The sequence below is a fragment of the Pyrgilauda ruficollis genome, unplaced genomic scaffold (genome assembly GCF_017590135.1).
Source record: "Pyrgilauda ruficollis isolate IOZ18807 unplaced genomic scaffold, ASM1759013v1 scaffold9, whole genome shotgun sequence".
In the NCBI taxonomy this organism is placed as follows: Eukaryota; Metazoa; Chordata; class Aves; order Passeriformes; family Passeridae; genus Pyrgilauda; species Pyrgilauda ruficollis.
In genome coordinates this window covers 3,630,632-3,763,061 of record NW_024531043.1, presented here as the reverse complement: position 1 = coordinate 3,763,061, position 132,430 = coordinate 3,630,632, and the positions used below count along the sequence as shown (strand labels likewise).

Below are 132,430 nucleotides of genomic sequence, written 5' to 3'. Positions count from 1 at the left end.
GGGGGGGGGGGAAGGTCAAATTTGGATTATTAAATGCATGTAATGACAAATACTTAATTTTTATTTTCCTTACACAGTTCAGTGTAAGAGATTCTCCATGCTGAATGTGTCCAGTAATCTGTGGTTGGCATTTCCAGCAGGTGAAGGCTGGGTGCCCAAGTCACTGCTCCTTACATTTTGAACTTTTGTTCTGCTGAAATCTTAGACAGGAACACAAATTTTTAAAGAGTTTTATGCCTTCTTTAGTCAAGATTCCAAAAAGCAAAATGTTCTCCTCCTTTTTTTTTTTTTAAAGTACCTGAATGTTCTCAGGCTTTGCTCTGTTGTGCAAAAGCTACAGAGCAGAGCAAGTGTTCCAGCCACAGCTCTGAGTCTGCTGGGCCTATTTTTTGTGCATTTGCTCTACCTCGAGTACATGGACAAAAATTCTGGGGGCCTGGAGCTTTGGATTGCTTGGAATCAGTGAATGAGCCCTTTGATCTAAAACTAGTGCAGGAAGGAATTACTGTTTTCATGGTGTTTTTAGCCTGAACTCCAGACACAGCTGAGTGATCTGAAGTCTCTTTTTTTATTAATCTACCTATATAATTTTTTTTTAATAGGCAGGAATGTGTCCTTTTTTTCCACTTGAAGAAACTGATGGTTGAGGGAGTTCCAAAATTGTGCTTGTGTCTGACTTGAGGGCTTTTTATGGATCTGTGCCTTCCTTGGGGGTGAAAGCACAGACCCAGAATAGAGGTTTATGACAGAGTGTACCTTCAGGGAAAAGCAGCTACAAGTAAGTAATTTTCTGTTCCCAGGTTTGGAAATTGGATATTCTTTTTATGTCAGACACAATAGTCTATATAATAGTCTCCCAAGAGAAAAGTTACATTTCTTAAGCATTTAAGCATAGCAATTTATAAAGCATACATGCATTTTGCACAGGTACTTCCTATGTGAATCTATTTGTGCACCAAAGACACTTCCTGGCATACAAAGTTTTTCTACACCAGACTGGTGGAGACACTTTTCCTCTAGTTTGCATCTCAGTAGAAAAATTTATTTGCACCACTCAGTTTTGAAAATTAAGTGTAACTTTTGTAGTTTGTTAATCCATGGGCAGTCAGAGCAGCCATTCTCTATGTCCAGGCCATTGAACAAGCTCTTCTCCTTACCTGGTATTTTAATGAAGGTTGTGGTTGCTCAACTTCCTGCAAGGTCTCTGTCAAACTTGAACTCAGACTTGTTTCCATGCTGGTGAGATGACACGATGCTGTCACAGCTGATGACCAGCTCAGAAAATATTTGGTGATTGAAACTGAACCCTGAGCCTGCACATACCTTCTCTGTGCTGAGCTGTTCTTAATTAATGCTGTAATGTTTATTTTCAATTTGGTGACTTCCAGTCTGATCCACAGGAACCAGGGAAGATGCTCTTCTCCTTCAGAGAATTGGAATGGATCTGAGTCAAGGGAAGGAACCCAAAGCACACCGAAACTTTAGTCAGCCTGGAAACTTTAGTCAGCTGTACAAGGTTGTACTTTCTTTTCCTAGAAACCATCTTCTACTGCCACTAGACAAGAAACTTCTGGTCCAGCAGGACATCTTATGGTCTCATTTCAATAAATAAATAAGCATTAGAAACCAAGCAAACTAAATAAAACACCCACAAGTGGGGAGGGGGGTCTGTCAAGAGCAGGCTTTGGCAGAGTAAGCTCCCATTTAGGCACTCCTACTCTTAATATGTAAAAATGTGTTGTCACCCAGGTGTCACCACTGCCACTGCAGGTGGTGCTTAAGCTGACAGCCCTGAGGCTTCATTCTGCTTTTCTGTGGCACTCACAAGTTCTGCTTGCACTCCAAACTTGCCTACAGAGACCACTCACTCTGTTTTCTCAGAGTTACCTTAAACACTTGCTAAACTGCATAATAAGCCTAGGAGTAGGTGACTCCAGGGTTTTCTAAATTTTTCTGGAAACTTCTGACTTGATGGGAGTGTTAATCTAAGGAAAGAGATGCATTTGCAATTGAACAGCAAAGAGTACAAAAAGATGATTTACGTCTGGCTGGGTTTAGTTACAGCCTGCTGCAAATAAAACTGACAAATTACCCCTGCCAGCCCCAGCAGGGTACAAATTACACGAGTGTTTACAAGCTTCTGAGACTTTAAGTCTTTGAAGAGCATTCACTAGGGGAAAAAAAGTTGAATTAAAGCAAGCAGCAATAAGACAGACATCTATATAAAGGCTTAATAATTAGGTTAAATCTAAGCAAATGTGGCAGTCGAGACAACGTGGGATATTGTATCAGCATAAGTTGAAGAAAAATTAAGCTCTTGTATTGTTTGAAATTAACTGCATAAAAGTCAAGGAAGTTAAACCGGTTTCTTTGCATGTACTGCTGTAGAGAAACCAGAGCTTTACATTTCACAATAAAGTAAAATTTAAGTGGTTTAAATGTTCCCAAATTTTTATGTGAGAGCAATTTCTAAATTTTTATACCATTTACTTGTGGTAACATTAGATTTCTCATACTTCCCTTTTTATCCTGCTCTGCCCCCAATTATTTTTATTATTCACTTAGTCAACTTAATCAGTTTTAGTGGATTTTCCCTTGATAAACTTAACTGAAAATAGTAATAAACTGTAAACAAAATAATAAATCCTATGTATTTTGAAGGCTGGATAAGCCATTTTAGTAAAGCATGACTTGGTTTTGCCATAAATGCACTGTTAGTTATGTTTGCCTTCAGTCATTATTCTCTGCTAAGTTTCAGAGGGATTGTCTCCTTGAGGACAAGTTAAAGTTCTTTTGATGAAAACCTGCCAAAGATCACTTTACTTCTTGATCTATGAGTTGCAGGTGCTTGGAGCTTGCTTTTGGTTGTTTTCCATTCTTTATTTTCAAATGAGTAGGAGGAGAAATAGCTGCAAGTGTTCTGTAGGATGCAAATTGCCCTCATTTAATTGGTATAAAAAGACTTGCTCAGCTTAAATAGCAACACATTTGTAGGCATTTAGATGAAGCAAGATGGACCACTCATTTCAATGCAAGTGAAAGGATTTTTATGCATAGGTAATATATGTTCTTACTGTTTTAATTGAATTATTTCTCTTTCTAAAATCTTATTGCCACTCTCTTAAACTTTATGAATGCTAATCTGATAAATCTTATAATGCCTAGTACTCAAGTATGTGCAGGCATTGTCCTGCTCACCTCTGCAGCACTGATAGGTAATAGGTGGATAAATATTATCACTCTCAGGGCTAAATTATGAAAGTCAAATTGGGGATGTGAGATTAATTGTCACTTTTACAGCTGCAGTTGGAACTTTGGGTGTCTCAGGGAAGTAAATACCTGACTCACTAATTCTTCTAGACTTCAGTGCTGCCTCTGCTTCTCTGATTTTATTTCTAATTTCAAAGTTGACCTACTAAATTAGAATCTCCGGGGAAAGACTTTCTGTGAGCTGCAGCCCATTACTCTGGAGGAGTGCAGTTGTTCTCTCTAACAGCTGGGCTGTTTAGCCTGGTTTTAGGGAGGACTTTTGTTTCCTGGGTCACATTATGATAAATGCAGACTCGCCTTCCACTGAATTTTTAATGGTAATGCAATCTGCAAAATTATGTTAAACGTATATTTTTTAATGATGTGAATAGATTTGATCTTAATGTGTTTTGATGTCATATTTGAGGACATATTTAAAGGACTGTGGTCCTTTATATACATTATCAGCAGAATTGTCTGTTCAGTCCTGACCAGACCTGTTCTCCAACCCATAGAAGACCATGGTTTTTGTGAAACTGCTCTTGGCTATAAAATTTGGGTTGCAGAATCCCTTTTCTTCCTGATGCAGAAGATGGAAATAGCCCAATTTAATTTTAATATCCCAAGCAGAGTTTGAAGGGCTGGTAAGTAAGAAACCCCCTACCTGTTAAACATCCCTTGGCCATCTTCTTCTAGTCCCACAAACTGAACTTGCAGCTGTATTCAAAACTAAGTTCAGGTGCCTGGGTGGAAACATTTTCACAATGAAAACATATTAGCCATTCATCTTAAGGGTTTGCTACTTTGGCTAAATCTAGAGAAAAGTAACAGAAAGAATAGCAAAGAAATCAAACCCCACAGATGTTTTAACCAAATATTGAAATAGGAAGTTGCAGGAGAAGATAATTTCAAATAAGAATGACTATGCTGCTGGTTTGGATCAAAGGCCGTGTCAGCAATGCTTCTTGTAATAATTTCAGACATTAAAAAAGGAGAATAGAAAGTGCAAGAAATAAAGAAAACTGGAGTTTTCTTCTCCAGGGCAGCAACTTTTAATCTCAATTAAAGCAGTCAGGCTAGCAGAGCAGCATGCTAATACTTACTACAGAGAGTCAGTGAATACAAATGACCTTTGTGGATTTAGTTTTTGCTGCTTTTCCTCCTGATTGAAAAGGACACCCAGCAGTTGTCTTAATTGGATGTTAATTGATACATATTCACAGGAAGTAGAGCCTGTGATCTTGCAGCGTGTTTGTATGAAAGAATATAATGGAATGAAGTGTGAGGAAGTTTTTTAAATGATCACAGTGACATAGCAGAGTAGTAGGAATTTTTAAATTATCTTAGAAATGTTTGAGGAGTCATTACTGGAACAGACTTAGCTGCATTCACACAGCTTTAATATTCTGCCTTACACATTAAAAACATAATTAAACTAAAGATAAACCTTATAATTATGACCTCATATCTCCTGTCAGTAATATTCTCTTACATTTTCTTGAGTCCTCATGATGATGAGACAGGATGCAAACTACTCATCTTTCAAAATTATCAGTCACTCTTCCCAGGTATGAAGTGTTCCCTGATGATGGGCACAGTCACTCCAGGAGACCCCTGTTCCCTCCTGGATATCCTTCTACCCCCACACAGCATGGAAACACGGGAAAGAATTTGCTTAGTACTTCTCAGTGTTGGATTCAGTGGGTTGAATACAATGTGGCAGGAAAGACACCACCTTTGTCCTTGAGCATTCAAATATCTGTGGCTTTGAGCTAAGAATTATGTTTTCATTTCTTCTGCTATTTTTACTAGAACTGAGTAAACTCAAACAGCACAGCCCTTTCAAAATGCCATTGAGCTCTGAGGGAGATCCTGTCTTATTGCTTTGTTCCAGTGACACCTGTAAATGGATCCAGAAATAATGTTAAGTAATCCCTGCTTGCTTGAGGATGTACTGTATGAGAACCAAGAAAGTAGAAGTCTTTTTAATTAACAAATTGCAGAAGCATTAAGAGCTGCTACACAGCAAGAGAGACTACAAAATGATTGGAAACTTGTAGTGGTTAATCCATAAATAAAAGCAGGTTGCCATAAACCACTTCTGAGACCAACTCAGCCCACTAAGACCATGCAAGTGTATTGGACATACTCCTGTTCCAAAAAAATAGTATTTAAAATGAAGCATATTGCTTCAAATGAGACTGGCTGAAAACACCTTTTTTGTGTGTGTAGCTGGAAACTTTGCAAGGACAGTCATCTAAGCACAGGTGCCATGTAAAAATGACAAGTTGTGGTCATCCTCAGTGTCTAAGAATTGACCCCTTTGAGCTGCAAGCCCAAAGGGGAAGTGTCCCTGCTATTCCATGAGCCAGCCAAGCCCTGCAAAGGGCACACGGAACCTCTGCGTGGAATTAGCCAGAGTCTGAGGGAAATGCCTCCTGTGCTCCTGTTTCCCTGGGCTGTGCTGGTTAGATAAAGTGAAATGTCAAACTGCTGGAAGTTCAACAGTGTTCAACTGGCTGCTTTTTCTGGTTTAAATTAGGAACTGCATTGCTCTTTAAAATGGTTTAAGTTTCCTGAAGGCAGATCTCTAAAAGTCACTCTGCATGCAGAAAGCCCAGCCTCTCCTAATCCATCCTTTCTGCCTGGAACAACAGACTGACTGTAACCTGAAGAGCAGTTTCTCCTATTTCTTTTCCTGATAGTGGCTGTGGATCTCCCTTTAGTCCAAAACCATTTCAATGCAGTTGAAATGGCATCCTGTACTGACAGACTTTAATGCGTTATTTTTGGAGTTCTAGTTACAACCTTGTCTGTCCTTACCTGTGAATCGGTCCCAGTGCTACTCTAATATATGCAGACAGAAGATGTTTAGTGTTTAGGAGAGTGATAAGCTGGCATCCCTTAGTGCATATATTTACTGGAATGTACAGTGGAGCCTATAGGAACAGGCAGGAGAGGCAACATAGAGTTGAAAAGCAAAAGACAGAGCAAGGCAGTGCTGAGAAGGTGAAGTGTTTATCTGCCAATTTCAGTTTCCAGTGTATTTAATACTTTATAATGTCAGTTGCTTGGAAACCAGTGTTTTGTGCCCTTTTGCTGCTTGGCAGAAATCACTCTAATTGGCATGTTTCTAGCACTGTCACTGCTGGCAGTTTGCAGCATTTTTTTTTTCTCCAGAAGCAAAATTTTTCTTTTACATGAATGATGGCTCACATTAATTAGACAGCAGTCATGGGGAAAGACAGCCATTTAAGTGTATGGATGTATGAACCATTATCTCTATCATCAATCACTGGGAAGACTGCTATTCCTATCAGCATTTCTCCCTTTCCAGAGGCTGTTCCTTTGAGTCTCCATTCCTTTCCTTTTAGGCAAAAATACTTGGTTATGTTTGAGATTTCTTGAGTGGAAATTGTTCACCCTTATTAGATTTCACTATTTATCTAAACACAGAAGTGACATTCCACATTTCTGGTACCCCAATGACACATTGTCACTGGATGCTAGAACAATGCTGACATGTAAAATGAGGTTTCCATTATTTAGCAGTAAGATGTCATTGCTCTGTAAATACCTTAATGTAGTAAAGCAAGACATTAAGTAATGAGAATAGTTTTCTACTTTCACATGAAAATCTTGAAGCAGCATTATTTTGTGGTGGAGGATCAGGGTCCTCACTGAAATACCATTTAATAGTCAGTGAGTTTTTATTGGTAATATGAACATAAAGTCAGTGTTGTACATTATTACAGCTAGAAAATGGAAACTCCAGACATGGCCATGTGATGGTTTTTTCTTTTGAAGTTTTGGTAATAGCTTACCCACAGCTTCTTGGAGAAAAATTTAAAGCAAAGCTCTGAAATCTCATAGGTCTATTTTTCTGCCCTTTATCAGTACAAAACTGACTTTTTGGTGCTGCTCTGGAAGCACTTCACCCACTCACCTTTGTTTATGTACTCCTCCTGAGACAGGTTTTTTGTAACTCCTAGAAGCCAAATGCGTTTGGCCTTCTCAGTGTTAGAGAGCCTCCTCATTTTCCAGTGAGAGGTTCTGTCTCATTTCACAGTGGAAGCAGCATCTGTGTTTTAACATCTTTGTAGTTAATTGAAAACCACTCTGAGACACTTTAAATATGCAGTACTACGTGAATGCATCTACCTGTGACATCTCCTGTCACAGTGTGGGTGGTGTTTTGACTATTGAAGATCTTTATTTCCTGCCACACAACCTTCTGTGAATGTACCACAAATTTGCTCATATCTTATTTGAACTTGTTTCTTGACTTATTTCCCAGTCAGATTTGCATGGATAATGTGCATCTTTCCCATTATGCAAATCCTGGTTTTGTTTTTTAAACAGACACTTGAGTACAGAATATTGTAGTAATCTGCAGGAGAATAAGATGGGAATCAACATCTGAAACAATGTGGGTATTCCAGATTGTTTGTGTGTCTTCAAATGCTCCAGACAGATGTTGATGTGGTGCTACTCAGGTTCCTTGGCAGAATCATCAGTGGTTCAGCCTGGTAAATGATCACAGATGTCTGAGTTTCTGGGGATTGGTACCTGCATTTAATAGATTTTTAATGTCGTTATCATCTGGTCTTCACCGAATTAAAGAAAAGTGTGTGGATGAATGCTTACCCATTTGGTTCTTAGTGTGTAATTCAAGCATTGAATGGGAGCAGTCACCACTGTGTTCCTGATTCCTTGTGTGGGCATCTCTAACTTGGCTGTGAACACTACCAAACCAGAATTTTAAATTAATTTGCCTTAGTATCTACATTTGAACTGTGAGTAGTTGCAAGCTTTTTCTGTCCACATGCTGAGCTTTAGAGTATGACCCAAATGCAGAGCTCAACAGTAAGGCTTGCTGGCTCAGGCTCACTGTCATGTAAATTCAACTTCAGGGCTTTTGGTAATTTCAGAAATAAATTTCAGGATAATGTGTGTGCCCTGTAACAACTCACTGAATATTTTTTATGTGAACAATGCCCTAATTCTCCTCTGCAATGAGACTGCCTTACACTGCTCAGGAAAGGTGATAGAGCAGTCCTAATATAAATAAATTTGGGACGTACTGGCATGTATATAAATTACAGTGCTGAATGTAAGGCCCTGCAGTACTGAGTGAAATGGTCAGCAGCTCCAGTATTTGCTGATAAGAGAATGGAACTGGTGTAAATCAGTATCACTGCTGACAGTTTACAAGAAATGCAGGGTTTGCTCTCCTATTGTTCTGTGCGTGCTCTGTAAATAAGAAAAGCACTGTGTACATATGGATTTTCTTTTACCTTGGCAATTCCTGTAGTTTCACAATTATTTGTTATTTAGCTGTTACAGCACCTTGTCAGAAAGTTAAGGGACATGGAAGAATTGTTTTAGCCTTTAGAATGCAGCAACAGATCCAGTGGAGTCTGAGGTGTTCTAAAGCAGATACATTCAACATATATTTTGGGGAACTGGAAGGATTTTAAAAAAGTGTCCTATTAAAAGTGAAACAGCAGTGAGGGCAGTGGTGTGTAATCAATTGAAATCTGATTAATGCAGTGTTAACACTTGTGCTCCTGCAGAGAATTGCCATAACATCCTGAATCCTTCAGCTTGTCAGAACTTCCATTTTCCTATATGTTAAAAAAAGAAAAAAAAATCAGACCCTCCAGTACCATGGTGTCCCCAAAAAAGGGTGTAGATTTCAAGTTTAATCCAAATGAAGTCAGCTTCCTGCTCTCCCTGCTTCCTTCACTGGATATTGCTTTGAAATCTTCAGGGTCCAGATGCTCACTGTCCTCATTTGAGATTTGTGATGGGATCACAGCTCATGATGGCACAGCTGCAAATGATGCAAAGTGCTCATTTAGAAGATTTGTAGTGGGTTTTAATACAGCTTTAGTCTGCTCAGGAAACAGTTCAGCTGTATTTGCTGTAGTTTCAAAGTTGTTGCCTCCTGCCCTTTCTGGTTTATAAGAAAATGGATTGTTGTACTACATTCTCTGCCACAGAAAATACTTACTGGCAATGGTTGAAGTTGCAGTGTGAATTAAATTGCACTTGTTTCTCACCTGGGAAGCCTTAGCTCCTCTCCAGTTTGCCACTCCTGCAGCAAGTCAGGCAGTGCCCAGCAGGCATCTCCCACCCTCGGCAGGGTCTGGTCTGGTGCCCAAAAAGGAGCTTTTATGGCTCGAGCAGGGAATTGCTGCAGATGCACACTGAAATGCTTTTATGAAAATAAAGGAAATGGCCTTAGCCTGTGCTCACAGTGGCTTTCAGAGTAGTGACACACAGGTTTCATTTATCTTTACAATTGGCTGTAAGCCTCTGGAAAAGGCTGGATTCTTTCTAACAGTGTCCAGAGCAGGAGATGCTGTGTGATTAGCTTTGTTGATGTAAAGGCTGATTCCATTAAAGTAAGAAAATTGAATAAGCCATTTTATGAAATGGTGGCTAAAAATTTCCATGATCAGAGAAATACCTATATATACATTGCTTGATAGCTACCTAATTACTTTATTTACTGCTTAAAATATTTGTTCACCAGGAATCTGCAGCCTTACAGAGAGAATCAAGCTGGTATAAATTGTCTGCAACTCCAGCCTCTGGGAATGGGGCAGAGGGAGATGAGCAGGAAGAGTGAGAGGCTGAAGCACCTGGTGACACCAGGATTGCATCAAAGAGTGGAGCAGCCAAGGGCTTTGCAATTTTCTTCCCATTTTCCTGGCTAATCTGTTCAGGCTGGAGCCAAACCGGCTGAGCTGAGCAAGGGGTTGGCATCACATCAGTCCTTTAATAACCATCTCTCCCCTGAATTTGTTTTTGCACACCGTAGATCTGACATTATCAACTATAAAATTTGATCTCCTGCAGCAAATACAACCTTACTGTGATTCCTTTGAAGGCACTGAAAATGACCCGAGGTACTTAAACAAGTAGAAACTATGTAAAAAAAAGCCCTGGTAAATATCTAGCTTGTCCTTACCCTGATGAAAAAGTTTCTGACAGTACTATCACAGCTTCCTAATATTTTACTAGCACTTAAATGATAACTAAGACAAATTTAGTATTTCCTTTTATTTTTATGAGTAATTTCTTAATCAAAGGCACCAAGAACCCAAATCTTAGCAGTAAAAGTTCAATTCCCCAACACTTTAATGGTCAATTAACTGATGACCTTGAGTCTCTAAAGGATTTACAGAGCAATTTAGTAAGTGCATAGTTACACCAAGCTCTGAAAATACACTTGCAACCAATTTTCTGTATGTGCAGTACACTGCTGGGTCACTCCTTTGTGCATGTCTTTGACCCTTATCTGTAATAATATATTCCTGCAGAGAAAACTGGAATTATTCCACAGTACATTATTACTGCTCAGAAAACTCTTAATGTTCATGCTGATAAAGATATTAATGTAGAAGAATTAGACGTATCCTTTTGTCTGAATGGCACTTGAAAATCTGTGTTGTGACTACAGTTGACTGAAGCTCAATTACTTTAATAAATGTATTCCAAATTTCACCTTGATTACATTTGCATTTTAATGAAGGATTCTCACCTACTTGTCAAATAGGCAGCCCAGCTAAATTTATTAAGTTATTGTATAAACAGGGTATTGTGATGCCCGAATTTAAATGGAGAAATATTTGATGTCATATTCCAGCAATATGTGGTAAATCTACAGTGTAGAAGAGTGCATTGGTTATCTCTGTATTTTAATTTTGAGTTCATTTTACTGGGGGTTTTTAACAGCCCATGAACCTTTAGGATCATTCATAAATACCCCAAAAAATGAAATTATGAATGGGTATTTTGGTGTATTTAATCTAGATGGTTATTACAGCTCTTTTGTATGTTGCATTGCTGTTAAATGTTCTGGTTTTTATTTCTTTTGCTATAGTTGAGAAGGAAGGAGGGAGTAAACTGCTCCCTTGAGAACTGGGGAATTTGGTGCCTGAAATTACAGAATCACAGAACGTGCTGAGTTGGAAGGGACCCACAGGGATCACAGAGTCCAACTCCTGGCCCTGCACAGGACCATCAACAACAGACCATCATCATATCCTGTGCCCAAGAGTGATGAGCACCTTGTGGCCTTTGGGTGCTTTAACTCCTCCTAAGAAAAGAGAGTTATTACTTGTCAGTAAAACAAATGAGGCCCAGCTTTTGAGCTTGGATTGTGTTTAAAAGAATCAATACAGTCTAATGACACCTGATTCAAAAGTCAGCAGCACTTTCACTGGCAGGGATGTGTCCTGTACTGTGAGAAAAGATGCTCCTTGGCCTTGGATCTGCTGCTACATCCTTGCTACCATTTTACTCTGAGGCTGCAGAGTACCTGTGTGCCAAATCCCTTTCACTGCCATCATCTTTGCTTGTTCTACTTCTATTATTTTTTGACCTGTGTTGTTATCCCACAGGCAGCACAGCATGGTCATTTCTTTATTTCCTTCTCCAGCAGTAATACCCTGCCTGTTCCCTCCAGCTCACTGACAGGCTGCACTGGCACCTTCCCTTTTCCTCTGCAGTTCAGCCTTCCAAGAGCATGTGGAATTCAGCAGTGAACAGGCAGCTGCAGGGCAGTGGCAGCTGAGCTCACACAGTGAGGCCAGTACTGCTAGAAATTAGAATTACACAGGGTGGTTTTGAACCAAGGACTGGACAAAGTGATGCCAAGCTCAAGACATCCAGTAGTTCTCCTGTGTGGTGCTGAAAGAGATAATGGAAAGTAAGGGAAAGTTCTCCCAGTTCATATGGGGCATTGTTGTCTTTGTTATCGTAGTGCAGAGAGAGATACTAATGTTGAACTCTTGAATACAGAAGAATGTGAAATCACCTTTAAAAATTAAGTTGGTGGGCAAGAGAGAAATCAATCAATTTAATAGTGTGTGATCAGATCCCTGCCCAAGTTGTGATGATTTTTGGCAGGCATCACCTCAGTTCTGTGAAGCAAGGTGGAGAATACTTTCATATACTTGGTCAGGAATCACTGAGGAGGAAGAGCAGACAGAAAGCAGCCCAGCAGGCTTGGGGCACATGAGAAAGAGCTGAGTTTCAGCCACCCAAATATTCCTCTGATGTGGAGGAGTCAAAGGAGCAAACAAGCATGTAAGACAGCTCAGAGGGCTTTGGGTGGTCTGAGGGCAGTGATTTTAAAAAGCAATAGTCTCCAGTTTCTGTCGTTCCTTGCTATTGAGGCAGTTCCCTTGGATGGACTTGAAAGGGATAATGCTGAAAGTCTGGGTAAGTGAGCAGCTGTAAACTTTGCAAGCGTGGGGGGAAAAGTGCTTGAAGTGGTTTTAAAAAGAGGACCTTTAGAAGGCAGGAAGGAGGTGAGTGAACTCTGGAGAGGTTTCATAGATACCTCAGAAATGAAGAAAAACCTGGTGAGCTTGTGCCATGCTTTTGTTTCCCCCCGTGTGGGACCCCACAACACTAACAATGAAATAGGATTATACTCAGCAGAAGTAGCTGGGTTTCTTCATGACTCCACACCTATTACTTACAGCCTTCTTCAGGTTTTCTCTCCATTTGATCACTGAATTGTCTTCAGTCCTTTGGCTCCCACTGCACCTCTAATGCCCATTGTAACACTGAGTTGTCCTCCACCTGTCAGCCCTCACTGGGTGATGATTAAATCCTTGCTCAGCAGGACAGGGAGACTCTTCTGGAGGTTACAGACCTTCGGAGTTTTAGTGCATCAAAAGCTCATCCATCTCCAGCAGTCTTTTCTCATCACTTTGTTGTGGCTTTTGTCACTCCCAAGTACCACCTTCCTCTCATGAACTGACTCTCAACTTGGAACATTCACTCTCCACAGTCATCAGAGATGCCATCATGCTCTAGTCATGAACTGAGACAACAATATGTAGCCATTAATAAAAAACAAGAAATAAAATATCTTCTGAGAGTACAAAAAAAACCCCAAAAAACAAACAAACAAACAAAACCCAAACAAACAAAAAAAAAACCCCACCAGATCAAGAAACCAATCAAGTAGGACAGACAGGCTGAGTAATTCTCAGCAGAAAAGTATATTTACTAGAGTGACACTGAATATCCAGCATTCTAAATGGTCCCTAATTGAACAGTTAGAAAAGGTGGGAAAGGTTGGAAAAAGATGATCTCAGTGTTTTAAATTTGCACACTGTTTTTACTTAAATGCAAAACTTAGAAGCTTCTGTAGAATCCAAACCCCCAAGAATCCACAGCATAATGAGATAAATGTCAGAATTCTCCCAAGTTTGAAAGCACTGGGCACGTCATCAAGATAAGCCCATTGGAAATTTCACATCCAAAAATATTCTTTGAGGACACAGAGTTATGTATCAATACTAGAAAAACCTTGAGAGGTGCCTAGAGCCCACTGGGACAATTAAAAGCTCCTGCTACGGAAATAATTGGATGTGTCTGTTTGAGCCCACATGGTGCCAGCTGGGCTTTTTCCCTGACTAGAATGTAACATGTTGGTTTCTCCTCTTTCCACTGAACACCTTTTCCAACAGCTCTGTGCCACACACTGGCTTTTGGAATCCTTGGCTCTCAAATCCAACAGCTTGACCCATTCCATACTGACCTACTGGAATCCAAGGGGAAGGAGCAGGGTGCTGGGAATCTTTTGTCCTTTGTATGTTGTTGCTTCTCCGCTTTCAAGAAATAATAACCATTTCAGTGGAATGTTATTAATTCAGTGCCATGCACCATAAACAAATCCTGGATTGGCTTTGTCCCTGTGCAGTCAGCAGGGAGTGCTGCAGTCAGACCAGCAGCACAGCATCCTCCTCTCTTATTGCAGCTTGCAGAACCAGAAGAAAATACTGAGATCCCAGCCAAATCTGTGTTTTCTTCCCTTTTTCTCTTTTGGCTAATAAATATGCAAATTAAAGGCATTTAGTAATAGATGTATGTATATTCCCACAGCCTTCCCTTGAAGGGTTATCCCACTGAACTCAACAGGAATTCCATATACATTATCATTACAGAACAAAGCCAGCTATTAAGTGATATTTAGTAGCTGAATTTATTCTATCAGTTATGTATGACAGTGATGGGTATTTTGTAAAAGATCTCTTGCTTCTGAACTTTATACTGCCAAAAGTAAATAGTAATTTAGGTTTTTAACATTTTTTTAGTCAATACAATAATGTTGACATAACGTGTATTTAAATTATTCATGAGTGGCTGGTAAGAACAGTGAACAGTTTATGCTCTGACTTGCAGGGTAAAGTTCTCCAAAGCTGTTGTGTTTTCTGTCTGTGTTCTCAGCCAAGACAAAATGTGTCTATGTATAACAGAGGCATAAGAGTAGCATTATGTAGAATTAGCCTGATAAATTGGAGGACAGAAGCACTCCTGGTGTGGGTGGTGAATGGCTTTTTGACCCCTCTACGTATGGGGACCAACCAATAGACTGGGATAAAGAAGAGCTTGTCAGCAAGACTCCCAGGTACAGGCTGGCAGCAGAGTATAAATGCACAGAGCCCTGCATTTCTCCCAGGTTTTCCAGTTCTGCAGCTCCTGGTTGCAAACTTCCTTTTGCCTCTGACCACTTGATAGACCTGACAGAGTCTTTATCTGTTGGCTCTGCAATGCAGTTCACTACAAAACTCAGTGATCTTAAATCTCTTTGTTTCCTTCCAAGTCAATCTGGACCAGAAAGTCACATTTACCATTTAGTACTACTAATTACTTTTTAATTGTTATTTATATTATCATTATTAGCCTGACAGCATGATCTGCTACACTCTAAATTATCACTCAGGAAGGAGCTCTTGGAGCCATTTGGGGAGAATTCTGGGACTGTTCAGGAGCTGTCAAAAAGGCAAGAAAAACCCTAAGAATGAAGAGGAGGCAAAAAAATAAAGTATTTATGGAAAAATAAAAATATTTTAAGTGCCTTATCAGTTCCTGTCCTTTCCATTCACCCAGGCTGGTTTCACAAGTAGTAAAGTTTAATTGTAAAAAAAGTGGTGGAATATGGTAGAGATGTGAAATGACTTCCACATGAGAACCAGTTAAACAGACTGAGGCCCTTGAAGGCAGGAGAGAAATGGCTGGAGACAAGGTTATGACAGATCTCTCTAACATCATGGAGTGCATGGGAAAAAAGTGATTAGAGTGGTTATTCACAAGTTCCCTTGACACCAGATTTATTGCACACCAAATTAAATTATCTGGCAGAAAATTTAAAGCAATGGGAAGTGTTTTCAACCATGATTAAATTTAGGAACTCATTGCTACAATATATTGCTGGAAGTATATTCAAGTGCAAACACAATTTAGCAGAATAAAAGGAAAAACAATTAATGGGTTACAAGTACAGCTGCCTTGTAGCCTCATACCCCAAATTCACAAATTTTCATGTAGCTCATACAGAGACAATCTTGAGAGCACACACAACCCTGACCCACATGGGCACATATTTATATTTCAAAGCTGGGAAAGAGATTCTGTAGCAGGCAGATAATCTGTAGATACAGCTGAGCGTGACTCTAACAGAAAGATTTCTTTGAGGAATTCCTGACTCAATACAAAGCCTTTTGTCCAGCGGTACCTTTGCTTATACAAATTGGATTTTTCAGTGCTTGGTGGCTGAGCGAGGAGCTGCATTCATGCAAAGGTTAAAATGTTACATCATGCTGACAGAGGTAAATGTTGGAGCTGCAGTGGTGGCAGCTGTGGTAGAACAACAGGTCACTGCTGAGGAAGTATCATTTATCACTCAGTCCCCACCCCATCAGTCAAAGGTTTTACAGAGCAGATTAGAGTTCTAAGCTTGCTTTCTTCACCCCATTTTAAGAAAAATTAAAAATCTCATTTTCCACAGACAGGGATCCAAATGTACAAAATGCGAGCCTAATTTTTCATGGCTCCTGTGCAATGAGCAATGTGTGAGTGCAGACCAGTTCAGATGACACACATTTTCTTCACAATGGAAAAGGAAAATGTGTGACTTGTATAAGAGATTAAACACTAACTGGATATGTTTTTCCCCAAAGCTTCCAGACAGCAGTTTAGCTTTGACTTCTCAGTAAAAAATGTATTTTTTAAAAGAGGATATAAGTATTTGTGCAAAGGATCTTCCTTATAATACTTATTCCTGAATTTGGGGCTTTTCTTTGAGGTTGATCAATGCCTCTTCAACTGATTTATCTCTGTTAGATCTCTGCAGAACAGGTAAATATAGTACCCTATTTCACAGATGATTAACTAAGGCATAGAAATCAAAGTCAGGTGAAATTACTAAATCCTTCTTTGCTTTTTTCTCTTTTCTAATTAATGTCTGACTAGCTTACAGCTATGGAAGTTAATATTTCAAAAATATTATTATTAATACAGACAAGCTTGATTATTTGTCTTCAGTTCCTCCAGGTGGAGATGAATGAAAGGACTGGGCTCTTCCAAGCAGGGTTCTGACTTTTATCATGTGGAAATAGCTTGGGCTGCTATTTAACACAGCCACCATTCCTCTTCTGTATGCAGTGCTTCCCAAAAAGAGAGGAAAAGGACCTTTTGAATTTGGGGATTACAACTTCAAGGTGTTGTGTGCTCAGGGGAATGTCACTTATTACAATATGGGACACACCAAGCACCTCGGAGGATGATTTAGAATTTGACAGCTAACGCCGGGATTTCTGCCAAGGAGCCTGACAGGTGTTTTACTGCATGAGTGATTGGAGGGAATAAGACAGAGAAAATGGGTGTGTCTGCCTCACCAGGGGGTTGGCAGCAAAGCAGGAACGAAACAGCAGTGGGAAGGACAACAAAGATGTTAATTTGAAGGAAAACAGTGAGTTAAATTGACTTTGCAAGCGTTCCAGGGAACGGAGAAGAAAAGCATTCACCTTAAAGTGGGAGGCAAAACCAGTAAAGGGTATCTTTGGAGAGAGGTCTGCTCAAAGAGGGGGAGTCTGGAAACTGCAGCCAGTGAAGGGCTGCTTGAGGGTGTCTGGAGTGGTGGTGGATGCTGATAAGGAGACACAGAGATGTAATTAGATACCTGATGGTGTTAAATGCATTAAATTCCACATGACATTTAAAAGAAGAATGGCAAAGGGATACAGTAGGTTTAGGAATTCACCAGGCTTGACAGTTATGCCACTAGCACAGCATGGCACTGAAAACAGACTTTCTTCATAGTTTTTTCAAATCTACCTTATTTTCTAATACACAATTTTTATAAGCATCTAATGTAAAAAATATTTAGTGTCTTCTACTTAATGGCTGGAGTTTTTCACAGCTGAAAGAACAAAGCTTATCTTTTCAACAGTGATTAATGAATTGGGTGCATTTGTATTTGGTTACCTATCTTGAAACCTCTCTAAAAATCTGCTTTTCTTTGAAGAAACTTTCATTTTTAGGAATACTAAGTAGCAGTTTTCTTTAGGATGTCTCACTCAGGACAGCATAAGTGGCATCCTCTCTGGAAGGGAGAGAGCAATCACTACTGAGTTGGCAAGATTTTACAGAATAGTTTTTGTCAAACAGGTGTGAAAAGGTGTCCATAAACAAAAAGGTGGTTAAGAAGGTTGGATTGCAGGTATGCTACCTCACGGGTTTCTGCTTGACAAGGGAAAGTAACTCATCAGAACAGAGTTTATGCCTTTTTTCTTTCCTTCTTTTTATTCCTTTTTTTTTCCCCAAACAACCTAATTCAGCATTCAGTAAATTCAGATAATATGTGCTTTTTTTTTTTTTTTTTTTTTTTTTGCATGGGTGGCAGAATAACCATTTTGCTGCTGTGCAAGCAGTAGGTGCTTTCTGGAAAATACTCCATAAATCTTGCCTTTGCAAATGGAAGAAATCCTGTGCTCCAGCAGCTTTGTAGAAAAAGCAATGTTCTATCTTATTCCTGTGGAATGATATTGTCAGGAATAACAGGCTCTGAAACAAATGAAGTATTTTGGAAGTTACGTGGAAAGATTAAGACAGCTGGGCGTGAGAACTGAAAGAGAAAATGATGAAGATGGACAAAACTGATAAGGAGGCACAGAAACCCTGGGTAACTTCGACTTTGCCAGCACAGAACAGACGTGTTCAGCTCCCTGCCCTGCCAAGGGCTGCCTGTGAGGACTGAAATCTCTGTTCCTGCTCCGACAAGGCTGGTCACCCCTCTCGTGGAGACACAAAGCCATGACAGAGGCGTTGCTTTCCCCAGGCACTTGTCTCGTTTACAATGGGGCTGGTTTTTCCATGCTCTGCCTGCCAAGGAAGCTGAATCACAGAGGAACACTTGACTGCTGCGTGCTGCTTGCCTTGGCTCTCTCATGAAGTGAGAAAAACAAACAAATATGAGCAGTGTAGTGCAAGAATGCACAGAGCAGAACTTCCCTTCTCAAAATAGGGCATGGAGGGGCTGTAAAAGGGCTGTGTGTGACATGATTCCAGTTACCTGGATAATCCAGCCAGGGATAATAATGATTTGGCTGCACATCCACACCAGCAGGACACTTCTGAGTGTAGAACTGGTCCTTCTGAAGCTGAGAACCATGAATTTCCTTTTCTACTGGTTTAATGAGGAAATTTCTCACTCCTTTCCTCCTATCCCAGTAACACGTATCCTAAACTGGTGGGAGGCAGCTCTTCCTGATGATGTGCTGCCAAATCCTCTGCCTGTGCAATGGAAGCCACAGCCCAGTCATGCACAGACTGGAAAGGTTTGGAACATCAGTCTTCAGGACTGTCAAAGCAGCACTGCAGAATTTAGACAGAACATTTAAAAATGGCAGTCTTTTCACAAGAGTTTTATTTTTATTGTAAGCTGTAATTCTCCTCCTGTATCTCTGCATTCAGAGTGAAATGGTAAAGGCTGTGGGTTGCAGAGCACTTACATCAGTGAGATTTATCTCAGCACATGGAGAGAGGAGAATGATGATAGCACAGGGAAAAGGGATAGTGAAGACAATCAGAAAGTGTGGCAGAACAGGCACTGATTGCACTGGAAAATCCATAGAGGCCAAACAAAATAAATAGAGAAAAATGAAGAGGACAAATCTCTAGTAAAATGAAAGCATTTGTTGGGATTTTATTATTTCCTTTCATACCCAAGTTTGTCATCCAGAATTTGATGAACAATGAAGAAGCCCTGATTTCAATGCTCAGCAAAGGGAATTGGTGCTCAGGTCCAATAAAGTAAAGCTCTTTGGCATTATTCGCTTTAAAGGTGCCTTCCAACCCAAAACATTCTATGATTCATCCAGAATTACACTGAGTGGTGCAATCCCCAAAGAGCCATTTTTTCTGTGGAAGTTATGGAGGCTGTGAAGTGGCAGAAATGCCGGGCAAACTCTGAGTTATTAATCAGACATGCATTTGTTCCCAAAAGCTTCTCTTTTATTGCTGCTCTTTCTGCTAAAGGTTTCCTGCATTGCTTGCCTGACTCCCAGAGTATGTGAAGGGTGACCATTATGTACAGAAAAGCTGGTAAAATATGGAAGAATCCTGATTTGAAAATTCACCCAGACACCTTTTTTAAGGTTCTGGCTGCTCTGCAGGTGTGTTCTCCAGAACTGCTGCAGCTGTGGAGGTGAGAGGAGCCCAGGTCTTGATTCCCTGTGGGATGAGGGTGGGGAGAGCAGGCACCTGTGGGTGAAAACCCTGCACTGAAAAGTTACCAGATGAAAAAATTTAGCATCTCATTAAATGAAGATTTATTTTTTACAGTACATTTTGAAATCTTCAGGGGAAAGATGTTATGACAACCATTGGCTTATTAATAAGTATAATTTGATTATTTTGTCATTGTTGATTTATTTACCACCTCAGTGTAAATGACATCTGTCATAAACTGTTAGGACACTCGAGGAGAAGCATTAACTTGAGCTCTGAGAAGGGGGATTGTTCCCAGTCCTTGCATCCACGAGCTATTCAATTTGTAAATTGTCACAGACCCTGGAATCCTCCAGACACCTTTTACTTCAGCAGCGCTGAAAAAAACCCAACAGCTCCTTCTCAAGATCTTAAGTTGGGCTCAGTTTTGTTCTGGAAGTCCTGGCCGGCGAGGAAGGACATGGAGAAGGGAGGGACAGCGTTACCTCCGCGCGGTGTAATCCGGCTCCTCTGACCCAAATGACAACGATGCCACCTCGTGCTCGCTGTTCTCATCGCAGCTGTGCCCCTGGCTGCGAGAAATCCCTCCCAGGCAGCAATTCATTCTGCATTTTGCACATACCGAGTGTTATCATGCCTTGCAAAGGCAAACTGTTAGCACCCAACACGTCCAGATCACACTCTCTGTATTGTCTTGATGCTTTATCACGTTCCTCTAACAATACCTACAGTATACTCGATAAACTGATTTCCATCTCTAAACAGCATTGACTCTATCTGCTCTTCAGTTTTGCTCTCCTTTGTACAAAAATAGCCCAAACACAGGGTAGTTGTAAGAGTTAAGACAATTTTTTCTGCATTAATTATTTTATTTTTGTTATTCAGATGGCGGGGGGGGGGGCATTGGCATTGAGTTTATTCTGGAGTTATTTCCTGATTATGGATTAATTGCCTTACTAACCTCAGTATTGAAACACCAAGCATCCTTAGATGCATTTCCCAGGTTTCCAGCTGAAAGTACGTTTTACCTTTTCCTCTGATTACCTCAGCATATGTTTGCCATCACTTTGCAGGGAAAGGCAGTAGAATGACACCCCTGAACTTGTCAGTGATAAATATGTGATATTTATGAACCTGTCTGGGCTCAAATGTGAATTTTCTGGTGGGTCACAGTTACTGGATGATGGAATTGGTGACCTAGTGATTTTCTTAGCTGATGATTTTAATGAACTGCTTCCCTGCCTGTCAAAGCTTCCTGAGGACCCACTGGGGAGAAACGCTGTTTGTCCTTCAGCCATAATAAGGGGAAACAAGGCCAGATGAGCATAGTGACCACTGATGTGTAATATTTTACTGATTAATTGCCTTATTTTGTCCCTCCACATTATCAAGAGGTAATTGTTTCTCAGGGAAAAGACCCAAGAGCACAGATTTCTTTGATTTACAGACATTAAAGATAAGTAAGTTCGTAATGTTCTGTAGAGCTCCTGCTTTTCTCTTTCTAGATGTGGCAGTGATAAATTAGCATTTGTACAGAAGTCATATTTTCCTCTGTCCATGCTTTTCCTTCATCTCAAAATCCAGTGGAAAAGCTTCCCTCCACACACTCTGTGGGCCTGATCTGGTGCTCAGACAGATCAATGGCAGTGATTCTGGCAGATAAGCACGATCAGGTCTCCTGATCTCTGAAACCTCAATTCCAGCATTTGCTTCTATTTCTTTCGAGTTCCTTGCAGCCCTCCACAGGTTTTGAGAGCCTCCAGTTCTGCTGTTCTTCTGGGATTGTTTCACCATGATCTGGGTCAAGTTTCATTGTCAGGGCTGTTGTGTTACCCTGTGGCCAACAAAAAGAAATCTTAATTTAGCAGCTTGGAAGCTCCAGGTTAAACTGTGCTTACAGAGGGTGGAACCTTCATCTTGGTCCTTCCTCACTGTATGGAACTGCAGAGTTTGTGAAATTTCATTAATAAATGACATTTATTTATATATCACATATAAAAAATAATGGGAACAAAGGGGCTTGTCCTCAGCTGGAGGGCACGAGCCACGCTGCCAAAATCCAAACTTTATACCAGCTGAGGAGGCAACCTAATGTGTCTGCCTGCATGGAAGATGAGAGGATTGTGCCAAATGTCATTAGCTAATGTCTGAGGAGCTCTTTGAGCTCCCAGAGCAGGATGCCAGTGTGAATGTTAGGTGTAATGGTTTTATCTCTTGTGTATGTTTTTGTTTGATGGTGGCTCTTCTCTCTCCTATTGCCACCAGGTTTCTCTCTAAAAAGAAAGCAGATTGTCTTTTTTTGCTTCTCCAGCATAAGCATAATGAAAAATTTTCTGCTTCTTTCTCTCTGAGGTGGCAAAGAGCTCCTCTGGAGCAAAAAAGCAGCTTTCCTTTTCCTGCTTCCTGAAAAGCTTAATTTCCTCAGGCAAGATCCTCAGCTCTACTGAAGTCTTTATCTGCCAGTTTAAAGGACTGAAACAACACTGAGAGGGCCATACCCAGATCAAAGAGGATTTGGGCTTTTTAAACTTTGGAGGGCTTTTTCCTGCAGATATCTTGGATTTTCCCAAATACTTCCATGAACAATCTCACAGTCTTAAACTTTCAGTTTCAGCAGACCCTTTCAAGAGAGGTCCAAAGTAACGTGTTTAACACCTAGCAAGAGTCCAAGCAGCTTGCTAAAAGTCACCAGAGTGTGTGGTGGAGCTGCTCAGGTCAGCGTTCTGTCCCATCCTGTTCTGAGCCTCTGCAATTTCAGCTGATGGAGCAGTCACTAACAAATTCCATTAGCCAAAACAAGCCATGAAAGCTTGGGTTGGTCACTTGCTTGGAGGACATTCAGACAATGAACTGTTTCCTGCTGCCCATTGACAGTGTCACTCAAACCCCTCCCTCCTCAGGTTTAGCCTATGACACTGAAATAAGAACATCTGCCTGAGTGTTACTGGGCAGAAAGCTCTGGTTCCATGAGAATTTCCTGGATTTTGGGCTGGCAAGTGCTACAGGAAAACTCATCAATTAAAAGAGTAAATAATGCTTCTTTCAGCACTCACCCTTCCCTTCTTCTTCACAAGGATTCTGAAATTATCATCTCTAGTCTCTTCTCCTAGGAAAGATTTCATTGTGGTACAAAAGAAGCCAAGCATCCTATTTTATCAACAATAGTCCCTCTGTGTTTAATACCGGACATAAAAAGCTGCATCTTCTAAATAGGGATTATAAAATAAACATCTCTGTCTTGGAGATAGGCTGTTTTATTGGAAAGAAATGTCACTGAAGGGGTATTCAGAAACTGGAGTGCATTTTCCTAATCAGGATTTCAGATTTATATGTCACCACTCTGTTCTGCTGTCTTGTAAATTAATGGTACCACACCAGCACGTTAAAGAGATGGAATTATATTTAGCCTGGCATACTAATAACAATTCTTTCTGCTAAATTTCAATAAATATCACTCTTGTAGCATTGCAGAAGATGAAAACTCAGGCTTACAAACTCCAGGTTATTTGGGATCAGCTCCAGCTCCTGTTAAGGTCAGTGGAAAGATTCTTGTTTACCCTGATGGGTGTTGATGACTGTAAAACCAGAATAGATTATTATCACAAGTGCCATGGCTGATGTTGTAAGCAGGATTTGATCTGGTAACTGGGTCCGTGTAGGCACAGTCCTACACACACAATACATTTCCCAATAGGAAAACTGACCCACCACAACAAGAAAATGATCAAAGACAGACAAAGTTGGGACCAAGTGCAGCCGGGAAGAATTCTCAGGTGCTCCAAGCTTAATTTTCTTGATTTTGAATCAAAATCAGCTGATCGTGAGAAGCTGGGAGGAGGTACCAGGGCCTGAAATACCTTGAAATTGCCCTGTTTTTGTACTCTTCTTAATCATCTGAACATCAAAAAGGGGCTGTAGATGCATTTTGATCTACCTGATGTAGTATAAGTCAGATCCTTGATTATTCTGCAGTCAAAAAGGGAAATAAAGGGTGTATTCCACCAAAAGGGAAAAACTCACTTTTGCACAAAGTACAGCAACCTTGAAACTCTTGCCCTCAGAATGTGCCTCCCCAAGGAGCTGGAATGCTCCAGCTACACACTCCTCCTGCAGGCTTTGGGCTGATGGCTGCATCAGTCCCACACTATAACATTATTTTTAGTGGTGTCAGTCCTGATTAACAATGCCCATTTTCAAGATTCTGATTTTCCATTGTTGATCCAGATTTCTGCAGTGCACTTCACAGGGGAAAGATTAGACCTGATATTGGGGAAGGCTGAAAAGAAATCCTTTTCTCTTTGTTGACATCTTTATTTTTTTACCTCTGGCAAATGGTTGTTTCTTTCCCATGCAAATTATATGGCTTTTTATTAGGCTGGCTGTATTTTAGTACATTACATTGTAAATTACACCCAACCATTACATTATAGATTTGGTCATTGTGCCATAAATTGTAGCAGATTTTTAAAAGAACTCATCGTGGTTGGCCACTCCAGCACCTAATTTATTTCTAGGACCAGGTTACTGTATCAATCATCAAAACATTGAACACAGAGAGTTTATTAAAACATTTCTCAGACTATTCCAGCGAATCCTTGCCTTTCAAAGGCTGCTGTTCCTTATCTGTGGCTCTTCAAACCATGCTTACAGAGGAGGGCAGGGTGAAGCTAAGGGAAATATACATATTTTGTAATGAAAACGTTGCATTAAAACAATGTCCAGCAGCTCCCATTTCTTGTAGAAAAGAGGAAGAACTGTGACACACATAATCTAAGTGGCTGAGAGAAAAATGGCAGAAAACAAAGCTTTTGCTCCTGTAAAAAACCAGACTTGATTACTGCAGGCTTCTAAAAAGAATCCAGGGCATGAGCAAGGGCTGAAAGTTGTTCAACTTTTTTGGAAGCCCTCTACAAATTCCATGAGAGAGTTACCAGATTTTCTCACACATGAGGTGTCAAAAGAAAATACTGAAACTATTAACAAGACAACCATTCAGCATGGAAGCTCTGTGGGCATGAGCAGTGGGCAGTCACACTCCTCAGTCATGGGCAAGGAGCTGTTAATCTTTCCCTACAATTGCAGTTTCTGTATCTGAAGGGGAGTAAAAGCCCCTCACCCTCACAGAAATCCACAAGCTCCTCCGAGGAGCTTTTGCCCTGTGACAACTGCACCTGGATTTTTGACAGTCATGCAGCATAGCATGGCAATTCTGCCCCAAACCAGAATATTTGGGGATATTATTTGTCAATCTGATGTGCTGGTGTCTGTACCGTGACTTGTCTTGGTATCAGAGGACAAACACATTGAACTCATGCATTTGAACTTTTTTAATTGTGATAAATGTAATGTACAAATTAGGAAAAATATCAAGGTCCTGTTATGTTTACAAGCAGGTTATTTCCTGGTGGGTTCCTATCCCACAAAGTGCTCACTTCTTTTTCCTCATTAAATGATCTCTGGCACAATAATTACCTGAGCCCTGGGCCGTGTTCCCCAGTGCACCTGAGGCCACTGCAATTACATTGAAATAAAGCTGGAGTGGCCTTGATCAGCCAGATGCAAATCTGATGACTGTTCTAATTACTGTATTTGGGAGCCCTTAATGAAAGAAGAGTACGGGTGTGTATGTGTGAGAAAAGGAAAGATGCCTCCTTTGGGATGCTACACAATGGGAAAGTGCTAGGTATATTAAATATTTATAGAACAATTAGTATTCAGCTCCTCCCACAAGTTCAGATGTGAGTTCAGATCCAAACTTTCCCTAATGGGTGTATTTAGCCTTTTGTTCAAGACTTATCCTGCTTGTAACATAACTATGCACAGCCCTGCCTGTGGTTTCCTGTTGCTTGTGTTGTGTGAAGCTGGAGCTGACCAGAGAAGTCCATGAAAAGATTCCAGGCTGACTGTGGAGTGGGAACTAATCAAATTAATTGTCTGTCAAATACCTTTATTAATGAAATATGAGATAATATTAAACAACCCCAAAATATTTCCATAAACGCTTGAATTTGTGAAAAACGTTCAAAAGAGGAATGTTCCAATATTTGCCTCTACAAATCAGTTTGTAGTTTCTTTAATGATAGAGATACCACTCAAGTTGGCAAAATTGTTCAAATTCTTAAACTAACAAGTTTGTTATAAATAGTTTTCATGAACTCATAGACAATAAATGGTCTGTAATATTTCCAAAAGGCTGGATTCACAGCACTGCATTGCACAGCCACATCTGAAATGAATCCTCACGGCAGGAAATCTGAAAAATTAGGTGTCCAGTTTAAAAGAAGCCTATAAATGAAAAGGTATCTGCTATCAAACTCCCTTGTAGAAACTCTCCACGTGGATTCTGAAGGAAGTTTGACTGAGCTGAGTTTTGATGCTCTGTTTTCAGAGCATTAAAGTGAGGTAAGATAAACTCCTGCCCTTTCAGTACTACAACAGACTGTCTTGCCAGTCACAAGGAGAAAAGCTTTCAAGAACATGAACTGGTTTGCAGGGAAGTGGAGCACTGAGATGAAACCAGGGCTCCTCACAGCACAGGTCCCCCATGGCACTGAGCAGATGCCCAGCACTGTCTGAGCTGCTGGAACAGATCCTCTAATGTTGATATCTGACTTCATCACACAGGTCAGAAGCCAGGAGACAGAATGGAAAAGGACAGATCATGGAAAACACCCCAAGACATCTTCACATGTGTTTGAGCTCTTGCAGGCTTGCACAGTCAACTTTTTAATGACTACAAATTGTGATAGCATTCCAGGTTATCACTGAATGAAAAAGCAATCTCAGACTCTGAAGGTAACTTTCATTTTTATCTGAACATTTCACTGGTCACACATTTATTTACCATAAATAATTTACCAAAGTTAACAGCTCATCACAAATCTTTGGTGTTTCCAAAGCCACAGCCCTCAGCTGTGGCCCACAATGAGAAATGGGAATCTGCAGCTGCAAGGGTGAAATTGCAAAGTTTGGTTTAAACTGAGAAAAGCATTTCTCTCGCAATACCTATTACAGCATCAGTGTAGAGAGTAGAGTCCCACAGCCACTGCTGACTCAGTGACACTCACAGAAATACAGCAGCAAAGCCAGTCCTGATCCATAATTTCTAAGGAAGGGAATGTGCATCCTTCCAGTCATTACAGTTTCCACTGCTTAATATGCCACATATTAAACTCTGTCCACTTCAAAAGCAGCAACAAGGAGCTGTTTCCTTTGCATATTGTTGACAAGTAATTTGATTCATATATTCGTTTGGAATTACCAAATGAGAAGGAGTTTAAGCAGCCTCCAAACCTCTCCCTTTTCATTTCTACTCATGCTTCAGTTTAGTGCTCTCAACAAAATGTCTGAACAAAATGCTTCTGCCTACAAGCTTCACAAACACAAGAGCAGCTAAAAGATACTAAAACACCTAAAACAAAAGCATTATGGCTGTTTTCCAAATCCTGCTAGTAAACAAAACTTTAACAAACCAAATTGTGTTTAATACCTCTGGGGAAAAAAAGGAAGGTGGGATGGAATGATTTCTGCAGCTGAAGTTCAGGCAGGAGTTAAAAAGACAGTTCACTCAGTTCACTATGAATAGAGGCTTCCAAGCAAAGGTTTATCAGTGCAAAGCAATTTTGGACACCAAAATGTACCAAGGAAAGAACTGATTTAGCAGGAGACCTGCAAAGAGGAAAAGCTGGAGACACTGGTGCCTGCCTGGCAGACAGGGAGCCATTTCTCTCCAGTGGCTGCTGGAGTGGCACAGATTTCCTTCCAACTTTACAAACCAAGAACCAATATTGCAGCTCTGGCTGTGCTCCTTCATAGCCACAGTCCCTGAGTTTGGGAAGTGTTGCTGAGGGACCTGGCAATCCTGAGGATGGGCAGCCAGCAGAGAAGGGAGGTTCCCACACATTTGGCAAGATCAGAATGACCAGATACAGAATTGTCTTTGATGAGAGAAGGGTGGCTTAGTTTTCCACTGCTCCCCTGCAGAATATTTCTGTAGAAGGATGTATTAAACCAAGCCAAAATACTACTTTTTGGAATATGGGAGGCCTCCATCCAACCTCTTGTGTCCCATCTCCAGGTGATCCCCCTTTCGGGTAAGGGGAAGAGTTATATTGAGCTATGTGACAGGAGAAACAGCCCTGCTGTGTATGCATAATTCAAACCCCATGGGCTTTCCTCCAAAGCAGGGATGGATTTTACTATCATGAGATATTGTGATGAAGTATATAAGAACTTTAAATTACTGTGCAATGGATGCAGTATGAGAATTTTAGGCACCAAATTACTTCATTTCTAGTTTATATATTTTTCTTCCCTTAGAAGGTAGGGAGGTTCTCTGTCCTCTCAAGAAAGACAAAGCATGGCTAAATGTTGGAAGATGATGAGAATACTTTTTTTCAGGTAAGTAGAACTCAGCTTGGAGCCTGATGTGCCTTTTGCCTGTTACTGTTTCATGTCTGGACATACATGTGAGGCTCAAAGAACCTCTGGGCTTTAAACTGCCATTTTTGGTCTTCAATGTGTTCCAGACACTGGAACTTCTTTGCAGGATCACTCTGGGCTGTTAACGTGCCTTTGAGGAGAGTCCTACCAGCCAGGAATACAGCAAAATATGGTGGAGAGACCATATTCCACCATACAAGGAATCTTGCTGGCAAGCCATAGCATCTGAAATCAGGAAACCTTTCCAAAAAAAAGCATTTGGCAACTGCCATGTCTCTGGCCCATCTGCTTTGCCCATCGTGATAAACAATTTATCCATGATTTTGCCTTACTCATATCCCTGGGAAAATTGCTGCTCTGTGCAGAGTGATCAGTTTCTCTTTCAAGTCTCAGCATGAAGTGCAAGGCTGTAAGCAGCAATATTGGGTACTCTGACTCATTCCCTTGGAAGGCTGTTTTTATGATTGTTCATGGAACTATATCTTAGAACTCTCAGCTCACGTTCTTAAATCACTTTCACAGCTTTCTGCTGAGCCGTCTCAGCGCAGTGGTTCTTCCCTCTGAGGTTACAACCTCTGCGAGGCTCTCGGGGCTGTAACTGCCCCCCTCACTGCAGCCTTTGAACCCAAAATGTTGGCTGAGGACCTCCTTCCTTTTCCTCACCTCGGTAAGTGGCTACAAGTCAGTGCCGTTTAAAATTTAATCAGTCTCATCCTAACAGGACATAGTTCTTGGATTTTAACCCATCTTCTACACAAACCGCTAAATTCAGCCACACTAACTGCCTCCTGACAGAACCTTTATCTCAAGAACCTCTTAATGAGCTCTCATTAGCACAAATTGGCCCTGAATAGCTCACCACTTCCTATCTCCTGCTTTCTCTGCAATCCATTAGCATCTGTTAGCAGCCTCGTTTGAACAATTAAACTTTACAGTTTCTAGAAACACACAAGAAACACCAGGTTCTACTGTTAGATCTGTGCCTTTGAGAGACCTGGGAAGGGATTCACACAGTCCAGCTTAACAGAGCCCAAATTCTACCTGAACTTCATTGTCCTCAGAGGAAGATTTAACACAGGTTGTTGATGTCACTGGTGACTCTGCCAGTCCCCGGATCACTCCATCTTGGAGGTCTCCTGGAAAAGCACTAAAACTCAATGTCTGATGTTAAACAGGAAGGATCTACATCCTTTCCTCACAGCCCAGGGTCACGTTTCTCTGGCTGATCTCTGCACACAACTTTGCCTTCTCCTCAGAGTTGATTTGCCACAGCTTTTTGTTGTCCTTGTTTATGTCCACCTTGGATGGCTCAAATTGCCCCCTAAGCCCCTGGATTTTCACAGTCACGAGGTAACAGGTTCTTATTTAACTCTGTTTCAACCACCAGCAGGCAAACTCAAACTCTAACCATTATAATGAGTCCTGAAAGTGTACTCGTGGATTAAAGGCTTGAGGGGCCCTGGAAGATGCTGATCCCTGGCAGAGGATATGGACTCCATCCCTACTGAAATCAGCCCCAACAGTAATTGTGTGGTGTGATGTGAACTGTTTTTCCTGCACTTGTCTGGTGAGTGTGTTTAAAGTCCCCTGAGAACAAACAGATCCGAGATTTTACAGCTGCACAGAGCTTGTGCCTGAACATTAATGGCTACGTTGGCAAGCAGATGGGAGCTGGTCTTTCTTACTCTTTCCTAAAGATGTACCACCTTTTCTTTTGACATTTTGAGAGATCAGCAGATTCTCACTCTGTGTTATATTCCAGACATGCAGCTGAGAGATGATTAATGTCTGTGAAAGTGAAAACACTGCACCTTTATTCCTTATAAAAGTCTTTACTGTGCCACATCTTGTAGGATAACATCCAGAACAGGGATGGGTGGCTCCATTCAAGTCTATTGCAAAACTTCTGGGGACAAAAGCCTCTCATTCATAAAGCTGTAAGCACACCTTACTGGTTTTTTTAACTTTAATTAATGAAATGCTCTCAGGATGAGCCAGTGAGAGCAAAATCTCAACTTCGGCCTTCACCTGACCAAAAGTCTCTATTTTGCTGATACAGGTGTGAAGGTTTTCCTAGGACTACATAGCAGAAACAGCCTGTTCCTTTCTCAGTATAGGCTGCCATGTCATTCCTCACCAACTTGAAAACCATTATGGAAATAGATCTTTATTTACTTGTGGTTGTTTGGGGGTTTTTCCCCCATATATTAGGTTTTAGAGATAATATTGATTTCCTTGCTCACTTTCGTGCATCCCCCACAATGGGTTTCACCTTACCGATGTCATGTTCAGTAATAACGGAATAATTTGCTAAAAAATCGACCTTAATGTTTTAAATTCGTTAGTTTCTGCTGCTCTTCAAAGATTTTGCTAAATTCAGCAAGAGGCTGGGATTAGAAGATGGCAAATTCAGTCCAGATGCGAGGAAATGTCTTTGCGGGCTTTACCCCGCTTGCTGAAGCGTCTCGGACGCTTGGAAAGGCGAGTTTAAGAACGCAGCGCAGCTCTCCCGGGAGTTGTGCAAACTCGGCTTAAATCCTTTAACTGCAGGGGCAGAAGAAGTTCCGCGGAGGCCGGAGCAGCCGCAGGTTTTGCGCCCCGGCCGCGCTGCAGCAGCGCCGGGGGCGCTCCCGGGGCCGGCGGGAGCAGCGCGGGGACCCCGCGGGACGGGGCGCTGGGAACCCCGGCGGGCGGCGTCGGGATCGGCGTTCTTCCCACCGCTCCCCGTGATCCCAGCCCCGCGCCGAGACCCGCGGAGCCCCCCCGCCCCGCCCGGCCCCGTCCCGGGGCGGCTCCCTTGGCTCGGCGCCGCTCGGTCCCGCCCGCCCGGAGCGCTGGGCTTTCCGCGCCGCCCGCCCGCCGCACCGCAGCCCCATGTCCGCGCTCCCCGCCGGCGCCGACATCAAGCGGGCTCTGGAGAACAGCCCCGAGACCAACATCGAGGATGAGCTGCCCGACGGGCCGCCGCAGCCGCGGCCCAAGAGCTACCTGCTCCTCAGCATCCTCTCTTGCTTCTGTCCCGCCTATCCCGTCAACATCGTCGCCTTCGTGTTCGCCGTCATGGTGAGTAGCACCTCCGGCGTGGGCTCCGAGCGGCCACCGCCGGCTCCGGCGGGGAAAGGGACATCCAGCCGCCTTTGAGCCGCTTGTCCCGGGAGCCTGCGGACACTGGGTGAGGCGGCGAGCCCGGGAGCATCAGCAGGCGCGGGCAGGGGGACCACAGAGCTATCCCAGCAGCGATGGAAAACGTGGAGTGAAAGGCAGTTTCCAACAAGTTTTCACTGTCAGGTGGCAGTTTTATTCCAGCTAACGGGGTTTGTTACATCAACTAAGTCGCATGCTGAACTGGACGTAGTATCTGTGTAAGGTGTCAGCCGGAGAACAGAAATCAGATTTGGTTTCTGCTTTAGCGAATCAAATATAAGAGGAGTGCCCTTTTTTTCCAGTAAACAGGCTCTTTGATGCTATTTGTTAGAATAATACAGACAATGATAATGATTGTAAGTTGTTGGCAATCGCCCATGTAAATTGAGTATCACACACAGTGAGAGAACAGCCTTACTCCTACAACCCGAAATTGATACACATTGTCCTTAATAACCCAGCAATCCCCTTAACTTCCAAAGGATTGTTGGAACAGAATCTCCTTCTCTGAGTTAAAAGTTGCAGAGTCAGATCCAGAGTTTTCTAGTCATAAACATGATCAGTGTTATCAGTAACACTGCAATGTATTTCTGTTGTTTAGGAGCTGGAAAAGGTTTAAAACATGTTGTGTATTTTCATCCTTTTCTCTGACAGCCAAGCTGAGAAGGTAAGTAAAAATGTAGTTATTTCTTTTTGCAATTAAGTATAAGAATAGCTAACTATGTCTAAAATATCCCAAGGCACACTCTTGTAAAGTGTGATGAGTAAAAGATTGATGAGAAATCACATTGTTGAAGTTTGAAAGCTACTATTCCAAAGCCATCATTCATATTTTCCTTTTTTTTCCTTTTTTTCCTTTTTTTTTTTTTTTTTCTTTTTTTTTTTTTTTTTTTTTTTTTTTTTTTTTTTTTTTTTTTTTTTTTTTTTTTTTTTTTTTTTTTTTTTTGGTAGTTAATATTTTGGGTTTGTTTTAAATTTTCTTCCTTCTGTGTTTATTTCCTTTGTTGTTACCTTAACTATACAATATGCTCTTTTCCTTATTTTGGGAAGATTTGGTTCTGCTGGTACTCGGCATCCTTTCTGTCCATGGACGCTGAGGGTGCTATATAAAGTAATGAGAGCTGGTGATCTGGGGCTGGGAGCGTCTGTTCCCTGTGACACTGCTTTCATCAAGGTGCTGGGGCTGTACAGAAGTTAACTGTCAAGGACAGAATTTGGCCTCTAAAGATTTTTGCACCCCATATGGAGAAATCTCCACCCACAGCCTGGTTGAAGTTCATGCAGGCTTCTGGAGTCAGGCATCAGTAACTGTTACCAGGGGATATGAAGGATCCAGGGTGGGAAGAGCACTTCCTGAACGCTGAACAGCCTGTGCAGGTCTCAGCTGCCCACTCCCTTACAGAGGGAAACAAAAACCAGACCAATGACCTCCCCTGCCTGGGAATAGCTTCTGTTCCAACAGCATCCTACCTAAAACCTCTCCTTTTCTACAAAAATAGCACATCCAACTTCTTTTCCACAGCCTGACCCCCCTGCCTTTCCAAGCTGCAACCTGTAACTGCTGCATTATCCTCAGCTGCAGGTTCTGCATTTTAGCCTGTGCTGCTTTTATTTCCATTTCTGCTGGGATCTGTACCCTCCCTCCCTTTCTCAGCTGGAGCTGCTAAGGGCTAATACTGAGATACAAGAGTGGGTTATTTTCTTTTCTTACAGAAGACACCTTCACAGTCTGCAGAGCTTACCTGAGACCTTGGGTCAGATTTGAAGACCCTCACAAGTGGATTTTCTACAAATTTCCACTTCATAAAATGGGCCTAAAATGAAAAGTCCTACTGGCTTCTAGAGAGGGCATGGTTCAGCACCCTGTGTACCTGTGTCATGGCCTCCTTAACTGTTCTAAATTCAGACAATGTTTTCGCTCTAAAAGTAGAATCTGGGCTCTAACACACCCCCAAAATAAGTGACAGATTTGTCCTCAGTCTCTTCTGTCTCTTCTGCTGCCCCATTTACAACTCCAGCACTGGTTTCCTCACTCCTTTCTCACCTTTGGAGGCTCAAACCTCACCGTTACAGATCTTACCTCCTTTACTTTATTTTTAGAATAAACCTTTTGCAAGTCCTCCCTATTGCAATAATAACTTTCCTTGTTCCTTACCTGTCTGTTTCTCATGGCAGGGTCAGAGGAGAGCTGGTAGAAAGGGCATTATTGGCATCACTGTGTTGCCATATTGGCATTACAAGAGCCCCCCCTCCAATGAGCCACTGGCCACTTGCAGGGTGAGCACTGCTCAGCATTTTTGGCAAATGGAGCTCTGTTTTCCCCAGGACTCAGTCAGCCCCAGGGACACCTCCCTCAGCTCTGCCCTATTCTCCAGGTATGGGAAACAGGCAAGAGTTTGGGGCCAGGTACCAGGTCAGGAGGCTTCTGTGGCACAGGAGATTTCTCTGGTGTGGCGCTGGGGGTGGACACTGTGTCACTGAGCTCTTTGGCTCCTTATCTGCAGTGGTGAGCCCAAAGAGCTCTCAGGGAGCTGCCAGCTGTGCCTGAGACCTGGCTGGAGAGGACTGGCTGTGTCTGGCTCATGGGGTCAGAGCTAGAGGGAGGCTGTGGAATAAGTCTGGGAAATGAATCAGATATTTTCAATGCCAGCACTGAGGTCTGACAATTGAACATGTTTTTATGGCCTTTCTCAGTACCCCCATTCAGCTGTCTTCATTTCAAAGATCTCTATGTCAGAATAGTTCTGTAATTCCATAGGGCCTTACATTTGTAAAAAAACTCCAAACAGTCTCTCCAAAGCTATTTCTCACTGATTTTTTTCTCCAAACTCCCTCTTTCTGTTGACACATTTTTGTTTAATCACTTCCATGATTCAAACAACATATGTGGTCAAGCTGTGACAATCTTGGCTCATCTGCCTCTGATAGTAACAAGTTCTTTGTCTGCATTTGTTGCTGTTGGATTCAGATGCCTTGCCTTTATATGGCTTTCCCTAAGGAGAGACAACAAATTAGAGGGTGGTGGAAGCTGTGGGGACAGGAAAGGATCCCTTTCTCAGGGAACCATCTCTTTTCATTGGGATCCTAATGAGCCATGTGCAGTGTGTTGGCTGTGGCCAGCTCAGTGACCAGAAGAGTGACCAGTGTTTCTGTATTTAGAAAGTTTACTTGCAGAGTTTATTATTTATACATCCCTTGTTAGGTAGCTTGTAGGTACCTGGATATCTAACACATTATGGGACAGCCTGTACTCATTCAGGAATATTAAACAGCATATTTAATATTCAGGAATGTTAAATAACAGGGCTCAGGAGGTGCTGTGAAGGCATTTTTGCATGGCCCTTGCCTTTGCAAACTGGTAGGTTCTTGTTTTTCCTCAGCAGCACCCTGCAGAGCCAACTCCCCTTTCACGTGTCCTGCTCAGCACCTGCCTGCTCTGAATTGCTCCCCAAGTGCCCCCTCTCCTTTGTGTTTCCCTGTGAGCTGTTCCTACAGTGAGGAGTCACCCTGAGTCAGCAGGTCTCGTTCTTCCTTAGGTCTGAACTAGAGAGTGTCTCCTTTCCAGGCACAGCCAATTAAGGTTCACCCAGCCCGGCTTGTAGAGCCTGGAAAATGCTGATCAGAGAACCTCAGTCTGGTCTGCCCAGATCTGAAAGAAATGCAGAGGAAGATTTCTGAAGTAACTGAGTGCTCTTTCATGGTTTTGCCACGATCAGTGCTCTGGGAGTGTGGAACAGAAAATACACATAAAAAGGGATTAATATTTTATAGCTAATTCAGCACATTTCTGTTCACATGAGGTCAAGTCACTTTATTGTTGAACTGAGAATGTTTTATAAATAGATGTGTGTGAATCTGGTGAAGTCACTGAGATTACTCAAGTAAATAAACAGCTGCAGAACTGTGGCTTTAATTTACATTATGACTTCATAGCCAGCGAGGTAGCAGAAACCTGAGAAATCATATGGTGTTAGGTGGAAAAGGGCTGAAATTTGTTTTAAAAGTTGGACAGACCAAATGGCTCATACAGATGCTGTGTTCTCAATATATTGCCCAGCCCTTGGAAATAAATAGATGTAACAGTTAAAGCTTTAACAGTTGATGCTATCTCTGTCTAATGTTGAAAACTGGAAGCTTGAGCAGGAGCCCTTTGAAGCAGATGCAAGTAATGAATTTCAAAAAGCTTTGCATCAGACCCCAACCACTCCCTCAAACCTCTTATTTTTTTATTGAATGCTTTCTAATTTTTTTCATTTAATTTAAACCTCTTCATAGAGAAACTTTGGTCTCCTTCCTGTCTCACCCAAATTCTGTTCTTTATCATTAATGTTGTTTTCCTCCTCTTGATCGTGGATTTATATTAAAATGGCATTATTTATTAAACTTTGCATGGTGAATTATTTATGCAGTACCTGCAGAAATCACATGGACATTTTCCAGACTTCCTCAATACATTAGTAAAATGGCCCAAAACTGCAAGCTGGTGCTGTCAGGTCTTGCTTACAACTCTGTCTCACTTTTGAGACCACAAGCCTGGGGAGCTGAGTCGATGGTGTCTGTAGAACCCCTCTGCAGATGCCATGCAAGGGGAGTCCTTTGGTAAAAGCTGAGCACGAAGCCCAGGGCCAGGGTGTCTGTGGTGCTTCTCTGTGTTTCTCCCCTCAGCCACAGTGGCATTGGTGGTTGTTGGCAGAGACAGGAGGAGGTCAGTCTGCCCAAGGCCAAGCTGAGCTGTGTTTCTCCTCTTAACCTTTTTTTAAGACCTTTCCAAATGAACTTTGAGAAAGCTCTTCTGCAGCCAGGACTGCTGGGGACAGTGGGGTGGCTTGGGTGAGAGGACAGTGCCAGTCCCTTTGCAGCAGGATCAGGGCTGGCACTGTGCTGTTTGACTGTGCCCACCTCTCATTTCCATCTCTGCCCTCTTTCCCCATTATGTGCTTTCCAGCCTCAATGAAATCTGACAGCAGAGCAGAGGTATTAGTGATATTCTCTGGGGACACAAACCAGAGAAATGTTTAGGCATGTGGGCTTCCAGGAAGAGAAGAAATGTATCAGTGCTCTCTTTAAGGACATGAGTGCATCAGCATCTCAGCCTTTCGTAGACTCCAGAGAATAAGTACCTGCACTTATCCCTGAGATGCAGTTCTAGGAATGCAGGCTGTGTTGCTTTGGGGCTGTGTGGGCTGGGCTGATGCTCCTGCGGTGCTGACACCACGAGTGCACCCAGCCCATTAGCTCTGCATGCTCACTAATTGACACAGCACACACAGCATGCCCCTCACTGCTTTCCTGCTTGGGAGAAATGGCTCTACAGCAGGGCTTGGTGTGCTCTGAACTTCCTCCCTTTCCTGCCCTCCACAGTCTCAGCTCTTCACTCTCTTCTGTGTTTGCTGCAAAAAGTGATTTATAGCTGAAGCACTTGCATTATAGCATTTGGTGATACCTCACACAGTCGTTTTCTAGAGACAATCGGAATTCTTTAGTCCAGAGAGCAGTTAATTTGATCAGGTCCCCATATCTCTCTCCCTACTCTTCCCATTTCTCTGATACTTCCTGAAATAAATACAAGATACTAAAAACCATGTTGTGACTAATCTGATTCCCTGAGGAAGTATGCTGAGTTCAACAGTGAAATCTGATCAAGAAATCTGGACTCAATGCTATGGTTTATGAACTCAAACTCTCATGATTTTACAAAAGAATTCTTAGGAATAATTCCCTTTTTAATGCTTTGATAGCATCTCATTCTTGGGAAAAAATTTCAACAAACTGTGTTCAGACCTACAGTACTTTGTGTGGCTTACTGAATCTTTTCCTTTAAAAATGGTTTGGTTAAACCAAAAATTAATTCAGAAAATCCTACAGTCTGTCTCACAAAAGCCTGGAGGGTCAGAGTGGTCCTATCACACATTGCAATCTGAGCATGCAATGAATGTAAAGCATCTGCTAAGTCACGGCTGGGTGGAGAGAAACTCGAGGCTCTTGAGATAATATGGGGATATCTGATGCACACCTCAGGATGGATATGATAATAATTATCAGTGCCTTCCAGAAATGCAAAGGAACATAACTTCTAGCCCATGAGGATGGCACTCAGATGTTTTGTTCAGATGACCTATATTTCTTCGGTTTGTATTCTTCCCACCACTAGGAAATTACCTGTTAATTCTTCAAACTTTGTTTGGAAAAGTAAAATATTGGAAAAATAGGTAATTAGTAAGCTGTTTATAGTTTTGCTGATACTTTCTCTAAAAATGCAGCGTATTTCTGCTCTTTTTTATGCTTATAGTCTTGTAAAGCACAAGAATTTATCTCACTGCTAGTGAAGTGGCCAACTAACAATTCCCATATACTACAAAACTATTTCCAAAGATAAAAGCCACTGGTTTATGCAAGTGGGCTGGTGTTGGTTTGACAGCTTCTGTGCTGGTGTGTATCATATAAACAAAGCCCCACCACTGAAGAAAAAAAAAAAAAAAAAAAGAGCTGTAGCTTCAATGAAAGGTACTGAAAATGAGTGGAACAGAAAATTGGACTCCCTGCTTACCTTGGCAGCGGACATTGATTTGTTCTGTTGGTTCAGAGCTGCCACGCTGCTTTGCCACCAGGTTTCTGTTTGAAAGGAAGAGCTGTGATTCCCTGTTTGCCCTCTGCAGGCTCTGAACAGTTACAACCAAGGGGACATAGAAGGCTCCAAGCGGCTGGGTCGCAACGCGCTCTGGGTGGCCGTGGCCTCCATCATCATCGGCCTCGTCATCATCGGCATCTTCTGCGTGGTTCACTTCACAACGGTGAGCAGGGGCTCTCTCTCTGCAGGGCCCCCGGAGCTGGGCACTGAGGGCTGCCACAACCACCTCTCTTCATCTATCCAGGGATGCATGTATGCTTTCCAGAAGAATTTTATCGTATTTTACGCTTTAGAAAATTCTGTTTTCTGTGGTTAAACACAAGCGACTCTGCCTTAGCAGCAGGTGGTTTTCTAGAAACTCTTGCAGCTCCAATACGTTTTTCCAATTTTGGCCAGCTGCTTTTTGGTTTTTCTCCTCCTCAGCTTCACCATCTTTCATACCAAGCGACCTGAGATCTTTAAATTTCAGGTAACAGAGTCCCCATGTGCTAATTTTCAGTCTCACGGTCTGGCCAACTGATCTTTTAACAAGGAGGAGACAACAGTCAGTTACTCTTCTACTGTTTGACAGGAAAAGAGATGAGCAGAACTATATCAGAAGTGACCACAAATGTCATTCTGACTTGTGTCTCTGCGGGGTAAGGCCCTTTACTCTCCATGCTGTGTTATTGTCCTGCCCTCGCACACCTGCAATAATAGAAACAAAGCTCAACAAATGAATCTCTGTAACACAGGGGTTACCCAGTTGGATTGCTGGGAAAGAGGACAAAAGCAATTTAGGGTATTGATAATCTTTCTTAAGGTTGTGCAACAATATGTTCTTTTCTCCACAAGACTGTGTACTTCCCATTAAAATAACCGATTTAAATGAATTTATTATTGGCTGGTTTGGTTGGAGGGGATTTCAGTGCACTATACAAACTTATGCATAAGCTACAAACAGAGAACACCCCATTTACCACTGAAATGAAGACACCTCTGGGGAGTGGAATGCAGTGACTGGTTAAATGTGCACAGCATTTTCATACAAAAATTGAAGCACAACATATTGAGCTGCAGGGAAATTACTGGAGAGGGGGTCCAGCTCTGTGAGATATTACTAGATGGTGCTGCAGACTCTAAGTGGCCTGTGCATTCATTAATTTTCTGTGCATTTTGCAAGCGTGAGCCTTGGTTCAGCTTGTGTTCAGCTCATTCAGTGCTCACAGATTTAAACCCAAGTCCCTTCAGGCTGGGGGTGCCAAGTTTTGTAATTGACAGCAGCAGCAAATTCCACCACCTTACTCATCATTTCTCAGGCAAGGAGAGCAGCTCAGTTATTTTTTCAAAGTAGGGGAGGGAAGGGCAGTGGGAGGGGTGGCAGACAGCACTGGCCTGAAGCATTCACAGTGACCAGGCAGCAGTAAACCAGTATAACATAACTTCATTTTTCTTTTGAGGACTTTTTAAATTTGTTTTGGTTCTGGGGTTTTTTTTTAAGAGAAAACTCTCTGTTGGGTGGAAGCAGCCAGGTGCCTGGGAACCTCAGAGCACTGCTGGGATATTAATTTCTGTACATAGTTTCCACAGAGCTTTCTTGGCCAAATGGTACCATGACTTTAGTGAGGAGTCAAGGTTTACTGGATTCACTCTGCTCTCTGCCTTTCCAGCCTCTTCACTGCTCCCCTTCTCCTTCTCACTTGTCACCCTGCAAAGAGCCTTTGCTTCTAGGAAAGGATTTGATGGCAACAACAATCTTTTGATATGAAAATGAGTGAACAGAAGCACCCAGCTGGGCTTTCCACTCCCCATGCTTACCTGGGTTCCCTCTGTTGCCTTACTCTTGGACATTTTTACTTTATACTAAATTGTCTTAGTCTGATGTTCCAATGCTGTGAATGGCTTTGCACACCCCATTCAATGATTTCACACCCATTTGTGCCTTTCTCATGATTATTTACTGACAGCCACTTTGCTGAAGTGATTGTAAATTAATTCTATGCCAACTTTAAAATATGTTTCAGTATTAGTAAGGTAGCACAAAATAGCCTTGACACAATAATATGGCAGATTTATTTGATCACCATTAAGCACAGATTTAATGTTTCCATGACCTACACATGCATTTTTCCTGGAAGTTAGACATCAGCAATATATATGAAAAGCTTGACCCTTCCAAGATTGATTCCTGTACTTTATCCACTTGAAATTAATCAGATACCACAGTACCCAGTTCTTCCTGCTGACATTCCTTGTGGCTTCTTTTGGTCTTCAAGGGATAACAAGTCTCACTGCAAATTACCTCTGGGAGATACTGCTGCCAGTATCAAAGATGCAAAGTGTACTGAGAACTCAAGGTCTCTTCTACAACATGAAGCCTCTGAGAAGCAACAAAAATAAGACATCCAAGTCAGGTTGGCAGGGGGGAATCTCTATCAGTTGTTACACAACTTTTATTATAGGTACAGGAACTTGAATCAGGCTCAGCTGGCTCTGAAGCCTCCTTCAAAACAACTCCACATGCCTCAGCCAGGAGAAGAATATCGAGCCAGGTGTGGTGAGGGTAGAAATGGTAGAAGTTGAGAGAGAGGAAGAGCAGGAGATTCCTGCTTTGAGCAAACAATGATTTTATACCACCAATAATACTCCCAAATGTACCCCCAATAATAGTGCCAGATTTGGGAAGAGGAAGACCCTTTCACTTTCCAGAAAACCCCTACTTCCAAGTGTCCTCATGTGCCTTCCTTGGTTTGTTCAGTCACAGTAGCACAGGAATAACAGCAGCCAACACCTACGTCTGCAGGGAAGAAACAGCCTTGACTTCTCATTTTGAGGATTTAGTCGGAGTTAAGTCAGCTCAGGGCTTCTCCTGCTGCCTTGGAGAGCCTCGTTTGTCTCAAACACTGGCATGTTATCTTTAGCAGACATATATTAAGAGATGTAGTGATACATATTTCTATCCTGGAACAGGGCACACCCAACTCTTGGGAGCCATCTATGTTCTGCAGCCATGCCCCTAAATGTAGGCAAGGAAGGGGAAGGCATCACTTGCATCACTGGAGCTGGCAGCCCAGCAATCAAACTTGTGTGTCCTGCTCAGAGTGAAGTGGTGTGTCCCTCATCGTGCTGAGGACGCTGAGTGCAGAGCTGTGTGTGTGTGAAGTCAGGGCTGGGCCTCATTCCACACCGGGCCGAATTTATTCTTGCTCTTCCCCATTTGCTTTCACCCTCCCCTGTCAGCTTCCCCTGTGTCCCTGCCTTGCCAGTCCCGAGTGCTGAGTTACATTTCCAGGGCTTGCTCAGATGTACCTTTAGCTGGTATTTGTGCCACCACAGTCTGGCCCTGCATGTGTGCCTCAGGCATGCTGTCCATCAAGAAGTGCCGTGAGAAATGGGATGTGTTTGCCTTCCCTGAGGGAACACCAGCTGACGTGGAGCAGGGCAGGGCTGTGTGCCACAGCCTGTGTGTGCCATACCCTGCTTGCTCCCACCCAGTGCCACTGTTCTCATCTTGCTCCTCTCAGAAACCTTTCCCCAGACTTGCACAGGCTTGGAGTCAGCCTTCCCCCCTCTAAACCTTTTGTTCAGCAAAAGGTGGTGATTTAGTCAGTCACTCTCAAGTCATTTACAACCTGTGTTTTCAGAGCAGCCTCAACGTCTTTGAAGCAGATCCCAAATTCTGTTTTGGTTTGGGTTTTGCTGATGAGGCACCCTTGTATTACATTTTAATTCTGCTGGCAGGGTTCATGGAAACAAAAGCCTGGGCTGGATCCTCCTTACTTTAGTGAAGGAGATCCTAAGTATCCCAAACCCTATTCTTAACTGGATCTAAACATGTCATATTCTACTTCATGCTGCCATGTGAGTAGTTCAGAACAATATTTAGCTCCTCACAGCACATTACTTGTAGACCACCTGTAGTGTCTGAGTGACACTTTGCAGTGCTGCTCAGGGCTGAACTAGAACTCACATGAGTTTTGCCACCCAGCCGAGCCACAAGGCATTTCATATACAGCCCACGTCTTCTGTGCTCCTCTCTTGTGGACTTCTGCAGTCTGGACAAGTAGGAGTGAGCCAAGCAGAAATGTGGAGGATGAGTGAGAGGTGTTAGAAGTAAAAACTCCAGTAGATTGAGACAGGAACAGTTTTGCTCTGAGGAAGTAAGCCAAAACGCCATGAGTTTGGAATTTTATGCAAACCATTATGATATTTTAATGCTTTCTAGAGGAGCCTGAACTTCTGACCCCTTCTTTAATCTCACTTGATTTAGAACTTCGCCCCAGGGAAGCCACAGAAATGCCACCTGTCAGCATGGCTTCCAAGGAACTTCCAAGCCAGGCTGTGAGGAAAGCACTAGCTTGCACTGCTCAGAAGCAGAAGGGTTTTAAATCAAGCACGTGTGCAGTAATGCAGCATTGGGAATTCCAGGTAGAAGGAAAAGGAATAAGTGTTTAGACTGTGCACAGGGACAGATGTACACGTACAATTTCCTCACTGACTTAGAAATAATTCTTCAGGAGGAAAAGGAGTGCAAGATTACTTTTAATGTCTCTGCTGTCCTGTTCCTGAGGCTCTCAGAAGCCTTTGCAGACATTCCACTCAGTGACTGCCTGGCTTGCAGAGACAGAACAAGCTGAAGACCAGCATGAGGACGGGGATTACTCAGCCAGCCTGCAGACCTTTACACTGGCCATCCCATCCTCTGCACCTTACCATAAAAATAAACATATCAGGGTCTTGTGCTGCAGGGATGGGCCTGCCAGTAAGAGATAGAGCTCCAAGCCTGTTCTTTAATTCTAGGTATCCACCCAGCCAGGGAGCTCATACTGCTGATTTTCTATTGTAAGGGTACATACTGTTTATTTCCTTGATCCTTACGTTGTTTTACTGGATTTGTGAAAACACAGGAGCCTAAAGTCCTCTATCTGTCTCCCAAAGTGTTCCCTCAGCTGGGAGGCTGAGCAGTGGCACAGTGTGCAGGTGCACAGACAATGTGGTCATATCAGCCTGACTTCCTTAGCAAACCATATGAAAAATTCTGGTCCAGAAAGAGCTATTTCATCTGTGCACAGAGGAGATGTTCCTACAATGGATTCTACCCAGTGGAGCCATGAGTAGCATCCAAGAGACAGTCAGCAAAGGCATTAATGGTGTCTGCAGGACATATTTACTGTGCAGTGCCTGGGGTCCCAAATCCCTCCTTGAGGAGCTGCTAGATGGAGGAGATCCCTCAGGCTCCAGCAGAACCCAGAATCCAGTGATAGGTCAGGGCATCCATGGGTGGTGTCTGACAGCTTTCCCCTACACAAGAATTTGAGGGAACTCCTCAGATCCTTCCTCTCCAAATGCAGATGCACAGGACAGGTTTCCCCGTCCTTTTAAAGCATGTTGAGTGTTACTGTGGGATTTACCAAGTTCTCCCAACTGCTGGAGGGTTGTTCTTGTCTGACTGCTTTATGTACCCCTCCAAGGAAGCAGAGATGTTGTTGACCTCATGAATCTTTGTCAAATAAGAGCCCATTTCCTGGAATGAAAGGCCCTGATTTGCATTGATTCAGGTAACCCAGTTTAAAAATTCAGTTCGGACTGACAGATGACCAATGCCATTAGAAACTCAGCTCTTTGACTCAAAACTGTATTGAGCTGCTAGTCTAGAGGGATGTTTGTTAAGAGAACAAGTGCTACTAATGTGGCATAATGTATCCATTAGATCTGTAGAATTAATAATTTAAACTCACAGGGCAAACTCTCTGTCTTCTCCTCCTTTAAACACACATATTTCTGTGTCCTTGCAGCATGCTATCTGAAGACCAGGACTGCACTTGGATGATATCAACATGTAAACCTCTGGAGAGGGAGAAAGAAGAGATGGAAACCATTCCAGACTGTTAGCTCTGACCCTACAAGTCTGCAGAGGCATGTTGCTGGTGAATGAACTGATAGCCCAGTTAGTTAATCAGCATGGCGTGACCAGGTTTTCAAAATCATTTATTTATAAGACATCTCAGTATAAAGCAGCATTTTCTCTTTTACCCTAATGCATAATGAGATTTGCCCTAAAAAAAAAATCCCTTTTCTTTCTCTTTTCCATGGAATGTATGCTGGATCTGTGATGCTCCCTGGCTGACCCCAGCCAGACAAAGGCAACATATCCAAACTGTTTATGGTGCACAGTGTAAGATCTGATGCACAGCCCACTGAAGTTAGTAGGAGAACTCCTGTTACTTCTGGCAGATTTTGGATCAGGCCATTAAGGATTTTTTTCATTACTTTAAAATAGTCTCAACATGATACAACTGTACCCATGGGTTTGTGATTTTTTCCTGCTCTGTGATTTTATAATGCCGTGGGCGCACTCTGACTCAGCAGCTGCTTTCTTTTGTCATCCTTAGCTTTTAGAACTTTACCTTGGATTTTTAAACACCTGGGACCGATTTCAATCACTTGATTATTAAGAGAGACTCTTCTTCCATAGCATCCATGTTTTTATTAATGATTTCTTTTTGTTTTGTTGTCTTTCATTGTTGCACTCCCTTGACTTAGCTCCTGTCCCGCATTAAATTTGCACTGATCATATTTTCCTCTTTAAACCTCACACATGTAAAAAGTTCCTATTTTTTTATCTGACAAAAGATCTTCTTTTTAAACAGAAGTCCTTCATCCCTTTGTTGCTGTGCTTCTAGCAAGGCACATAGTTTCATTGTGTTCTGCTTTGTTCATGTGGGTTTTGTTTAGCTCATCCTCTCATCTCTGTGACTGGTCTGTGTATCACTGCAGTTAGAGAAGGACAGACTTCTGCACCTCTGCCTAGTTACAGACACACTTCCTGATCCTTAGACACTGCTCAGCGAGCAGCCTCTGGTTCCAGAATTGATGGCCTCTAAATTACTGCCATTACTTGATAACTTGTGAAAATCTAGCATGGGACAGCTGTTTGTATTAGCTGTTTCACGGAATACAATTGCTTTGTCACACAAATATTCCACCTTAAAAGGAGTGAGCTCTGGTGAGCATTAAGATGTGGCTGCATCCTCAGTTGTTGCTCTGCTTTATTACCACACCTTCAAGACAGCCGTGCCAACTTCCACTGCCTCTCTCTGCACCAACACCAACCTGGAGCAACTGCCCAGAAATCCAGGGAGTTCTGCAGGTGCAGGTGAGAGAAGAATCATCTGTCAGGAGTTCAACAACATATTAAAAAAAAAAAAAATCCTCCCAGAAACCTTTACCTGTTAAAGCATATGCCTGGAAGTAGCATGTATTTTTTGTGCCTTGATATTATATTTTCAATGTGCTTTTTCGCTTTCCTTCCTGCCAAATTCTGTTTTTCATTGAAGTCAGTGAAGCATTACCTCTCCTTAATTACTGCAGTATTAAACTTCACACACACTGGTGAAGTCAGCTGATTTATTAAACATTTACACTGATCAGATTTGTCCACATGGGAATCTTGCCACTGATTTTGATGATCCCAAGAATTGGCTGTTCTGTGAACTCCTCTTTGGTATTTGAATACTATTTTAATGGTCTGATATGTCTTGTGGGACTTTTAGTAGCTTGCCTTATTACCAGATATGATAGAAATGTCATTGACAAGTGGAATAAAATTACTTTTAATTCATGTCTATTCTGGTATGTGGGAAGTGTCTTTCCTAAGTTTTGTTTCCTCTTCTACTGGAAAGAGTAATATCCCTTTTTCTAACCCCTTGGACAGTTTCAGAATGAAGTGAATCACAGCAAAGGGAGGTTTCCAAAGTTATGTGGGCACCAGAGGATAGGGAGAGGCAACTTGAAGTATTTTTTAACTGCCTGACAAGGGCTGAGATCAATAGGAGCTAGACACCCGACTTGTTCAGAAGCTTTTGAAAACCATACTGGAAATCTAACTTGCATCTTGTTCCTCATAAATATCTTTGAAGTCTCACTCTTAATATAATTGAGAATTGAGCCATTGTACCTTCAGTGCTTCTGAAGATAAATGTTGGTACCTTACAGTGCTATTGATTGGTATAAAAATAAAGGCTTTATATTAAACCACTTAATGTGACAGAGAGGAGAGAATGCAGCAATTCCTCTAATGTCCTTAGTGCTTCTGTGTCATAGGTAATCTTATTTTTGCTTTACTAATGTATTGGTATTGGTTCTCTTCATTTATTTATGTTTACATAAATTTTCAACCATGTTTGGGAAGTGCAGCTTGTGCTGGAAAGAGGTATGGTCCTTGTACAACCACATTGTTCTGACGTGTGACAGAGACATCCCAGCAGGCAGCAAACACAGGGAGCATAAATGACATTTTAGTGCCCAAATCAGCAAGGCCCTAGTGCCAGCAGAGGCTGTGGAAGGCAGAATGCAGGTGTCTGACTGAGGAATTTGTGCCTGCTCCATATTTAGAGGGACATATATACAAATTTCATTATCTCAGACAGCTCTGGAAATTACCTGTTCTTCATGTCACGCACCTCGATTTGGATTTGGTCCATTATTCTGCATTGGACCTACCATTTTTGGTAGGAAGAAAGCCCTGTTATATGATATATGTGCTGAATTATGTTATTTGATGAAACAGAGGGAGGTGGGAAGCAGTAAGATGTGTTTCAACTCAACATCTGTGTCCTGGGTGCATGAACAGAGTCTTCCTTCTGCAAAGCTCCTTCAGGCTTCCATTTATTGGACACAGTGTCCTCGCACACTGAAGGCACCAACTAATGCCTCAAGTCCAACTCCCTTTTCTTTCCTGCACATATTACAGGCAGAGACAGATGGAAACTTGAAATTGCTGGCCTCAGCTCCTGGATCACGTTGGCACCTTTGGCTTCTTACAGGGCAGCTGCATTCTGCAAAACAGCCCAGTGCACGTATCTTGATATGTAATCCTAGAAGAGGCTTCTAAATATAAGTGGGAGTTCTTTGCTACTGTTTGAAGGGGGTCAGCCAGACACTCAAAACATGGTGTAAGTTTCATCAGATTGCACAAAAAATAAAAAAAATCTCGGGGATAATATGAAATTAAATTCTTGGGGTGTCTCTCTGCAGGCACACCCAGGGGTTTACAGCTTTCCCCTGAAGATCAGCACTGGCTCTTCAATTTATGTGGTTGCAACCAGGATCCATGAGTGGTGAGGCTCCAGAAGTTGTAGCTTTTGGACCTCTATCTTTGGATATGTGCTCATAGTGTGTTCTGCCTCTCAACCTGCAAATAGGTTGTATCTGGTTGCTGCCACAGTGTCCCTCACTCTCAGCATCTGTTCAGGTGCCTCTGCTGAAACAGAGTCCAAACATCTCTCTCTAGGCTCATTTCCTCCCCTGGACCCCAACTTGGGCTGCCAGTTATTTATTACTGATTGCCTCAGGAGGGGGAAGATGGAGTCATCTCCGCCATCAGTTTTTACTTGGTGTGTGTTTGTGTGTGCACACAGGCAAGAAGAGTTGAAGGGTTGAATTCCCAAAGGCAAGTAAGATCTAAATACAGGAAAAGTCACTGGATTGATGGGGGCCAAGCTGGTTAGAAACATCCTGGTTACCTGACAGCTGTTCAGGAGCCTTTGTGGAAGGTGGAGTCCATATCACCAAACCTGGAACAGGTGTGGAACCTAGCCTGGCTTTGTAGCAGATACCTCCAGGCAAGGCTGGAGCCCAGGGCTCTGCAGGGCTGCTGCCTCACCCCCAGCTCTCTCCACAGGCAGCACCTTCAGGCTCAAAAACTACCTAAATGTTGGTTTCCTCTTACAGTCCTTGCACCTCCAACCTCATTTTGAATTAGCAGGAGTGCAGTGTTGGAGCAAAGGAGGGGTGCAGTGGTGTGTGAGGGATTTCTTCAGTGCACTCCCAGCTTTCCCTTTCCCAAGCACAATGGCATGTTCTGCAGCACAGCAGGACATGTGTCCCTGAGCCTCTGAGGAGGCTGCCCAACCTCCTCTGCTGCACTCCCTGCCAGCCTGGCAAAGTGGGCTAAACCCACAAGTGACCTGAAAGGAGGAGGGGGCCTGGAAACAAATCACTCAGCCACTGCAAAGATGGAGGAACAAATTTGGGACCCCAAGACATAGTAAGAAATTTACTGTCTTGAACGCTGGGGTAAGTTCTGTTCTGCTCCCACACAGCTCACTCTCCACAGCACACAAGCTGCAAGAAGCACTTGCTCATGTGTCCTTTATAATGTGATTTATGGCATGTGTGAATCCGATCTCCCAGCTCACGTCTGAGGACGGCTCCTCGGGGTTTGTCATCTCTCGCTGTAGGGCTGAGTCAGCTTCCACACCACTTGCAATGGCTTCTTTGGCTAAATAAGCTTGCATCGTGTGTCAAGGGAAAAGAACTCTGCCAGATATCAATGGATTCTTCAGGACTTTGAACTGCACAGCCTGAGGCTGAAGGCATTTCTTTTTTGACATCCACTCTGAGGTAAGAGAAGGGGAAACTCCACTGGAAGTGAAGTATCCAGACCAAAGCAGGCTGTGTGGTCATGGTGAGCCATGGCAGCCTCATGTTCACATTTCAACCAGTATTCAGTGGGGGCTTAATTGCCTCTTGATTTTAATCAAATAATAAGAGATATAATCCAAACAGTGAAAATGAGATTCTGGCTTAGAGCACGGTGTTTGGTGAGTCATCCCTGACTTCTGTGCCTGAAAAGCTTGTAAGGTCACTCCTCACCTAATCCAAGACATGCATTCCCCTAACACAGGTCTGTCCTGACCTCAGACTTATCCTGTTTGGTCATACTTTCATTTAAAATGAGTCAGCTGATAGAGAGGGATGGTAAGTGATATCTCCAAGGGGGTAGAGTGACTCAGTAGCAAAGATGTCACTTCACTTGACCCCTCAGCCTGTACAGCACCCAAAGTGCTCTGTAATGATTCCCAGAACTTTGACCAGCTCTGCTGAGTCTCATCATTTTAAGAGCCAAGAACCAAACTGCCTTAAAATTAACTTCTGACTAAGAAGATTTAATAGTCAGGCCAGGTCTAGCTTGTGTTTACTAAAAAAGGTAGGTGTAAGGGAGAGAAAAAGGAGCTGAGCTTTGCTTTGGCTACTGACATGGCAACTAACAGAGACCACACAGCTCTTCATATCCTGCAGGTCTTGTACAAGCCTCTGCTTTTAAAAGCTCACATTGTCCTAGGAGGTGGTGTGGCACAGTCATGACACCAGATGAAGCATTTCATCAATTACTTTTATCTTGTTTTATGGGCTTGTTTTAGAGTCTGAAAGCAGAATGTGTCTTTTTTTTTTTAAGGGAATTTCTTATTCAGAATTAGTCACTTGTGTATTTTCCCTGATCTTTTTTCCCTAACAGGGGCAGAGGTAGAAAAAGTATTTTGTAGTCTTCCTTTGAAATGTGGAGGCTGGTTCAGATGGGCTGGAAGAGGGTGAGTTTTTATGCCCTTCAGGCTGCAGAGCATAAAAGGAGGCAAAAAGTCATGGATGCTGTTAAAGGGAGGAGCAGAACTCCAGGGTTCCAGAATCAGTGGGAGGCTGAGCTCTGCCAGGCCCTGTGGCTTGTCTTCAGCTAATCCCTCACTTCCCACATCTCCTGCATTAACAGCTGTGAGGGAATGGGGCTCCCACTCAGGCTGAGGGGAGAAAACAACACTCCAGTGAATGCGAGGACCGTGCACACAGACGTGTGTGAGGAGGTGGGGGATGATTTAGTTGTTCGTGGTGTGATGCCATCCAGCCCTCAGTACTCCCAGGGAGCAGCACTGACAGAGCGAGTTACAGGCTGATTGCTCCAGGAGTGCGCTACACCCACCTGTCAGGGCAAGGGGAGACAAGAACCAGCCCCGAAAGGGGAGCAGACACAGGGAAAACAGAGAGGGGAAGGCAGCAACAGTGAGGCTGAAATGCCTTGTCCGTGGCCTCTGTCCTGTCCACAGCCCAGCAGCTCCCAGAGGTTTTGGCATGGAGCACACCACGGATGGTTCATCACCATGGAAGGAGGAACCGTCACATTTTAACGCCAGGCTTTAAAATGAATACCACAGGCTGGTTACCACAGCCTCGTGATCTGCTAGCAGTCCTTACCCTACAGTTTGTCACCGCTCTGTGGTTCCCAGAAGAACAAAAACACTGCAAAGGCCAGGTCCCAGATGAAAGTACCATGGCCTGTTATGGGTCCATGTGGCTGTTGTGCAGATCATCACAATGATCCTGGATGGGCAAGACATGGTACCCTGTACTGCAAACAGTGCTGGCCAAGAAAACTGGGGAGAACAAAACAACTGGGGCTGGAGACAAGGAGTTTGGCAGCGCTAAGCTGTGTGAAATGCCACAATAACAGCAGCTGCATTTCACAGCAGGGGCTGCGTGCAGGGCTGGGGAAGAGCTGCCTGCACACATTGCCCCGGCAGCCCCGGCAGCCTGTCCCGGGCAGGGTGTTCGACCCCCGGGGCAAAAAGGGAGCAGCTGCTCCCGAAACACGGCGGGACCAGCAGGGCACGGGCACGGCCATCCCGGCAGAACTCTGCCACGTTACCGTGTGTGGATGCTTCCATTTGGTGGAAATCCTTCTGTCTGTGTGCAGGTTGCTTCTATTTGTCATTAAAAGAAAGCAGTTTGCCTGTAAAGAGAACGTGTCACACCTGCAGGCCTCAGCTCTGTGGCTGTGAGGAAAGTGGAATAGAAAACCAGCAACAGCTGGGGAGAGACAAGGGTAAAACAAGATAGTGTGAGTAGGAACGCTTTGAGAAATGTATCAGTGTAATTTCATTTGGGAAACATTTATCAGCTGGGGACTTGGCCTTCCATCTGTGTCCCGCAGCCGGCCAGAGCTGACGGTTCCAGCGCGCTCGGACCGCGGCGCTCAGGGACGCGCCATTGCCCGCGGCTCCAACACCGCCCTCAGGCGCTGCCCCGGGCACGGAGCCGGGCCCCGGCAGCAGTGCGTGCTGAGGGGGTTGCCCGCCATGGAGCTCGGCCATGGAGCCCGGCCATGGAGCCCGGCCATGGAGCCCCGCGGGCCCGCAAGGGAGCCCGGCCATGGAGCCCCGCCATGGAGCCCCGCCATGGAGCTCGGCCATGGAGCTCGGCCATGGAGCCCGCCATGGAGCTCGGCAGTGAAGCCTGCCATGAAGCCCGGCCATGGAGCTCGGCCATGGAGCCCGCCATGAAGCTCGGGGCAGGCCGGAACGGCCGCGCGGGGCTCAGTTCCCCCCGGCGGGCGCGGGCCCGGCCCGGCGGAAGCGGAAGCGCGGCGGCGGCGGCGGGAGCGCGGCGGGCGGTGGGTGCGGGCCCGGCGGGGCAGGGCAGGGCAGGGGCGGCTCCCGGGGTCGCGGTCCCGGGGCTGCCAGGCCGGGCTGTGCCCCCCGTGCCTCGCGGAGGTCCCGGTGCGCGCCGTGGGCCCCTTCCGTGCGCACCCACGCGGGGCTGGGTCTCTGCAGGCGCTGCCGCTCCCGGAGGAAAGCGGGGAGTGAGGGAGCGGCGGCGGGACTGAGCTCTCCGCAGGGAATTCTCACAGCCCCGAGGCTGCCAGAGCTCCAGGAGCGTTGGGACGCCGCTCTCCGGCACTGGGTGGGAGTGTTGGGTGTCTGCGCTGGGCCGGGTGGTCCCTGTGGGGCCCCTCAGCTGAGGACATTCTGTGGTGGTTTGTTTAGAGCCCACCTCAGCTGCTGTCAGCATCCTCAGCAGGGTGGGATAACTTACTCTAGTGAGGTGACATTTCAGGCAGGCTGCCTTTGGAGCCTTCCGGCTGCAAGCTGCGCTCGGGGCGAAGGCGGAGCGGGAGCCGTGGCCCGGGGACGCCGCGGCTTTGCGCTGGCACGGCCCGGCGGGCCAGCCCCCTGCGTGCCTGGCTCTGCCCGCGGTGCTCGGGTACGCTGCTGTAGCGCGTTGTCAGCAGGGGCTAAAAACTGTCACTCGGTGCCTTTGTTCAGAGTATGGTGTCACTTTACAATGGGTTAGTCACGTTTCTGAGGCTCTTCAACTCAAAAGCACAGCCCAGGGCTATGATGAGTTTCCTTTCCTGCCTGCTGGTGTTCCAGCTGTGGGAGTACATGTGCTAATCTGGCTTTGCCTGCTCTTTTAGACCCATAAAAATGGGGAACACGAGCAGCGAGCGAGCGGGGCTGGAGCGCCATGGGCACAAAGGCACCCGAGGGGACAGCTCGGGAGGAGCCACCAAGGAGGGGGACAGACCCAAAATCCTCATGGACAGTCCTGAAGATGCAGACTTGTTCCATTCAGAGGAAATGAAGGTATTGCTGGTTTGTTCTCCTAGCATTGCTTGCTTGGAATGCTCTGGGGCTGTTTGCAACCTGCAGGGAATTTGTCATTGAGTTTACACAAAGCTGTCCATCCCCCTTCCTTCCCATGCCAAGGAGAGAGTGAATTGGTATTTAAGCAGGTATAATTGGGACTGGAGGGAGGAGCATTATTTTGCCTTCCACTCTTCCTGCAAATTTGGAAGGCTTTAACGCCTTTGCAGAATTTGTGCAAATGAACTTGTGAACAGTATCTAGAAATGCAGCTTGTATTCTGCATCTGGCAAAACCTGCTTGTAGTAGACTTAGAGAATCGTGCCTGAGGGCAAAAAAAGCTTTCAGTACAACACAGGTTGTTACAGACTGCCAGGAAAGAACCTCTTTTTGATTGAGACATTGTGCTTGTAGGCTCCATTGGAGAAAGAAGAATTTCTAGCTTGGCAGCAGGACCTGGAGGTGAATGACAAAACCCCCACTCAAGCTCGGCCAACAGTGTTCCGCTGGACTGGAGGAGGGAAAGAGGTTTATTTGTCAGGGTCCTTCAACAACTGGAGCAAAATTCCTCTGACAAGGAGGTAATGAAGTGCTGCTGCAGTGTGTTCCCCCTGGCCTGGCAGTGCTCAGTGCCATGAGGGAGGTGGCTTGGGTGGATGGGTCTGGGCTTGATTTACCACTGTCCTGCCTCTCTCCTCAAGCCCTTGATGGCAATGTGACTTCTCCATTCTTGGGTGGCACAGGGTGGAGGTTGAGCTGTGTGTCAGTTCACTGGGCACAACACAGATAACCCCAAAGAGTCCCTGCTGTGAGCCTGTGCCTGGAGCAGGGCTGGGCAGTGGAAAGGGGAGCTGGTTCCAGCACAGTGTCTCTGTGACACATCCTTGCCATGTCAGTGGCTTTTGCCCAGCTCAGAGGGCCCAGAGGCTGTGGCCTGTTGGAGCAGCATCAGCTGTTTCTCAGCTTTTTTGAGATGCTGCTAAAGCCTTCTGAAGAATCCGGGAGTTCACAGCCCAAGAAGTTTGGAAATTGCCAAGCAGCAGCTCTTCAGACCCAAAGTAGCCCAGAAGTATTGGGTTGCTGCTTTTATCTGCTCATTGTTCATTTATTTCAGGGGCATTTGGGAAATGCAATTTATGATGGCAAATACTGAAAGGCAAGGAAATATGAGAAAGCTGATCTTGTTCCATCAGCAGATAAATGAGGTCTGCTGTGCTAACAACATGAAGATGTGAGAGTGACTTTACAAAAGCTCAGTGCCAATTATGGGATGTCAGGAGTGTGGGGGGACTCATTGTCACAGAGGAAATTATCATGAGCATTAATCATAATTTGATTCCTTACCTTTGAATTGCATCAGAGATTCTCTGCCTGTTTAAGGTTTTGCACGTTGAGGAGGCTTGTGCTCTGTGTCACAGTGTGTGTCACAGTTTAGAGACCAAGGTACTTTTCAGAATTTTGCAGGACTGATTGTTTGTCTTGAATTCCAGTCACAATAACTTTGTGGCAATCCTGGACCTGCCAGAAGGAGAGCACCAGTACAAGTTCCTCGTGGATGGGCAGTGGACACACGATCCTGCGGAGGTAATGTTTGCTTTGAGTCACCGTTTATTGCTTGAGGCATCTGAAGAGGAGAAAAGGGCTGTTCAAGCTGGGGACAGAGAGGATTCTGATGGCTGCTGGCCTGGGTGGCAGCATCAGCCTGAGCTCAGAGGGCAGGAGATGCAGTGAGGGACAGGATCTCTTGGCCATTGGTTTATAAGTGATGCCAAGCTTTTCTTGTCCAGTGCCAAACTGCCTTTTAGAGCATTGCAGCTCTGCTGGCAGCCCAGAGCTCACTGTGCCTTCCTGGCTCTCTGTGCCAGCATGTTGCTATTGCTGCTCTAGATCTTTTCACAGTCCAGTAATTGTGCCAAAATCTACCGGGTCTGTTTTTCCTCCTCTGCTATAAAATGAGCTTTAACCCCAGCCTGCCCAGCAGTTCCCCATGTGCTGAAGGACACAGTGTCCAGAGCTGGTGTCACAGGTAACTCCAGCCCAGACCTGACCCCTGCCTTGTCTGGAGCCCTGTGGGCTTGGCAGGTTCAGCTGCCATTTTCCCCTCCCAGCCCTTAAAATCCTTCACTTCCTCTTAACCTAACACACACTGAGCTCTTCTCACATCTGGTACTGTCATATTTCAAAAGTTATGTACCTCATTCTTGGTGATGCTGATTGTGCAGTTCTGAGAATCTATTAGTCCCACAGGCTTTTTTTATTCTGGTTTTCTATCTTGTCTTTTGCCAGCCAGTAGTAACCAGCCAGCTGGGTACTGTCAACAACATCATCCACGTGAAGAAAACTGACTTTGAAGTGTTCGATGCTTTGATGGTGGACTCCCAAAAATGTTCAGACATGTCTGGTATGAGCTTACTGGTAACTTTATGTCACACTTTTTAGTGCTGTTCAAAATTTCATTTTCCCTTTTTATCTGAGTTAAAGCTCCAGCAGAGATTAAACTCCACTTGTGTCAGGCCCTGTGGTGTGTGCAGGAATCACAAATGCGCAAAGAAAGTGGAATGCACAGAGGAGGAAGCCTGTGACAAAGCAACACAAATCTGATGAGGAGGAAGTCCTGGGTGCTCAATAACTTTGTTTGCCCCTGCTGTGTGCAGTGGCTGGGTTTAGGGCAGTCACTGGTGGATCAGTCTCTGCTTTACCACATCAAACCAACGTTGACATCCTGCACTGCTCAATTCAGTCTTCCTCTACTAAGGAGGTGGCTCAGGGGGGTCAGGAGTTGCAGTTCAGCAGAGAGAAATTAGGTGCATCTCAGTCATAACACAGGCTGGGGAGTATCCTCACAGTGTAGTATAAATTATCTACCTAAGAATAATACAAAAATCTGAAGTTTCATGTTGCAGTGTAACAGGAGAGAGCTGGATTTAGCTTGAGCCATGTCTGAGGTCAGCCTTGCCCTGTTGGCTGCTGAGCTCTGGAGGGATGGAGCCCATGACTGAAGCAGTACCTTGCACCCTCCTTCAGCAGACCTTTGAACCTGAGGCAGGAGGTGTGTTTGGGTGTGTTTTGTTGCTCTGTGCAACTTTGCCCTGGACAAAGCGTTTTTGGCAAAAGTGTTATGTAATTGGGGCAGGCCAGGAGGAGATTCTAGTAGATACCTTCCCCCACAGGCTGTAGCAGTGTTTCCTTTCCCTGGTCAGACTTGGAAGGGCTTTTCCCACAGCCCAGTCTGCAGAGGGGAGCAGTTGCCTTTCACAGGTGCCTCCCATGTTCTTGCCCCTTGGAGGGAGCCTTGTAGGGCAGCCTGCACTGGGGAGTGTTTGCAGGAGAACTGCTGGGTAGAGAAGTTCTGAAATGCAGTTGTGTCCTCAGAACTCTGCTGCCCAGAACCTCTCAGCTCCTTCCAAGTCAGACTTTGAGCACCTTAAATCCCCTCTTGGGCAGTGACTGATCCACTGGCACTGCACCAGCTGCTGCAGTTGTTGTACTTAAGTGCCATTGATTCCTTTAGGCTGCATGTACCTATAAAGAGCAGATGTTCTTACAAAGTATTCAGGATTAAATATTTACCATCTGTCTGGCAGAGTTGTCCAGTTCACCGCCAGGACCGTACCACCAGGAGCCCTATGTCTGCAAGGCAGAGGAGCGCTTTAAATCTCCACCCATTCTCCCCCCACACCTGTTGCAGGTTATCCTGAACAAGGACACAGGCATTTCTGTGAGTACATCACTTTGGTTTGCTAAATAATGCCCTTGAGGGTGGGAACAGATGGGGAAAAATCTGGATATGGGCAGGGGACAGCTTAGGAAAAACCTTAGGATAAGTTACTGTGCTGGTAAGTTCCTTATGTATGTCCAGATGGATTAATCTGAAGTAAATCTATTTTTCTAGTTGACTGTCTTTAACATGGAAAACTAGAATGCTGTTTTCCTCCCAAAAGCTTAATCTTGTTAGCTGTTAAACACCAGAAGCACATAAGGGATAATCACAGTCTGATGTTAGGTCCTGGTGAGGATGCAGAGGGTTTTACCCAGAGGGAGCTGGGGTTGTTCTGAAATGGTGACCGTGTTTGTGATGGACTCAGAGTGAGCAGCAGTGATGTACTGGGGGTGTGGCTGGCCACAGATGCTGTTTGTCACCCCTCAGCTGTGAGGAGTGACCTGTGACTCCTGTTACTGTCACACTGTCCCTCTTCTCTGCAGTGTGACCCCGCTCTGCTCCCTGAGCCCAACCACGTCATGTTGAACCACCTGTATGCACTTTCCATCAAGGTGAGAGGCCAGGGCATGTCCTGCCCAGGGGCAGCCTGGGTGTCTGGCCATGGCATGTGCTCACTTGTTTTCCCTCCCCTGTAGGACGGAGTGATGGTGCTCAGTGCTACACACCGTTACAAGAAGAAATACGTGACCACTTTGCTGTACAAGCCAATATGAGCATCACAGTCGTTTGTGACCAATTGTTCTGGGCCAGTGCAGTCTCAGAAAAAAAATTGCTTCACTTAACCAAATGTACTTCTGCTCTGTGCTGTAGCAAACAAACTCTGATTTCATATTTTTCCTGAGACTTCCAGGTTCTCCTGTATTTGCCTTATTTTGTTAGCCCCACCTTGGAAGTTCTTGGAAATGGCAGCTTCACAGCAACCAGACAGGTGGCAAAGGTGTCAGTGCCCCTGGTCAGCTCAGTTCAAAAACCACCAATTTAATTAGGCTGAATAATGTCAGGGCAGCAACAGATCCAAGAGCTTTAGCAGCGAGGCAGACTGGGAGTCTGCCAGCCCAAAGTCTGGAAAGTTCAGGATTCCTGGGGAATCTGATTTGAGCATAACACTTAGCAAAGGCAAGCTCATTACTGCTTCCGTTGCTCATCAAACACTATTTCAGTAGCAAGTTCCAAACTTGCCTGGCTGAATTAAGTGTGAATATTGATGATCATTTCGTAGCAGCCTTTTCTGGGCAAAATCAGCAACATAATCATCACTACAAGCTCGTTATTATTTTACGGTAGAGTGGGGTGCACTGTTTCTACTGTGAATAGCTCTGTAGTTTTTTCTCTTCATGAGAACTGAAATACATCTTTTCCCCTGTGGAATTTCTGGTAAAGACAATTGTTTTTAATGGCTGGATTTTTCTGTAAATCATAACTGTGTCTTGCAGTAATCTGCTTTTGGGAAACTGGTTTCTCTTGCTGTCACTGATGAGGACTTCCTTCAGCTGGGACAGGTGGCTGGAAGGAGATGGATGGATTCAGTTTAGGGATGAGTTCCTCAGTAACAGCCTGAGGGTGACTGTAAGTCTCCTGTGTCCAGTGGCCAAACTTTCCCCTCAGTGTCAGCAGAGTGCTGGATGCAGCAGCACTGCAGCCCTCTGTGCCCAGGGCTGGAGCCGGGCAACTTTTTATTCTGTTTCTGTTTTCTGAGTGATTCTAGTAATGCCAGGCTGCCTGTCCTTGGTGTTGACAGCCTGTTTTATCCCAAAACAAATGCAACATTAATGCAAACCTGCTGCCAGTGTGCTTGTTTTGGTGCCTGGGGCACCGTGACCGTGCCAATGATAAGCAGTCCTCCCACTGTGGGGGACTTTGCACAAGTCTGTGAGGACTCTGAGCAGGGACAGCTGCAGCAGCCACAGTGGGAGGGTGCCTTGCCATCCTGGGGTCTGTTCACCAGCCTTGTTGCAATATCTGCAGTAGCTGAGTAGATCTGGGTCTAGTGCAATGGTTTTCTCTGAAAACTCTTTCTTCATTCTGTGCTATGGATAGTATTTGTTATTCTGAACTACAGAATTGCTTGTTTTCAACCTCTTTAGAAACAAATAAAACATTTTCAAGAGAAGTGGGTGACTTGGCTTGTTATTACCCTTCCCACCTGTGGTAATTTTCCCTTCAGTGAGTTATTTTGTTATTACATGTGATTTCCTGATAGCAGTTTTATGCCTTGGTGAGTTGTACAAGCTTTTCATTAAATGATGCAGATTGAAACACTTTCTCCTCTTGCACTCAGTCAGTGAACAAGACTGAGGTGTTCATGTTTATGTGAGATGTAAAGTTCAGAAGGACGGACAAGAGGCCAGTTATTTAAGAACTCCAGCAACAGAGCTGGAAAGCTTGGGATGGGCCTTAAGCCTCCTGTCAGCTTCTCTTTGTTCCAGCAGCCACTTCAAGCAGACCTTTTTCCCCAAGTCTTTGTCCTCACCAGGGTGACTCTGGGCTCCGAGGCTCACGCAGGTCCGGCTGTGTGAGGGACAATGTGTCCCTGCAGTGTCCAGGGAATGCCAAGGCTGGGGGATGTGTGGTCAGTGCTGGTACCTGCAGAGCACTCCGTGTTCTTCATCAGTGCATCAGGTATGGTGGAACCCCGGGACAGGAACAACTGTTGTGTAGAAAGCTTGAGGATTTTTATTTTTGATTTTTGGTTTGTAGCCCCTGGCCCTGTCTCAGCTGGCAGAGGGCTCAGTACAAGGACTGCAGCTGCTACTGCACCATCAGCTTTTGCAGCCCCAAAAAGTTGTGAGGCGTGGGCAAGGAGGCCAGGCTGTGTGAGGGCCTGCAGGAGGGACCCTCCCTCTGCTCCCCCTTCCCTGCCCACGGTGACCAAGCCCCGCTGCCCCCAGGCCTCTCCAGCCACGAGCAGCAGTGATGGAGCTGAGCTGGCACCTGGGGCCTCCAGTGACAGTCCCAGGAGCCACAGACTTCCTCAGGTAAGCCACTGCCACCCTCAGCCCCCCAAAGCCCTCTCTCTCCAGCAGGATGAAGAAGAGGTAAGCTGGTTGCTTTGGTTTTCGCTGGGGGGTGGGTTTTGGGGTGTTGTATTGGGTTTTCTGCTTGACAGGTGAATGAATTAATCGCTCTCTGTTCCCTTATTGCAATGGGATGAATCAAATCCCTCCAAAGGCAAAAGCTGGATCAAGAGTTGGATTTATTAGCTCACTTACATTCCCCACCCACAGCTCACAGTCTGTGCTGTTATGTTTATTCTTGGCTGTTGCTAGGAGAGCACATTTTTTTAAAGGTAGATGCAGACACTTTTGTTACAGTCACTTTTGGGGACCCTGGAGTAAACCAGTACAGGAATAACAAGAGCTCCCTGCCCTCCCCGACCCCCTGAATTTCAGCACAGCCTGTGGGGGTCAAGCTGACATGGATTTGTGTAGGGTTCTTGGGAATCAAAAAGCTCAATAAATAATTAATTTTTTTTTTTACTCCACCAGTTTCTGGATTAATTTAGTTTTGTTACAATTCGGATCATGCATCATAGGACTGCAACAATGAGCTTTGAATAAGTATTGTTTGTGCACAGTAAAAGAAATAAAGGAACATTGAACAAGTCAGCATTTCATCATATACATCATAGTAGGCACAATAGATAAATCAAGCAGCTCAGGGTTGATGGAGAGCATTGTCATGGAGAATGTCATGTAGACCAAATTGTAAGAGGAGCCATTGGTAACCCACCCCCAGAGCCTCCAACAAGCCCTTTCTCAGGGCTGAGGGGGTGGGTATGTGCACAGAACCAAAAACACTGAACAGTAGGAGGACAAATTAAGTTACTGTAGGCAGCAGTGTGAATATTAAAAACCTCTTCCTGTGAAAGAATACTTCAGACCCTGTAAAAACTAGTTCAGTTAAAAATAGATGTATTTACATTTAAGTCTGATCTAGCAAGTTTTCCCAGCAGGTGTAAGTTGGGCTGTACAGTAACTGCAGGTTGTACTCAATCTGACTGGATTTGTGAATGGTCTTTTTTTAAAGTTGCAGCTATTAGGCCTTAAAGCACCAGCATTTTACAGCAGTGGGATGAGGAACTGCCTCTATCTGCTTTGCTCCCAGTACACTGCTGGGATAAGTCCCAAACCTGTCATTAGATCACACTCTTGTTAATTAAGATGCCTTTTTTCCAGCTCAAGAGGTGTGGGGTCATTTACCAGGGCAAGACTGTTTTCCCAGATACTCACAGGTGCTTCACCTCTGCCCCTCTCACAGGTGAGGCAGGATTGAGCTGTGGGTGCTTGCAGCTGACTGCTGCTCTAGTGAAGCACCTGGATAAATCCACCTGGGTTAGTGCATGTGAACATGCCTGGGGTTTGTGAAGCCACTTATGCTACTGCTCAGGGAATCACAAGTATTAAATGCTAAATATTGCCAGGGTTTGCTCTTGGGTCAGCCGTGACACCTAGGATTCCCCAGCCCCAGAGCCAGGTATGGGGCAGGAGGAGCAGGGGCACTCCAGAGAGAAGGAAGCCGTCATTTCACCATGCCAGTCAAGATAGTTATTTGTTTTATTTGGTTATTGTTCAACAACAAAGTTCAATACTGTCCCGGTGGAGCTTTGAACTGTCCCTCTGGTTCCCTCCCTTGTCAATAATAAAAAGGTAATGAAGAAAAATCCTGTACTTTTAGAGACCTAAAACCTCATTTATGCTAACAAGCTTCAATTGCAATTTAATGTTACAATATTTCTTCATGGGAGCGAGGAGGACTGAGGCGAGGCCCCTCCAGTGTCTGAGGATGGCTGTCCACAACCACCAGTAAAACAAAAAGCTAGTGTTGAAAAACGCACAGTTTACAATAAAAAAGTAGAAACCAATTCAATTCCCTTTTGTTACGAATATAAAGTTTCTTGTAAATATGTACAGTCCTTTGAGCTATTTCTATAGCAGGAAGCATTTCACGAACAAGACACAAGATATACACTTTCAGGACTCAACAAGCCCATTTCTGAGGTCTTGAAGATCTTCCATGAGATGCAAAGATTTAAAGACTGATCTCAGTGACCTTTCAAAATATTCAGACCAGGAGACACAAACTTTCAGCAAATTTCCTGCCAAATCATCTGACTGAAAATAACCCAACAGACAAGAGAACAGAATACAATATTCATGAAACTCGCCAAAGGACACTGACAAGGCATTGGAATTTTGATGGGTTTCTAGAACAGGTTAGCACAGGCTTGCAAGGGACTAGCAGAAGTTTAAGTGTGGCGCCAAGGGAAGATTGGATGCAGTTTTGCTCTTTCCAGTTGTAAAGAACATGGTTGTTCACTTAGAATGTTGCTATTGCAGAGTGAATGGTCAAAACCTGCTTTGAAAATCATTTGCTCTCTGCTTCATGTTCACAGCAAAAGAGAATAGGAAGCAATAAAAGGCTCGAGGTCAGACACGGGGAAGCGAAGGTGTGTCAGCAACTGCCAAAGCTGCTCCCTGTGGGTGTCCTGTGCCAAGACACCGGATCTGATTGCACCACAAGCTACAGCTCACGGGAGGAGCCAGCCCGGGCTGCTCCCCCTGGGGGGCTGAGGCTGGCAGGACTCATTGCTGAAGAGACCATGTCCAGTGCTGAGAGGAGAACACAAGTGTGACTGTAATTCTTGTCATAGAATAAGGCTTGTTAACTCTTCGGTGCCAAATTTCCAGAGTAATTAACGGCTATTTTGCAGCGTAATCTAAAGGTTTCAGGTAATTTACAAGTGAGGTACAATACACTACTCAGCAAAGCAACCTAAAAGGAGAGAGCCAGTGATGGTGCAGCAGCATGCAGTGAACTGTCATGCAGAAGACCTGGATAAAGTCTTACAACCCAGTAGCTTATAGGTAATGCACTTTGTCTCAGGACTGGGCAGGGGGGGTGGTTAAAGCAGGGTTCTTCCCTCCCCATCAGAGCTGCTCTAAAGCGATTTTAGTGAGAACAAAATAACTTTCAGAAGTGGCAGGTGAACAGGCTAATCAGAAGAAATTTTTCATGTGTTCTGTGGAGAACATCCAACCACAGCTCCTATTGAAAACTCACTCACCTTGGCCCTTCTGTTTCCAGGCCATCAGGGGCTCCCAGCACATCTCAGAACTTTGACCAACTCTCTGTTAAGGGGTGCTAACCACAGTGATGACCTGGGGTAGGACACGAGTCCCATTTCCTGGATGAACTACTAGGGACTAAAGTGGATACAAAAAGTTCATGAACTGCTTGAAAGAGTAACAGTAGTACAAAGTGCAAAAACAGGAGTGCAGGAAAGTGCAGAGAAATTAACTGAGCTGCGAACGGTCTTCGAAAGCGTCACGGCTCCCGCTGCAGAGCGAGCTCTGGCCCAGGAATGCTGTTTAGGAACTGGGCTGCAGACAGATGGAGTGCATATACTCAGTATATTTCCTTTTTTTCCTGCAGGTCGAGACGAGTAACTTTGTCTAGCTGAGACTTACACTGAAGACTGGTCCCAGACCTGGCAGGGAAATAAAAGGCCAAGTTACAAATCACAGGTGTTTCTCTTCCAGGCACGAGGTGGTGGCAGCAGCGCATCCATCACCTGCTGCTGCCACAGAGCCAGGGCTCCTGGCATCTGCAAACACTGACAAAGGCGGCACTGCCAGCACCACTCTGAGCACAGCAGGCTCCCACGTTCCCTGCTCCAGACATTATTCCCCTTCAAATCCTCTATGACTTGCTAGTAAATGCACCTTTGCTTTCAGCCCATTCTAGGGTCAAGCAGCTTCTGCAATGCCAGAACCAGCCCAGGGCCGGTGCATGACACCATGCGGGCTCTGCTCCAACAGAACTTGGGGAGCAGGGAGGTGAGATTTGATCTGCTCTTGTGCTTTCCACTGCCACCAGCCCTTCCCCACTACAGCTACAAACCTTTCCCTGGGAACACACACTTCCTGCAGGCTCCTGCCTTACCTTATTGACTTGAGCAAGAGGAGTTCTGGTCCCGCTCACCGGCACCCTCCCTCGGCTGCTGTCCTCGAAGAGCCGTCCCGGGGAGCGCTCCCTGCGGGTGCTCAGCAGCCGGCCCGGGGACTTCTCCCTCTCCAGAGGCCTCCCCGGGGACTTGTCCCTGCGCAGCTCCGTGCGGCCCTCGCGGTACCGGTGGGGGGTGCTGGGCTCCCGGGGGTGGCTGGGCCCTTCCGGGGGCCCCGGGCTGGAGGCCACCCGCTTGGTGATGTGCTCGTTGTACGTGGGAGGGCCTCTCTTGTTCGGGCTGCTGTCATTCAAAAATAATTGACGCGAACCGCTGAGTGACAAAAACCTCCAGTTACATTTTCTTTTAGCAAAAATGTAACTTTTCCCCCAGCGGCCTTCGGGTGAGAAGCATCAGCCTCTCCCTGAGCCAAGGTGGAAAGTGAAGAGGTATTTTGGCAGCTGGAGTATCCATCACATGAGCCCACACTGGCAAAGTGCCTTAATGAATTGCCAGTCTAAGTCATGTGTACAGAACAGGCCAGAGAACAATACTTTTTCATGCACTCCAGCCATTTCCTTTTCTATATAAAAATACACTAAAATTTGATATATGTGTTCTTACAAAATTTTCTGTAGCTCAGGGATGTTCAGGCCAGGCTGGGATGAACTACAAGCCTCAATTTCTCAGTCTCCTGTGCACACAGTGGCACCATCAGCCCCAGTATTTAATTACCTGTATATCACATCACAACTTTCCTGCACTAATCTCCCTAAGGCAGACCGATTATTTGATAGAAAGGGGCTCTTGCTTTACATCTTGTTACAGCCAAGCTGTGTTTAGTGCCATATCAACAGTATCTGAGCTCAAAAAGCTTTGAAGCCAGAGCTCTATCACAACATCAAAGCAAACCAGCACAAGGTCACAAAGCATTTGTGGAGATTATCCCCATCTTCCTAGAGCTGATGTTTGTTTCCTTGTGGATGTTAAGCCATTAGTGACTCTATTCCAGCATTACAGTAACTGACTGTCACCAGGCTCTAAGAACAGAACAAGGGCATCAGGAGGGAAGTTTGCTCCTGAGGCACCCAGGGACTGCAACACCCCAACATCGTCACCGTGACTCCCGATGTCCCCGTACCTGCGCGTGGCAGAGGAGCCTCTGTGGTGCTGCTGCTGCTGCTGCTCGTTGTTGGTCTCCTTCACCAGATTGCCCTTACAGCAGATCACCCTTAGCTTGTCTTGGTAGGAGGAGGCCAAGTAGATCGCTCCCGAGGAGATTGCAGGCCCGAGGTACCGCGGGTTCGGGATCTCCAAGTGGGCTCGTGCCGGAGTTCTGGGGAAAATTGCAGGAAAAAGTCTTTACAGTGGCAGCACAGTACCTTTTCCTGGCAAGTCCATATAGTCCTGCAAAACAGGCAGTTCAAAGAGATGAAAAGAGAACCACTTACCCTAGAGAAGCTCGTGCCTGAATCTCGATCACTTCAAGGGAATTGAAGTGGGTCACGAACAGATAGGGCTCCCGGTAGGCTGGAGGAGCAGTGCAAAGGCAGGAAAAACACAAAATACATTCTCTATTAAAAACTTCTAAAACACAACAGCAAGCACAAGAGAGGCTGACAGCCCTGTGGGAAAACTAAGGAATACATTTTATGTAATGACACAGACACCATCAGTATAGGGGGAGATGCAAGTTTAAAGAATTGTTGCTTTGAAACTGTATCTCAAGGACTTTACTAACCAAAGTATCATGAAAAAGGCATTAAAGCCAGACTATTAACTGAACAAAATCCCATTAAGCAGTGCAAAAGGCCTGAGGGAGCCATGCTGCCCTCATATATTCTTCACTATTTCAGAAACTTAGAGCTTTGTTAAAAATTCCACTAGCCAGTTGAATTAGTGTCAGACCAGGAACATTAAGGAAATGCAACTTCTGTTTAGTTTTCCTTAAATTGCTTATATTTCAGAGGGTTTGCCATCTGGATTTAGAATAAGCTTAAATGGTGGGAAAAAGCTCCATAGTTTCTGGAAGAATTGAGAAAGGAAAAGGAGACAGAAGGGCTGAGTGCAGAGTACCCATTCCACAGGGATGTTTCCTGGTTTCAATAATCTCCACAATCCAAGGGGTTGTCCCTCAACACCTACCAAAAGCTAAGGGCAAGCGGTTCCATTTCAGGTCGTCTGTCCTACTGCGTCTTCCATAGGAATCCACAAAGACACCAAACTCTGCCAAGAGAAGTCACATCAGCTCATGAGCATCTGCCTGAGTTTTATTCATTTATTTCTGGAGGGACAAAGGCAGTTGTTGCCAGGCTTTTTATCAGATACCAGATTGCCATGAATTACTCTAAGTGCCATGGAACTGGTTGGATGTAGGAATACTGCCAGGCCAAAAGGTGCTGTGATTCCATGTCTCTGTTCCAGCTAAACTCAGGTCATTATCTAATCTACGTTGGGCAGGTGATGACGTTCCTACCATTACTCACCAAAATTACTGCTAGAGGGCTTCAGAAGGTTTGTGCATTCCCATGACAGTATACAAGAGGGCAACAAAAGCAGCTATACAAAAAAATAACACCCTCTCTTATTTAATCACCAAAAGGTTAAAAAGTCTCATCAGCCTGCATGGAAACCAGACAAAGCCCAAGTCTGAGAGCCCCTGAACATCTTATCAGGGTAATCAAGCACCTGTCTGCACTTAACACACTGCCTGCAGTCCTTCTCTCAGGCACAGAAATCTTGTGCAAAAACTGATCCACCAGGCATGGAGAACTTTTAAACCAAAGCAGGTTGTCAAAAATTCAACAGCATTTGGGTACCTTCTGCGGCTCAGAGAACAGGAGTAGTGCAACACCTGCACAAGCATCCACCACTTACCATGGAAACACAGCAGATACTCCTCCCTCTGCCCTGCTGGGTTCACTTGGATGATACTAACTGGGAAACTGTTGGTGGAAGCAGCAAACACAGCAGAGGCCAAAGTGTGGTCATTTTTATCCAGAAACTCTGCAAAGAGAATGGAGAAAGACACTTTGATTTGCACCAATTTTTTTCAAAACTGCTTTTGAAAAGCTGTACAAAAGAACTGTGGAGCCACTTGGAGCATTTCTCAGGAATTATCTCCTACCCTCCAGTGTGTACTGCTTCATCTCAATTTCATAGAACTTGTTGGTTCCAATGATGATGCTGTAAGTGGTCAAATGGATGCAGCTGCAAGGCTCAGAGGTTTCAATCTCCTGGAAAAAAGGATAGCATGGACAGATATTAGTCCCCTGTACAGCTTACAGGTAACACTGAGTCTGGAAAATTGTATATTGCTAAATTTATCTTTTATAAAGGGAGAGGTAGCAACCTCAAAGACCCCAGCAGTCTCTCAAAAGCATGTGAACAAAAACTCTTGCTAGAAAAAAGTTTTGTTTTGTTGGAAGTGATGCTTGAATGTAGACTTGCATATCAACTCGCCTCTGGAGAGATTATCTCCCTTTTGGAAGAATACACTGTTCTGGAAGATATTCTTCTGCTCTGCAGCTCTGTTTTCTGGAGCAGCAGTGAGCAGCTCCCTTGGAGGTCACAGCCAATCTTCCTTCCTTCCTTCTTTGTACATGACAGAGAGATGTTGTCCACCAAACCTGCCTTGTGACTGAAGAGTTGGGATACTCTGCAGGTTAGCATGACACAATGCACAGATTCCCAGATCTTCTGAGGACAAGATTCCTTACATAAATCCTACTTTATCTGGAAATTTTGTTGGCAGAAAAGAAAAGCATATTCTGGGCTTGCTGCCATCTTGTTAGGATCTAAATTCAGTTGTCTGGATTAGTGGAGATAAGGAAAAGCTGCCCTCTAAAACATGCCTTTGCATGTTGTGCATGTCCCTCGTCAGAGGAAGGGCTGCAGACCCTCACTTGTCCCTGCTGTGAGCAGGAGTTGGTATCAGCTGCAATGCTTGTAGACATTCCAGGTGTGCTGGCATCCATCTGTGCCCAGATCTCCATCAGTCATGCCTTTCCTCCTGAGGAGGCCAGATCTGCATGGCTGTGCCCACTGCTTCCCTCCAGCAGCCTCAGTCACACTGGAAAATGAGCTGGTGCCTGCAAAGTCACCTGCAGAACATCCCAGGGAGGTGCAGTTTGACTGGAACATCCTTTAATTTGTGCATAGGAGAGAACACGAGTTTCTGGGTGCCAGGTGTGTTAAGGCAGGTGGTGTTTAAACGTCCTGAGGAGAGATCTCTGAGGGTATGATTACAGCTCAGCCCAGCATCTCAAAAAAAATCACAGTTCTGTTCTGCATCTCTCCAAAAATGCCAACTCTTATTAAAGGAAATTACTGCCTACTCCACTTTGAGTCAGTGCACAGTGCAATTTGTTATCATTTTAGCTCGCAAACAAATTTTCTCATGCACACAGAAAGGTTTTAGATGTTTACTCCAAAGCAAAGGCTTACAGCACTATGTGAATTAACCTCAACTACAGCAGGGAGTTACTAAACTCACCTTTCTGATACAGAACTTGCTCAAGCTCTCGTTGTATCGCAGAACCACCACTTTATTGGGCATGGCTGCACAGATACAAAGACTGTTCTCAACCTGTAAGGAAGATAACAAGCACAGTTCAGGACAGCAATAAAATAAATTCTATTGCTGAGCGTGTGAAACAGACTGAGAACCTCTTGCCACAAAAAGAACTTTGCAGAGATAAGCAAGTACATTTTATTAATAGGGTAATTATTGTGAATTCATGAAATAATGAAAAGCCTCTTCACATTCTCAAAAAAGAACGTGAATTTAAATGGCTTCTATGATTTCTTTTATGCTTGAAAGACGTTAATAAAATATGAGAAGGTTTTGCACAGAAAAGGGATTGACAAATTGAAATAGGTTAGGTCTACATTTTAACCCCTGAAACTTATCTTAAGCATCACTTTGAAATGCGTGGTGCTCTGTTACCAAAGTAGTCCACAGAAGTAATTGTCAATGAGAATTTTTACTGTGGTTAAATGCTCCATACTAAAACCAGCAATCTGTGTAAATGTTTAGAATTAAGTGACACAAACACCTATGGAATTTACTAGCCTGGAAGCATGACATTCAAGGACAAAGACTGGACAGAATTCTCTAATTAAAAACCTCAAAACTGTAGCATACAGTGAGGGGGCAGTAGTACCATGCTATGCTGCATTTCTTACTATCTAGCAGTTTAAGCTATACCACCATGGCATCCTGACTGAATGGATCCACATTAGCAGCAAATCCCCCATTCTGCCTCCAGCTCAGCCTCTCTTCAGCCCATACATTCTTCTTATTTGAAGAAGAATATTCAGAGCAAGAACACAGACCTTGGATGTGTTGCCAGTGGTGTAAAGATGCTGATTTGTTAATATTAAACTCAGAGCAGTCTAAGAGGTGGTCTGGGGGCACAAGGGAGCTGTGACTTACTTTGCCAGCAGCAAAAAGGTGACATCCTTTGACAGCCTCAAAGACATTTGGTGAGACATCAGGCTGGGCTGGGAGGTGAGACTGGGCTAGGGACTGCTTCACTTTCTTTACATCAACAAGACACAGAGCCCTCTCTTCTCCTGGAAACAAAAAAAGGGTGCATTTCATCAAGGGAGAACTCCCTATTCACTACAAAAGTCTTACCTAAGCAGCAGCTCATTGTTACAGGCTGTTACTGTGGAAACAGTCACAAAGTACCACGCAGAATTCATTCCATATTATTCCTATTCAAACTGAATCAGAAAACTTAGAAAATCCCAACCCTACAACAGGCAGTAAATCCACCAGGAGAACAACCATTCCCTGCACAGATTATTAGTGTTGCTCAAGTCTAGCAGAACACAGTAATTGTGGCCTCATTAAGACATTATTCAAAATTAGCCAGGAAGTTTTATTTTGCCCTTCAGAACTTCTTCAAGTACAAGATGTTTTAATTACTCTGTGCCAACAGAACTGGCAAGGGATTTCCAAGAACTGCCCTGCAGTTGAATTGCACTGCAGCCCAAGGCCAATTCCTCCCAGAAGTCCAGTGACAGACTAACACAGCCTTCTCATTATGTGAGATTTGCTTTGTTCTCTACTACCCTGGCACAAATAAACCATGGACATCTTAAACCCTTACCAGGGAAAAAACACAAAACTAGCAGAACAGGAAAGAATTTCTTTCTCATTCCCTGCAAATGTCATATAGACACTTGATAATTTGGGCTTTCAGACGAAGATACAGCCTAATGTTCAGCATGCCTACATCCGTGTGGGAAGGATTATCTCTGGAAAACCACAGATGGAGAGATTAAAGCTGGTGTTCCTTTCATAAAGAAATCTTAAATCCTGACAGGAGTCCCAGCTTTGTTACAGGGCAAGAGAAGGTAAGCGTTGGCCCTATACCCCAGTGATCACATAGTGGTCCTCAAATAGTTAATTATATTTAAAATGTTATGCAATAATTAGGAAGAGATGTTCACTGATTAGCTCAACACTTTTTAAATTGAACTTGAAATGACAACTGACCTCTAACCTGGAAATGTTTTGTCTCTGGTTGTTCCCTCCCTCGGCTCTGAAATCAGTGTCTTGTGGAGGTTTAACTGAGTGCTCATTCACATAATCCCTTACCAGCCAGCCTCACACAGGGCTGTGTTAACCACAGCAAGGCATTCCTGCCAATTTGCTGATTAAAACACCAGACAAAAGCCTGGAACAAATCCAAAGGCAAGCAGGACCTGGCAGCACAGATCCACTGCAGGGCCAGTGGGGACACACAGCCCTGTACCTGCTATCATGAGTAGCTTCTCCAGATCCTTGATGAGGTGAATTTGGAAGACAGCTCCCATTCCTGGGATGTGCGTTAAGGAATTCTTCAGAACATTCAGGGCATAGAGACCTTCTTCTGCACCCACCAGTACTACCTACAATAGGGGAAAAAATAGCACTGCGTGAGGAGAACAAGGAATGCTCCAACAGCAACTTGGGTGATACTCTTTAGCAATGAAGAGAAAAATCAAACCCACAAACAAGTGCATAATTACACATATTGCAATCAAGATGCCATTTCCCTGAATCAATTATCCACTACTGAGAAGGACCAAGTGCACGTGACATTACCTGGTCACTGAAGGGCATTGTGCAATTTATATCCAAACGGTCTTCACCCTCCAGCTTCAGCAGGGAGTTCCCCAGCAGTTTCTGTAAATGACAAAAAGAATTTTTTTCTTGTTGAGTTAATCTTCATCTCTTTATCTGTGAGTATTTTAACAATATAAGGTCATCATTTCAGACAGGCAAAGAGATTGGCAAAGATTTCTTTTTCTCAGAAAGCTAAAAGTTGCAGGGATGCCTCCTACAAAAGAATTAGTAAACTTTTATCTACCTTAGACACAGTAAGGCAAACTGATCAGAATTATCCTAAATTCAGGCAGAACCTATTGTTGTCTCTATCCTTTCCATTTTCCCCAACCTCCTACAATAGAGCAGTGGAATTTTCCAAGGAGAAGGTTTAAAGTAAAGTACAAATGTTGGTGGGAGCATGTTTTTTTTTTTTTCTCAGATACCAAAGAAATGTGAGCCTGAGGAAAAAAGAGTATTTCCGGCAGTCAGATATTCCCTACCTCCAGAACTACTTCTCTTATGCAATGCCACAGAATCCAACTTCCCTTTGCCAGAAAATAGAATTATCAGTGTGATAGTGTGAGAAAGGCTATCCAAAACCTAAACAAATCTGTTTAACCTCTTATTAGGAATAAAACAAACTAAAAAGTACACACCCACACACACCTCCCCCCAGCAATAAACATAAAACCTCTGACTCTCTATGAATGGGAAGGGAGGGAGTTTTTGCTTCTTTTAAGGTTTGCTCGCTCCATGTGGTACCTTATGAGACTGGATTTGAAGCATGTCCTAACTGCTCTTCCTTCCTCTGCTGGAATTACAGAGACATTTTGGGATTCTCTTACTACACTCTCCAAGTGTAAAGGGGTATTGTAATACACAGCAGCAGTCTCACAGAGAACCGACTCCTGGTGCTCAAATCATAAGGCAGAAGCAATAACTTACCTTCAGTTAAACCTCAGTATGTCAAATACCGAAAAAATATTTTTCAAAACTCTGCTCCCTCCCAGAATATTTTATTATTAAATGAAACTTTCATACTCACAGCATCAGCCTCAGCTTTTTCTCTGGAAACTCTCCCACCTGCCACTATTGATTCCAGTGCTGTGACCCAGCGCTGTTTGTCAGGGAAGCTGGGTGCTAACAGGTAGAGTGTTCTACCAGGCCAGCAAGTGGTGTGTGGATGAGACTCCAATTTTAGGATATATGGCACATCTGAGATGTTATATAGATAGAATAAGACTTAGATTAGTTTTTGGAATATTGTCAGTGGACTTAAAATCAACACCTTTCAGCCTCATTGGAGAGAAGTTGTATTTATCATGACGTACCATGGCAATTTACACATTGGTTTCTCCTTTACAGGTCCTGCACAGGCTAGCTACTTACACCCAAATATTAGCTGGATGTATGCAATCCATACATACAAGGCTGTCTTTAACTCAACAAAAATAATTTCTTGCCTTTATTCAAAAGAGAAAGAAATTCCATTGTGGGAAAAAAGCCAAAACCAAAACCAAACCAGCCACTTGACTAAAGTTTTCCCTGTACTGATTAAGAAAAATCTGTAAAAACTGGTTATGGAAACCTTTGTTTTTAACAGTCTGTATCCTTTAATGTAACAGTCAAGACATACAGAATCTTATCCATCAGTTCTATTCAGTACATACAAATCAACACATCAACATTTTTTCATAATAAGAGACTGTATACACCCCACAGCATTTCTAAGTTAATGGCTTTGTGGTCAGAGCACAATGGTGGCAGAAGTTATGATACATCACAGTTAATAGAGAAGAAATTTAAATAAAGCGTGTTTATGCTACAGATCTCTTAAGATTTACTTCCATTTGTGTTGATGACTATATTAACCACAGTTCTACCACAACAGAAGCAACAGCCTGGGTGTAACTAGATCTGGAGTGCTGAGCTACTCCCCTAATTCAGATGGAGGTAAATTACAGCATTACACAATGAAAGCTCGAGGGAGAAAATTCTGTTCAGCCAAACAAGGCTAACTGATGGCAAGCCAGATGAAATCCATTTGACCTCATCTATGTAAGATTCTCACCTGTCTTTGCTGTATTGGTAAGCTCAGTAGCTCCTACAGCTCCATGAACAGTTACATCACCATCAGGAAGGCAGAGCTCAAATTCCTCCAGAGGCCTCTGTCCAGCTGCAGGAGAATGGGGAGACAGATTAGGGACAGACAAAAAGGTAGCAAGAAAATAACTGTGATAGCAAAAGGAAGTGGATGCACACTGGATGTTTTCACAGCTGGATTATTATGACATCCCAGCCAATAAAATGGCTAAGAGTCTAGAAAAAAAATAATGTTGCTTTTTCACTGAAGATTTAGCTCAATTTGGTACAGCCATAGGAAACAGTAATAATCTTTAAGCCTCTCAACCCACCAAACAATATCTGAAGATTAAAAAATATATTCTTGCTAGAAATTCTAAGTTACCTTCTCTTGCTTCGGCATCATAAATGAGCACTTTGGTTCCTTCCAGGACAATATACTTCCTGTCCCAGCCCTGTTGCCCACGTTTATTGTTCCTGAGGAAAATAAGCACAAAGCCATGTTGGACTTTCTGCTTGGATTCTACATAAAGCAAGCATGCAACTCCTATAAAAGAGAAATTTCAGCGGTAGCAACTGTAATTATGGTGGTGGTAATTGCAATGCCCATGTAAAGGGCCTGTAGCAATGAGCTCATTGTAAGGCCAGGGTAATATCAGGCCAAATATTTCAGCACCTGACATGGCACCAAGACTCCTGTTTATACCTTGGCACTTTCATCCACCCTTCAAGACGCAGACTGGTGCTTGGCTCCTTCAGCTGCAGGCCAGGGGAATTCATCTTATCCCGGCAGAACGCTTCCGAGAAGTGTGTGGCATATTCTGCTGGCAGCCCACAAGTAGCTGGCAAGCAAGTTGAGCATTTTGGGTGACACATCACCTGGCATTCTGACAAGAGGACAGGGAAAAACTTCTGTTAAATGACAAGGAAAAAAAAACCCCAATCATGACACAGCTGCCTCAACTTCTAACACATAAATCCCATCTTCTCCAAGGTTCCCCTTCCACTCCAAGCCATGATGTTTTCTCAATGTTTGCACCAAGTAGTTTCAGAGTCTTCACACTGTCATTTCCTCCCTGCTCTAGATGGCTGATGCCTCTCCTCCCCCCGAGCTGTGCTGATTTTGCCCTTACCCAGACACTTGGAGGCCTGCCTGCCGAAGTGCACGGTGTCCAGGCACACGGCGCACTTGGTGGCCCTCATGTTGAGCCCCACGTTGAAGCGATGGGGGATGTTGTGGTGCATCCGCTCCTTCAGGCGCCGGCTGTACTCTGCAAGGGACACAACTCATCAGCAGGGTGAAAACGAAATCCATAAAGAGATGGCATTGACAGAGGTGGAAGAGGAGCTGAACAGGAGCCTACCCTCAGGCGTGGAGGATTCCTTCCGGCGGCTGGACGGTGGAGCCAGCAGACTGATGGGCGTGGGCTGGTGCTCTGGGGAGCGCACTATGGCAGACATGATGATCTGCTGCCTGGCTGTGGCCGGGGTGGAGGGGTGAGGGTGGTCGGATATTTTCCGATGAGCAGCTACAGACAAGACAAATGTCCCCGGTTAATGTGACCAACGTGGCACTCTGGTTCCTAGCAGGGCTCTGTGCGACCAGTCTGCAGTTACAGCCCACAGAATCAAGTGCAGCTTTATTGTAACATCACAGCATTGGTAATAGTTAAACAACATATGTTATTGCTAGAGTGGCACACAATTAAAGGCACATTTTCAGACCAAGAATGTGTGCCTCCTTCCAGATTCACCTTTCTGTTAGCCCCTACCTTCTTCACGAGCAGATCTGAGTTCAATGCGTGTTTTCTGTAGAGCCTCCTCCAGCTCAGCAGAACGAGCCTTCTCCTTCTCCAGTGCCACTTTCAGCTCATTGTATTGCAGGGGAACCTGTGTGGGTAAAGAAGGGTCCTCTTTCCGCCGACTAAACAGGCCCTAGCAACAGAAACACACAGACAACTCCTAACTCCTAGCAAGAGATGGCTGAACCTAGGCAAAGTGACACTAGCTAGTGGCAGTCCGGCCAGAGGGCCTAATGGCAATTCTGTTATGTGTAAAGATGGATTTTTAGTTCATATTGGCACTGGAGAGAAAAATGTCAAGATATGGATTAATTTAAAGAGGGATGTACATTACCTGTTAGTACTCACACCTGGAGTCTCCCAAAGCATCTAAACAGAGGATCTCAAAATACGTGGTTAAAATTAAATTACTTCATTCAAAATGACAGAGCAGCTTCTGACAAAGTTGTGACACAAGTCACAATGCCTGACTGCTCCATCCTATGCTGTGACTACAGGACAACCACTCTTGATACATTATAGGTTTGTACACATATACATTAAAAAAATATAAAAAATTATACTCAGCATTAAAAAAAATGCTTAAAATTCTGTATTCCTACAGCTTCACTGAGGTGTAGCTACTGGGTTGTAACCTAAGTGTTGTATAGCAACCTAAGTTATTGAATAACAAAATACCAGAAAAGCCACAAAGAACACATTCTGCCTAGTAAAGTTTGTGTTCACCAACTCAGAATGGTCTTAAATGAGGACAACATTTTTTTACACAAAGAAAGATAAAACAGAATATTAAGAATACACAGCACATAACTAATTACAAAACCATTTAATTCCATGCCTCTCAAACCTTCTTCACCCACCTTTTTCTTTTTTGCTGGTTGGTCCATCTTTGCCTGCAGGAAATCAATGAGTTTAGTTTGCTGAGAAATAGTGCCCTCCATTTTCACTTTTTCATGGGAATAGAGAACCTGTGAATCACACACAGATGCAAGAAATTTCATCTTAACAGAAGAAACAAACAAACAACTCAATAGCAAAACAGAGCTAAAAAATACCATGAAGAAAGTGTCACACACAAACTGTAAATCACATCCTAGAGCCTCACAGGGAATGAGGCAGAGCACTGCCCTGCTTCCTCACCCTCACCTGAATGTTTTCCAGCTGATATTCCAGGTCACTTCTCTCAGTCTTCAGAAGATCTGCTCGGTCCAGGGCCTCTTGCAGACCTTGAGTCAGGCGGAAGATGTGGTTCTTCTGCAGATCCATTTGCTGCTGCAGCTTTGCTTGCTGTTGGAAGGAAAACAAAGGCCAGTGTTTTGGGTTTGTTGTCTTCTTGCTTGTAAGTAAAAGCTATTAAATGTTGTCACTCCTTGTGAAATAATCATCATTGCAGAACTTATTAATAACCACACAATTCTTCAAAAGATGGAAAATTACAATACTCTAGAAGATTCCTTTCCTTTCAGAATGCATTGTAACTAAACAAGCATTTCTGTGTATTTATATTAATCTGTAGCAGCACCATTTTCTCAAGCTCTTTGTACAACCACCAGAAGCCACCTCAGTATTTTAAAATAAATTAAAACTACAATTTTTAGTATAAACCAGGACAGTCATAGTCACATGTGAGTGACTAGGAAAATAATGGCCAGCTGTTTACATCTTTGTCTCCAGTTAACACCAGAGGAGGGCACATGACAAAATACCCCTGGTCCTTCAGGAGTTACACTTTCTTGACAAGCAGGTCCCTGACTAGGAAAATCATGAACGCTCCTATGTTACAAAGCAAGAGCCAGAAATCTTTCCTGGTGATGCCCAAAGGAGCAGGCAACCTGTCAGTACTCCAAGAATACCAGAAGGCTCTAATTGTCCATAACCATCCCTGAAATCCTCCTCTGAAGCCTCTTCCCCCACCACCCAGAACTGGTTGCCTGCATTCAATTAGTCCCAGATATGGTGCAGGCGTGTGACCTTGGATCCAAATCCTGTGACCCAAATCATTGGTGAAAAGAGCTGTGAGAGAAGCCTCACCTGTGGCCTCCAGGCGTGCACCCTCTGCATGTTGGCTCCAGAGCTGGTTTTAAGCTACGGCCCTTGGCCTGGTCAGAGCTGTGCCTGGGCACAAACCTGGCCTTGTAGGCCTGACCTAGGACCTGCCTTGTGACTACAGGCTTCTAAAATGATCACTGGTACCTTCAGCAAATCTGCCCTGGTCCTCTTGTTCAGCTGCTGTGGGTCTGAGCCTGCAGGCTGCAAGGTCCTGTCCTTGCCTGGCACGCTGTCCCCCCTGGCTGCCAGCTCCCCTGCCCCTGAGGAGCAGCTCACTTTTAGTGCTCCCTGACATGGCCACACTCTCTGCAAACTTTTAAGTGACAACAACTCCAACTTGATTAATCTCCCCAGTTATATAGAAGAAGGATGGATGTGTAACTCTTATTCACACAACCTCCCCTCCTCAAGATGTGGAACCTTCTGAAGTTCTACCATGAATCTCCAAGGTTACCTCCTCCAGAAGCCTCTGCTTGAGCTCCCTTTCTGTCTCAAGCTTCTGCTGTAAACTGCGGGCGTTCATCTCCAGCATGGCATGTTTCTTCTCCAGGTCATTGAGCTGGGAAATAGGGTCAGAATAACATTGAACACTAATAAATATAGTTCCAGAGTCTTAAAATCCGACTTCACCAAGCACATGCTGAAGAAAAATGATACAATTAGCCTTTGGTTGCTGGGGAAAAACCAGCCAAAAGACATTTTGGCTTGTGCAAATGCAGATACCAAATTATTGAAGGACTTCATTCCAGGCATCATAGGCTGCTTTAGTCTTTTTCAAAGAAAATCTGAGGTCTTTGGCTTGAAGATAGAATTGCATTCTATGCCCTTCAGTCTTTTTAACTTGTCTCTATAACACCTTGAAAAAAAGCTGCTCAAGGCCACTTTTCTAAAAGTAATATCAGTGGAAAAGTATTTCATCTAATTATGAAAGTCCAGGATTGAAAGTTACTTACCTTATCAGAAAGGCTCTCTGCTTTGAGTTTTTGTTCCTTGAGTGCTTGCTGTAGGGCCAGAATCTCTGCCTTGTGTTCCTTGACAGCCAGCTCTACCACCTGGCGAGACTCAGTAATACGCTGATCTGCTCTCACTCTGCATTAAAATGGAAAACAATGTTACCTAACTCCTTGACCTCTCCCCCTAGCAGGCAGTGGCATCAATAACTTTTTCAGGGGTTGCCTCAAATTCAAGATGTTACATTAGAAAGCCAGACTGTTTGCTGCAACACTTCTATATTATATAATCCTGTTCCTGTCCCTGCTAGAACTACAGCCTTAAAAATTTCAAGACCCCACATGAACAATCAGGAGCAAAGACTATTTTTTCCATAAAATAAAATAGAAGATAATAAAGCAAGGCATTTTATAAATTACAATGATAAATACCACTCCCCTTGAATCGTTCACTTGCAAAGAAACAAAAGGAACAATATCAGTGATGACTACTAACTAATAAACCATTTTTAGAACTACCTCAAGATTTTATATTTAGCTCCAACTCCCATATCCTATGCTAAATATAATTTTTGTACTAGCTTCTATAGAGAATTTTTATAAAAGTTAATAAAAGGGAAGGAAGGGAGAGAGACCTGCTCTGTTTCTCTGTATCCAGCATCCTCTGCAGCTCTCTAACTCGACATTCAAACTGGGACTTCTCATCCCCTAGAACATTTCTCCACGCTTCCCACTGGCGCTCTTTCTCCAGGAGTTCATCATTCAGGGCCTCCAAGTCCATTACTTGCTCTTCCAGCATCGTACATGTTGTCTTCAAGGCCTCCATAGTCTAAAAATAAATCCTCCTATGAATTCTCACATCCCACATCAAGCGTGCACTTTCAGCTTCAGCCGTAGCAATTTGATTACAGTACATGCAAATCGGCAGCCAGCAGGAGCTGGGAGATCACAGCCCGTTTATTTCAAGGCTCCTGTACATTCACTTGTGATCCCTGATAATGTCAGGTCGATCTCATTATGAACATTTCGAGACTTCCAGCGCCACAAAATTAAGATGAGTAATTCTAAATGACAATGCCTTCAGAGTGCAGGATCGCTAAATAAAATTGTGTAAAAACATGATGGGAGACACCAAAAATTTCCATTCACTCAACTGCCCTGGGAAGGAAGGCTTAAATGCCATTGCCCCCGGAAGCATCATCACTTCTTATGGATTTCCAGATGTAGAAGGAATGTTTGCCAGCTCCCACCAAGAGCTCCTGGCCAGACCTAGAGAGCCTTACTTGCTTTTGGCTGGTCAGCTGCATCTCCCTCTCAGTGATCTCTCGGCGGAGATGATCGACTTCGCTCCGCAGCTGCACAACCTCGTCGTTGGCCCCCGAGGCCTCGTCGAGTTGTTTGGACAGGAAGAAATTCTGGTTGTTCAGCTCTGCATTGTCTTCAGTGAGCTGGTTCAGCTGCTCTTCCAAATCTGAAATCACCTAGAAAGAAAAATAAATTACATGTGAGTAAACACAGGTTTTTGAAATCATCCATCATTCTTCTGTATAACTGGGGAGATTAATCAATTCACACAGAATTATTTATTGCCAAGCTTTTACATTTTTTCTAATTCAAAAAAAAAAAGGCAGCATTATAGTGGCAGATATTTTTTCATAGTAATGTACTTGGATTAAGAGTAGAGTTTTGTGTCTTAGAGAAAATAACTTTTTAAAAAAAATCTGGTTCAGAGCATAAATATGCTGCAATGTAATTTATTATTTGAGAGACCTGTCACAGTTAAAGCACTGGATTGGGAACCAGGAGTTCTGGCTGAATTCTCAGCTCTGCTGCTGACTTACAGTGACCTTTTTTTGCCTCAATCTCCCCTAAGTGCAATGAGGCTAATCACTCTCAGAAAGGCTTTCAAAGTGTGGTACTGAAGAAAACAGACCAAGAGGAGCAGTGGAGGCAGTGCAACCTGATGGATATCCCTGGGAATTGTTTATGTTATTATTTGTAACACTGGGTATAACCAGCAAAGGCAGAAAAATGTTAAGAAATACATTTTATCAAAGTAACAGCATTATGGATGGCAGCTGGGTACACAGGAGGGAAGAAACCAGTGTGGTAACACAATATTGAAAATCAGTGAAAAGCAAAAACTCTACAAGGCCTTTGCCAAAGTGGCAGCATCCATTTGTTCAGTCAGCACTAACTAAAAGCTTTCAACCACAGTCCCCTCCAATTGAAAGCCAAATATAAACAACAGTGGGCCATTTTCACAGTTGGTTTTATGAATGAAAGGCCTGAACACTGGGTGGATGAATTTGTACCTCCCCTAACTCAAAATCAATGTCACCACAACAGAAGAGAAAGAAACCTCAGTAATCTTGAAATCAGCTTAATAAAAAGAATTTCAGAAACTGGTAAACTCTATACAATTCACATTCAACCCTTAAAAATATGTTCTAGAGGCTCTTTTGCCTGGATGTCAAAGAAAAGTGAAAAAGATACTTCATTAAATGGGAAAAAATAAAATCTCAGAGCACAGTTGGCCACACATTCAAATGTAAATGTTCCAATTTCCTACACAAGCCAAGGACTTAAATATCTAAAGCAGTAGAGGATAGAGCACACAGCTCTTCTCAGCTCTCTGGAAAGATGACAACCACTTCTTTTTGAAGGATCTGTAATGCATATTTTGGCAGCCTTTTACCATGCCTCTCCTAGACCTAAATTAACAGTATTTGGTTTTTAAACTGTGAGCAGAAAAAGTCCAACAGCCATTACTCCCTGCTGGGTGAAGGGGAGTTCCTGCCACCCATATGTTCAGGGTCAAATCAAGATGATTCACACTCCAAAACACAACATTTCTGAAGAAATCTGATCATGTGCTTGTTTCTGAGCACTCTCACTGCCCTGTTCAAAATACACATTTTTCCCTGCACTGTTTGCACCAAGCTTTCAGGGGGGGGCAGCCTGTGTTGTAAAGACATGTTAGTGCCTATATTGCTACAGAAATAAGAACTTAGATTTGTTTATACAAACAAAAAGGAGCAAAAGAACATTTGCTTTTACAGTGTTTTACCTACTGCTCTTACATCAGCTGAGATCTCTACTCAATGTCAGATCAGAAACTCACTTCTTTCTTCCATTTGTTTTAATTTTATGTTTAACCACACCATGTATCTAGGCAGTTTCAAGAGATATTTTATACATTCATGGTTTTTTCCACATCTAATTAATATACTAATACAAGTAATTTCTATTTTTAAAAATATTAAGCTAGTTTTGAAATACAAGAAAACTGAGATGAGGGATAAAATGGATAAAGTAATATGCAGAGTTAATATGTCCAACTACTTAATTAATTATTAAAACTGGCTGTATTTCAAGTTGATTTTATTCCTTAAGGGCAGGAAGTTGAGCTCCCATTTTCTTTTATTCTGGGTTCTGAGATTTTGACTTCTTTCCCTGAATACAACTAAAATTAAACCAGATCATATTATATTTCACTGCTACATTTTATCCAGTAGGCTATTTCTGGAAAACTTCAGACAAATTACAAAGCAGTTAACAAAGAAGGGTTCCAGAAGGTGTGACATGATCTCTTTCCTTCTTCTAACAGTTTATTTACTGACAATTCTAAAACACCTTGGCTTAAATTCCAACCATATTATAACCTAGACAATGTAATCTAGATAGATATAATTTCTTTTTTAACAGGAGAAAATTTGTTCCTCTTGGTACAATCTTCCATTTTTCATGGAGAAGGGGAATGTTTGTTACCACATCCAATAGCTATCTACACCTATGTATAACCCAACAGGATTAGAGAGTTTATTAACACTAAAAGCCTAAAAAGTAATGGGTAATGCTGACACAGGAAAATAGGATTTAGTGTGATATAAATGCATGTTCTGGGGATCAACAAAAAAGAAAACACAAATCAAAAAAAACCCCACATTTAATTGGAAATACTGTCTTGGGCATACATACAACCTATACCAGAACCCTGTACCTGTAAAGAGTTAATAGCTTTAGATATTTTTCTTTTCAGTTAAGGAAATCCCCAGGCAAAAAAAAAAAGCCCCAAAAAACCTCAAACAAACCAACCAACCAACCCTGAGCTATTCTGAGGTAAATGTGAAGTATATTAAAGGAATGTCAGTAAGAAATTGCTATTACACCCTTTAGAAACACATAATACAATTAGAAAAATCTTCACATTTTAAGTTTATAAATTCACCAAACATGTGAAACCTTGGAAAAGCAATTCTAGGCAATCTAGACAGCCACTGTATCTGTGCTACTGCATCACCACTCAGAGCAACTGGAATTTTCTCTTCTATTTATGCACATCTTCATCACAACTAATCCATAAACCAGAGATATCATCTAACTACACAGATTGTTCACTGCACACCACATCTAAGCACACAGCTTATCTTTATCCTGATGCAGAGGACTGTATTTCATTTTTAAATATTGCAGAGCAACCCTAGCACAGCAGCTCCTCAGCAGAAGGGGCCACATCCAGCATAATTCCCTCCCCACTGAATAATCTGAGGAAAGAAAAGTATTTCTCTGGTGAGGCTGAGAAGATTCCCAGCTGTTACCCCTGGTCCTACAAACCTCTCCAGCCCTGGATTAAATCAAATATCAGAGCAACAAACAGTCAAGGCCATGATGATTTGGTTTGCATACCAGGTAAAATATACTAAATTTAATCCATATGCTCCACATTTCGAAACCACAGGCACAATAATGAGGAAAAGGAGAAAAACGAGGAGTTTTATTTATATTCTAGTAACTGCAGCTTGCAAACTTCCCCATACCCTATTCCTTCATAAAGGTGTCTCAGTTCTCACATGCCATCAACAAACATGCAGGAAAATGCTAGGACACAGCAAGGGAAGCTGTTGTGGGATGCTATCAGCAGTGTCTTATTTGGAATTTAATCTAATTCCAGACTAACAGTGTTGCTTTATTCATTTCCACTCCTCCCATCCCCACTAATCTTTACCAGAAAGCTACCTGTCAGAAGTAAATAGAAAACAAGAAAAAGCTGTCTCTCAGCCCCAAATTATTGTGAGGAGGAAGTGAGAGCAGACAGACTCCTTTTGTCTTCACCTACTGTCTGAGACAAAGAGAAATTTTCAGGCAGAGAAATCCCAACACTGGGAGGCTCAGGCTCTCAAACAGGGCTGCAGACAGATTGTATCTCTACCTGCTCCATCAATACCTGACAATTAATCCCTTACTTTCCTCCCCTCTCCATAGTCAGACAACATCTGTGCCTTGAAACACACCTTAAACATGGATCTCAGTCTCCAAAAACTCTTCAGGGTTTATCTTGAGGGACACTGTCCATACTGCATTCCTCTCCTCCCCACAGCAAGCCAGGATTAAAACACCCAGTCCCTGTGGTCCTGTCCTAGGTCCCAGAAGATGAGCTGCCCCTCCCAAACAGGAGCCTCTTCCTCAAATGATGATGATGTTATCCACAGTGAAGTCTCATTAACCTCTCACAGTAATGCCTTAGAAGTCTCTGATTTTCTGTCAGGCTACAAAAAAATACAAAACTCCATTTCTGCCTGTAACTGCTTTCTGCCATCATATTTTCTGTGAAATGGGAATCAAGGATAAACCCTTCCACCCAACAGGAATTTTACTAAAAAAAAAAAAATTTAACAAAGTCATATAAAAGTTTTTGCCTGGGTATTAGCCTTGTCACAGTGGGCAAGATTCCTTTACTCTGAAACACAATTTAGCTTTATCAAAGTAACATCTCTGAGTATTATTTTGGAAGCTCACAAGAACACAACTTATGTCAACTTATGGAGCAAATGTGGAAGCAGGATCTTGGACTGAATTCAGCAGGAATTCACACATAACTTAAATTATACCTGTCTGATGTGCTTGCAGATTTAATGCCTCAGTATCCAATCTCTTGCACAAGTGCAGATCAAACCTGTTAATGTTTAAGACTGGAACACAAGATGATGACAAAAGAAACTCAAGAAGGGAAGATAAGTCTTGTTTTATTAGGGAAAACTTGAATAAATGGAAATGCCATATCCAATTAGGAATAAGAAATGCCACTCATTGCTAGAGTAAAAGCAACAGCCTGTACCTGAAAAACCCAGATGATTCAGATGGTGGTTCTCTGGTATTTTACTAAGCTGAGTGCAAGGCTTTTATAGGACTATTTCCTGCTAAATATTTAAAGACTTTACTTCCTGCTTAATAGAAGTTTCCTTTTGGAAACAATTCTATTATTATTATTATTTAGATAACTTAATTGTATTTTTAAGTTTAAACATGCTGGTGATCTCAGAACAAGCCGCAAATTGGAGATATCTAGAAACAACTGACAAATGTGTAAATTCTCTTCAAGAATGCCTTTTATTTCTAGATCTTGCTTTGATTGCCTGGAAAATACTTTTAACACTCAAATGGGCCATTTGTTTCACAGAATAAATGTAGGGAACTAGTTTTTCTCCCTCAACAGATTTGCTGGATGAGCTATCATTGTGAGAAGGTTGTGATATGACTCTGTGTGTGTGTTCAGCAGGTACCACAAGTTACAATTTTTGTTGTAATTACGTACCCTATTATTTCTTGCTCAACTGAGTGACAGAAAGCATGAAAAAGGAGAACCTAAAAATGCCTCCTTGGTCAGAGACCTCAGCAAAAGGAAGGCCAAGTGTGCAATGAGGATACAAGGAAAGCAGACACAGCCTTCTCTACAATCAGAAGCTGTGACCTTTGTGAAGCTAGAGAAACAGGAACAATACCAAAGAAAGTAGATTAGGTATTTTTATTTATCTTTTGAAGACTGCAAAAGTACTGAAGTAATTCAATTTTTTAATATTTTTTTTCCTGTCTAATCTTATTTTTGTAATTCTTATGCTGTTTGGGGCTTCTCAATAAGATCAAATAAAAAGTAATTCCCTAGCAAAGTTTGCCAGACTAGTTCAAGGAGTTTGTGTCAGCTTAAAAAGGATCTCTCTTGAGAACTTCCTGAAAGAATAAATCCATCCTTTATCAGGCTGTATAAGTAGTAGCATATTACAATTATTCCCTTGAAGTGTTGTTGGATTTTAAAAGGAGTATAAATTCTAATCACCTTCAAGTGAGTCACACCAAAAAGCACAGCCTGCATCTCACTGGTACCATCAGATAAAAACAAGTGTGAAACAAACATCTGGTGAAAGCAGTGTAATTAGCATTTCTTGACCCTCACTGGCAACAGAAGATTGCCCTGATTTCCTCATTCCTCAGGCAGGATGGACAGCCAGGAGCAGTCATAGCACACAATATGAAATTAAATTATACATGCATTCTCCTGGGCTGCAAAGAGAATGTACCATGGGCATGTATTATTCATTTAGGAACTATTTAATTAATTTATTATTGATAAGGATGTCTAATCCCACTTATCCCACTGGAGGACCTTACAATGCACAACACTTTTACAAGTCCTTTGAAGCTCTTGACATTCTGGAAATGTTATGGGTCATTCTTCACTGCTGGAGCTTGTTCCCCACACTCAGAGCTGAAGTGTCACTAGATAATGAGTTACAGCTCTGCAAGGCAGCTGACCCTGCAGTGAACAGAAGCCACAGAGTTTCCACACCTGGTTTTTCCCTGCCTGGAGATCACAAAAGTGTTTTCACAGAAAGCTGCCGCTCTGAATGAAAGGCAAGATCCAGAGCAACAGAAGATAGCTCTGGATTTAAGATCGATGATGACACATAGGGAGCTAGACAGTCAATCTAAGAAAAGGAGGAAGGGAACAGAAAGTGAAGTTTCTTGTGTAGGATTTCTTTTAGACAGAGGTTAAAACACTTTAGAAAGCTGTATTTCCTCACTTCTTCCTATCTAGATATTCCATGTCCAGAAGAATCCCCTTGCTTAGTGCTAAAGAGGAAGTGAGGAAAACAGAATGACTCCCATGCTGAAAAGATATTTTAAAAGATGAAAACTTATACATTAGAGACTTACTCCTACAGCATGAAAAATTACATTTGAGGAAATCACTGGAAGCAGGGAAACAATCAAGATAAAAAGTCCCAACAATTAAGCCCGGCTTACGGTGTGGGGTAGAGAGAAAGAGCCCAGAATAATTTACAATCACTGCTGACCCAGAGGATTGTGGTCCTTATCCAATACTTGTGTAATTTGTGTCATTGAAAGGCATATGCTCTCCATCAACTACCAGGAACAAGTGTGAAGATAGTGTCAAACTGCAAGAATCCCTGTGGATAGACAAAGCCCTTGTACATCTATCCTGAACTGATTAAAAGAATCTGAAAACATGTCAAAGATCTCAGGCAACAGAAGGTAAAAATTCAGATCCTGGAGTTCTCTCTGCTGTATGCCAAAGTATTATTTGGAACCTTAACACTTTTTTGTTTCTTCAAACAGTGTTAAAATCCTCCTTAAAACCCACTCAGGTCTAGATCTACAATGCAGCTCAGAATTTGGACAGGTAGATCTTTTCCTCTTGTGAGCAGAAAAGACCTTCATCTACAATCATTTTTTGCAGCTGCTGCACCATTCTTATTAGCTGCACTGCAATGAGATATTTTAATTTACTTTCTTCTCCAAAAAGAAGAACAGTGACAATTTCATGATCAGACTAAAACCTCAAAACTGAGGTTTACCTGAAACCTAAAAGAAATCCAATCCAATCCATCCAGCTCCTACTAGCACCTTGAAGCCAAAAGTCCACATTAGGAACTAGTGTCATCAAGGATTAAATGAGGAAATTGTTTGTTTCATTATCCTTAATTTCAAAATAATTCAATGATCTGTATTTAATACTCACTGTGCAGCTATTACGAAGGGCTTCAAATTTACGCTGGATTTCATCTCTATGTGCCTAAAGGAGGTAAGAAGTTAATCATCAATTTTTCATACATTAGAATTCGAGAATGCTGTTGCTAAACAAACTGCAGAACAGTCTACCAGCAAGCAAAGTTTGGAAGGCAGATGCTGCAGGCTATGAAAGCACTTTGCAGTGGCAAAGAACTGATTAGCAAAAGTCCCATCCTACTTAATCAAAATACACTTATGCTCCCAGCTCCTCCGAAGTGCTTTAGGAAAATGCACAAGCTCAAGAATGGAATTATGTAACAGGTTCCATCTGAAATGGGCACCAGAAGACTTGTTGATCCCATGTTAAGTTTTTACATTCTTGATATTTTAATTTGAGTTGGTTTTATTTCCGTATCCCGATTGATGTTTCATAGAAAATAAACACTGCACACAATTAAATGCTTGCAAAGAAAAACTATAGTGATGTATAATGCAAGCTACCCCAAACAGCTCTGCCAATCTACCTGAATCCTACCATAGTCACATTTAAGCCTGAGCCTCTCTAAAAAGCAGTGATAAAACATAATAATCAATTCTTTGGAGGACAGCATCTAGAGTACAGAAAAGTTCAAACACTCATTTTAAAGAATGCAGTATTGCATGCACCATTTTTATCCCCTAATTTACAAGCAAAGCATGACAAAGCAAAAAGTTCTTGTTTCAGCCTCGTGGCCTCTCTCGAAATTCAAAGTGATTTAACAAGTGTCTAATGCCATGTGCTATGTGAAAACTTAAAGGAAAGGTTACTGCTCATATCCAGCCACCTTTCTTCATTCAGAAGATTTTCCTTGGAGCCAAGAGACTAAACAGGAAAAAAAACGTTCAGCAGAAGGCAAATATGAGAGTTTAAAAACTATCTTAGCCCAACAGGCAGCATGAGAAATAAAAGTATGTAAAAAACTCCATGACAGGAATAGTCCCAAGCCTGCTTGGCTGGGCTGTCTGACAGCAGCTGGTCCAGCACTACCAGTTTGCCCCATTAACTGGAGCAATAATTGAGTGAGCACAGGTCATGAATATTCATCTGTTTCACTGCTGGGTAAGGATCCCAAGTGCATTGCCAGCCCCCTGGCAGTGATAGTGGCTGTTATGCAAAGCTTTCAGCTGGGAAGGGACTGCCTCAGTTCTCAGCAAAAAGAGCCCAGTGCCATTTCTATTCAGTTATTCTTAGGCCTCAATGCTGTTGCTGCACTTGCCCAGCCCGTGCCCACTTTAGAACTGAGGGAATGGTTCTGCCATTCATCTACCCAAAGCATCAGCATAATACCAGCACCCGTGCCAGCTGAGCCCCCCTCCCCTCCCAAAAACCGGCAATGGCAGCAATATTCAGAACAGTTCTTTGATTAAATGCCACTGGAGCACAAGAATGTACATTTTTAACACTTCCAAATCACAGGATTTGAAGGTCATTACAGGCTGCTGCTCAAGGGGGGTTAGCTGGTAGCAAGTCAAACTCTCTACCCACAACCCTGGGAATCTTTTGTGAAGAAAATATTTCTTAGAATCAAACAGTTTGAAAGCATCCTTTTGTGCTCAAGAGACAGCAACCAGCAGCATATAATCTAGAACTCCATTTACAGGGGCTGGGGTGGAAGAGGGTGGCAGAACTTGAACTCTGTTTTCCTTTCTATCGCTCACACACCTCACCAGACACACATGACAATTATTAATTAAACAAGCACTGGAATAAAATTATGTGTTAGAACACTCTTCCTATGATTTTGGTGGGGTTTTTTTCCCCCCTGAATAAGTATCCTCAAAGCAGGGTAACTGATAGGAAGAAAAAAATCATCAAAACATTTATGACCATCAAGTACTTCCAAACTCATGAGCTATTATTTAAATAAGTAAATCACAGAGTTAAACTCTTAACAATACCAATTTCAGATGCAACTTTCACCTCGAAACAAAAGTAATGATGCTCCTACAAGCCATCAGCCAGTTTAGGCAGCAATGAACCATTACTAGGTAGTATTCAAATGGTTAAAGACAAAATTTGACATTTTAGCCATTCATGCCTCTATCAACACAAGGCACAATTCATATCCATTTCTGAAAATTAAAAATTAGACCACATAAATTCCTTTTAACTCTTTTTGAAACATGCACCTACATAATTCTAGTGTGTATGTGCAGCTCACAGGACAAGTTCCAGGGCTCACCGTGAGGGCTTGAATCTCCTCCTCTGCCTCAGCTGTGGTCTCCTCCAGCTCGGTCTTGGCCTCGCGGAGCTGGTTCTCCAGGGCTGTCCGTGCAGCCTGCAGCCCAGTGATCTGGGATTCCCTCTCCTGCAGGGTCAGCTGCAGCTCTGTCAGCTGCCTCTTCAGCTCCAGCTTTTGTTCTTCGTGCTCTAGGCTAACCTGAAGAAAGTCACAGTAGTACCCAAATGTGAGTTACTAACAAAGACATTACAGGCAATGGAGTTTTGTTTCAGAGCCCACTTTAAGATGCCATTGCCATCTCTGTTCCCAAAATCACATCCTGACAGACTGCTTAAGGCACTGAGAAATCAAGAACACAGCTTTGTCTACTCCCTAAAATCTACTTGGTTTTCTTGGCGTTTTGAAACAAGGGCACAAGAATAGTTCCAGCTGCAAGTCAAACATATCAAACACTGACATAAAATGTTGAAGGAGTTTGTGATGAACTTTCTTCACTGAAGCTAAGATCTCTAAGGATCTTTATTGGAGAATCTCTGGGCATACATTACATACATTTTGCAATCGATTTCCATGTTTCATCTTCCCTTCATATTCCTTTTATAGAAACCCACAAGCTCATCTGGCTCTGGCTTTACCTGAACGGCTTCTGATGAAGGTTTTCTTGCAGCACACAAAGGGATAAACAAGTCACTCCAGGGATAAGAAATAAACAACTAAAACACATCTCAGTGTTCAGAAACCTTCGCACCTTCTTCAGGCTCCCTGCTATTCCAAGGAAATCTGTCTGTTGTGCTTGAGATGTGTGACAAGGCTGTCAGAAACCTTACACTGGTCTCAGTCAGCTTCTGGCCAAAGTAGGTTGTTCAACAATCTTAGCTAAAGGCAAGATTTCAGCCTTAGCTGAAAATTAGTGGACTAAGACTGGAGAAGAATTTGTAGAACCAAACCAGTTAATACAAAATTAAAACTGAAGCACAACTCACAGATCTTTAAAAGAGTATACTTCCATATTACTGTTAGGTGTTCTTTCCAGAAAACCCTGAAAATGGTGCAGGGAGCAGCAGCTCCTTTTTTCTTACAGCAATTCTGCTGTGTCCTTTGCTTTCTTTTGTAGACTCTAAGGCTACAGGTTATCTGTCTGGTCATTGTACATTGCTGAGCTATTACTCTCTACCCAGACAATATTATAAGGGTATTGTACAAACAAACACAGAAATAGAATTCTGAAAAGGCAAGATGATCTAAAAGCTCAGATTCAGGATGACAAGTCCTTAATACTTACATTTATCTCCTTTTAATGAGCTTTTTAATTTTTTTAATTACTAATACACTTTCAAATACCACTACAAGAAGATAATTCTAGTTCTCACTGCATTCACAACATGGGGTACATTTAGGAAAGTTTGTTGAGAGGGATTAGAGCCATGTTTTCACCTCTCTCAGCCGTGTCTCCAACTCCAGCAGGCGGTTCTTGTCAGTGTGATCTTGGTGACTCATCTTTTCCAATTGTTCTTCTAATTTTCGATTCTGGGCTTCCAACTTTCCAGCTTGTGTTTCCAAGTAGAACTTCTGTTGCCTGAGCTCTGAAATCATCTCCTCTTGGGCTTTCCTGATAGGAGAAATGCACAAGTGACAAACCTGAAATGCCCTTAACACATGTCCTTCCACTGGGGTCAAGTAAGGAAAACACAAGTTTGCTGTGAAGCAGAACAGTTAAGTTCATGTCTTAAATTCTATCTCCCAGCTAAAAATAAAAAATACTAGTGTATTCATCAACATATGCCCAGAGTACTAAAATTCTGTGTTTGCCACTTGCACAGACAAATTAATCTTGTAGAGGGTAATCTATAATGCTATTTAAGGTACAATTAATTCTACTCATTTCATCAGTTCCTTGTCACATCTTTTTCTATAGAAAAATAAATTCTGAGAGTTGCTTTCTCAGAGTGTATTTCCATGAGATAAGAGGAACCCCATTCTTTAGGATTGGGGGTTGTGTGTTGGAGTTGTTTTCTTGGGGGCTTTTGAAAGTCGTAATGGACATAGAACTTGATCTGCACTGAAGTGAAGCTTTTGCTGTCTCTGATCAAAGTCTTAATCCACAAACTGAACAAAAATAGTTACTTGTTCTCATAAGAATTTTGAGAGCTGGCAATTATTAATTATTGTAATTTGAAATTGACACTAAAAAAAAAAAAAAAAAAAAAAGGGGTCTTTCTGCATTATTTACAGTTCCTGAAATTGTGTTATCATGCATTGGAAAATTCTGCCTCATAGAGTGCTTTCTACTTAGAAGCCTCACAAAGCTCTACATATATTAATGAATTAATATTTTAAGAAGTTCACTGTGAGATAAGCTGTTATTAATCCTATCCCAGAGAAATTATGTGGGTTGCCCAAGATCAAATAGGAAGACTTAACAAAACTAAAAATAGAACTTAAGTCTTCTGACTCACATTTCTGTGCATTGCAAGCAAAACCCTTTTACCCTCTCTGTTTTTTTAATTTACCTCTACAGATTACTGTCAGCCAGAACTGTCAAATGGTGTTATTTCATTTCCTGCTGTTTACTGGGCTATCTTCTCAGGAACCTGATAATCATTGGTTTCCTCAGATACTGCTGGAACAAAAGCTTGCAGAGCTCCCCTCTCCTCTGAAGAGTTTAATCACTAGCTCTCCTCTTGATGCATGCTCAGATTAGCTGCAGCTTTTGTGGGTTCAAAATGCAGTCCAACAACAATTTATACATTTTCAACAGCCCAATTCACAAAATAAGCACAAATTCATTAACTAACTGCATGCATAATTAAGCAATTTTCTCTCAAAATGTTGCTAATTCTGTACTGTCTCCTACCAATCCTGCAAAGTTCATCATTTGACAGTATGTCTCACAATAATCTATTTCAAATGGTATGTTAAAACATTATTATATGTTTTTTCTTGTTTTTGTGGCTCTCCAGTCAAGGATGTGGCTCCCAGAGGATGCTTTAAGTCCATACACTCAGTTCAGCACCCATGACTGAGACATTCAACCTTCCATACACTTCCCAGCTCCACCTCCAGACATTTCTGTTTTATTTTAGACTGAAGGTAAGTTATGGCTTTTGCTGCCTCAACAAACTCCCTGGGTGATTAACTGGAGGTCATCTGGAGCATTAAGCAACACAATTAAGTTCCTCAGTTATTTCTGTGAATATTTTTGGCTGCTAAGGCTAAAATAATTTGCAAGGTATTTGAAATGCAATGAAAATTGGAGCCATTACATATCTGGAGGCATAATGACCACAAAAAAAGAATGAAACCAAAGCAAGTCTTTGCCAAAACTCATCCTTGTCTGATTCTATTCAATATTAGAGGTGAATCTATCCAAGTGCTTCCCACAAAGCACTGCCTGATGTTGGATCCAGCAGCTGATGGACACTGTAACCTCTGTGCAAACCAAGCTGGTGAATCTCTGAACTCAGTAAGGGCAAATACTGTTTTAGCCCTGCCCTGCAGGAGGTATCAAACAACCCATGCTTTTTCTACACTTGAAGTAGAACATCTCTAAGTCATTTATGAAGGAAAAACAATATTATAAGGATAAGGAACCACAGCTAAAATACAAAGAAAAATAAAGTTCAGACAGACAAAAGGATCTGAAACAGAAAAATTCAAAAACACACAGAAATTCGTGGCTTAAAAATCTAGTGTTCTTCCTTGTCTTCTCACCCATCAAGGCATGATGGAATGTTTGTGAGTGAAGGGTGTTTAATGTTTTCAATTTCAAAATCATGTGTCAGGGGAACTGAGTAAAATATAAATCTATTAGCAATGTTTATGTTTAAAGAAGGAATGTGTGCTTCTCCAGAGGTATTTTAGACATAAAATTATTAGTATTCATTTAACATATTTGGCAAACCTACACAAATCACCTGCCTTAGGAAATGCTCCAAAGTAAACACTGTAATACAAACCAATTTTCCCAGTCATGTTTGAGAAAACACAAAATATACAGCGAGCCCAAACTATTTGAATAACAGAGCATATTTTTGAAATGCTTTCACTGAAAAACAAGCAGGGAGCAGAGCAGGCCTGCAAAAAAGAGCCACTTTTGCACAGTGAATCAGAGAATAATTTCAATTGGAAAAGGCTTTAAGGTCATCTTCCTGAGACCTGTTCAGCAGTGACAGCAGCTGCCACACTTACATGTTCCTCTGGGTAAAGAGGCTGCTATTTGCTGCCAGTTTGTTGGCCTCAGACAATTCCACAATTCTCTGCTCCAGTGACCTGATCTTGGAATCCATTGCATTGATCATCTGAAACACAGCAGTGAGCCTTTGAGACTGCATAACGCCAGCAGTTACAAAAATAAAGTTTATAAAAAAGTCTGAACTTTTTCCAGAAACAAAAATGAACTAAAAGAGAACTGATCCAATGGCCAAAATGAACAACACAAATGCAATTACTGAAGCTATTTGTAGCTGCTTGCTACTGCTTTAATGTTAGGAAAAAGCAATCATTATCAAGGCACAAAATGAGGGGTACACAGCAAGCTGCATGGCTTTTTTTAAGGAAATATTCTTATATTCAATTCAGTGAATTCTTATATTTAATTCAGTGAAGACACTGAATTAAAAAAACATGTCTCTTAAAATTCATATTAATCAATGAATTTCCTTCAAAGCAGCTCAGCAGCACTACAGAACCTCAAACAAGATTATCTTGCTTGAAATCAGCTTTAGAAAGCTACTCTTCAAGCAGCTTTGATTTCCAGCTCAACACCACATACCGCCTTCTGTTCAGCCAGAACTTTGCATTTCTCACGTGCTTCTTCTTCATGTCTTCTGAGCATATTCTCAAGTGCTTCCTTATCTGCAAGATCCTTCTTCATCTGATTTTCCAACACCTAAATGAAGACATTTCTTTTGTCTAAATTATATCTGTTTCACTGGGCAAAGGGCAAGCAGAAAGAAAATCATCAATATAGATTTTTTTCTGGTAAGCAATTGGTCATATCTCAAGCAAAATTAAATCCATGGTGCATTTGCATGAAATCCATGGAAGAGCAAACTCCAAAAAGACCACTCTCTCAGCTATCTCTGAAGACTGAATTTAACAATAAGATTTTTATAGAGATATGGAGATGCTGTAGATACTTTATTTATTAAGTCATATAAACTGTGTTCAATAACTGTTCTGGCCTAATGCAACAGAAACACAGAAAAGCCTCTCTACCCCAATATGTACAGCTGAAGAAATAAAGTGCCCATCCTTTGGCTGCCCTACCAACGTGGCTCACAAGCAATTAGTGAGTTCCACAGGTATGGATGAGAAGGCAACTTGAGACCATACAAATTCTTCCAGTCAGAGACAAAAATCTAACAGCAAAGTAAAAAACTTCTTTTTGTGGCACAAATAGCTGTCATTGAGAACAGGACTAAGGTAATGACTTGCTACATTTTTCTAGAAATGCATGTTGTGAATGTACAACCAGAGTTAAAAATCAGTTCTTAAAATAAAGGTCTCTTCCTTCAAAGAAAAATTCATCAAAGGCACAAATTATGGACACCACAGGATAGTTTTTACTTTTCCAGTTACAAAAACTTCATATCCTGTATTATTCCTTTGAACCCCTTTCACCTGGCTTCCTGATTTCTCCTATTAAACCCTACATCATAGGGCCCCATAGTACACCAGTTCTCTTTTTCTTTTTATTTTTCCAATGCTTATCCTCTTTTCCAGTTTTTATATCACCACTTATTTCTCAACATCTTCATCTGATCTTCCTGCTTTCTATCACTCTCCTCTCATTACTGATAACCACATGCTCTGATCTTATGTCATGCCAACATATCTTACTTGTTTTTTCCTTCATATTTCTCCCACAGAAATTTCTTCTCTCCTCTTAAATACTACATCCTCTCACATTTCAGCAAAAATATGGAATTAAAGTATTAGATAAATGTACAAGATAAAGACTGTTTCTACTGAGAATAATTTGTTCTTAGCAAAGATTCTTACAAAATGCATTTACTGGCTGTCATATTGCAAGTTCTTTAGAAAAATCCTTAGCCAGTCCACATACTCCTATTTGCCAGCTTATTTTTCCTAATTTTAGATGGTGTCTATTTCTAACTGCTTGTTAATGCTACCCTGGAAAAGACAAAAACAAAGTGGGTGGTTTCTGTGGCTTCTTGGCAGATGTTCCAGCTTCAAGATGGAATTTCAGAAATGGTCTACTATTTGCTGCATTTAAAACTTGCAGGTAGGCTGAGTGAGCACTCATAGAAAATCAGTGGGAGCCAAAAGCTTTTTCAAGGTGTGAGATCCAACAGCATTAACCAAGTATTATTTAGTCAACAAAAGTCAAATTACAACGAACAAAAGCCTTCCTGTAGTTCTGGCTTCAAATGCTACCTCTCCTAATCCAGTGCCACAGACAGATAAGGTACAATGGCAGAAAAAACAAGAGAAAACTGATTTAGATCCCACTAAGCTCCCTCAATATTGCAGCAATGGCAACAAGAAGGGAACTCACAAGACAAAGCAATCAGAGCCTAAAGGCAACTGTTTTTCCCTGAACTCATTCTACCCACAAAAGCTTGTAGGAAGATAAGATATTTTTACTTTGAGTTTCTCCTCATAGAATTGTTCCTTCTGTTTCAGCTGCAGCTCCAGATGTTGTGCTGCAATCTGAGCCTCACGGTGCTTTTCCTCCAGCTCCTAAAAGCAGCAAAAAATCATATTCAGACACAAGGAAATGGAGTATGTATTACAAAGGTACCAAACATTAATTCTCTTTTTTAAGCCTTCACACTATAAAAATCCCAAGTCCAGGGCTGTCATGGTAAAAAAAAAACAAAAACAAAAACAAAGGCATTATGAGACCTGAACATGAACAACTTTAAGTTTGCATATTGCTGCTGACCCATCTACTGCAGACTGGGAACACTGCTAAGGACAAGGATTTCTACTTCCATGGTAAGAATCTCCATCTCCCAGTAAAACATACCCAAAGATAGGCCAAGGACATTTGGTGAAAACATAGTTATAAACATTTTATAGCTGCAGTGGCATCACAGGAAGTTCAGATCTATTTTTAACAAGGTCTCTCACTTGTTTTCTTACAGCAGACCTCAATAACGGGGTACTGCTGTCTCTGCTCTTCATTCTGCATTCAGAGGGGAAATAGCATTTACTTTGCTGTATTCCTTGGACAAATGTTGTCAGAAATGCTATTTATAAATGGCTTCAAAAATGAGAAGTGCAGGATGCAATATATGTGGTGGAACATACCAGAATCTTTCTAGCCTCTTTATTTCACATCAGATAGTTTCAGCCATGCACAGGGAGGACTTCAATAATTTGTATTTCAGAAATTAGCTATTTCTGCAGTCTGACTGTATTATTTGGGGTCTATCTATAATCACCTTTCAACAGGACACTTCTCAAGAGCCAAGCTTACAACTTTATGCACATTTATTGTCATATTTGTCATTCCAACAATTTCCTTAGAGCAGGAGCAGGTCCAGGTCTGTCATTCACTACCACTGGGCTGACTCTTGCATAGACAAGTTCAGGTGCTAAGGTGCATCTGGATCTCCTGTCTGCCCTCATTACTGCACAGAACAGGCAAATTTCCTGATATTTGTGTGTTTTAGTACTTTACATAGCATTTTGATATGCTTTTTCCTGATCTTCCTCATCTTAAAGGCTTTTTTGCTCCAGTAATTGCAATAGACCTCCTTTTCCAGAAGTGAGAATCAAAGAGGAGGTTCACCAAAAGTAGGTCATCAACAGTGCCTAGTCCCTGACACTCCTGCATGGAATGGAGATTGCTGCTTTTTGCAATTGAAATATGTCTCCCAGCAACAAGAGGGACAACTCACCTCCCCCAGAAACCCACACGTTTCAGGTCCTGGCAGAGAATCAGACAACCAGATCAGCAGCAGCTCCAAAGCTCCCAGCATCAGACTGCTCATATTGTAGCAGGAGCTTCACCAGTTCCTGCAGTGGCACTTAACAGCCAGTGTGGGCTTAAGAAGGTAATCTCCTACCATTCCTGCTCTCACTCAGTATTCTCTATGCAGCACTGACTTTGTTATTGGTCTCACAGCAATGATCACTGCACTTTCAGGCAGGCAGAAGTATCTTCTCTAACTTGTTTCTTACTTCTTCATCAGTTCCTTACAGACAGATGAGCAGGTACTTCTCAGGTACTGCTACATGAATGTACATGAAAACCACGCCTTTATTCAACAAATTCCACCTTATTCTATGCAATTCTGTATCTTCAACTCCCCTCTTACCTCTCTATACCAAGAAAAGTCAAAAATGTTTGAAGAGACAACTTGAGGGAAGGTACAGGGTAGGAGTGGAGGAAAAAAGAATCCCAATACCCTCTGCTCCCAGATCACTTGCAAGGGACTAGGAAGGACTCTGTAGGATTACTTCTTCTATGCCTGTTTGACTTTTTCCATAATATACCCCTCCAACATTCTGTCAGGACTCCATGGAAACTATCTATAAGAAGAGCTAAGCACATCCCATGGTGTAAAACAATTAGTTGATATTTCTGCCTTCCCTTCCACTTTCTCCTCCACAGAGAACATAATCAAAACCAAGGAACAATCCCCAAATACACACAAGAGGCTTATGAAACAATTCAAAGTTTTACACTATTTCTAAACATAAAGTTGGCTCTCTGCCCAGCACAACCATAGTCTCCCACTTACCATGCACTCCTGCTATCAAAACAATTCCAAAGGAACAGCACTACTAAAGAACTGATTCTACCTTTTCTTGACAGTGCTCAGCATACTGATGCTAAAGTCTTTACACCCAGAACAAACCTGGGTCATCTGTTGACTCCAAATATGTTTATTTTTACATTTCCATTTGGCCTTCCTCAGATGTGTCTCAGCTTGGGATTACTATCAGTAAAATGTAATCCTTTTTTTCCTTGTCATATTGGCAACACACAGAGAAAATTCATGAGGAAGGCAAAATAAATTTAATTATTCCAATATTAAATTATGCTTTCTGTCCCAGGAAGCAAAATTATTAGAAACACCCTCTGCTCAATTCACTAAAGACTGACATACAACTTGCCTTAATAGTTTTAACCAGGAAAGAAACAAGAAATTGCCAACAGAGAAGTTATGTGGGTGCAAATGGTTTCCTACCAAATGTCTTTGGAGATGAATGAATGAGTTTGGATGATGAATTTCTCTCCACATCAAAATGTAAGCATTTCTAATAGATCTGACCTCTAAATTCCTCTGCAATTTACTTAAAAAGAGAGATGTTTTTGTTGTTGCCATAACCCGCCCTCAGAATGTTTTACCTCTGAAACAATCACGAAGTAAATAATTTAAATATTACTGTGTTGGTGGAAAAGTTTTCCCACTGAGAGGACTCCAGTTTTGAAGCACTATTAAGACTAAAGGCACAGGAGAGTTTGTAACTAGGGCTGCAAATAGTATTTGAACACTTAAGCTTTCTGCTGTTACAGGAAACAGATCCCTTTATTCAACAATGTCCACGTTATTCAATGCAATTCTACATCTTCTGACTCTTCCCTACCCCTTTCTTACAAACTCTTACCCTCTAGATTTCATTTATCACCTCTGCTCACCAGAATTTTTTCCGCCATCTGTTGAATCTGTTGAGATTTAGTTTGAATATCTTCTTTTAGGCGGTTTTCTCTTCGTTCCACAGTCTCTAATCTCTTCACTTGATTCTCCAGAGAATGGCGCCGTTCCTGCAGAGCAATTATGAGCTGCTGGTTAGGCCACCCAGCTCTGCATCAGCACAAAGCAAGGAGCAGTTTCTAGAGAAAACAGGCTGAAGCAGTCAATATAAGGCTGCCTTTCACATTTTGAATCCTCATCACACCCTAAATCCCCCAGGCTAACCATACGTCCTTATCCACTCCCCACTGAAAACAAAACCCCTCCGTTTTCCTCAAACAAATATGTTTCTTAATTAAAAATGGCTTAATGTCCAACAGCATTTTCCCCTGAAGAATTACTACAGGAATGCTGTTCAGAGCCACCCAGGTGAGGATTCCTAAACTAAGACACATCTCAATAACTGATTTACTCTGGACAGACACTCTGCACCCACCTCTGCTTCAAGCAATTTTTTCTTCATGCTTTCATTAGAATCTTCCCGGTTCTGCAGTTTCTCCAACTCCTTCTCAGCTCTCTCCTTTGCCTGACGGATATTCTGCAGGAGCTCAGTTGCCTCTGAGCTGGCTTTCACAGCCTGAAGGTCAAGAGAGAAGAAAAAAAGTTATTATAATGAAAAGCACAAACACAAATTTGGTCTATGAAAGGTTCAGAACTTCAAGATGGTCAACATTCTTAATAAAACCACTACAGAAGTCTGGTTTAACAGTTTAAATTAACATGTGCATGAGTCCAAATTTTAACTTCCAAAACATAATTTCGACTTCTATTTCACAAAAAAAAAAAAAAAATCTAGGATACACATTTGTCTTGCTATATTGCAAGTTACTTGACTCTACATACTGAAAGTTAAGTCAACCCCAAATTCAGCCTAAGTTCTTTAAAAGAACTCAGAAATTATTCTTACTGAAGGACAAGGAGAATAACCTTTTGGCCTACAGATAATTCCTTGGCATTAATGGAGGTAGAAAAGGACACAGAGGCTTAAAACACGATTGTTTTGAAATATTAGAAGTACTATTTCTATGTAGTTTTGGCTTCCATATTCATGATCATTAACCCTTGAAACAGCCCTCTCTCAGCAGGTGCCAAGTTTGAAAAGATCAGGGGATTATTATGATAACCCCTTTCTTTCCTGCTGAAGGAGTCCAATAAGAGAAGTTCCCTGACTGTTCTTACAGTGACACCTTAAGTTCCAGACTGAACGCGGTAGCAAATCTTAAATATTCTGCACCACTTTCAGCAGACATTGATAAGGTGTTTTAATTCTGTTGTGAATCCTTATAATTCAACATTATTGCTGTGAAGATCCAGTGAAGAACTGAACTGTCAAGTGATTAAAGCAGATTATACTGGGAGACTAAAGCAAGTCCAGCATGTGTACTAGTGAGCTAAAACCAGCTGAACCCTTATTCAGAAGCAAGGGACCAGTGCAGTGTCCAGAGCACACCCAAACAGGCCTCTAAATGAGAATTTCTCTACACTACTCCAGTTCTGACTCAGCTTCATTTGTAAAAATAAACACTGTTGACATGTCTCAAGAGCCAAAAGCATATTGAGAGCACCAGTGATTTCAGATACCAGTTCCCACCCCCTTTTCCTTATCATCCCCCATGCTATGACTAATTCTATTTTTGAGGGTAAAACAAAGTGCATCCCTCCTCTTCATTAAGGTTTCACTGGGAAATCTTGTGAAAAACTCACTTTCACCACTCAGTCGTTACCTTTGTCAGCTTTTCCTGCAGCTCCTGGATTTTGGCTTGCTGCTCTGTATTGATCTACAGTTAGATAAAAAGATGGAGGGAAAGAGTCAAAACCAAATAGGAGAAAATGCTCTTTGCTTACAATATCATATTTGTTTTAATTTGCTTCCCAAAAATCTTGGTTGCCCCCTGTAATTCCAGCACACCAAAACACTCCTTGGAAAATCCATTCCCATTTTGCTGAATTCCAGTTAACATATGTAATATATTGGTTACCAAGAAGATTGCTCAGTGTGAGAACACACAGAATTCTTTTTGTTTTTCACTTGCTGTTCTTTCTGAGTAAAGAAAACCCTTTCTGAGTAAAGATGTACCCCCAGCCTGACTCCAAACTCGGATGACACATAACAGCCTGTCTTTGCCTGGCTTCTCATCACAAGCCACTAAGAACAGGTTATCCAGACACAGCTTCAGATCAAATAAGAGAGAACAGTGAATCACACCAAGAGGTCTTAAAACATAGAATGAAAGGAGGTGGGGGCTGTGAGAGCATGCATGCCACTGACTAGCCAAAGTTTGGTTTCTGTGCAAAAAATGAAAGACTCAGAAAGCAAAATCTAGAACACTGAAGTGACATACCTTTTCCAGTTTGGAATACAACTCTCCTGCCTCATTTTTTCCTTGATCTTTAACCTGTAACTTAAATATAAAATACATGAAAATCTCAGGAAAAGCTAGGCTTCTATCCAGTCATCACCTCATGCAATTTAAACACCAGCAGTTACACAAAGTATAAATCACATCACAAGAAACACGTTGTGTTAGTTGTACGAACCACGCTAATCTTTGAAGGGCACACCCACAACTTGTGTGTGCATGTGTCAAGCAGCACTAGATATTCCAGCAAGCCTCAACCCCCTCTCCCATGAAGCCTAAACTACCTTTTGCAGTTTGTTGTGGCACTCGGCAGCTTTACGTTTGAACTCCTCGGCTGCCAGGCGGGACTCCCTCAACTCTGACTCGTAGAGATCGCTGCGCCTGCGAGCTGAGATCAGATCCTCTTCCAGCTGATTCATCATCAGCCTCATTTCTTCTACTTGAGCTTGGTATTCCTGTAGTTGGGGTGCAAGGGAAGGAGACGGGATTACAGTTTAGAGGCAACAGGGGAAATGCTTGGAGCAGCAGATTCCAGAATACTGACTGCAGGCAAGAGATGCACTTAAAAGCACGTAGAAGAAAGATAAAGTACAAAATAAACCAGTAAAAACTAACTAAAATAACACTCATGGTGTTCTGGTTTGAGTCTTGCCACTTTCAACTCAATACCTCCAAATCAAAACATTGACTTTTTGAGAGTGCAGGAACACATACATACATCTACATACAAATGATAAAAATTACTTACATTTCTAATTTCTGAAACAGAAATGTGCCTTTGAGTTGATGTCTCTACTAAATGCCCAGATGCTCCCTCAAGATCTATTTCCTCAGGCTGATAACATGACAGTTATCACAGATCTGCACAGCTTGGGTAAAAGGAAAGAAGGAGAAGCAGAGGGGTTGCACACTGTGGCTTGCAGCCATCAGATTTCTCTTGACAGAGTTAAAAAGGATCACGTTGCTCAGTATGGGAGACAACCTAAAATCAAACATTATCTTAGAAAAACTATCTAAACCTCACATTGCTCATAGAAGATATTTGCCTATACAGGCAGAAATAAAGATTCCCCATGTAGGAGACTACAAGACAGGGCATTTGGATGGGGAAGGTGGGAGAAGAAAAGAACATTTGAATTGACTATCTCAATGAGAATGGGAACTCAAACTGAGACTAGCTCGAGAGATTGCTTCACATATTTTCACTGGAAGAAAAGAATGTAATTATGTTTAGCATTTACTAACTCCTGCAAGTATGCACTTCATAAAATTATTCTAAAGCAAAAAAAAAAATCCAAAAAACCCACCAAAAAGCCCTCTCCAAAATCGAAGTATTTTTTACAAGCTGAGAACAAGTAGAAAACATGCACATCAAGAGTTAGGAACAAAGATTGTGAAGGACTGACAGTGGGGGAGTCTATCTTTCTTTCCATTTTAATATCTTACAGTATGCCTGACTACCCCCATATTCAGAAGAGTAACTGTCTCGTGACAGAATCAGGTTTGTCATCCTCCCTCCAGACAGGCAGCTGCCTTCAGCTCGACGAGTGACTGCTGAGCACTGACCCTGATGGCAGCCCCTCATTCTCCAGCATGGAGAGCTTATGCAGGTTTGAAAGAAGCCAGGCCTTTAGCAGGTTGGTTTACTGTCCCTTACAGGGAGCAAAGAATGGCTCTTTGGCTTGTAATCCCAAAACTGGTTCTCCACTTTGTAAGCCAGACAGGGACCTACTCTTTCCAGTTCATCTCCTATGCAAGGATAATCTTATTTTCTTGCTGAAAAAAAAATAGAGCTTCTTTTCTAATCACTAAGCATGTATTAACTCAAATATTCTTTTTATACAAATACATCTGTGAACAAAAAATGCAGAATGGTTTGAAGGAATAAATGTTCTGTTCAGAAATTATAATTTGTTTGGACTTCCTAAAATACTGGGCTTTTATATCAGCAAACACTTGACCAAAGAATTAAAGGTATGACAATAGTTGCCGCTGTTACAATGAGCATTTGGGAAGGGAGGAAAATGGGGAGGGAGAAAAGAAGAAAGAAGAGGAGATAATTAGTAATATTTCAGATTTTCTTGTTTCATCACATTTGCAAGACTGCCTTTGAGTAAGTCCCGAGATAGATCAGAGGAACAGGCCACACCACTCAAGGCAACACAGAACAAACCTCTGGGATATGCATTGCTCAGAGTTCTAAAATACCAAGAGGTATGTAAGCACAGATTAGTAGACAAGTTCAGGGCATGTACCTGAAGCAAATCACATCAGGGAACTACACAGACATGAGTGGGGCTTTCAAAAAAATACAGATTCTGATTAGTTGCAAGTTTGTCTGTTAGTACAGCTCTTCATCAAATAATGACCAGAGCACAGGTTTAGTTAAAACAACAAAACAAAACAAAAACCAAACACACACCCCAAGCAAACAAAAAACCCCACAAACCCACCATGCTCTTCACACCTGAGGTTAAGTAGAACCTACAGCCTCGCCCTGAAAATATCAAATGCCTAATTATTGGGTTTTGAAGATTCTGATTTGCTGTTGATTTGATTTATTCTCTCTCAATCCTCAGGTTTCCAACAGCAAAACTCTAAGGGGCTCTTCCAGCTTCCAGTTCCCTCTGACTTAAAAGTCATGGTCCGAGAATTTAATGGCCAAGACCTACCTGCTCATATGAGTCAGCACAAATCTCTCAGCATTTTTGGTTGCAAGATTCTTGCACATGTGTTTCAGGGAGCTCAGAAGGCCACCACAGACATGAAAGTCTGCAGGACTCATTTGTTGAACTAAGCAGCCTCTTTATGTCATTGTGAATCTTCACAAGCCAAATTAAGAGATTCTGAGACAAAGTGTTTGATTAAAAACTACTTGCATTATGTTTCCTCTGTTACATGTGTCTGTACTGCCTAAGAATCTGTGGATATTTAAAATAATCAAAAACGTTCCCCATTTCAGCATTTAAAGCAACTTTGCTAGCAAAGCACCAGAAGAGAGAGCAGGGAGCTTCAGATCCCTTGTATTACATAAAACAAGCACCCAGAAGAATGCTGGGGAAGTCTGTGGAGGCCAGCTACATCCAGAGGGTTGGGTTTGCATTTCATTACTTTTTACATAAGAGCTACTCATGTCTGGAGAATTATTACCAAGGTTTCAGGGCTTCCTTGTCTCAGAGACTTTGAAATGAGTCAGTTAATGTTTGTAAAGTGCTTTGAAGATGAAAACCAACAGATAATTACAAAGAATTGTTTGAATGCTATAGCAAATTTCAGTTTCTTTCCCTCAATGCAGTATGTTGCTGTTAATTCATAAAACTGAATGGGTTCTCCCTTGCAATGACTGCATTTGTCAATGTTTTCATTTAATTTTGACCTTTTTTTCTTAGGGGCAACTATGTGAATTAATGAATTTTCAACATTCTTTGGGTGGCAAAGAAAATTATCAATTTCTACTTCGCAAACAGATCAAATCAGGAAAAGAACAGTTAGGCAACACACATTCTATTTTGAAATGCAATTAAGCATTTTAAATGGTAAGATAAAGAAGAAAAAAATAAATTTTAAAAAAAAACCAACACAAGAATTTAGGTTAGCTCAGCTCTCTCCCAGGTGAAGATTCATTAACTTGTGACATTTCCATACCTTAACCATTTAAAATGGATAGGTCATTTCTAGTGCAGCATGTTACTAAAGCATTGGAACTTCCTCCTAAACTGATAGTATAGATAAAGTACTTTCAGGACTAGGAAAAGAAAAAGGTGAAGTTTGGAGTTTGTGCTTACTTGCAAAATACACAAGTGGAATTTTGTAGCTTCCTGTATTGTTCAGGAGCCCCTGTGAAATCACACAGCTTGGGAGTTATCACAGCCTATCAACACCGAGCGTAATCCTGGCACCAGAGCTAGAATGTGCCAAGAATGCCTATTTGTGGGCAGCCACTCTGCTCCCCAAAGAAGCAGGAATACCTGTTCTTTGATCTCTTGCAGTTTTCGGCTTTGCTCTCTGATATCATGAAGTAGCTGTAGTGCCTTATCATCTTCCTGAGACACCTCCATCCGTGCCTGCTCCAGGCTGCGCTTTAAGCTCTGCAGAAAGCAAAATGTTCAATACATAGGCTTTGGTTTCTCAAATGGTTGTATAATGAAGATCTTTAGTTACACAAATGCCTCCTTGACTGCAGTGAGGCATCAAAAAAATGGAGGCACCAGTGATGGAATCCTAATGAAATTCATGGCCAGTGCTGCTCCTATCTGAACAGAAGCAGCCCAGTTTACAAACACTGTTTACTCAACTTAAATCTTAGTTCAAATCTCCACTTCCTCACATCAGCTTTAGAGACAAAAACCAAACACATATCACAAAAGGCATCCATTATTGACAGCATTTATCTATATTTTATCCAGCACTATTAATTCACAACCTAGATACAATCCTTCAACTTCATGTTACTTACATTTTTCTTGTTGCTGTTAAGTGAGTCAAATGCTTTAATCATTGTTAAGTTTCTGTAAGGAACAGAAGAGCTGAGTCTGTATCGCACCACATGCCTTACCTCCAAATTTGGAGTCACCAGTGGAGTGGTGCTCCTATTAACTGAGTGTTATTCATCAACAGGAAGATATAAACTGAATTTTCTTTCTTTGCCTAGTAGCATTCAGTATAGGAAAATCACTTGGCCCCATTTTAAGATGTCCTTCCCAACAAACCAAGACATCAGAAATGGTTTTCAATTCTCTGGAACAGAGTATTAGCTGCATTTTTGCTCTTGGTACATGAGAGGAAACATAATTGTGCATCTAACTGAAAATACAGAGACTATCAACTAGAATGAAAATATCCTCACTGGAATATTGCCAGTGACAACTGGCCAGACATTCCAGCTCTCATGAAAAATGATCTTTGAAGACTTGGTTTTACAGCCTCATTTTTATATTCTACCTGAAAAACAGCACCTGTCCTCTATCTTCCCTGACACTGTGCTGGGGAACAGGATGGGTCTGAACTCAGGACACCACAGATGGAGGCAACACCACTGCTTCCTAATCCTATTTGTTCTTGAAGATTTCTGTCTAGGCACTGATTAGGCCCCATCCTCTTCCAGCTAAGAAACCTTCAAGAAGCACAACCAGGCATGTTCTAGCACAGCCAGTAAGACAAACATCACAAAGAGTTTCAGCAAGACCAGGACAGTAGTCACTCCTGCATGATCTAAGCACATGACCATGAAACAACATCTGAATAAACTACCAGTCAAGCTTGTGCAAACACTTCAGGGCTCCATGTTCAACAGATATCCTCTCACATAGTATTTTCTCTCCATCAAGTACCCCACTGAAAGCATGATGGAAGAGAAAGACAAAGACCACCAGATTTCAGGCCTTCAGAGCTGAAAGGACTGGTGTAAGGGCTCACACTGCATTCTGTGATATAGGTGGCCAGGTCCTGCTCCAGGAGGGATCGCTGGGTCTCAGAGGCTTTCAGTTCCACCTCCTTTTGGCTAAGTACAGCCTCCACCTCTGACACTCTCCGGTGCAACCGCGTCATTTCCTGCTCCATCTGCAATAAATATCAAGAGGTTATAAAGGGGGGCTTCAAAAGCTTTGTTAACTGCTACTTTCAGAGCTCTCTTTGTAAGGAATTTGTCTCCAAGAGACTTCTAGCTATGTTTCTCCAAATGGTGTTTAAATTCCGATACCATTGTCTCTGCTCCAGGAATGCACAGTTCTTCTTAAGGACAAAGTAGTAAGTCTAAGTCACCCCATTCATTCAAGCTGCTTGTTCATATTCAGTCATTCTTCGAACCCCAGTTAGCAAAGAAGACACAATCATTTTTCACCTGACTTGCAGAGATGGGTCACTTTAACCTTATCCCAAATCCATGCTGGACCAGAAGATGGTTTCCCCCCATCTCCTTGTCAGGAGCAAATGGTCAAATCCAGAACCGAGCAGGGAGAAAAGTAATGGAACTCTCATAAAAGTCTCAAAACAAGCAGTAAGTGTTAAAAGACTCCACCAGGTTCCCTTTATTGGAGCACAGCAACTGTTACAAGACGTTCACCATAAAGCAGTGACGTGACAACAGTTATATAAGCAGGAGCTGATGAGTGAGGAAGAGCCCTCAGAACAGTACTGCTGTAATGTGTGTCTGATGAAGAGGCAGGGCCTGCAGGAAGCAGCAGTCGTCTGTGGCACGCTGAGAAATGCACTGTTTAAAATCCAGAGCCGCTTCTTGTTAAGTTAAAAGTATCTACAGCAACAGCATGGCCTAAATTCATCTCCCTTTGTACTGGACAGGAAGCCACCTCTCTGAAGGAAAAGCACTTTGCCCACCACGAGTCTGGATGATCAGCAGCATCTGACAGATCCCTGGACATACAGTGGTTGCAGATTCCTGGAGCAATGGGTGTGGCCAATCGCATAAATAAATACCTTGTGACACTTGTCCTGGGCGTCTTGGAGCTCTTTGCTCTTGAGAAGAAGTGTCTTTTCCATGGAGCTGACCTTGGCTGGGGAATCCACACTTGAAAAAACAGATCTAAAAGAGCAAAGCCAAACAGCACATGAATATGGGCAAAAGGTACCGTCAAGTCATTGGGTACTTACTTATTCCAGGGTAAAAGAAATGTGATTGTGCAGCAATCACAGCCTAACAGCCACCATTGCAGATCAAACGTACCATAAAAGCTAACGACAGTGCATCATTGTTAAATAATCCACGTGTACTTCTAGTTACAATATTAATATTTTCCATCAGTGGCTATGTCAGAGTGCAAAACAATAAATCACAGCAGCAGTTTTGCATGATTTGTAGGGATTTATAGGTGCAACAAAAACAGAGCATAAAGTCAACATAACCATTTGGAAAGATAACAAATTTTCAGAGAAATGCTTTTTATTTGATACTTTAGTTTTAAACAGGTTTTTAAATTATCATCAAAGAAAAAAGCTCTACAAACTTCATAATCTGCACCACAGGAAGAAGAATTTAATATCCTTAGTTACATTCTGTGAATCGAAATTGAAACTTCCCTAACCCAATTCATATGATCCCTACAAACCCAATCAATACCAATATGATTAGTCACACTGCAGAACTTCAGAGTTCCACTTAGAAGTAATTTTTTTTTTCTGAGACACAACTGTACTGTTCAAAACAATTTGACTCCAGAAGCCAGGGGAAAATATTTACTTGTTCTTAAGCTTTCTGTCTAATTGGGACTCAGCATTTAAGAAGTTTACCATTCCTGTTAGTTTAAATTTATTTTAGAAAAGGATAGGAAGCCACCTGATGTTAAGGAGCATATTTTTAGTGCTTTGCAAGGTCTTAAATATGCAATCTGCAACCAAAAAATTAAGTACACACATCAAAACACAATTTTAAAAATCACATTCTCCCTCGCATAAAATGATTCAGACTAGAGACTCGAGCAGTTAATGATGGAAGCAGTGTTAACTGATAGATGAAAAAGCAGCAGTACAATGAAGGTGCTAATAAAAGATCACACAGGCTGCCCACACGTTGCTTTCTGCTTCTCCTGGCCACAGTTTGGTGTGCAGCCAGTTATCCCCACGGAGAGAAAGGAGCTTTGAGCAGCTCTCTGCATAGAGCCAGACACCCACACACAGCAGCACAGGCTCCTCTCAACACCAAGGAAAGTTTCGTTCCATCACCACCATTTTCTGAGAAAAATCTACTCCTTAATCCAACTGGATATGCAGCAGAGGCACAGAAATATATGCATGGATTTTTACAAAAATACAGCAACATTTCTGGATCAAACAGATCTTCAGCACCACCACCTTGAGCAGTGTTAGGAAAGACTGTTTTAATACCAGCAAACAAACACAGCAAAATCCACCAATGCTGCCTTGAAAGGTCAGATATTAATATATCTCTTCAAAAACCTGATATGGGAAAACTTAGAAGAAAGAATCCTGCATGTCAATGATAGAGATATGATCAGGATTTACTAAAAAAAAAAAGTTTTAAATTAATGCTTTTATACAGCATTCCTTTAGCCCTGGTCCAATCAATCTGATCCGTCAAATTACCATATTTAAAAATCAATTTATAAAGCGTGTCTATACTCCTACAGAGAAAAAGCAACCATCTGAGAAAGATGCATATTAAATCCCATAACAGCTGGGTGTACAAACAAGGCTAAAAATGAATAGTTGAGAAAAGCAGTCTAAAAATACAAATTAAAGCTCACATTAACTAAAAAAGACACTAAGGAATCTGCTTTCAAATGTTAATCAAATATATGTAAATAGCTGCAAATATGTACTGAGACAAATCTGAAAATCTTCTTTTAATAAAAATTTAGTTTTACAGCTCTGAACTGTATTGGCTAAAGCAATCTTAAACTATAGTTTCAACTTTAACCATCACTTTACTTCCATTCTTCTTGGATCTGTGGCATTACCTAAGAAAACTCTAGTCAGTTCTCAGAGAGCTGGTTTTATTTGTGTCTTCTATTCCACCTCCCCAAAGGAGCTAATTTTATTTGTCATTTTTGCTTGTTTATTTTATTTGCTATTAAAAGAATCAGAGCCTAATATTACAGGCACCATTTTGCATTTCATAAAGTTCTCATGGTGAGCCAGCTGAAAGCATCCCCAGGCACTGTCAGGCAGGCAGGAACAGGAGGGATTCAGGGAAGGAAATGAAGAGCTCTGCAAAAGGTAGGAGGGTGGGATGGGATGGGACAGGGCACAGGAGACTGCCCAAGTTTGGATTTCATGAGGTGACTGCAGAGGGAGCTGCTCCTCAGGGCTGCTCTTGGCTTTGTAAGGGGAGAGAAGGCTGCAGACACAACTACAATCTTTCTTTCCCTTCCCTGTCCAAAGTGAGGAAAAAATTCCTTAAAAATATATGTGCTGGTGACAGGGTGATTTTCCTGCCATGGAAACAGTACATCTTATCCCCAAGGGAAGCTGATCTCAGTTAGCACTGGACACACAGTTTTTAGGAGACATGCTCTCCCAGTAATTCTTTCCTGTGTACAAATTGTATTAGAACAACTTCCTGAACATCCATACAACCTTCAAAGTATCAGAAAGGGGCAGACAGAGGAAATCAAGAGAAATGGAATACTGACTAATCTAATAAGCCTTGTCATGGTGATAGAAGCTCTCAACAGAGCATGACAAGGTGGAAAATACCCACATTTCTGGGGCACTTATATTCTTCCTCCGTCAGCATCATTGCAGAAATTAAACACATACAATCCAACATCAAAAGCCATGATGCAAAGCTATCATTCAGGCTGGGGCCATCTCAGAGTATTTCATTTAATTAACTGCTACATCTGGATCAATTCTCTTAGCACAACAGAGCAGTTTCTGCTGTTTCCTCTCAAGTGTGAAAAAAATGATTAACAAAAGGTAACCAGCTCCATCAACAAAAAAAATGCAATAAAAGATTAAAAAAAAACCTCAAATCCAAGTCTAGAGTACCAAGCTCTCATAGCACTGGCTGTGCCAATTTACTTTCCAGAGAAGCAGTGCCTGCATGACTAAAAGCCAAGTTAACTTAGAGCTGACTAGTGATTTCACAGCTAGATCAGCAGCAGCCTCAACCAGCAGAATGAGCAGAAATGGTGCTGCTTGTGTAAAAGCTCCTCCAGTCCTAACGTGGCTGAGATGAAGAAGAAAAAAGCATTGCCATGGGAAAAGCTCCAAGCTGATTCTTGGTATCCAACTTGTACCTTGCGCATGCCATCACACCTTGTAACTTCCTGTGTCCTTTTCTGCCACTGTCCTAACCCCCAACTCACCTGTGCTTCCTTCTCACAATGATTGGCACCATCTGTCCTAATCCTGGCCCCCACACAACATGCTGATAATCTCATCCCCCATCCCTCATGCTCTATTCTTTTTAGCATTATACTCATCTGTACCTTCCACCCCCTCGTAAATGCTTGCTCAGGCCTAAAAAAAACCAACCAAAAACAAACAGTGATACCATCAATCTGTGAATAGAGCTTGCTGAAGCAAAGCATATTTTTGGTATGCTCATCCTGTGCTTCCTCTTTCATCTATCTTTGGTGAAAGAGCTTACCAGAACCCAACAAACTGTTGGAAGAAATCAGTAGAAATCCTTCTTTTTGGAGGAATGGCCCATTTTAACTCAGTATTTTATAATGACAGTCACGAATCCATACCAAATTTTTAAATTAAAAAAAACCTCAATCCCAGTAACCCAAAACAAACCAGAAAAAAAAACCCCAGAAATCTTGAGAAACACCATTTCTTAGGACCTTCGAGAGAGAACATAGGCAGGCAAAATTTTGCATAATGAACTATTTTTTAATTAGGCACTTATTTTTTATTAGGTATTTTGATATACTTTATTTGGTATTTATTTTTATTAGACATTAATTTTATTAGGCATTTATTTTTATTAGGCAGTTTGGTACATTTGGTTAGTCCTGGATTTATAACATATTTATCTTATGTTTCTGCTAGTCACCTCAAAAGACAAGAACAATTTTCTTCCACCACTTGATGCATATTTTTGGCAGCTAAGGGCTTCTGTCACTTGTTCTAAGCACTGGAGATCAGCCATGGTTAGGGACAGGAAGTAAGGTGGGGCTGGCTTTTAATGGAATTAAACCCTTGGTTGCCTCTTATCTTGTCACAGTCACACGCTTGCAGCCAAACCAGCAGCCAGATTTGCAGCCAGACAGGCTTTTCTCCCCCACATCCAGAATTCAGAGGCCATGATGAGAGAAGGAGTTAGCTGGTCCTTCTCTGCAGCCTCAGCCCAGCTCTCCTAAGAGCAGACTCATTTAAACACTTTGCTAGTACAGGAACCCATGACTTGAACAAAGCCCTTGATTTCTCCTGATTGCTTCCTATGACACATTACTGCTGTGCCTTTTGCATTTTTTATAAATCTCACATTTGCTAGAGGGACACAAATTTGCCTCAAATCTCATGCTGTATGGGGCAGCAGACAGAGCACTGTAATCCAATGGACCCTTCTAAACTACACATCAACCATGTAATTTCTGGCAACAGGTCTGAGTGACTTAAAGAAGGGAAATCCTTCTAGCCTGAAGTCATTGGGAGGGTGGAAAAGAGAACTTCTGTTATCCTTCTTCTGTCCTTCTTCTTAAGCTGCCTTTTCTCTGAAGTATTTGAAATACCCAGTTCAGCCACAGCTTCTTACTGTCCACTGGACAAGGGCAGGAGCATGACCCTGACCTTCAGAGTTTGACAGCCCCCATATTCAGAGTGCTGAAAGTTTCAAGGACCTCGTCACCAGCACTCTGCAGTTGCCCGGCCTTACAGTAAGCAGCACTAGAGGGTTCGTGCTGCAGACAGGAAAATAGATCTGCATCACTTAGCAACCATAAGGATAGACTTTCACAGGAAAAGGTTTTTTTTAAAAATTCTGGACTGATAAACTTCATGACTTACGATCTTCCAGAGAAGGCATCCCAAGATTCACAACAGATTAGCCCCCTCCACACTTTACTGTTCTTCATCTAAGAATTCGATTTTCTAGGCAGTGCAGACAGAAACAGTACTCTATTTCCTCAAGCAAAACACACACCAGACAACATTTTATAAGTGAGAAGTTATCTTTGTGACCCATTTGCATTGGTATTCAGAATAAACTAATCACTGCAGTATTTAAATACAGGTATTTTAAAGTCTCTGTAAGGGCTTTACCATATTTGAATCACCTTCTTAGAACAAAAGGCAAGTATTTACTGCTAAAAATAAGTGCATTTATCGAGATCTCACTCAAGAAAAATAAACCATTAATATCTACTCATATTAAAATTATTTAGAATAAAATTAAATATAAGATGACTTTCTGTTCCAGTTTAAGAAAAAACAGACCACACCAAACAAATTTCATTTCAGTCAAAATTTCAGCACAGGACATTAATCTCTATATTCGTTTGCTATACCTCTTCTCACCTATTCCCAAAATTCAAATGTAACTTCCATATACATTTTTAATACCAGCTCCACAGAGAAAGCACCTCAGTCCATCTGCTACAGCTCTCTCATTCTCCAGTGCAGTTTCTCCACTGTTCTGAGACTTTACCCCACACTCCTCTTCAGTTCTAGTCCTGGGCCCAATTACATACGTGTTTTTACCACACATGTTTGGTCACTGTTGAGGCTTTTCTGACTGTTACCTGAATGGCCACATAGACCTGGTACACGGATTGCAGTTCTCCAGGCAGACAAGAGAACAGCCTAAGTTATCTCACTCCTAAATTAAGACAGATTTTAACTCTGGGTATCTACAGATCTATCATTCCATCCTGCTGACAATACTAGATCATTTCACCAAAAGAACACTTTCTGGGGTTTTATATCCTCTCCCTTCCTTCCTCTTTTGCCATAAAAGCAACTCTGCTGAGGAGGGGAAGGCAAAGATTCCCTTTTTATCTCTGGCATAACCATCATATAACCTTGATTCACGGTGTGAGCAAGATCAAAGATGTCAACAGTATCACCAAATTCAGTGACAAGCTTACTGCAGAGCAACTATCACCAATAGGACATAAAATGAAACTCAATTAAGACAGATTTGACAATAAAGTCCCAGAAGGGAGCAAACCAGCAGCAGGGAATGAGGGTTGACATGAAAACACAGTGCATTGAGTCACTAACCCAGCCAAAGCCACTGCGTTCCTGAGAGGCCTCCTGGTCCTGAGCTAAGGACTTCCCAACTTAACACACTGCACTAATACTTTTTCAATAGCTCTGTCATCAGAAACCAACCACCCACCACATCAAATGGTTTATATCACACTACATATATTCTTCTTTTTCTCTGACTCTATTCTCTTGGAAATCATGTTTTCTTTCCATTGAAAACCATTTCTCTGAGGTCTTTACATCCCTCCACACACATGGCCACTGCATATTTGATCTGAATCTCCAGTCTCTGAACACACACCACAGCAATGTCCAGTCCTCCTATTTAACTTGACCCAGCAGCACAGAGCCAGCTGCCATGCAGCTCCTTCCCTTGCTCACTGACCCATCACTGCACATTCCCAGGTTAGTGGAGCTCCTTTTCTATGGATCACTGATTCAGCCTTACACATTCCCAGCACTTGGTGCCCACTCTCTGACCCAATAAAATAACACCATCCCCTTTTTCCATCTCTGAACTCCTCAGTATTCTCCTCCTTGCAGGGATCTGCAGTACCAGAAATGCAATCACCTACTGCTCCCTGCTAAACAGCAACAACTAATTCAAAGTATTTGAACTACAATTTTAATAATAACTGGTTTAGAATGAATCTTTCCATCCCATTTCCTCCCCCTCATCCCAGAAATAATCAGAGAACAGTAGGACATGCACAAGACACACCAGCAACAGATAAAGCCCTGGCAGCTTCCCTACAGCAGAGTACAGGTCAGTTAAAACAGCTTTCCCCCACACACACACCATCCTCTCTGCAACAAACCTACCCATTTTTCCAGCAGTCCTATCCACCTGAGCAATAATTTCTACTTACTCTGATCTGAGTATCCCCAAAGCCTTGATGAATGAAAACCCCACAAATGGCAAATCTTCCCCCGAGAATCCTGCTGGGTTCAACTGGCGCGTAGAGGATAAAACCCGCGAATTCTTCTCTGGTTCATCAAAATTTGAGGTGTCATCATCAGACTTGAGAGTAGGAACGAAGGGGGGAGGAGCTGGTAGAAAAAAAGCAAGAAGAAAAGATAAAATTCAGCTACAGTTCACTCTGCAACAGTCCCACTCATTCAGTGCTTGCAATGGCACTGCAGCTCCTGCTTTTAATCTTGCTAACACAAGCAGACTGAGCTGCTGCTCTCAAAGCGTATTACAGCAACAAGAGATTAACCCCTGAGCTGCCAACATGGCTACCACTCTGCAGGCACAGCATCTCCCACACTGATCAAACTGGGATTTAGCTTGGGCATTGGAGATTCTGGGGTTTGGGTTTTTTTTTTCAGGTTAAGATGTTGGGTTTTTTAACACATAAATAATAAAATCAAAGCACCAGGCTAAGAAAATCATTATTGTAACATAGCCAGAAGCCTGTCAATTCTGATTCATCTTGAAAAGGAAAATGTCTCCAACCTGTCCAATTAGTGACACTACCTGAGAAAGAAGCCTGATCCTGTGCTAGTCAGCTAGGGGATATATCTTACCCTTTAACACTAACAAGAATCTTCCCAGCATGGGTTTCTAATCAACAGCAAACTAGTCTTGCACCTGGAAGGTTCTAATAAACTCTAGCAACTAAAAGCTCAGTGGTCTTTAGGAAAAGAAGATTGATTTTATTTCTCTAAAGGAGCTTGCTTAAGATCTGGAACTCTTGCCGGGACACCACTGCAGTCTGGCTCTGATACAATCAGCTCTGAAGAGAGGTATAAATAGCAGGAATTACAATGTATTTCTTACTATAATTTCTAAATTGGTACCACTTAACTTGCTAAGCAGTTGTTTAATTTCAGATGATTTTCTCGTGCTTGCTTCAGTTTAATTAACCTAAGGAACAAAAGGACAAGTTCTTCTCGGTGCTGTGCAGCACCCGAGCTACCTGCTGGCTTGACTACGTGTGGGAAAGGAATGAATGCAGAAGCCCTGCTGTGCAATCCCTACCTCATTAAATCACATTTCCTACCATTTATTTATTTAATTTCATCACTCGGATCCTCACTCACTGCAACTCTGAGATCAGCAAAGGGGAGACAGCTCCTCAGCCAGCAGCTAGAACAGCGCATTGTCACCAGCTGATGGAAGTGGAGTGTGCTAAAACCGTTACCATGGATCCAGTATGGATCTCCTGTAGCTGAAGGGCTGGTGAGGATTGAAGGACTGGGAACAGACATTCCAACCCCTGCAGTGCAGGCTCCCTGCTCCCGAGTCCCCGCATGCCGGCGTTACCCTACCTGCCTGCGGCGTGACAGAGCCGTGAGCGGCAGGGGCACAGCGAGGCACGGCCGGAGGCGCTGGCTCCCTCTAGGCTGCCAAAGCCTTCCACTGCCCGCCTTTAACTCTCCATTCCCTCGCTGGAACTACCCACCACACCAGCATTAACAGACAGAAAATAAAAAAATAATAAAGAATCTGTCTCCGTCAACTGCCAAATCCCAACTACAGGAGCAGGCTTTGGTAGCAGCTCCCTGAAGAGCCATCCTGATGCTGCTCCCAAGCAGGGAAGTGAGAAGAAATCCCATGAGGCAGAGAATGGGGAAAATACACTAATTAAATAGGTTCTGTAGTTTCAGCCTACGGGAACTTACCAGCTCCAGAAAATTTAAAATGGATGTCAGTATCACAAATTTATTCTATTCAATTGGTTATAACAAAAATATACCATAATGCTGATATTTATGCAACACAAACGTAATTTTGAAATCTAGATTGTTGATTGGAATATGTATTTCCTTTTAAAAAATCCCTTAATGTCAGGATAATGTCCAGCTACTCTTACATGTATTCTTAATTATTAAAAACAGAGAAGTAACAGGAAACAATTTGTAAGCATATCATATTTAATGCAAATACAAGCCCAAAGTTGTAGTTAATTCAAAGCAGAGGAGGATCAATTCAGGATTAGTATTTTTTAGTTTCAGGACCTTTGCTGAAAGAACCCTGCACTTTCTCTCACAGAAAGGGGTTGCTGTAGGATTTTTAACACTGTTTTTGAAGGCAGATACTGTCTATGAGGTAAACAGAGAAAACAGCAAACTCTTCACTTCATCTGCAAAAGTCTAGAACATTTTTAAAGAGGTAGCAAAAACCAAATTAGCTGCCTTTGTATAAGGGTAAAAGCACCCTGTTCTGTACTGCCCACAGCCTGACAGATAACTTCATCTCTGAAAGAGACATCTAAGACCTTACTTCCCACCAGAAGTTAGCAAAGAAGATCTTAAGAGTCATCTTCAAGGCCTTGCAATTAAAAAGAAAGTTGTTCCTCTTACCAACAATAAGAATTGCTGCTCAAACCACATGCATGAAAGAAAATACCATTTAACTATGCATGCACATAAAAAGATGAAAAAGCACTCAGTGGGGGAACAATGGATGCACAAAGATAAAACTGAACGCGAGACAGAGCAAACCTTTGGGGCTGGTGGGAAACTAGTTCAAAGAGCACAATGTTTTACACTACAGCTTCCTCTGATGTTTAATAAAATATGAGAACAAAGAAGAGAAATTGTGAATACTAGATACATTAAAAAATAATGAAAAAATCCTTTGCCCTCTATTTTGTATTCACTAAGTCCATGATTAACAGTCCAAAATCTCTGCAACTCTGCAGGATAACTTTGTTACAAAATTTGTATAAAGAAGTAGTAGCATCTAAAGAGAAAACTTGGAACAGTCATTTGACAAAAACACCTCTAGATGTTAAGTAGTTCTGAACTTGTCAACAGTGGCTGAAAATGAGAAGCAGAACTTCTGAAGAAGTTTCAGCTGTTGGAGAAAAAATATCACTTAGGGGTAAGAAGGGAATAAATTAAAAAAAAAAAAAAAAGCTAGATGCACTCTGTCTGATGTTGCTAATTATTTGGTAGCTTCCTCCTAGATTTTTATTCCTCAGACTAAGGAGTCCTTTTCCTGATGCCCAAAATACCCACAGAATAAACAGAGCAGTCCTTTAAAACCAAGCTAAAACAGACAAGCAATTTTGCTCTGAAGTGTGGGTCACACCATGGCGTAATGTCTAGTTAAATTTTTATTTCTTGCTTCAAATCAGAAATCTGTCACTCAACCATAGCATTTTCAGAACAAGAGGAAGAGTAGTGAATGCAAATACATTGATGTGCTTATCAGTTGCTTCTTTAAAGGGAAAGATCCTTCAGCAGAGGTCAAGATAAGCCTCTGAGAAATAAATGTGAGCACATCTGACAAGGTGACAAATTTGCACTTTTCTCAGGCTCACCCAAAAGTGAGGCAAAAGTACTACTCAAAAAGACAGTAAACCCAGTGCTTCTACTCACACGAAGTGGCTGGGTACAAAGAGCTCCTTTTGTCCCTGACACGTTACAATGAACGTACATGTTCTGTTTACCATTTAAAGGATCTTGTGGAGAACTGCATGTTTTAAAAAAACCAATTCCTTGCCTAGATACATCCCCACTTGTGGAAGGATGTAACCCTCTTCCATCTGTTCCAAAGAATGACTTTCAGAGGAAAAGGGGGTGTTGTAGGTTGCTAAGTTTAAGGGGGGGAAAAAAAAAATAAAAAGGGAAAAAGAAAAAAGGAAAAATCCAAACCCACCACACATACTCCAGTACTTTAATCAGATTATCATTAAGATTAGATAAAGTGTGTCTTATGGAAAAAAGCTTTTTTTTAAACTCTGCCTCAGTGTGTGTATTTATGACTTGTACAAAGAACATTGCCTTAACCAGGTCTTTCCATCCTTTCAAAATATTTTCATGCAAATTCAGAAAAGAGAGACTGCATTTCCCCTGGGACAGTGAAAGACTCAGCTGAAATAGGAAACTTAAAGGCAATACAGAATGTTTCTTAAGGATAAAAATGTGTCTCTTGATCTACAAGGTGATCTGAGGAAAAGCATCCACCCAGTCTTTTTAAATAGGTTAGGCATTCCTCTTCCTCAGGCTCTAACAGACCTATTTGAGAAAGTGTTATGAAAGAAAAATAGACAATCCCAGTGATGAAACTAAAGGAAAATTTTGCCAAGACCACTTATAAAAAAGGCACTGTGCTAGTTCTAACCTATCATTACAATATTATCTTAACACCTTTAGTGTTTTGTCAAGACAATGATCCAACACATACATTTCTATTAATAAAAGTGATTTCTAACCTGCAATACAAGTGATCTCCACTTCAAGAAACAAGTCAACACATTTTTCTGAAGACAAGAATTTAAATGAAACACCACAATGTGTAAATGTTAACATCCTGAATGACAACGTGGTGCTCATAGGAGAAGTGTCTTTGACTTACGAATAATGAGATTTGGGTCCTGCCTCTTTAACAGCAGAAAACAGTTTAAAAAACAGTCTTTAATACTTTCTCAAGTTCTTCTGTTTGCATGAGACATTAACTCTTGTCTTTTCACATATATATAGTTTCCATGTGCAAGTCCAAATATGCCATTCCTTTTTCAAGACCTCTTGGACTGTAGTTACAAAGCAATTCTTAAAATGAAAGGCTTTTTATGCTGTACACATATTGCTTAGGTAAGAATGAAAGTTTTCTGACCATCTCCCAACTAGACTTCAGCAAGCAGATTTTTGATTCCAAATTAAAAAGCTGATGCAGTTTATGGATGCCAAAAAACAAAAGACAACCAAAAAAATCCCTAAATTATACAGAATGCAGCCTTGTTGCTGATAGCTCAAGTATGTCATTCCCCCATTCTCTACCTCTGATTTTAGATATTTTCAGGTACTCGAATGGTTCTGTTATAAACTTTCCAGTGAAACACCTGATCATGTAGCTGAAACACAGAAATATGCTTATTTCAGATAAATAAATTCCAAAATACTTTCAGAAAATTCTTTAGTAAGTGAACACAAACTTTTGAAAGTTTTGGTTTGTTTTATTTTTGGGGAGGAAGTGCAGTGGTATCTGTTTTCAGGTAGGTTTTTTTTAATAAGCTTTAGAAGTCATTAAATAGCAGAAAAAAGACAGGGCAACAGAGAGCAGAATCTATAAATATGTTTCAGTACAATATTCCAACAAAGGAGAAAAATCACCTGTTGAGACAATGCAGATAAACCTGACTTTAGGTTTAATTGTTTGATTCTGTTTCTGTAACTTAAGAGCTGCTTCTACAGACACATTACTTGGACCCAGGGAAGTAGGGAGCTTTTTTTGGAGGCAATGATCTTTCAGAAAGGGGTTTACTAAAAAGTCAAGTGTTTCATAGGTTACCATAACAACAAAGTGTAACACTGAAAAGCCCCTTAATGACACATTCTTAACCAAAATCAGTGTATTAAGAATGGCTATCCTGGAGCTCTCAGCATGATAATTAAATACCTGCAAGGCAAAGGTACCAATTTTTTCCCTACCTTCCTCAGCCTGAAATAGAAATTACATCACTGCCCTTATAGACTATAGGAAAGTCTGACTATACTGACACAGAATTTATCTAACAATTGTGGATCAGAGTCACTTCAGTTGGCTTTAGGATCACCCAGTCCCAACACTCCATAACCTTAAAGTCTTTGACCAGATTAACTTGGGGTAGTGAGATTCTTTAATGTAAATCTAAATCCTATGACCTGTTCCATCACCCATCTTCTCAAGCTGCCCTTTCTCCAGTTAGACACCTCTATCAGCAGAGGTCAAGATTAGAAAGAAGCCTTTTGCTTTTAGATAGCCCAGGTCAAACCTGACCCAGGTTTTGAACAGAATGACAGCCAGACTGCTCAGAAAAACCAGCACAGGGAGAACCCACTACTGAGAGCAAAGCAATAGGTGATACATTGAATCTGCTGCTTGAAGCACAGAGACTGCTGTGTTTTGTGCTAGTTACAGGGGGGGCTTATCAAGTATGAGGCGTAAGAACAAAATGAGGGGTCAAAACTGCATGAAACTTCACAGTGGGTGGGTGTGGATATTACAGGGAATGATGCAATCTGCTGGCCAGCTGCAGACAGAAATGGGATTTTTTAAATCCCAAATGGTTGTTCCAACATTACAACCACACCAGGGCTGCCTAGAGGATTGTCCATCAGCATCATTGCTGTCACACGAATTGGCAAAACGCTCCATTAACTCCTGCAGCTGTGTGAATACTAGACAGGCAATTGCCAAGGAAACACCAGAACATATGCTCACATGTCATTCTTCTCTCTATATCTGAGGTAACATGATATAAATGCAACACAAAATTCAGGAAGAGAAACTAGTGGCTTAGGCAGGGCTCTGGGGAGAGAAGGCAGAGAGCACTGGGAAATGTATGCTAAAGTGATGAAAAGGGCTCGAGGCTCAATGGCTCTCAAAGGGCAGAAACAATGGAATTTAACAGAACAGCAGCTCCACAAGTTCAAAATTAATGAATCGACAGAAAAGTGAGCAAATAGTCTGTGGAGCTGACAGCTGAAGTGCTGAGATAGTCATCAAAAGTAGAAGCACTGGCTTAGCAATTTATCATGGAAAATGGAGCAGAATCATTCCCTTACAGCATATTTGACAAAAAACATAAGGCAGACATGTTGCTCATCCAGATAATCTTACAGTCCAAATAATTTAAAATATTCTCCAGCACAATCAGATCCCCATACAGAGATCACTGATGATCTGTGAAGTATTTGCTTTTGCCATGGAGCTGGTGCCTCAGTACTTCCAAATACCAAATTCCATTGCTTACATAGTATTATAAACAGTTTTCTGCATAGAGAATTATCTGGTTCACTGGTTTTATTCTATTCCTGGTTGAATGAACAGATTTTTGACCCCAAAAAAACCCAGTAATACATTATCCCCATTGACTTTGACAAAAAGCTCCAATGGCCCTTATGGCCACAGACATTTCATCACCTACTGGAATGACAAAAAATAAACCTTAAGTAAAGTTGGTTCACAAGTAACAAAAGAGAAAGCTGAAGATACAACAACAAAAAAAGATGAAGCCAAAATTTAGCAAACTGAAGTGGGAAAGGCCTGAAAAAACATACTTATGCCTTTTAATCTGAAGGAGGACACGGAAAGGACCATTTTGATTTTCCAGTCTAGTGCCTGCAGTAATATGGCAATTTCATCAGAAATTCATGTGGAGTTTTATTAAACATCCTCCTACCTTACAATTCTTACCCGAGATGTTAACATAGCCATTGCAAAAACCAAAATGAGCTGTTTTGTTAAAAACATCTGCTCCAGGAACCAGTCCTGTTTCATTAGGAATAATTCAGATCAAACACACTTTAATACTCATTGTACAAATTTTCCCAGTACCAAAAAACCCAGAAATTGTTTATAAATACAATTTTATTCTACTTACAATTACGGATATTGTTCCAGTCAATTTTAGAAAAAAACGGATGGCAGCAGAGATCCTCATAACCCAGCCTTTCCTTCTGCCCACAGAGTAGGCTCTGGATCAGGTCAAGAAAGTCACTGCTAACTTTCACATCCTCTGGGAACTTCAGAAATCTCTGCATTAGAAAGAAATGGATTTCTGCTCAGTAGGAAAATAGGCTCAGAACAGGAAGATTAAGTTTCATTATTCTGAGATATGTCAGGTACAAAGGATGAGTATTTATAGCACACAAATAAAAGCATGGTGCATTTTATCCAAGTAGTCTTTTAGATGCATTTACTGCAGTAAAGATAAGAACACAGGAACAACCATTTCCGCCCAGGCAAATTGTATCCCAGGTCAGCATCTTATGCTGAACAATGGCCAATGGCACAGACAAATGGAAGAGTAAAACAAGACACTTCCCCAGAAAATTCTCACAAACTTCCAAAGGGTGGGTCATAGGACTTTTTTAATCAGGGATGATGACACCTGTCATCATAATACCTATATAAATACAACTCAGTGCATATATTCCAAATATCTTATGAACATGACAAAGTAAGAGACATTGATAAACTTTCATGTAAAGCAGAGAAAAAACAGCCTTTAGTTGCAGCCTCTTTACTTGAGAACAGGGAAGGAGTTCTCTCTACCTGGAAGTTCATGATGTTATTGAAAGTCTTTGCTGAAGTGCCTTCAGTAAAGGGAGACCTTCCATAGATCATTTCATAGGCAATGACTCCAAGGGACCACCAGTCACACTCGGGGCCATAGGAGGCTTTGCCATCCCCTCCCAACCCTGTCAGCATCTCTGGTGCCATGTAGTCAGGTGTGCCCACAGGGAGCCTGGCATTTACCTGGGAGCAAAGATAAACCAAGAGAAATTACAGCACTTTCTGTTCAATGGCATCTTGGTAATAAAACAAAGGTTTCATTTTTCCCCCCAACCATTTTTTATTTTTTTAACAAGAGAGAATTTTCAGCCCTCCATGTGAATTTTAAGTAATTTTTAACCAAAGCTGTTTAGCAAATAAGCACCAGATTAAGGAAACTGGTGATAAAAAAGGATCTGAGATAAAGAGTCAAATTATCAGAGCTAATTGTTACTATAAAGTACAAACTGCTAAAGCAGAAAAGTAGCATTCCAAAAAGCACAAAAATACTAAACTGATGTTTGTTTTAAACAGCAAATATACTCTGCTTCAACTAGTATTAACAGGAGCATCATAGCTGAAATTTCAAAAATGGTCAGGTTCAGACAGAAATATTTCCTGCCCTCATTACATCCTCTGCCATCCTTTCTACCTAGTGTTCATGATCAGCAAAATACTAATATTTGAATTTCTGGACTGCTTAGAAAAGCTAATTCAGGAGCCAATGGTACAATCATTTTTGTACTGAGTGGCATAAAGAATGAAACAAAACAGCAGGCAGGCTAACACAAAAACCTATGAGTGACTGAAGAGATAGTGTGAAGAAAAACTTTCAAAGGAAAATGCAATGCAGAGAAGCACTGAAAATGTAAGAGCAGGGAAAAACAGGATATTAAGAATCACATTACAAAGAAAATGTTATGGAAAAATAAAAACTGTAAAACAAGACAGAAATATGGTACAGAACTTCATGTTCTCACTTAGATAGATTTAAATTTTAAAAATTTTCACTGGAAGTTGTGTGCACTTACCAAAACTTACAAGCAACTTATAAAAAAACTCCACTGATTTAGATTTGATGCAGTACTTTCTGGTGAGTGAAGCCCACAATATTTAAATGTGACTCATTTTGATCAAGAGTTCCCCAGTCTTCAAAGTTATGTCAGCTTAGTTACAAGAGGCACAATTTTCATTCCAACTATAAATCCATGTCCCCTTTAAACACAGCATTGAACAGCTGTGAGAACCTGTCAAAGTATGATTTTGTATCCCAGCAGAGCACCATGAGAAAGCACACTTACATATTTCCTTATTAAAATATTAATACACAAGAAAGGTAAAGGTATCTGCTGAGGGCTGCAAAAGACACTTGAGGTCATGCTTGAAAAGCCATCCACAAATGGAAAAATACAATTGTGAGTAGATTCCATAGTGGACAAGAAAGGCAGAAGAAAGAAGAGCAAGGTATAATCAAAGAACAGATACCAAGTTAGTTTTCCCTTTTCAACTGGACTATCCAAACAAGCCACAGACCAAGTCTAAATCCACATTATTACCGTTTTGTTTACTGTCATTTTGGCAGCTGACCCAAAGTCCACCAGTTTAATGTGTCCTGTTCGGTCAATAAGAACATTCTCTGGTTTGATGTCCCTGTAAGCCAGAAGAAAGCAATCAGGACCTTTGCAGACCATTCCCTAGTGGCACAGCCAGAAAACAGGATATCCCTATTCACCCATACTCAGCCACATGCACAAAGCCTTCCAAGTGGGAGTCTTTTGAAAAATTGCCATGTTTCCAAGGAAATATGGAAGTATTACAGCTCCCCTTATTTCATGGAAGGTTAAAAATTATTGGCAGCAGATGAAAAAATAAGGTGATTTTGCACCTTGACCACATTGTAACTGAGTTACAGTCAAGTATTTTGTAGTTTTCTTCCCAAACTCCCTCAGAAATTATTCTGCACATCTTCCAAATTCAGCCAGTGACCTTGCACTAGAAAGCCACAGCCCATGCTCTAAGTGCAGCCACTACAAACTCTTGGAACATAATATACTTCCTAACATTTCCACACCCTCAGAATGGAATAGTTTTTTTAAATACCAGTATGATTTGAAAATGCATACAGTAACAGTCTCCAAGCCCTGAGAGAAAACTCTGTGATATTTAACTACTCCAACATCCTATACTGCCCTGTTCACCAATCAGCACACAACCATTTTTAACAATTACATTAATTTCCCATAGTATTTGGTGCCAAAAGCAGCAATCCATGGAAAATATTTAAATTTTTTATAGTGCAACATTAAGGCTTCTTTTTACTGAGCCTCCAGAAAAATATATGTAACAATCCTTTCTTGATATTGGTCTGAACTTTACATCAAAGTTAATGCCCTGAGCTACAATTATAGTTGGGAGTCTGATTAATTTTCTAATTTTGTCCTCTGACACAGCATGTGAAATACTGGAAGAGGACAGAATACAGAAGCACCCAAAGGAACCTTGACATACCGGTGGACATAACCCATCTGATGGACACTGTGAATGGCCAAAACCAACTCTGCAAGGTAAAACTGCACCATGTGCTCATCCAGCTGGTCCTCATATCTGTTTAAGAGTGACAGCAAGTCCCCTCCAGGCTGATACTCCATAACCTACATATAATTTAAAAGGAAGATATATACAAGACATTCCATTCAACTCCCCAGTATGACACTGAGCATATATCAAACAGTGCAATGTAGTGCAGGAAAACTTACAGAAAACAAGCACATTTCAACCATCCCATTATTCTTTAATAAACCAACAACAATGGTGTTCAGTAGAGGAGAAAATAAAAAACTAGGCATTACCAAGTAGAGATTTTTCTTGTCTTGAAATGCATACTGTAATTGTGGAATCCATGGACTGGTGCTCTGAGCTAATATGCTGCGTTCTTCCTCAAAAAATGACACCTACCAAAAAAGTGTTCAGTTACATCATGAGGAGAGGAAGTGAGAATACATTAGAACCCCCTAGTTTTAGAAAAACTTGGCACACATCACAAAAAATTTACATAGAAATTATTAAGTGCTGTTTCCTGAGCAAGTGCAATGTGAGGGTAGTACCATACTTTGCTTTCTTGTCAATCTGTGCCCCAGAAAGGGTAATTTTAGTTGAGCTCCATTTCTCCTAGCCACAAACAATGCTGAGGGATATCAGGGGCAACCTTAGTGCACCATGTATTGGGAACAACTGATACAGATATTGTATAAATTCATGAGGTCTCTCATGGAGTATCTCTGTCCTACTTGTCATCTCATGTCAGCAAAGATTAACTTCTGTTTCTCACCAAACTAGGAGAACAACCTCCATTATCCCTTTTTTAAGTTTCCAAGTAACACATTTCTCAAGCTAGCGAGAGGCTCTCCATAAAAAATCCAGTCACCACAGTTTGCCTTCACACCCACTCCTGACATTCTACTTTGCTCTTTAAAATTAAAAAAAAAAACCTTAATGAATAGATTGTCTGAAAATTCAAACCACCACCAACAAGATCAATACTGATTCAGTGTTTTCATCATCTGTTTTTCTTTTCTTATAATTAGATGGGAAGCTCTTTACAACAAGGGCCATGTTTTGGTACCTGAGGATGGCAGCTCACCCAACAGACCCACAGAAATGTGACAATGACTTTTAAACACAGCAGAACTACACACAAATTTATTGCTTCACTCAAATGTAGGATGAACTTTCTCAAGATATATTTTTAACTCAGTTCTAATAATAGTGACAGAAAGGAAGTGTTCAACAAATTGCAATTTATCCTCCTAGTCTCATAACAGAAAAATATACATACGTGCTCCTGTGCCAGCAAGGACTCCTTGCTCATCACCTTCATAGCATAGACATCACCAGTGACTTTCTCTCTCACTACTTTGACATCTGCAAAGTGACCACAGCCAACCACACTCTTTACTTCAAAGTCCTTCACACTGGGTTGCAGTTCCTTTAGTTCAGCGATAGCCTCTGCATCTATAAAAATAAAATACTTATTTTTACATTTGGCAACTAGCATTTTATAAAAAAGAGACAGCACCGAAACTGGGAATAAAATTAAAAAAGCTCCAGCAAACCAACACCAAAAAAAATCCCAACATTCAGTTCCAGATTCTCAAGAAATGTTAAATCTTTCCAGAATATGCTTCTTAAAAATAACAGCATGCATCAGAACTAGAAAAAGACTGTATCAATGCAGAGTTAAGTCTGAAATATGGTACATACAAAAGGATCAGGAAATGCTAAGACAGTTACCATAGCAACCATAATTCTGTCCCATTCATAACATCAGAGGCTGAGAACCTCTTTGGTTTCTAATTTCTTTCCAGACATCCTTTATCAATACAAAGCCTATTCTCTAAACATGAGGGCTTTACCCAGTGAGTTCTAGTCCAGGGCAGGGTTTGCTCCTCTGCCTGAGGGAGGCACCAGTCTATTGTTTAACAACCAACCAGAGGCATTTACTGCAGATATTCAGCTCAAGTTTTCCACTGACTAGCTCCAGCCAGCATGCACTGTGATAATCAGTCACTCACGGGAGATTGTTCTAAAAATTCTTCAAACTAGCAGAAAATTACTGTCTGCTAATACCTACAAACCATTGGGTGGAACTATACTTTCTGCTATATCTTAATGGAAAAACTGATGGAAATTTTCTTTGCTCTTCCCCAAAAGGAATCTGGGAACATTATCAATAAAATATTTACTCCTTTAGGACCTGTATTTCTGAAGCACAGAAATACTCTTTACAAGTTACACATGCAGAATTTGGAATCCAAAAGATGAAAGAGCCAGGGATTACCAAGTTTCTCTCTCAAATCTTTTTTTCTCACAGTCACTGTCCTGCACTCAACTTCTGACATCCTTCTGTGGTGCACACTCAGAGCTTTGCCATCCAGTACTCACTTTCCAAGAAAGTACCTCTTAAAATATAAATACAGTACAGACTAAGAAGGAGGCACATTTGAGTCACAGCACTTCAAAAGCCACTTGCATTTGATCTTCTTGGACCTGAACAAGCCCTTACCAAGATTGCCAAGATCTCCTCTGCAGAGTTGAGACTGCCAACAAAAATGAGATGCTCAAAGTCCTGGGTTACAATCAAAGCAACTAAAGCATTACTCTAACATCCAGATTCTGAAGAACTGTTTTATAAAGTGACACCTGAAAATTAGTCTAAACAAACTTACACTTCTTGACAAAGTTGCCAACATGTTTAATTTTCATTAAAGCAGGGTTCCTGCATTCTTCAAAAAGAACAAATAATGAATCAAGGATGCCTTCCCGGGAGAGAGGAGACATCTGCTGTTGAGTCACAAAGAGTGGCTTCCCCTGGAAAAAAAAAGCAGCAACAGCAGATGGAGTCTCAGACAACAATGAAAAGCCTCAAATCAATAACAGATGTATAGAGCAGATAATATATATCCATTTTAAAATCACTACTTCAGAAATTAGGCAAATGATACAGAAGTGTGAGGTAAATATATCAACTCACTATGTCTATCTGTAATAGCTGTTACAGGTATTTTTCTTGTAGACAAAGCAATCCTTTAAAGTTTCAAGCAACTAAACTAGCAGTCTCAAGAAAGCTGTGATTCAAATTTTAACAATCTATATCCTCCTGATGACTCTGATCTGACTACCCTTTTCCTTGATACTGCATCATGCAGGTCTTTTCATGGTACAAAAACTGAAGAAATCAGCATCAACAGCAGCTCTGGAAGGAAAAGCTGTTGGACCTCGGATGATGAAAAAGCAGCCCCTTAGGTAAATTCATCTTGGGACAGACCCACAGCTCCTTCACTCAAGGAAAAATTGAAGATTACAGGGCACAGAAAGCAAAATTCTATCTTTATGTGGAAAAATCCATCAGGCTAAAACAGCAGGTGCACAAAACGTTAGACCAGTTACTATCCACTGAATTTTGTGCAAACCAGGTACCCTTTGAACTTCACCTAGTTACCCCTTTCTTTTACCCCAAAGAATGACACAGGCATGGTTTCAGCACCCAAAAAAGCAAAGCTGTATTTTGAGACGCTGGGGATGGACAAGGATAAAACCAAGATCAGCTGCTCCCAGGCCAGATGTCCTTCACCTGAAAGAGCAGATTTAGCCGAGACACTCGGCTGGTGATGGGCTCCATTGGTCCTGCCTCAACCGGATTGCGGGCTCCACATTTAAACTTCAACATCTTTACAGCTTATCTCATAGAAACCAGCACCTGAAAAAGGGAACAGGAACATTCAGGAAGCACTCGGGTGGCTGACTCTAAGTAAAAAAATATGGATGAGAGGAGATGTAATTTAAGTAACATCTACCTTTCCTCGGGGACAAGACTTTATAAGTTTAAACATGCCTGGAGCGCCCCAGCAATTAAAGTGGGGAGAAGCGCAGAAGCAATTACATTGAAGAAGACCTCCGAGACCATCCTGTGAGCGACCCCCACCGTGCCACCTTCCCCGCGGCACTCAGCGCCTCGGCCTTTCCTTAAACACCTCCAGGGACGGTGAGCCCAACACCCGGCTGGGAGGGCGCGGAGCCGCCCAGAATCCAGAGATTACAGCGGGAGGACACGAGTCCCCCTCAGAGCCGCCCCATCCCAAGCCCCGGGTCACTCTCAGAGCTTCCCCATCCCAAGCCCCGGGTCACTCTCAGAGCTTCCCCATCCCAAGCTCCGTTCCCCCCTCAGCGTCACGCTGTTCCAAGCCCCGTTCCCCGCTCAGAGGCGCTCCCAGACCGCCCCGTTCCCGGAGCCCCCCGGCTCCCCTCAACCCCCGCGCGCGCCCCGCTTTTACCGCCGCCAGCGTTTGAACGGCGCGGTGGGCGTGGGGCTGCTGACGTCACTTCTGGTACCGCGGCGCGGGCCAATCGCAGGCCGGCGGAGCCGGAAGCCCTGCCCGGGTGTGGCGGCGGCCCCGTGAGGGCGGAGCGGCCGCGGGCTCTGAGGGGACCCTGAGGGGACCCTGAGGGGACCCTGGTGCCACCCTGGTGCCACCCTGGTGCCGCGGGCCTTCCCAGCTCCGCAGGGAGCACAGGAGGGCCTTCGGACACTGCTGGTGCTGCTCTGCCCTCACGGGTCTGCTCGCGCTTGTCGTGTATTTCACCTCTTTTGTTTGTTTGTTTGTTTTCCTGTGCCAAATCTTAAAAGGGAAAGATGACTCATTCCAAGGAGTTCTGAGTGGAGCTGGCTCAACCCTACCCTAGACGTCATAGTTGGCAGCAGCTGCTGCCAGGTAGGGCAGCCAGAGGGGAAATGGAAAGGTTTTCAAAAGCTTTAAATTTCCTTCTGTGGAATGCTTGTCTGCCCTTTCTGACCCTTTCTGTACGGCCGTTTTACTCGGATGCAGGGTGATTAACTTTAAGGTGAGGCACTGGCGAAAGGCTTCCAGCCGTGTGTCAGTGACGCGTCCTGAGAAGGTTCAGTGGGATGCAGAATGACCTTGGGTGAGGAGGATCCCATGGATCCGTGCGGAGATGTTCAAGGAGAACATCGGCAGGGAGAGCTGCTGTGACCTGCAGACATCACAGGGCTGCAAAGTACATCCCCTTGTTAGACAGTGTGTGGGCAAGATTTAATCTGGTAACAGAAATCTCGGTGGCATGGCCCTTAAAAATAATCGTGTCGCTGTGAGTGATATAAAACAAGATAGTTTGCTCTCTTACATTTATTTTGATGATGCTGATACAGGTTTGGCATCTTGCTGAGCAAGTAATGCACTGATGGATTTATTACATTTGACTTTATACAAATCATTTTGCAGATTTGTGCTTCCTTTCACCTCCCCCAGTCCCCCCCCTAGAACACTGACATATTTGTGGTGTATTTCTCATCTGAAACTTACATAGCTGGGTTCATTTCAAGTTAAAAAGCCTGAAAGAGTTTTTAAAATCTAATTTATTGTCCACTACCTGCCCTGCCAATGTGGTTTTGGACTCCACTCAGGACACTGTGACTGGCTGTGTCTCATCCACATCCGCATTTCCCAGGGACATCAGCTCTAAAACAGAAATGCAGTAAAGAGCTTCCTGTGCATGAAGTGGGCAATTGCCATGGTAGTGCATTTTAGTAAAATGCCACATCCTCCCCTGATACTGGAGCCCTACCATGTCTAAAGGTGCTCTACCCTAGATTTTCAACAGTCTGCCATCCAAACTAAGAGAACTTCAGGCTCCTCTGTCTTTCCCTTTCTCCAGCCTGTCTCCTCAGCAAACATCATTAACCCCCTGTGTTTCAACTGCCGGAATTACTGTTAAATATCCACACTGTTTCTAATCCCACTGGGGATATCACCATATCTGCATATCAGTTTGGATTTAGAAAATGGGGGCAGCAGAAGACCTGGGTTGTCCTTCTGAACAGCTCAGTTCTGTATTGTGTTCAAATCACAAGGTGTGGCTGATTCTCCTTCCCTCTTCTCTGCAGGGAGCTGTGGAACAGCTGATCCACACTGGGAGAGGAGATGGCTCACTAAAGGTCTCATCTCATGTACGTGAATGCTCCCCTTTCCCTTCAGAACATGAACACTGGCTCTGGTGTCCCACACAATCTCCCAGATTTAACCAGCCAGGTGAGCTGCTTGGCTGGACCACGGGCCTCTCTCAGCTGCCCAGCAGGTTCAGCAATAGCATCAGTTTACTGATTTACAGCTTTATAATTTAATTTTTCCAAATAAATGTTTGCAAGCAAAGAAGCTGGCTCTTAAAAGCCTTTGGGACAGATACAGTTTTCCTCATCATTTAGGTGAAGACTCAAGTTAGATGAGTTCTCTTTAAGAAGGCCTTTAAATGCACATTTTGCTAGAAGCAGCCATGTGATACAAGATCACGTACTGTTTTTTTCCTTCTTTGTTGCTCTGTGACAGACTTAGGTAAACAGGAAAACTCTAGCAGCAAAATGAAATAGTAGCATAAAAATGCAGTTGCACTAGAACTGTTATCAAATGGTAAGAAAACAACTGAAGTGGCAGATAAGGGGAGGAGAGGAGAGAAAAAAAAACCTGCAGTTTCAGTGCAGTACCCATTTCTGGTGCCTCAGGTAAAAAAGAAATATATACCTGTTCAGAAGAACACATATTTTCTTTAAGTTGATGATCTGAAGTCTTCAGAGTGAAAGTGATGACTCCTTCCTTTGATATTTTTATCAAGAGTGCACCAGTCCTTTGTAACAGCCAAATTATGTATCACTCCTTGAACTTGACAGCTGCTCCTGGGTGCAACCTCACTTAACTGGAAGGAGCAGCAGCAGACCTGCAACTGTACAAAGCAAGGGCTTATTCCTACTATTAAATTAATAGGTTGTTCCAAAGTGTAACAGAATAAATAGCACTGTGATTTTCCCTAAGCAGGTCCCAATATGGTGCTCAACATGTTTTGACATCTCACCATGCATTGATTTGGTTACCATCTGTTTGACATTATTTTATTATAAGAGTAGGGGTTTCCCTTTGTTTCCTTGGCCCAAATTCTCCTCCCTCATGCTGCTGCATTGTGCTCCAAGGTGACTGTTCCCAGGATTGCTTGTCACAGTAACACCCTTCAGGCTTGCCTGAGGTCTGAGATACCCCATAAATGTAGAAGTAAACGCCCAGGCAGGCAGGTATTCCAGGGTTTTGCCAAGAGCCTGGTGCTCAGATCCTCATCCTAACTAACCTCACCTTATTTTAATGGGCAGAGAGCTGCCAAATCCCCCCCAACACCATCTGGCTGTGAACTTCTGTACTTAAAGCAGCATTACTTGGAAATCTCTTCATCTGTGGAGCACTGAGACACTCGTGGCTGTGCCCAAAGTGCTAATGAATTTATATATGCTCAAAAAACAATAAACATGGCTTGTGCTATCACAGTGCTAAGAGCTAAGTGTGACTAAAAACCTGGGGTTTTGTCCTACCTTGCAAATCCTTCCAGCTCTGTTCTTTCCAAATTGTGATGCTGCACATGCAGATGGGTCTGCAGCCAAGGCTTCCAGAGGATGTGGATGCCAGAAATAAATCATGCTCTTCAGCAAGGCCTTTACCATAGCTAATCTATATGTCAATCTATAATCTATAATTCTATATGAAAACAAAACAATTAATTTGCCTTTGTCAGCTGTATCCCTTCCTCTAACTCACCAATATTTAAAAGAGTTGTAATAAACCAAGCTCTTTCTTCAGCCCTAACCCTGCTCACACCTGGGTTACCCCTTCCTGTTTCAGAATAAAGGGTTTAACTTGGCTGACTCCAGTGCTGTCATAAACCCTTGCTAAGTGTAGCTCTCCCCACTGCTTAATGGGACCTAAATAATCCTTAGATTCCTGACACATTTTGTTCCACTTTCTTTTCCCAAACTATCACAAGTATCCAACCTGACATAACAGTCATGCACACTATAGGGGATAGGAATATTTGCAAAACATAGATTTGGAAGGAAGAGTTATGGAAGAGGGAAGTAAATTCGTTATCAAAGATATGAAGGCAAAGAGAAATAATCACCAGGAAAACAATTACTTTGTCTTTCTTTCTGCAGTATTTTTAATTTCCTCCTGAGAATTTTTGGGAAAAGACCATTCTGTTGTCATTCTCCTGGGATAAGCAAAAAGGAAATGAAACTTCCAAAGACCTGAAAGGTTGGTTGGTGTTTCTTCCCCAGACTTTCACTAGAAGGTAGGCACAGAGATAATATTCTATAAGGTTATTTTGACAAAATATTAAAGGTCTTTTTTGTTTGTATTAACAATATGCTAATAATTGTATTATACAAGTTCTAATGTTCACTGGGGTTTTTTATGTATTGCTTCTATTTTCTTTATATTTAGAGAAGTAAAATCCATTAAAACAGTTTTTAAAACACAGGGCCTTCCTATTAGATACATAGTTGTCATCTCTCTTTTGATTTATTC

The 132,430-nt window shown here is 42.2% G+C and overlaps 3 protein-coding genes and 1 long non-coding RNA gene across 10 annotated transcripts in view; 3 read left to right on the top strand and 1 right to left on the bottom strand.

The window, feature by feature from the left end:
• Positions 1-28,177, top strand: part of LOC121365135 — a 66,135-nt gene extending 37,958 nt beyond the window's left edge. The window contains exons 2-3 of the long non-coding RNA XR_005956951.1: positions 26,416-26,586; positions 28,111-28,177. This is a non-coding gene — a long non-coding RNA (uncharacterized LOC121365135). The remainder of the gene's footprint in view (positions 1-26,415; positions 26,587-28,110) is intronic.
• Positions 28,178-30,796: 2,619 nt separating this feature from the next.
• TMEM233 (transmembrane protein 233) lies at positions 30,797-45,609 on the top strand. Of its 2 annotated transcripts, none has more exons than XM_041488686.1 (3): positions 30,797-31,296; positions 38,034-38,168; positions 38,475-38,866. In XM_041488686.1, exons 1-3 carry the CDS (start codon positions 31,108-31,110, stop codon positions 38,523-38,525), a joined length of 375 nt encoding a protein of 124 aa, XP_041344620.1. In that variant the 5' UTR covers positions 30,797-31,107; the 3' UTR covers positions 38,526-38,866. The 2 variants fall into 2 exon arrangements, with proteins under 2 accessions (XP_041344620.1, XP_041344621.1); XM_041488687.1 differs by lacking the exon at positions 38,475-38,866 and adding an exon at positions 43,780-45,609 and having other exon boundaries at positions 30,807-31,296.
• A 2,625-nt stretch (positions 45,610-48,234) lies between these two features.
• PRKAB1 (protein kinase AMP-activated non-catalytic subunit beta 1) lies at positions 48,235-58,010 on the top strand. Of its 5 annotated transcripts, none has more exons than XM_041488879.1 (8): positions 51,072-51,206; positions 52,011-52,179; positions 52,594-52,760; positions 53,670-53,763; positions 54,466-54,580; positions 55,764-55,897; positions 56,383-56,451; positions 56,536-58,010. In XM_041488879.1, exons 2-8 carry the CDS (start codon positions 52,021-52,023, stop codon positions 56,611-56,613), a joined length of 816 nt encoding a protein of 271 aa, XP_041344813.1. In that variant the 5' UTR covers positions 51,072-51,206; positions 52,011-52,020; the 3' UTR covers positions 56,614-58,010. The 5 variants fall into 5 exon arrangements, with proteins under 5 accessions (XP_041344811.1, XP_041344813.1, XP_041344810.1 ...); XM_041488878.1 differs by lacking the exon at positions 51,072-51,206 and adding an exon at positions 51,213-51,496; XM_041488877.1 differs by lacking the exons at positions 51,072-51,206; positions 56,536-58,010 and adding an exon at positions 48,235-48,388 and having other exon boundaries at positions 56,383-56,535.
• Positions 58,011-60,435: 2,425 nt separating this feature from the next.
• On the bottom strand, positions 60,436-127,743 carry CIT (citron rho-interacting serine/threonine kinase). Of its 2 annotated transcripts, XM_041488580.1 has the most exons (47): positions 127,648-127,743; positions 126,743-126,884; positions 125,353-125,528; positions 124,367-124,468; positions 124,026-124,168; positions 123,074-123,167; positions 121,518-121,721; positions 120,844-120,997; positions 113,395-113,575; positions 106,325-106,430; positions 105,308-105,451; positions 103,861-103,980; positions 100,177-100,347; positions 99,875-99,928; positions 99,257-99,310; positions 97,969-98,109; positions 97,478-97,603; positions 94,468-94,563; positions 92,630-92,746; positions 92,047-92,156; positions 89,293-89,467; positions 87,859-88,056; positions 85,647-85,700; positions 78,112-78,309; positions 77,464-77,657; positions 76,832-76,967; positions 76,333-76,437; positions 74,976-75,116; positions 74,690-74,797; positions 73,800-73,962; positions 73,392-73,556; positions 73,161-73,298; positions 72,734-72,914; positions 72,413-72,504; positions 72,017-72,121; positions 70,991-71,160; positions 69,943-70,023; positions 69,611-69,746; positions 68,281-68,420; positions 67,339-67,431; positions 65,971-66,079; positions 65,721-65,849; positions 64,989-65,069; positions 64,295-64,373; positions 63,985-64,179; positions 62,843-63,146; positions 60,436-62,387 (listed from the first exon to the last, which is right to left on the bottom strand). In XM_041488580.1, exons 1-47 carry the CDS (start codon positions 127,741-127,743, stop codon positions 62,364-62,366), a joined length of 6,225 nt encoding a protein of 2,074 aa, XP_041344514.1. In that variant the 3' UTR covers positions 60,436-62,363. The 2 variants fall into 2 exon arrangements, with proteins under 2 accessions (XP_041344514.1, XP_041344515.1); XM_041488581.1 differs by lacking the exon at positions 97,478-97,603.
• Between the last annotated feature and the right edge of the window lie 4,687 nt (positions 127,744-132,430).

Bases quoted from the DNA above. Each gene is read 5' to 3' on its own strand.
- TMEM233 (XM_041488686.1), top strand. From the start codon at position 31,108: ATGTCCGCGCTCCCCGCCGGCGCCGACATCAAGCGGGCTCTGGAGAAC. The intron at 31,297-38,033 runs GTGAGTAGCACC...TGCCCTCTGCAG, and splicing joins CCTTCGTGTTCGCCGTCATG to GCTCTGAACAGTTACAACCA. The intron at 38,169-38,474 runs GTGAGCAGGGGC...TTTAAATTTCAG, and splicing joins GCGTGGTTCACTTCACAACG to GTAACAGAGTCCCCATGTGC.
- PRKAB1 (XM_041488877.1), top strand. From the start codon at position 52,021: ATGGGGAACACGAGCAGCGAGCGAGCGGGGCTGGAGCGCCATGGGCAC. The intron at 52,180-52,593 runs GTATTGCTGGTT...TTGTGCTTGTAG, and splicing joins TCCATTCAGAGGAAATGAAG to GCTCCATTGGAGAAAGAAGA. The intron at 54,581-55,763 runs GTATGAGCTTAC...TCTGTCTGGCAG, and splicing joins AAAATGTTCAGACATGTCTG to AGTTGTCCAGTTCACCGCCA.
- CIT (XM_041488580.1), bottom strand. From the start codon at position 127,743: ATGTTGAAGTTTAAATGTGGAGCCCGCAATCCGGTTGAGGCAGGACCA. The intron at 125,529-126,742 runs GTAAGTTTGTTT...TTATTTTTATAG, and splicing joins TGGCAACTTTGTCAAGAAGT to ATGCAGAGGCTATCGCTGAA. The intron at 100,348-103,860 runs GTATTCCTGCTT...CCCCAACTACAG, and splicing joins TGCAAGAGATCAAAGAACAG to GAATACCAAGCTCAAGTAGA.